The sequence below is a fragment of the Lagenorhynchus albirostris genome, chromosome 15 (genome assembly GCF_949774975.1).
Source record: "Lagenorhynchus albirostris chromosome 15, mLagAlb1.1, whole genome shotgun sequence".
Taxonomy (NCBI): Eukaryota; Metazoa; Chordata; class Mammalia; order Artiodactyla; family Delphinidae; genus Lagenorhynchus; species Lagenorhynchus albirostris.
The window spans coordinates 36,768,026-36,912,204 of record NC_083109.1 but is presented as its reverse complement, the minus strand read 5'-3'; the positions used below and the strand labels follow the sequence as shown (position 1 = coordinate 36,912,204).

Below are 144,179 nucleotides of genomic sequence, written 5' to 3'. Positions count from 1 at the left end.
GGGGACTGGAGTTCCTGTTTAGAAAGAGGTGTGTGGTAGATTTTGTAAATACCCCACCCAGTTCCCCAGATCCTGTTACTGGGCCTGTGTACCATCCCTGAGCTGTGGGGAGTGCTGAAGCCGGCCCCTTCTCTGGGGAGTTGCCTTTAGCCAATGGAAGACTCTCCATCCAAGATGCTACATTCACAGGCAGTGACTGACCCAGGAGTACAGAATGTTAATCCCCTTGCCTGTGAGGCAAATATCGCTCCAGAGCTCCCTCTGAGATCAGGCTGAGAGCAGACTCATCGTTGCTCAGCTCTTCATCCTGCCTACCGTGGTCCCCTGAGAGCACTTCCTCAGTAAGTCATATGTATCCAAGTCCCTGCTTCAGGCTCTGCTGGAACCCAACCAAAGACAGCAAGAATCATGCCAGGTTTTTCTACCCTCTGTCTGCCAGACTAGAAAATCCTAACCTTTTCCACGTGACCTTCCTCATATTCAAATAACAGAGTCAGTTAAGATGCCAATTGCAAATGGGTTTTAAAACAATTTATTAGATCCTCTATGATTTTCTGGGTCCATGTATCTAGCATTGTTTCTAATCACTTAACTGTCTTACTGGCTCCAGTTGTTTTGTATCTCTTGAAGTAAATGGAGCATCTGCCTGCAGACAGTATAGTCTAAGATGTACTGTATAAGAATTAATTCCTATAAAAACCTAAAAAAAATTAAAGTACAAACAAAAACTATGAAGATTCTTTCCAACATTAAAAAAACATATTCCAGTGGCAAGGATTACTCAGCAGCAATACCTAGCAAGTGAAGACCCTCAAAGAGAGACATGTAAGAAAAAGCAATCCACCCTATAAAGCACGTTATCTTCTTCCTTTAGGATTGATCCCCAGGTTCATCAACTTTAGGACCCATGGGGTCTCAAGTTTTTTTCTTTTTCCTTTGGTGGTAAGGGATGGTTTAGTTCTACATATGTATGTTAAATCTATGTATCTTAGTGAACAGAGACTTTCTTAGGTTCAGATTAGCTCAGAAAAAAAAGGTGAGGAGTCACAGTTAGACCTGTGGATCTGAGGAATATCTAAAACATAGTGATCATAGTGAAAATACATTTTGGAGCTAGTCTTGCTTGTCAGGAGTTGAGGCAATTATGTATTTCCTTCAGCAAGGCTGTGCCATTTTCCTCCTATTTCTGCTGCGGGACTTCCTGGCTTCCTTGGGGCTTTTCTTCCCTTTTCCAGTTTACTCAAGGCCATTATGCTGTGCACATCCCTCTGTAGCACGGTAAGTCATTCTGTATTACTTTGGTCCCATTTGCATGCTAACTAGCTGACTCTCCCAGATTTCTGATTCTAAATCCATGTCTCCCATTAGCCCAGTTTAACTTTTTTTTTTTTTTTGTGGTACGCGGGCCTCTCATTGTTGTGGCCTCTCCCGTTGCGGAGCACAGGCTCCGGACTCTCAGGGTCAGTGGCCATGGCTCACGGGCCCAGCCGCTCCGCGGCATGTGGGATCTCCCCGGACCGGGGCACGAACCCGTGTCCCCTGCATCGGCAGGCGGACTCTCAACCACTGTGCCACCAGGGAAGCCCAGCCCAGTTTAACTTTAATCACCAGGTTTTAAGATGCTAATTGGCCAGCCTATGAATAGACTGCACTGGGGTCAGTAGCCCTTCCAGGAGTGCTGGGGGTAGGTGGGGGGTGGTCGTACAGCTCACAGCAATTAGGTTCCCATTCGGTAGGACTGTGAGTGATAGTGAATTGCCCAGAGGGTGTCTATGGGCAGAAATGTCTCATAAAATCTGTCACGGTATACTGGTGGACAACTATGAGCTAGAAAGGAGTTTTTGACTTGATTATTTTAAGAATAGATATTCGGCCATTTGGGAGGCAGATGAAGTATCATTAACTCAATCAGATAAATTGTAGAGGAATCATTTGTACTATTGATTTCCCTTCAGATAACCTATGAAGTCCTAGCCTTTAGAGATGTCCAGTATGGTAGCCACAAGCCACATGTGGCTATTGAAGTTTAAAAAAAAATTAATATTAAATACAATAAAAAATTCAGTTCCTCACTTGCACCAACACATCTCAGGTGCTCAAAGGCCACATGTGGCTCCTGGCCGCTTCACAGACAGCTCACATGCCCAACATATAGAGCATTGTAGAAAGTTCTGCTGAACAGCCTTTTAAAAGCTTGTTATTTTTAAAGGAGGAGATTTGAGAGGTTCATTTCTTTTGAGTTCTTTTTTCTCTTTTCCAATAAACACGGTAATAAACACATTTTGAGTCTCTTTCCTGGAAACACACTAAGGACAAGGTGCCAGATTCCTTCCATCTGTTATAACAGGAAGGACAACTGTTATTTTGTAGTTATTTTAAATGCAATAAGATGTCAGACACACTAAACACATTCTGTGCCTGTCTGTTCCTGTTAAGATTTCTTTCTTGCCCATGCAGTTCTTTCTTTTGTATGGGGAATGGTTTTGCACAGAGACGAACGGGTAGAAAGAAGAAGAGGTGAACATTATTCTTTTGAGTCTCTACACCTTAGCATCAGAAGGAACCTCACATGTCTTCTATATACCATCCCCATCTAATGTGGTGACTGTGTTTGCTGCATCCTTTACAGGGTGAAGTTATTTCTACTCAAGAGTTACCAAATGTAGACTGTGTTTTAAGAGCCATCAGTTTGTATTGATACCTCCTACCTGTGTATGTGGACAGAATTTTTAAAAAGGAATGAAAACTCACTGTTCTAATTTGGGGATTGAGAAGATACTCATTTGTAATTTTTGCTTTTTCGAATTTATTGAGTGTCTGGTCTGTGCCAGGATTTCACATATATTAAATCCAGTAACCATAAGCACCGATGTAGGCATTTGATAAATGTTATGTGTATAAATGGGTTGCATTTCCAAGGACATTTGGTAAGTATGATTTGGAGTAAAACATGTCCATGGAAACCATTGTTTAAAGTGATGCATTAGTTCTTAGGCTGCCTTCACAAGCCAAAGTAACTCACAGTGTACCACCATTTCTAGCACTACTTCTATAAGACAGTTTTTCTTCCTCCTTCTCTGATTCTCTCCTTTTTGTCTTTCCTTCAACAAATTCTACATTCAAAGACTAAGGACAGAGCTCTCTCTAATCTAGCTTTCTGCAGGATGTGGCTGATTCATGGAAGGATTAAGAGTTCTATGACAGGAGCAGGGTCTGTTTTAAACTCAAGGCTACCTTTACAAGCACTAATGCTTGCCTGGCTTTCTCCTCAAAAGGGTAAATCAGGGCTCCCCTGGTGGCGCAGTGGTTGAGAGTCCGCCTGCCAATGCAGGGGACATGGGTTCGTGCCCCGGTCCGGGAGGATCCCGCATGCCGCGGAGCGGCTGGGCCCGTGAACCATGGCCGCTGAGCCTGCGCGTCCGGAGCCTGTGCTCCGCAACGGGAGAGGCCACAACAGTGAGAGGCCCGCATACCGCAAAAAAAAAAAAAAAAAAAAAAAAGGGTAAATCAAAAAGCCAAGTTGGAAACAGCTGTGTGGCCAATTCTTGTCCCAAACCATGGCAGAGATGCCCCAACTTGGATGTTCTTTGGATGGTGATACATACAGTCCTTTTCTTTGAGAAAAAACAAAATCCTGTTTTGACATACCTTCTTACAAAGCTTATTAAAAATAAGATAATCACTTAAAAATGGTAGTAAGCAAAAGAAAAACAGTTTCTCTGAGGTACTTCTGAAAGGACACTAGTTAAACATTTAACAATACCAGGTATATAGATAAATATATAAGAAATTTAAAATAGCGTGTAAATATAATAGTAATCTGAGTTCCAGAGAAACTATCCTAGATACACTTTACTAAATGTAAAATAATAACCAAATCACTTTTTACCTCCAAAAAGTGAATGTGGCCTGCCATTTGAATTTTGTTGTTTTAAAAGGCATGTTACAACATGTGTAATTACAATTACAACCATATTTATGTCAAATGCCTTTTGTTATAAAATTTTTCACTGACTTCTGCAATTAACGCAAGGTTGGATTTTGTAGTCCGTGTTACATTAAAAAGTGTCTCTTATAGAAAGGCAAATACCATATGATATCACTTATATGTGAATCTAAAATATGACACAATGAACTTATCTAAGAAACAGAAACAGACTCACACAGAGGCATAGAGAACAGACTTGTGGTTGCCAAGGGGGAGGGGGTGTGGGGGAGGGATGGATTGGGAGTTAGGGATTAGCAGATGCAAACTATTATATATAGCATGGATAAACAACAAGTTCCTACTGTATAGCACAGAGAACTATATTCAATATCCTGTGACAAACCATAATGGAAAAGAATAAAAAAAAAAGAATGTGTATAACTGAATCACTTTGCTGTACAGCAGAAATTAACACAACATTGTAAATCAACTATACTTCACTTTTTAAAAATGTCACTTGTGATACTGTGCACTCAAGGAAAGGAACCCTCTTGAATACGCTGTGGCTGGTGGGCACTGACGGGCCCCTTGAGGAGTCTGTGCTGGTCTGCAGGAGGGCTCCATCCTCCTCTCCCCAGTAGAGTGTCCAGTGTATAAATGCACATTCCCTTTTGTTTCTGCATTTAGGTAACTGTGTCTCAGATGCAGCATCCCCCAGTCAGATTAGCAAAATTGATAATGGCTCAACAAATTTTCCCAACAGGACAGAGGTTATTACATCATCAAGTCAGTGGTTCAGTGGTGTCCAAAAACAGCACATGCAGCTTCCAAAGATGCTTTTGTTTGTTGGTTAGAGCATGACACTAATGCCAGTGTGCAAAATATGGTTCTCGCCCTCAGTGTTATGCTCTGATAAAGTCCATGTGTTTCCTTTCCAAGTGGCCAGTTACCTTTTTGTTGATCTATCCATCGACTGCCTACCTAATCCTGGCCATTTTTTTTGGTCATGAGAAAGGGCCGGGGAGAAAGAGTGAACAGCTCTTCTGAAGTGCCATCCTGCTGAAGGTATGTCAATATCATCTTTGTAAGTGAATACAATACTATGTTATTCTTCCAGCCATGGAGGATTTACATCCAGGCAGGAATTGACTGCCTTCTATCCACTGTGCAGGCAATAAATCACAAAGGAAAAAGAATGAAAGTGTAGGGTCCAAGATTTCCCCTGAAAAGTACAGAGACATAGAGAGCCGTTTTATACTGTTTTATGTTTGGGTTTCTGTCACCCTTTGGAATGGTCTTATTTGCTTTCAGTATGAGTTTAGGAGTGCATGCCCTCTTTTAGGTTGTATGGGAGAGCTGTGTATTTTATATTCTAATAGAGAATAGAGAATATCTAATAAAGATATTCCAGTACTTGACTACTGTTTTCATAAGGCAGAAATCATACAAAAGCAGTTCTAAAATAAAAAAAGTTCTTTCTCTCTTCCTGAATGGAGGTTATAATGACTCAAATGATTATCTAAGAAAGATCAAGAAAATTCTGCTCAAATTTCCATGTCTTAGTTTCTATTCTAATCTATTTGATACACTTATAAACTATACATTCAAAATAGAATGTTCTTAATACTAACAAGTTATTATTTCTTAAGTGATTCTAAATGCTGTTAAACATTTTAAGAAGGAAGTATTTTGGAAATATATTAACAGGATGCAACACTTCATTTTCAAATATGTGAATATAAGAGAATACACACACACACACACATATACACATATATATATATAAATCTGCATGTATACATCATGGGCTTTAAATTAGGAAATTCTGTGTTCTGGTGATCTATTGCTTTGTAACAAACTATCCCAAAACTTCGTGATTAAAAAAAAAAAAGACAGCTTTATATCTCAGGATTTTGTGAGGCATGAATTTAGTCCACACTTGGCTAGGTGATACTTTTATCTCACATGGTATTGATGAAGATTTCTCAGTAGTATGCAACCAGCGGATGGACTAATCTGGAGAATCCAAGACAGCTTCACCTCCATGTCTGGACCTTGGTAGGGCTGGCTGGAGGTTGGGCTCAGCTGGGGCTGTTGACTGGAGTACCTGCACATGGTCAACCCAGTATGATGGTCTCAGGGTAGTTGGACTTGGTACTCTAAGAGCAAGCATTCCAGGAAACAGTAGCATTTCAGGAAACAGGAAATGGAAGCTGCCAGGTTCTTAAGGCCTGAGCCCAGAACTCCTGGTATAGCATAACTTGTGCAACAGTCCCTGTAAGCAGCCCAGATTTAAGGGGAGGGAAGTTATCCTCTACATCCCAATGGGAGGAGTGACACCAAATTTGCAGCCATGTTTAATCTGTCACACTCTGTGCCCTGGCTAACAGGGAGAGTGGTATATAACCACGGTATAGTGGTTAAGAATGTGGAAGAGTAGTTCTATAACTGATTAGATGTGAAGCTTTCACTTTCTCATGTTCTCATCTAAAAATAAGAATAGTGATAATACCTATCCATATCTCATGGTGTTGTACTATAAGTCTATGTGATAAGCAACACAGCCTACCCAGATACAAATATACATGCAAAATACTTAAGTTCTTGCTGTTATTTGTAGTTTTTTGTAGTTCATCTGAACTATAAAGGGGGTGGGGGAAGAGGACATTGTAGCCAGGAGTAAGCAGGCCTCTTAGAAAACAAAAATAGGAAGGTATCACTGGTCAGGCAACATAATGCTGTAACTCAAAATTTACTATTTCCCACTTGGTTTTGCTTTTATTGAAGATGTTTTCTCAGAATGCCTGTCATATTGAAGAATGAAGCATGCCCTCTCATTCCTTCCTGTTACTCCTACGGGACTTGTGTTTGCCATTAGTTGCTTCCTGTGGACAGTAAGAATGTTGTATCATACTTGTTTCAATATAGTGGATGGCAAATTTCAGTGATGTAACTCAAATTATTCCCTCTAAAGGGGCACATGTGTAGAAATGTCTTTGTTAAAATTATATTGGATTCTTTCTCAGAAAGAAGCTAAGAAATAGTGCCAAGCTCTATCTTTCTCTTCCTCCTTCCTGTCTTCTTTTTCAGCTCATTTACAAGTAAACACAAGGCACTTTCTTAAGTGCATTCTTTCTTAAGTAAGTCAAGGTAAAGGTTAAGATGCTGTAACAAAGAGTCTCAAACATACAAGGTGCCCCACAAGATAGATGTTTATTTCTCTCTCTTTCTTAATAGTCTAGGGTATGGAAGCAAGCTCTGCTCCACAACATAATTCAGGGGTCCATTCTGAGAGGCTCTGCCATCCTCAGGATGTGGTTTCCAATATTCTTCTTATTGCCATCATTTCCAAGCAGCAGGAAGGAAATAGGGACCAAGTCCAGGGCAAGCATTTCTACATCTTTAAGAAGATGACCTAGAAGTTGCACACAAAATTTTCATTTATCTCGATGGCAAGAATTTAGTCACATGATCACAGGTAACAGTAAGGGACTCTGGGAATTGTAGTTTCTAGCCAGGCATTCATGTGGCCAAGTAGGAGGGATTTGAGGGTGGGTTGAGGCAGGGGCGGGGTGGGGTGGGGGTTGGTAGTGCACACAGTTAATTGTATGCCACATTTGCTGCTCTATAAAACAACTCAACTTTTGTATAACTGACATACAATGGCAACTATCTAATTGTTCCTCCACATCCCACAAGTCGTACTGCCAAAGTATGCCTCCCATGCCCATTTTTTGAGAGTCTCTTCTTTAATAAAATAATTTGACATTTATGGGTCAGGGCTGTGTATCTGCAAATAGTTTTCTGATTTTAAATGTCCTTTAGCTTTGTATTTATGAGGCTATGATACGTAGCGTGAAGCTTGCAGCTATGAGCCATTTATTTTTAAAACAATAACTATCATCCATGCATGACAATTGCCTTTGGCACTGCCCAGGATACAGGATAACTATAGAAGAAAGTGAGAGAAATCATTTCAAACAACAGCAGCAGCGAATACATTCTTGGTTCTTCAGAAAAATGAAATGATATTCCATGGGATTTAAAGGATGTCATAAAGTTCCATTGTCTAACCAAAATATTTGTGTCTGGATAAATTATACAGTAATATGCAATTTTTCAACCATTTAAACTATACATCTTGTTAACTTTCAAAGTCCCAATTCCTACAGCATCAAAGAATCATAGAATTTTAGAGCTGGATGGGGTCACTGGGGGTCTGATTTACTGTAGGAAACCATTGGAGGTGGAAGAATCTCTTGTGATCAATTTGCTCTCAGACAAAAGAGGGTGTCAATCCATTGACCTGTTTGGACAGAGAAGGGGAAATCATTCAGTTTGGATTAAACTTTGCAGGCTTGGTTAGGATCTACAGGTTCTCTCTTTCAAGCTTTGCTGAGATGAGATAATTGAGTCCAGAGAATATATAGGTTAATTCAGAGTATTGAGTAATGTTCCCTGTGCTATACAGTAGGTCCTCATTGATTATCTATTTTATTTATAGTAGTGTGTACATGTTAATCCCAAACTCCTAATTTATCCCTCCCCCCCACCTTTCCCCTTTGGTCACCTTAAGTTTGTTTTCTACATCTGTAACTCTATTTCTGTTTTGTAGATAAGTTCATTTGTACTTTTTTTTTTTTTTTAGATTCCACGTATAAGTGTTATCATGGATGGACCTAGAGATTATCATACTAAGTGAAGTAAGTCAGACAGAGAAAGATAGTTTGGGATTCTTGAGCAAGTAGACAATGAAAAGTAGAAAAGTAGACGTGGAAAACAATCATTTTAAATGCTCTTTCCTTTCAAAAAGTTCTTCTCTTCTACTGAGGGGGAGTGGATTTTAAAACTGACCCTCTTAGTGGTAATGTAAGTTCCCTATATTTACCTGAGAGCTCAGAGAAAGCCTGCTGGTTATGACCTCCAAGGTACAGCCTGGACTCACATGTTCAACAGGAGGGGCAGTCTTTGCTGAGTGTATATGTTTCATAATTCTGACATTACAGAGAGTAGAGACAGTAAGCCCGTCTTCCCTTTTAAAAGAGCCAGAAATCCCCCTGTTCTCCAACAGACATACCCAAATTAAACCGTAGTAATAAGTTGGAGAGGAAAATGCATTTTGACATTTTTTCAAAGATTTGAATTTCAAAGGGTTATTGTTAGGCATAACAGAGAGAGGGAAATGACAATGCTATTTAAATAACCCTCTCTAGAAACTTCCATACATTTTAGATGCAGTTTCAAGATGCAGAAATGAGGAATTACTTTTCTGGCAGTATTTCCTTCCTCAAGGTTATCTTACTAGGCTGATCAGTCACCACATAGTGGGATAACTTCATAGGAACACACAACTTCTAGACTAAAACCAAGATTTGGTAAAAACAAAACACTGCCCCAAACCACTGCAGATTTTACCATTGCAATGTTTTTCGTTTATTAATTTATATATTTAAAGGAGCAAATCTTTATCTGCACATCACAGTAGAATCCATCTTCCAAAGTATGCAATAATTTTGTCAACAACTTCATTAGCAGTCTTCTTAGGGTATAAATGCTGAAAATTTGCAGAATGGCTAATAATCACTGTTGCTGCTACTGCATATTTGTGGGTCATTCTTTGGCTCATTAAATATAATGTAAAACCTTTACATTAAAAGCCAGAAGAATTTGACATGGGTCCTATGTCTGCCACCAGCTAGCCAAGTGACCTTAGGCAAATGATTTCATGCTAATATTCAGTTTTTTCCTCTTTGATATGAGGTTAAAGCTATTTGCTGACAGGGTAGTGTCAACAGAAAAAAGTGACATGCATATTAGGGTATTGTTCATGGTTATAAAAGCTAACCCCTGGAATTTCATTCGCTTACCCAGGAGAATTTGATTTCTCTCTTGCATGAAGTCTAACGCAGGCGCTCCTGGTCAGCAGGTGGGTCGCCTCCAGGCAACAGCTCAGGGACCCAGGCTCCTTCTGCCTTGAAATGTTACCACCTCCATGCACATCGTCTTTCTCTGCATCCAGCCAACATGAAAGTTCTTATTTGGAATTGACTGACTTCACTTCTGCACACATTCTGTTGTCCAGGACAAATCACATGGCAATACTTGGATACAAAGGGAGCTGGGGGTGTATGTAGTCTGGTAGGCTGGGCACCCACCGCCTAGGGTGAGCTCCACATTACAGAAGGGGGAGCATGTGAAATCCATATACATTGTGAATCATTTTGATGTTGTTGCTATTAACATTTTAGGTACTCTTCTCTATAGCATCACCGTTCTGCTCCAGCATCCCATAGTCAAATGGAACATCATCATGTTATCTTAGAAAAGATGACCAAGGAGTCATCACAGTAAGAAATACAGTTGCTGATAACACCCAATGCAGCGTGTACACCACTAACAGCATTTTGCTGAGTTAACAAATGGATCCCCATCAGGTAGGGGATCCCCCAAATTAGGCTAAATCTTAAACCACCATATATAGAAAAATTTCTGTGTTGCAGGTATTTGAGAGTCACGGTGAGAGAGATCTGCAGCTAAACCCAGGCTTCCTTTGCAGGGTGTTAATATCACATGGGCATCCTTTCTTCTAGGACCAGCCACTGTGCAGAGAGGCTGAAGAGAGCCCCAAGGAGGCCATGCTAAGGAGGCGGACCCTACATAACCATCTCTCCACCATTCTACCCTGTGGTCTAGGAAAATGAATGTATCTGGAATACATCCAACCAGATAATCACATCTTAACTGAAATCAGATATGGTTTCAAATCAAATCACCAAACATTCAAATCACCTCTAATTCCACTCAGATTAAAAAAAAGAAAGTCCTGCAGTGACAGATGATACCCTAAATCTTGGCTTCTCAAACCACAGTGTGAATCAGAATCATCTGGAGAGCTTGGTAAAACACAGATTTCTGGGACCCAGCCCTAAGATTTGCTGATTCATTAGGTCTGGGGTGGAGCCTCCACGTTTGCATTTTTAACAAGCTGCCTAGTGATGCTGATGCTGCTGGTCTGGGGCCACACTTGAACTCTGTCCTCCTTCATCTCTGTCCTCACGTGTCTCTGTCCCCTGGCTCACCCTTCTCCAGCTTTCAAGCCCCCTTTCATAAGCTCACTGGGCATGTCCACATTTCCAGGCCTTTGCCTCGGACTAGAACCCTTTGCCCAAATGTTCTCATGGTTTCCACTCTTACTGCCTTCAGTTCTTTGCCCAAATGTTACCTTCTTAGGAACATCTTCTCTTCCCTGACCCACAATTTAATATATCTCCTCCCCACCCAGACTCCCTGTCCCCCTCCCCTGCCTTTCCTGTGTGTGTGTGTGTCCTCCTAGGCCTTACCGCCTTCTAATGTACTAAGTAATTTACTTATTAATTTGTTATTATTTTTCTCTCCTCTCTGAATATGAGTTCCACAGTGTTGCAGTGATCTTTGTCCATTTCTCTATTAAATCTTCAGCACCCAGAACAGTGCCTGCCATTTAGTATGTGCTCAATAAAATACTCGTTGAAGAAAAGGTACAGGGAGGATGAAGGAAGACAGACTGGAGAGGTAATTTAAAATAATCTTATTCAACCACAGATTTGGTCCACCTGGAATGCACATCACATCATATCTCCTGAGCACACAGCCAGTTTGCTTGCAGTGCCTCTGCTTCCTTGTGTGATCTTGAAAGCCTTCAGTGCACTGGTCACCTTTATCCTCCTGCTGCCAGCATCATCCTCAGGGTCTTCTGCGGTTTGAGGGCCTTGGGTGGGTGACAGGCATTCAATGAGCTGCTCTGGACAGTCTTACAGTGGGAGTGGGCACCTTAAGGTTTGGAAGGGAGTTATGGAATCAGAGGTGGGTTATTGTTGATGGTGGTGGCATTATTGGGCCCCTCAGCTGATCTGACTTGGGCTGCATGAACTAACCCATCCTGATTCTTCCCCTTTCATGTCATGGAGGAGCAAGCATGAGGAGGAGAACCAGATGGTGAACATTATGTCCCAAGGCAGGAGTTTCTACACATGGACACTTCAGTTTGAAGCTGACACATCAGTAGGAGTACGGCTTCTGTTGATTTAGGATGTTGGATGATTTGAAGACGTACAAAAAAAAAAAAAGAAAGAAAGAAAAGAAAAAGAAAGAAACAAGACCCCTGACCCCCACAAACCCAATGATTCTTTGTCTGAAATTGTACTGAGTTTGGAGTAACTACCAAGGAGGTTCCTTTCTTTACCCATAGAAGCTAAATCCATTCTTTATGTTTTGACCAATATTCCTCAACAGGGAAGAGTTCCTTACACCCAATGCTCTAAAACTACACATGGTCAGAGACTTTAGAAGTAGACAGTTTGCCAAGTTCTTCCAGTAACCTCCAGCAAATGCCCAATTCTGTGAGGTTTTTTTCAAACAGCTGGCGGCAAAGCTAATAACTTATTTTTGGAAATAAGACAGGTGCCATTGCCCAGGTGAAGCCCATGTTCTCACTGGAGGTGGTGTTAGCATCTGACCTCAAGTGAGTAAGAGCAATATTAGGCAAGTGTTTGTGCAACTCATCTGACCAATCTAAAACAAGCAAAATTAAGGTTACTTAAGGTTCTTTTGCTCCCTGTGAAATTCTGATGCATCAGTTTTTATCTTCTTGACTGAAGGAAAGAAAGAAGTCTCTAATATTGTTAAACTTGACAGTGTTTCCAGTTATGGTTTATAGGAGATCTGTTTTGATTGCCACCACACATGCATTATCCTATCTTCAGTCACCTGGGAAGTTGGAGAATTAGATGATGACACATCTACCATATATTTCATAGTTTCTGTTGCAAAGACCTCTAAAATCTTTATAACCGATATGGGTATTTGGAGGCCTTTGTACCTATTGCTGGGGAATGTAGCTCCCTGCAATAGCCTTTTTAAGAGAGGGCAGGGGTCTTAGTGTGCTATCCTGAATAGTGAATGCCAAAAATTGGAGAATTCCACTGCCAATTTCCGGATTTAGAGGTCACTGTCAATGCTGTGCTGGAGCTGGCTCATGTGGGCTGTTGAGAGCCAATCACAGGTATCCTTGTTCAGCGGTGTCACATGGTAGCTTGACATCAGCCATAGTGAGAACATTTGCACCACAGAAATTGAAAAACACTACAGTAAGGGCTGTTTGCTCCTTTCTAACGTCCTTGCCAGAGCAAATCATTAACCATTTACCAGTATACCACTGTGACTAACTGTGGTAGATTATAAACATGGTCCTAATTCACTACCTTTCCTGGTAGCCACACCCTTTGTAATGTGACTTTGCAGCTTCTTCCTTTAGGAGATGGACTTTATCTCTCACACCTTGAACCTGGGCTGGACTTACGACTTGCATTGTTTATAGATTATAGCAGAACCAGAGGTGTGCCTGTTCCTAGCCTAGGTCTCAAGAGGCCTCACTTCTGTACTTTCTTGGAACCCTCATACCACCATAACAAGCCTGTGCTATCCTGCGGAAAGAATAGAGTCCATGTGGCCATCCTAGACCAGTCAGTCTCCAGCCAACCCACAGCTGACCACAGACCACAGAAGCGAGCATGGGCAAGGCCAGAAGAAACACCTACCTGAGCTTAGCACAGATTGCCAGCCCACAGTATTGTAAGCTAAATAAATGGTTGTCATTTTAAGTCACTAATTATTGGGATTGTTTGTTATGCAGCAAAACCTAACTAATACACTAGTCTTACAATTTACAGTAAGTTTTAAACAAATGGCAGTATTGCAAGAATTAATACATCAGCCAGTGTCTATTTAGGAATCTCTGCTCCACTTAAAGAATCACTTTGAAAGTACTTTTTGTATTAAGTTTTCCTACCCATTACCCTCAGAGAAAGCAGTTGAGGATATTTTGGCATTAGTATCAATGGAGTAGAATAAAAAAGAAAACTAGAGAATCTGGAGCTATGTAGGTAATGTCTATCTCAAGATGGTGGGCCACACCATTCCCCCTTCAACCCATATTGCTTCTAACACACAGGCTTCTTCAGTTTCTTGAACAAGGCAAGTTCTTTTCTCTCTTGTGGCCATTATCCTCAGTGTTCCTTCTGCTTGGATTGTTTTGTCTCAATTTTTCAAGACCTACACCTTATTCATAAAGGCTGAACTCTAAACATTATTCACCAATATCCATATCACAAGTAGCCACACAACTACTCTCCTCAAAAGTTATTCTATCACTGTGATAATTTAATAGAAATATATGAGGTACATATTTAATTTTAAATATTTTAGTAGCCATATTTTAAAATGTAAAAAGTGAAATTAATTTAAATGATATATTTTACTTAATTCAAAATATCCAGAATATTATCATTTTAATACATAATTAATATAAAAAAATAGAAGACCTGTACACTGTTGTTCATACCAGCTTTACTTATAGTAGTCAAAAATTGGAAACAACCAAACTATGTCTCAGTAGGTAAATGGTTATAAAAAGGAGCAAGCTGTTGGTACAGAAAACAACTTGGTGGATCTCAAGGGCCTTATGCTTCATGCAAAAAGAGCCAATCTCAAATGGTCATACCCCATGTGATGCCATTTATATAACAGTCTCAAAATTACAAATTTATGGAAATAGAAAACAGATTAGTGGTTGCCAGAGCTGAGGAGGTGGGAAGGGTAACAAGAGGGAGCTCTTTGTGGTGATGAAACAGTTTTGCATCTTGATTTTGCTGGAGGTTACATGAATCTAAACATGTGATAGAATGGTGTAGTACCAAATGCACACACTCTACCAATGTCAAATTCCTGGTTTTGATATCATACTATGATCATGTAAGATGTAAGTATGGGGAAAAACTGGAGGAAGTGTACATGCAACCTCCTGTAAATCTATAATATCTCAAAGTAAAAAGTACACACACACACGCACACACACACACACACACATATGTATATGGAATATTTTACATTCTTCTTTATACCACGTGTTCACAATTTGGGTTGTGATGTATACTTCAATCAGTTTAGACTAGCCCCATTTCTGTGGCTCTGTAGTCATATGTTACTATATCAAATAGCACAGCTGTATCACATGATCTTATTTTGTTAATTTCATAGAACTTTTTATACCCTATCATGTTTTATTTCTTTCCTTTGTAATCATAATACCTAACAATTATTGAATGCCCATTCTGTGCCAGGCAGTGTTTTATGTGCTTGACAGACATTAACTCATTAAATATCCACAACAACCCTTTGGCATAGATATTAATTACTAGGTGCATTTATTTTTATTTTTTTATTTTTAACATCTTTATTAGAGTATAAGTGCTTTACAATGGTGTGTTAGTTTCTGCTTTATAACAAAGTGAATCCGTTACACATATACATATGTCCCCATATCTCTTCCCTCTTGCATCTCCCTCCCTCCCACCCTCCCTCTTCCACCCCTCTAGGTGGTCACAAAGCACCGAGCTGATCTCCCTGTGCTATGCGGCTGCTTCCCACTAGCTATCTATTTTACGTTTGGTAGTGTATAAATGTCCATGCCACTCTACTAGGTGCATTTATTGATGAGAAAATTGAGGCACGAAGAGATTAAGTAATTTGCCCCAATAAGTGTCAGAGCTAGGATTCAGTCTCCAGATGTCACTATACCTGTGTCTTTCTCTCCCACTAGAAAATCTCTCACCTCCACTCCATAAGGTCTTGTCCTCCCCATTCCTGCTTTGTCTATAGTTAAATGATTAGAAATATTTTTGAAGGAGTGATAAAAACTTATGAGGAAAAAGTTTGAGAGACCTGGGTTCTCTTTCCCACTCTGCCAATGGCAGCTGAATGTTTAAGTTGGGTTCCTTAGAAGCTGAACCTGAGACAGGGATTCAGATGCATGCCTGTCACACACAGCCAGTCTCACCCTCTGGGCTGCCAGTATGGTTAAACTACAAATTGTCTTTAGAGAGGTAAATATTTTTGTCCCAGTGACCACTCATTCAACAAATATTTATTGAGCGCCTACTATATCCCAGGCACAGATAAGATGGAAATCTGCTGTTATAGGCTGAATTGTCTGTATCCCCCATCCTCCCACATGCCAAATTCGTATGTTGAGGTTCTAACTGCCAATACCTGTGTAACTGTGTTTGAAGATGTAGTCTATATAAAGGTAATTAAGTTAAAATTAGATCATTAGTGTGGAACTTAATCCATATGACTGGCATCCTTATAAGAAGAGGAAATTAGGACACAGGTGGGTACAGAGGGGAGACCACATGAAGACACAGGGAGAAGACGGCTATCTACAAGCCAAGGAGAAAGGCCTCAGAAGAAACTAACCCTACAGATACCTTGATCTCAGATATCCACCCTTCAGAACTGTGAGAAAATAAATTCCTGTTGTTTAAGGCACCCAGTTTGTGGTACTTTATATGGCAGCCCTAGCAAACGGATACATATGCCTTTAGTCCCATCATTTGCATATCTGATGTTCTTTGCTGCAGAACTGCTCATATTTATGCAGAATGATACATACACCAGGATTCTCACCAGAATGTTGTTTTTAAGAACCAAAAAAACCCTCTTAAATATTAATCAATAAAGGAATCAATAGATGAATTATAATACATTCCACTTTATAAAATGCTATGATGTCTTAAAGATAAGTACTGATATGTGTACTACTATGGAAAGATAGCCAAGGTTTCCTTTTTTTTTTTTTTTTAAACATAACAGCCAAATTATGTTAAATGACAAAAAAAGCAAATCCCACAACAGTGTGCATAGTGTGGTCATGTTTATGTATGAAAATTCAGGTTGTATGCAGGGTGGCAGAAACAAACAACAAAAGGTCCATGTTTGGGATTTTGTGGTGGGAAGGTGTATGCCAGTTGACTTTTAGCTTTTATTCCATATGCTTCTTTATTGTTTGAATGGTCCACACCAAGTTGTGTATTACTCATGCATTACTTTTGTAATTTGGAATAAGCACAATAGTTATATAAGGAGCTATGGAGAACATAAGAAGAAAGGGATTCTGGGGTTCAAGAATGGCAGGAAAGAAGACTTAGAGTGATGTGGGGGGCTGGGGCAGGGGAAGGCAGATGTTGGAGGGTCGGGGGCCTTTAAGTTAATGGCGGTGACTAAGGATAATAAGGCTTAATGAAGGGGAGAGGGATGTAAGCAGTTAGAGAGCTATGCAAGGGATAGACCTAGGGAGGCTGGTGAGTTTTGTTTTGTTTTTAATGCCAATGAGAAGTCATAGAAAAGGCTTAGGAAAGAGACAGCATGAGGCGATCAGATTTAACATTTTAGAAACTTGGTCTGCCTGCAAGGTGGAGGGCTGCTTGGAAGGGGGCAAGTAAATAAATAGGGAGATTATTCAAAAGGGCCCAATGCAATCACAATTGTGTCCTTAAAAGTGGAAGAGCAAGGCAGAAGAGAGAGTTGGGCAGAGCCATGTACGAGGAAGAACAGTCAGATAAAAATGTACTGTTGCTGGCTTTGAAGATGGAGGAAGGTTTTAAAAGTCAAGGAACACAGGTGGCCTCCAGAAGCTGGAAAAGGCAAGGAAATAGCTTCCCCCTTAGAGCCTCCAGAAAGGGACACAGCTCTCCTGACACCTTGATTTTCTCCTGGTGAGACCCTTTTCATACTTTTGACCTCCAGAATTCTAAGGTAATGAATTTACCTAAGTTAGAGGTAATTGTTACAGTAGTGGTAGAAAACTAATATTGGGAATTCTGAGAGGTGTACAGATGTAGTGGACATTTGGGGAGTAGAATGGACAGGAACTGGTGGTGATTGGATGTGCAGGATGGGAGGGAAGGGAAGGTCAAAGTGGATTCCCAGAATTGTCTTCAACAATTCCATACAACATGGTACTTCAATATATACTAGGATTGGGATATCTAGAGAAGGAACAGGTTGAACAAGTAGGAAGATTGTGACTTACGTTTTGGAGATGCTGGGTTTCAAGAGTGGGATGAATCCTAGAGTAGATTTGGATGCATAAATCTGGAGCTTAGGAAAGGAGTCTGGGCTACATCTCTATATGTGTGGTTATTGGCATAAGGAAGAAGAAACATGTGGTATAGGATGAGACCATAGTGAAATAATAGCTTTTGACTATAACATTTAACACATTTTTTTCTGCATTTTTTTTTGGAGTGTATACTCTGTTGATGCTATTCTACAAAGCATAATTTTCTTCTTGCTCCTATTTTAACATTATGTTATCACTCTGGACAGTGTGGAAAATGATTAGAATTTAAATGTTTTCCTCAAAGCATGCCTTTCGTCCATCCTGGGTGTTGGGTATCAGAAAGTATGAGTTAGAAGAATTGAAGCGAGAATGGAGAGTTGAGTTAGATTAGAGTGATCTTGCAATGTGGATGGTCTAAACAATGTGGAGTTGGATAAATGGATATGATAAATCCAACTGCAGTCACAGATTCCAGAATGAGGACAGAATCAGAAAGTTTAGATGAGAAGAAGCCAGCAGATACTTTAGATCCAAACAACTTTATCAGTGGGAGGTATACAAGAGATTCCCATAGTAGAGAAGGACAAAGAAGAAGCAAGGAGTCAGGTTTGGAGGCTGAGTTCAAATCCAAAGGATAAAAATTGGAAGCCAGAGTCAGATGCTTCCAAGGAGGGTGAGAAGGCAGGTGTAGTTGGACTAGGGAGCAAATCAGAAGAGCACACAGAGCAGGGTGCATCTGGATCACGAGTGTCTGTACAAATACAAATGGGGACCAAGTAAAGAATAATCCTTTTGTTGACCCAACATGCTTTGAAGCAGTTTTTCTGGAATGGCAAGCACCCAGTGGAACAGTGGCTGCCCACTCGTGGGTGATGTCCAGGAGACACACTGCAGTAAAAGAATCCGAGGAAACGAAACCACATCACTTAACACCGTTTTGGACATGATACAATAATTTTTCTTAGGAAACAACTTTATTTTTAGATGATATTATAGATCCATCCCAAGTTTTTAATATTTTCCTCTGAACCCCAAATTATATCCATGTTACATTTTACTTAAAAGCAACTTAACTAAAAGCCTGGTGAATCCTTTTTTTTTTTTTTTTTTTTTTTTGCAGTACACGGGCCTCTCACTGTTGTGGCCTCTCTCGTTGCAGAGCACAGGCTCCGGACGCGCAGGCTCAGCGGCCATGGCTCACGGGCCCAGCCGCTCCGCGGCATGTGGGATCCTTCCGGACCGGGGCACGAACCCGTGTCCCCTGCATCGGCAGGTGGACTGTCAACCACTGCGCCACCAGGGAAGCCCTGTGGTGAATCCTTTGTTCCCAAATCTGAGGCTGTGCCAAATGCGTATCTGAGCAATGGCATCTCGACAAGGGCATGGTGTGGCTGCTCTCATCCTCTCTGCAGAGGAGTTTCTCAAATAGCCATCTTTCTTCAACCAATGATAGGCAAGTCATTAACCCTAAATTATCTGAACACAGATAGGTATTTCAGAAGTACTTAAATATCCATTACTGCATTGACCAAGTTCCTCAAAAGGGATCTGAGGCTAAGAAAAGAAAACTCTTTTCATGAGGGGGTCAACGAGAAAAGAATCACCCCTGAGATGTATGTTAAAGGCGCCATCGTTTAATTCTGTGGTCTTCCTCTAAGCAGCCAGCTGTCTGTCTAGCTGAAAACCTTAATAGTCTAGTAGTTACACTGAGTCCTCACTTCAGCTGTAGGGCCTGCAAGCACAGACTAAGCAGTCGTCAGTGCCAAAGGTTAGACCAATACAGTTTTGATAGGGAGAGAGGATAAGAGCAAAAAATTATCTAATAGATTGGCCCCAGCTCAGCTCACCTCTCTGCCACACCCCATCTTCAATGTGTTCCCTCTCTGCTAACTACTTTCCCCCGTACAGGCCAAAGCTCCTGGGACATGTCCGTACCATTAGTTATTATTATTATTATTATTGTAAAATATACATAATATAAAATTGACCATTTTAACCATCCTTAAGTGTACAGTTCAGTGACCTTCAGTCTGTGCACACTGTTGTGCAACCATCACCACCATCCATCTTCAGAACCTTTTCATCTTCCCAAACTGAAACTCTATACCCATTAAACAGTACGTCCTCATTCTCCCCTCTTCCCAGCCCCTGGCAATACCATTCTACTCCATGTCCCTATGAATTTGACTACTTTAGGTGCCTCGTAGAAGTAGAATCAGGCCATATTTGTCCTTCTGGGTCTGGCTTATTTCACTTAGTGTAATATCTTTGAGGTTCATCCACACTGTTGCCTGTGTCTCAAATATTTTTTAATAATTTTGAATACAATAGCAAAATAATACCTTGTGAATTTTTATACTCTGGCCCAAACTTCAAAGCCCTTTATGGGCATGCCAACATTTTGAAAACTAGAGGTATTCTATCAGTATAGCACTATTCTTACTGATTATTCCAACTGTACATATTAATAAAGAATGGGAAAGTAGTAAAAAAAATATAAAATTACCGGATATATATATATATATATATATATATATATATATATATATATATAACAAATTATACTTTGAGCAAGAAAGTTAAAAATAGAATTTGTAGTCCTGAAACAGACTTTTTAAAAACAGATTTATTTATTATTTATTTATTAATTTTATTTTTGGCTGCGCCGGGTCTTAGTTGCAGCACGCCTGATCTCTGTTGAGGCATGCGCGATCTTTTGTCGCGGCGTGCGGGCTCTTTGTTGTGGTGCGCGGGCTTCTCTCTAGTTGTGGCATGTGGGTTTTCTCTCTCTAGTTGTGGCGCACGGGCTCCAGGGTGTGTGGGCTCTGTAATTGGCTGCACGTGGGCTCTCTAGTTGAGACGTGCAAGCTCAGTAGTTGTGGCACATGGGCTTAGTTGCTCTGCGGCTTGTGGGATCTTAGTTCCCTGACCAGGGATTGAACCTGCATCCCCTGCATTGTAAGGCAGATTCTTTACCACTGGACCACTAGGGAAGTCCCCTGAAACAGACTTTTTGAGCCAAAAATATTCAGGAGAATAAAAAGTGTTAGTGGCCTGTGGTCATGTGTTTCCTAGGCCAGTAGGCATGCTTGCAGTCAAGTATAGTTTTAAAATCTACCTGGAATGTTACTTCATTTTCTGCATAAACAAGAAGAATGTTCTTATAAGCTCTCCCATACATGCTTGTGATGGTTAATATTATGTGTCAGTTTGACTGGGCCAAGGGATGTCCAGATAGTTGGTATATATTATTTCTGGGTATGTTTCTGGAAGAGATTAGCATTCAGATTGGTGAACTGAATAAGGCAGATGACCCTCCCCAATGTGGGCGAGCATCGTGCAATTTCTTGAGGGCCCAAATGAGCAAAAAGACAAAGGAAGGGTGAGTTTACTCTCTTCCTGCTTGAGCTGAGGCTTCCATCTTCTCCTGCCCTTGGACCTTGGTGCTCCCGGTTCTTGTATTTTCAGACTCAGACTGGGACCAGCTCCTGATTCTCCAGGCCATGGACATGGACTGAATTACACGGATAGCTTTCCTGGTTCACCAGCTTGTAGACAGCAGATCATGGGGCATCTTGGCCAACATAACCACATTAGCCAATTCCTATAATAAATTCCCTCTTATATACATCTATAATATATAAATCCTATTGGTTCTGTTTCTCAGGAGAATTCTGACTAATACAATGCTTATTTCATAAGCTGAGGACCTATGAGCTAAGAGACATTTTAGAGAGGCTAGAAATGGGGGCATTAGTTTATGTCTATCTGTTATATGTGGTTGCTTGAAATATCTCTACCTGCTCATCCAGTTGTAAATGTGCAATTCAGCAATCAAAGGAAATATTTCTTTCCTAAGCTACATGCCACTTTCAGTGGACATGGCTACCAAAGAATTAGGTAGGTTTTGCCAATATTCAAAACCTTTAATGTAGAGCAATAGAAATAAGGGTAAAAGGGCCCAAGATTAGAAATCTACTCAGTATTCAGCACCTTACTGAACACTCATTCTGTGTGAACTGCCAGTTCTCAGGCAAGATGAGAATCTAAACTGACTGGCACCATCGGGAAGATCAAGTTGCCATCTGATATGTTTCCCAAGAGAGCAGCTTCTTGAATCATTTGTGAATGGCTACTCTAGGTATAATTTCAAAATGAGGGTTGCTAGCCCCCTTTTTACTCTGCTATTCATGTAAATCAATCTTTTCTTCTGAATGTTAACCCAAAGGATGAATTTTTTAAGTTTTATTTCAGTATATTCTGATACATGCTAACTTTAACAAGTTTGTTATTTTTTTAATCCACTTTTATTGTTGTTGGCTGCACTGCGTGGCTTCCGGGATCTCAGTTCCCCAACCAGGGATTGAACCCAGGCCACAATAGTGAAAGCCCGAAATTCTAACCACTAGGCCACCAGGGAACTTCTCCTTAACAAGTGTTTCTTTTGAGTTGATTTAAAAATATTTTAGAAAATAAATATACCACACATGGTTTACCAAAAAAATGTTTAAAAATCCAGTGGTTTCCTGATTCACCCTATGATAACTCCAAATTCTGTTTCCCCAGAGGCCACCATGACATTCCTTTGGTTTTGGCAATTTTTTTTTTTCAGTTTTTTACCTCTAACAACAAATATGTGTATGCAGTTTTATCAATACTAGGCATCTCCATCCTTTTATTTTCTGTTATGGTAGATAGAATTTAGCTTTATCGTACAATCTGCCCAGTGATTGAAAGCACGTACTTTGAGATTCTGAGTCTCCAGCTTTGCCAGTTTATTACCTCTGAGCTCCTGTTTTTCCTTCTGTAAAATGGAGGTATGATAATAACACCTCTTGTGCCAAAGGAGTTAACATAGCAGGCCTGAGGCTGCGTTTCTTAGAGAAACCTATTTGCAAGTTTAGCCCTTGGCTGGCATCTGGGAACTTGGATTTTAGGAGGGTTCCCACTGTTCCCTGGTAAGAATGGCTCCCTGTGACTAAACTGTTTATTCAAACAATATGGTCTAAGCTGAACCCATGTTTCCTTCTGGAATCTGAAGTTTTGGCACAGACCAGACAGTGGTGTCTATGTGATAGGTACCGAATAAAATCCTCAGGCACTGAGACTTTCACAAGCTTCCGTGGTAGACAACATTTCACATATGTTGTCACAATTCAGTGCTAGAGGAATTAGTCACATCCTTTGTGAATCCGCTGGGAGAAGACCCCTGGAAGCTTACCCCTGGGTCCCTCTAGACTTGGCCCTCGTGCCTTTTCCCTTTGCTGATTTTGCTTTGTATCCTTTTACTATAATAAATCAGAGCCGTGAGTATAACTCTATGCCGAGCCCTGTGAGTTCTCCTAACAAATCAAACCTAGGGGTGGTCTTGGGGACCCCCACCATTGGGTTATTGTGAGTTTTAAGTGAGATCAAGCACCTTGAGCATTTAGCACTTTGCCAGGTACAGACTAAGCGTGGGCTCATCAAAGAGAAGAAACCATTTACCAAGGCAGGTCTGGATTTGAGGAGGGTTCCCTACCATGTGTCTTTCACCTGAGTGTGAGATTCCTCATTGCTGTCAGAGGAATGGCCATTACTCATGGAACATCACTATACATCATGGAGATTCCTTCTCTGGTTTCTGTCAAGTGTGAGCTTCACAGGAACATGACTTTAGGGTTTAGAACTTCTTCATTTTCTTTTTAAGTTGCTTCCTCTTTAACTCAAACTTATTAGACAGCTAGAACTGTATATATATTACCATTTAAATTACAGTTGTATAGTATCACACAATGAAATGTAGGCAAATTAATTCAGCTGTGGGTTTCCTCTCCACAACTGTCTTATTTTAAAACAAGAATGGTATTAGTTCATTGATATTTTCTTTTTTTATATTCTCACTTGAATGGCATAGCAACCACTGAGAAATGCACAGTCAGGAAGGGAATAGTAAGACATTTCTATTCTGGTTCTAAAAATATTTGATCCAACATTCTCAGTGCTTGTTCAGGTATGAATACATGCAAAAGAACTCTTCTCAAATGATTTTTTTAAAAACAATTGCTCCCTTGTTTTAAAAAATTGATCATAAAGTTTATTAAAATGTCAAGTGGACTCAGCCAATACATGACCAGATTATATTTTCAAAAAAAAATGTTTTTGACTGCTCTGCACTACATGTGGGATCTTAGTTCCCCGACCAGGGACTGAACCCACACCCCCTGCAATGGAAGCACAGAGTCTTAACCACTGGACCACCAGGGAAGTCCCTCAAATATTTTTTATTTTCACAAAATAATACTGAGATATGGTGTATAGAGTCACTTACTTATTTGGCATAATTGCCTGTCCACTGAAATCCTTCTAGGCCCTTGACAAACCAGACGACAAGATCACAATGAAGACTCCTCTGAGTGGACACAATTGTATAACATTTAATATAGTTAACCAGATTGAGCATTGTTACTTGAGACTTTGAAGCAGCTAAAATAGAGAAAAATGATGGGCATCTGAAGATGCAAGGTATGGGATGATGATAGTTAGCTTTTTCTGTGCAACAATCTACTCCAAAAGGTAATGACTTAAAGCCATTTTATTTGTGTCCTGATTCTATAGGTTGGCCCTTTGAGTCCAGCTCAGCTGGGTTTTTTTTCTGCTGGCTTTGACTGGGCTCGCTAGTGGACAGCTGCTGGTCAGCTAGGCAGCTCCATTTCCAGGGCTGGTTGTTGCCTAGGCTGATGAGTGACTGGGCTGCATGGTCTGTCATTCCCTAACAAGATGGCCTGGCCTTGTTCTCATGCTGGCTGCCGGTTCCAAGAGCAGCGTGGAGGCAAGCCCCAGTGGGCAAGCACATTTCGTGCTTGTGTCAGGGTTTTTACTGTCCCTTGGTAGATTACATATCCTGGTCCAGAGTCAGTGCGGGAGACACCCACCTGAGGGCTGGACACTGAGAGGCATGAAACACCAGGGGCCATTCCTGTGGCAGTCTACTACGGCTGGGCTCCTTTACTTCTTTATACTCTGGCTGAGATGTTCTCAAATGTTTAAAATCAATTGACATATTTATTTATTTATTTTCGACATCTTTGTTGGAGTATAATTGCTTTACAATGGTGTGTTAGTTTCTACTTTATAACAAAGTGAATCAGTTATACACATGTTCCCATATCTCTTCCCTGTTGTATCTCCCTCCCTCCCACCCTCCCTATCCCACTCCTCTAGGTGGTCACAAAGCACCGAGCTGATCTCCCTGTGCTATGCGGCTGCTTCCCACTAGCTATCTATTTTACGTTTGGTAGTGTATATATGTCCATGCCACTCTCTCACTTTATCACAGCTTACCCTTCCCCCTCCCCATATCCTTAAGTCCATTCTCTAGTAGGTCTTTGTCTTTATTCCTGTCTTACCCCTAGGTTCTTCATGACCATTTTTTTTTTAATTCCATATATGTGTGTTAGCATACGGTATTTGACTTGCTCTTTCTGACTTACTTCACTCTGTATGACAGACTCTAGGTCCATCCACCTCGCTACAAATAACTCAATTTTGTTTCTTTTTATGGCTGAGTAATATTCCATTGTATATATGTACCACATCTTCTTTATCCATTCATCTGATGATGGACACTTAGGTTGCTTCCATCTCCTGGCTATTGTAAATAGAGCTGCAATGAACATTTTAATACATGAGTCTTTTTGAATTATGGTTTTCTCAGGGTATATGCCCAGTACTGGGATTGCTGGGTCATATGGTAGTTCTATTTGGAGATTTTTAAAGAACCTCCATACTGTTCTCCAATGTGGCTGTATCAATTTACATTCCCACCAGCAGTGCAAGAGTGTTCCCTTTTCTCCACACCCTCTCCAGCATTTACTATTTATAGACTTTTTGATGATGGCCATTCTGACTGGTGTGAGATAATAGCTCATTGTAGTGTTTTGTGTGTGTGTGTGTGTTTTTTGTTTGTTTTTTTGTTTTGTTTTTTTTTTGCGGTACACGGGCCTCTCACCATTGTGGCCTCTCCCGTTGCGGAGCACAGGCTCCGGACGCGCAGGCTCAGCGGCAATGGCTCATGGGCCCAGCCGCTCCATGGCACGTGGGATCTTCCCAGAATGGGGCATGAAACCTTGTCCCCTGCATCGGCAGGCGGACTCTCAACCACTGCACCACCAGGGAAGCCCCTCATTGTAGTTTTGATTTGCATTTCTCTTATGATTAGTGATGTTGAGCATTGTTTCATGTGTTTGTTGGCAATCTGTATATCTTCTTTGGAGAAATGTCTATTTAGGTCTTCTGCCCATTTTTGGATTGGGTTGTTTGTTTTTTGTTATTGAGCTGCATGAGCTGCTTGTAAATTTTGGAGATTAATCCTTTGTCAGTTGCTTCACTTGCAAATATTTTCTCCCATTCTGAGTGTTGTCTTTTGGTCTTGTTTATGATTTCCTTTGCTGTGCAAAAGCTTTGAAGTTTCATTAGGTCCCATTTGTTTAGTTTTGTTTTTATTTCCATTTCTCTAGGAGGTGGTTATAAAAGAATCTTGCTGTGATTTACGTCATAGAGTGTTCTGCCTATGTTTTCCTCTAAGAGTTTGATAGCTTCTGGCCTTACATTTAGGTCTTTAACCCATTTTGAACTTATTTTTGTGTATGGTGTTAGGGAGTGTTCTAATCTCATACTTTTACATGTACCTGTCCAGTTTTCCCAGCACCACTTATTGAAGAGGCTGTCTTTTCTCCACTGTATATTCTTGCCTCCTTTATCAAAGATAAGGTGACCATATGTGCGTGGGTTTATCTCTGGGCTTTCTATCCTGTTCCATTGATCTATATTTCTGTTTTTGTGCCAGTACCATACTCTCTTGATTACTGTAGCTTTGTAGTATAGTCTGAAGTCAGGGAGCCTGATTCCTCCAGCTCCATTTTTTGTTCTCAAGATTGCTTTGGCTATTCTGGGTCTTTTGTGTTTCCATACAAATTGTGAAAATTTTTGTTCTAGTTCTGTGAAAAATATCATTAGTAGTTTGATAGGGATTGCATTGAATCTGTAGATTGCTTTGGTAGTAGAGTCATTTTCACAGTGTTGATTCTTCCAATCCAATAACATGGTATATCTCTCCATCTATTTGTATCATCTTTAATTTCTTTCATCAGTGTCTTATAATTTTCTGCATACAGGTCTTTTGTCTCCTTAGGTAGGTTTATTCCTAGGTATTTTATTATTTTTGTTGCAATGGTAAATGAGAGTGTTTTCTTAATTTCACTTTCAGATGTTTTCATCATTAGTGTATAGGAATGCCAGAGATTTTTGTGCATTAATTTTTTATCCTGCTACTTTACCAGATTCATTGATTAGCTCTAGTAGTTTTCTGGTAGCATCTTTAGGATTCTCTATGTGTAGTGTCATGTCATCTGCAAACAGTGACAGCTTTTCTTCTTCTTTTCTGATTTGGATTCCTTTTATTTATTTTTCTTCTCTGATTGCTGTGGCTAAACTTCCAAAACTATGTTGAATAATAGTGGTGAGAGTGAGCAACCTTGTCTTGTTCCTGATCTTAGTGGAAATGCTTTCAATTTTTCACCATTGAGGATGATGTTGGCTGTGGGTTTGTCATATATAGCCTTTATTATGTTGAGGAAAGTTCCCTCTATGCCTACTTTCTACAGGGTTTTTATTATAAATGGGTGTTGAATTTTGTCAAAAGCTTTCTCTGCATCCATTGAGATGATCATATGGGTTTTCTCCTTCAATTTGTTAATATGGTGTATCACGTTGATTGATTTGTATATATTGAAGAATCCTTGCATTCCTGTAATAAACCCCACTTGATCATGGTGTATGATCCTTTTAATGTGCTGTTGGATTCTGTTTGCTAGTATTTTGTTGAGGATTTTTGCATCTATGTTCACCAGTGATATTGGCCTGTAGTTTTCTTTCTTTGTGACATATTTGTCTGGTTTTGGTATCAGGGTGATGGTGGCCACGTAGAATGAGTTTGGGAGTGTTCCACCCTCTGCTATATTTTGGAAGAGTTTGAGAAGGATAGGTGTTAGCTCTTCTCTAAATGTTTGATAGAATTCACCTGTGAAGCCATCTGGTCCTGGGTTTTTGTTTGTTGGAAGATTTTTAATCACAGTTTCAATTTAAGTGCTTGTGATTGGTTTGTTCATATTTTCTATTTCTTCCTGGTTCAGTCTTGGCAGGTTGTGAATTTCTAAGAATTTGTCCATTTCTTCCAGGTTGTCCATTTTATTGGCATAGAGTTTTTCCAAGAGAGGTAACACACATCAAGGTATTTTTGAGCCCTTATCATCCTTCATTAGTTTTTCATTTTCACCCTACGTGAGTTTTCTAAATTAGTGTGAAGTAACAACCAGGATGGATGGGAAAATGGGTTTTAATAAATTCTGAGAAGTTAATGCTGTAAAGAGTCTCATCCCTGTCAGGAGAATATATCTGCAGTGCTGTGGTCTGAATGTGTCCCTCCAAAATTCATATGTTGTAATACTAATCCCCAAGGTGATGGCAATAGAAAGTGGGGCCTTTGGGAGATGATCAGTTCATCCCATCCCGTGAATGGGATTAGTGCCCTTATAAGAAGAGACCAGAAAGAGCTCCCTTGTCCCTTCCAACCTGTGAAGTTACAGCAAAAAGGCAGCCACCCAGAAAGCAGGATCTCAGCAGGCAGGTAATATGCCAGCACCTTGATATTGGACTTCCAGCCTCCAGAACTGTGAGAAATAAACTTATGTTGTTTATAAACCTCTTGGTCTCTGGTGTTTTGTTATACCAGCCCAGACTTGCATCAGTAGAGGATGGACTAGGAGCTTTAGAAAACTAGAAGGAAAGGAGGAAGCCCCTGCTGGCCAAGCAGGGATAAATGGTTAAAAGAGAAAACAGAAGTTTTAACTGAGGATGAAGGGGAGGGAGGGAGAGAGAAAGGAGGGAAAGAAGAAAGGAAGATGTTAACATCTATGGAGTTCTGACCCCAGGTGCTCTTCCCTGAATGTTTTGTTCTGGGTGATTTTAGTCTGTCAGCTAATATTTCTTGAGTCCTACCATATGCCAGGCATTGGCAAACTGTAATAAACAAGGAGGCAGCATCCCTACTCTCATGGATCTTATATTCTAGAAGGGAAGACAGACACTGGGCATACCATTACACCCAATTAATTGATAGCAAGTGGATAAGTGCAGTGAAAAATATGTACAGAGCTTTACAAGTATATATATAACCCACCTACTCAAGTCTGAGGGCTGAGATAAGGCTTTCCCAACAAAGCAACCTTGAAGCCAAAGCACCATCTTTTATAAAACCTGCAGCAGGGGTGTCAGGATTCCCCAAATGATCATGATTGTCATGTTCACAGAAAATTCAGAATGAGAAAATCAGTTACCCAAGATCATGGTGAAGAGGTGGGATTCATCCCAGGTTACCTTACATGTTTTCAATAAACGTAAAGCATAAAGTAACCATTTTACATTATTTTCTAGAGGTATCCCTGTCACAGGGTGTTTTAACTAGGTAAACTACATTGTTTCAAATAAGTAAAATACATTGTACAAAATTCTAAATATTCCGTGAAAAGTGGCTCTTCTTCTCTGCCTTGTCCCCCTGGCTCCCTTCTCTGCAGGCAAAGCCAGGCAAGTTTCTCGTGTATTAATCCAGAGGTGTTCTTAATACTTGCAGCATTGACTTTGTGCCAGGTACTTTTCAAAGTGTTTTACAAATGTTTACTTGTTTAATCCTGATAATAATTTTATGTGGCAAATAGAATTATTAATTCCATTTTTCATGTTTATGCATATTTCTCCACACAAATGTTTTAGATTTTAAGTGCACACCACACTTTGAGATGCTTCTCCCTGTGTACTAGTCAGCTTTTGCTTTGGTAATATCATGTAACAAACAAGTACAAAATCTTAGTGGCTTCATGACAAACATTTATATCATACTTGTAACTCAGCTGTGGCTCAGTTGGGCTTGGCTCCAAACTGGAGGTCAGATTTGTGTCTGCTTCATTCATCTCTCCTTCCAGAATCTTGGCTGAGGGTGTATTGCCCACTAGAGAGATCTTCATGCCAAGTAGCAGGAGCATAAGAGGGAAGTGGAAACATACAATACCTTCAGAAACCTCCACCCTGAAGTGAAGGATGTTCTCCTCCACGCACAGTCCATTAGTCAAAGAGAATCACATGGCCAAATCCAAACTCTGTGGGTCAGGAAACTATATATGGCAAGTGCAAGGAGAGAACACAAACTTTTGAATGAAGTTATCTAATCTACACACCCTAAAAATACAAATTCTATCTTTTGCTACTGATATATAGAGGAAGAATTGAAAAGATAGAACTCTGAATGAATTACTAATTTTGCTATGGTCTTTTGCTGGCGACATATAAACAGCTCCCTGTTTCTGTTTGCATTTCTCAGGTTTTCCACCATGTTTGGAAAGAAAAAGAAAAAGATTGAAATATCTGGCCCATCCAACTTTGAACACAGGGTTCATACTGGGTTTGATCCACAAGAACAGAAATTTACCGGCCTTCCCCAGCAGTGGCACAGCCTGTTAGCAGACACGGCCAACAGGCCGAAGCCCATGGTAGACCCTTCGTGCATCACTCCCATCCAGCTGGCTCCCATGAAGGTATGGCGAGGATTCTGTCTTTAAGTTGGCTTAAGAAGCGTGCTCTCTCATTTGATGCAGTGAGCCATCTTTACGGGCGAGCTATCAAATGTGTAAATCATGTATTTGTTTTTAAATATCCACAGATTATCCACAATCATCTTCAATGAGTATAATGTTCACCACTTAATTTTCATGTAAATTGCAACACATAAAAAGGAACCTCAGCTTTCAGATGTGAGTTTTTTTTTAATCAGACTCATACAATACAGTCACAAAATAGGAAATTTTCATTTCTACTTTTAATGGTGTTTGTTCTTTTTACTAAAGAATATTATCCACCCACTCTGGTAAATATTGGCACTAATCTCTGAGTAGACATTATGTTAGGCAACTTTGTGTTGTTTTACATTTGCCCTCAGAATGTCTAAACTTCTATATAAATAGTAATAACAGTTTTTAACAATAATAAATGATTTATATATATGTACACACATACATGCATATGTGTATATACTTTATATATAAAATCAAGTATATATTTATAAGTATATATATATAAATTATATGTGTATAGTCTTCATAGTCTAAGAGCTATTTCAAATAAAAGATGAAGCATTTGAGTCCTAGAATAGGCTATAATTTACCTTAAAAAATGGCTAGTAGATTTTTAAAAGGAATGTTCATCAAAATAATTGCATTAAAGTCAAACTCAGACCCAGTACATTTCAGATATGTCAAGAGACTACAAAGAAAGTCCAGCCTTTGCAGTTTCCTTCTGCACCTCAGAATGATAAGAATTCCCTGGGTCATTTCCCAAAAGCTCCCTATGGGAGTTAAACATCATTGAAGCTTATCATCATGTTATCCAATAGATTAGATTTATATTAGTAGGCATCTGAGCTGCATAAACACCTTATTCTGTATTAACACGCACATTGAATACACTGAGTTTAAATGATACGTATAACAACAGTGGATGCATTTTTAAAGGGAGTAAAGAAGGAACCTATCTGGTAAATTACAAGAAATTCTTATAAGAGACCACCTGAGTTAAGTAAGTTGGAATTGTGATTCCATCATTTATGCATGGTCTTGGTCATTCTATTCTAGTATTGAACATGTGGGTCTCTTCTGCCCAAAGATCTATACAGAGTGTTCTAATCCTGCATCTTGTGAATTTGAAGTTCTGATAAGATTTTGAAAGTTTTCAAGCCAGCTAAAATGTAAAATACTAAGGAGATAGATATTTGAGAAGATAAAACTTTAGGGACAAAAAGGAACCTCTTATTCTAAGCAGGTATTGATTGATATTTAATAGAAACTGACCAATTAACCAACTCAACTGGTTAATATTAGGCAGTATGTTACTACTGAACATGATTTTCTTCCGAAATAAAGACTAATGCCTCACTAATGACTAAATAATAGGCTGGGCCTTATCTAAAAAGAAGTTGAGATTGGAAAGAATTTACTTTTTAGTTTCATTATTTTTCTCATATTCCAAGTTTTTATAAAACCCAGAAAACAGAAGACACAGTGTGCCCAGAAAAGTTATCTGCTATTGATCAACATGACAAAGGAAAACTGCCCAAATGAAACAAGGGCTATTTTTTTACCCTTGAGTATAATCATTTGATGAGGAACATTCTGGAAGAAAGTAGTTAAAGGCCCATGATGTGCTTTCATATCAGGGAGTGTGGTTATTACAGGGTCAGGACAGAGTACCATTTATTTCACCATGGTTTTTCACTTGTCCAGGTCCTAGCAGGTCCTGGCTGGCAGTGAAGTAGGAATCTCCCATCTCAGTGATAATCCACCATGGTCAGTGGATGTAGGACTTGAGAGAACCTTCTAGCTCATTTCTTCCGTCTCCTGGATGGGCTGGCTCATTATCTTCTCAGGCTTAATTTATGAGCCTCACTGATTGGAGCAAGATTTCCTAACTGCTGAGCTCCTGAGCCCAGTGATTCTCTTACTCACGTCATGGGCTTCCTAGCCCTGATGCCAAATGTGTGAGTATCCAGTCTGCATGAAACGTGAATGTTTGTTTTGGACACTTAAATGCTAACAGAAAGATGTCTGGAAAATACATCTCGAGTATGCATCCAGTCCTGGATTTCTGAAAATTTCAGGCACAGTTTTACCTGCAAGAAAAAAATAAAAACAGACAAGGAGTGACAAAACAAGAGTCAGCTAGGTTGAATTTTCCCCAGAAAGAGCGGAGCTAATTAAATACTTTCTAACTGAAGGACCCGCAAGAAATCCATATTTCATATTCTCACCAAACTCCTTTAGATGGAGCCTCTCTTTCTCCAAATCCCATGAATGCAGTTGGTGCTGTCAGCACATATTGAATCGGGGTCCAAGAGAATCCTACTGACTCTACCAGCCTCTTGGAATAAGGAAAATAAAAGGTTGCAGGGGCCAAAGTATGCCATGAGGTTTGGATGATCTCACTCTTTGGAAATGACTTCTCTGTAGAAATCTTGCAAGTGACTTGAGAAGGGCAAATTATAAACCATGCAGTATATATTGCAGAAGTTGGAACAGTCTTTGAAATACGAAGCCATGAATGAATTGATAGAAAGGAATGAATAGGTAGAGTTGTGCAGATTTAAAGCCATTTTGGCAAAGTTTTTTTAAGTTAAGTAGAATTGACAATTCTAATTTGGTCAATTTGTCCTTTGAAGCAGACAAAGGAAAACAAGAAAACAGATCATGACATAAAAGCAGTATTGGAAGAGGTGTACAGTGCCTTAGGTGGTGGCAAAGTGCTGGTCCTTCAGGGTTGGTCAGTAAGCGTCAGGCCAGCTGGTTCTGAATGGAAATTCACCATTGCAACCAATACTCTCTTCTCTGATTGGTTAAAGAGCTGTTCCTGTTCAAACCTTCTTTAAAGTACATGTCACAATCACCAGGACATACTCTTCTATGTAGATTCATTTAGGTCAGTGTCTCTCAAACTATAGTCCAACAGAATCACCTGGAAGGCTTGATAAACACAGATTGCTGGGCCCATTTCCAGAGTCTCTGATTGAACAGGGCTGGGATGGAGCCTAAGAATTTGCACTTCTAATAAGTTTCCAGGTGATGCTGTTGCTGCTGGTCTGGGGACCATGCTTTGAAAACCTTGATTTAGCTAATTACAAAAGAATTTATCCACATAATGTATCAATACACGTTTACACTGGCCAACATGTCCATAATCTCAGAAGCCAGGAGCCACAGGTTAGCTCCGATTTGTGTCAAAAGTTAAACTTCAGGTACCCAAGGCAAAGGTGTGTAGGCAAGGTGAGGGTGGGGTGGGGAGTGCTTTTTAAAACATAAAACGTTTGGCAAATATCTTTGAGAACCCCCTTTCTATATGTAACATCATTTTGTCCACAAGAATGTCATAAGCAATAATACCAAAATTCCTGCTGAATTAGATACATTTACGTAAAGGACAGGATGAATGGTCATGTTTGTTCTTGCCCAATGGTTCTCAAACTTGGGCTTTCAGCAGAATCTCGTGAGGAGCTTATTAAAACCAAGATTCCTGGGCCCCACCCTAGAGATTCTGCTTCAGTAGTTCTGGGTGTGCCCCATGGTTTACACATCTAACATGCTCTCAGATGGTGCTGACGCTACTAATGGGTGGAGGACAACTTTAAGAACCACTGTTTTAGGTGGACTGAAGCTTGAGCTTAGTGATCACCCTTTGTAACAGCCTAGAAATCATTTTAAAATGCTAAAAAATTATAAAGAGGATAATGTTAAAAAGCCTTTATATCACAACATTGTAAATCAACTATACTCCAATAAAAAATAAATAAAAAGAATAAATGGGGACTTCCCTGGTGAAGGACTGCCAGGACTAACTCCGGCACAGTGGTTAAGAATCTGCCTGCCAATGCAGGGGACATGGTTTTGAGCCCTGGTCTGGGAAGATCCCACATGCCGTAGAGCAGCTAAGCCCATGTGCCACAACTACTGAGCCTGTGCTCTAGAGCCCGTGAGCCACAACTGCTGAGCCTGCGCTCTAGAGCCTTCGAGCCACAGCTACTGAGCCTGTGTGCCACAACTACTGAAGCCCTCATGCCTAGAGCCCGTGCTCCGCAACAAGAGAAGCCACTGCAGTGAGAAGCCCGTGCACCACAACGAAGAGTAGCCCCTGCCAAAAATAAATTAATTAATTAATTTTAAAAAATAAATTAAAAGAAAGAATAAATGGCCATTTAAAAAAGTCTTTATAGCTTCTCTTTAAAGTGAACAAATAGCATATCTTAATATTGCTTCAGATTTGTTTTTCATTTTCAAGTAAAACCATAGAAATAATAGTATTGTTTGGCATATTTCAATTTTATTAAATGATGCCATAGTGTATATAATATGCTCTAACTTGCTTTTTACTTAACATTGTTTTAAGATAAACTCATTTTCTGCAAATCAATATGAATTTATTTAAAAATTATAGCTGTTTACAGCTTCTCCGTTTCTCAGTAAAGGGATATTGCCAAATATGTGCTGTTTATAAATAATGTTGTCATGAATATCTTTGTTCTTGTCCCCTTGGGCACATGGTGAAACATTTTTTTGCAGCAGTTCTCAAAGTTTGGTCCAGAACCCCTGAGGGTCCCTCAGACTATCTCAGGGAGTGGAAGATAAAAACTATTTTCATTATAATACTAAAGCATCATTTGCCATTTTCATTCTCATTCTCGCCCAGGTGTACAGTAGAGTTTCCTAAAATCTACATGGCGAGTGTTAATGTCATTGGTCTGGTACCTAATGGATCTTGTGCTTTGTATTCTTGTGTTTCTCAGTTTGTTTCAAATGCAGTAACTATTGATAGATAAAACATAAACCAAAGTCTTTTGTGGTCCTCAATAATTATAAGAGGTTCTTGAGACCAGAAAGTTGGAGAACCATTGTCTTAGCGCTGACATCCAATTTGATTATCTGTGGCTTCTACAACTTGCTCCTCACATACTACCCAGGGTTTTTTGGTGTTTTCTTTTCTTCTTATTCTTTTTGTTGTTGTTGTTTTAATTGAAAATAGAGAGTAGTTTTCTCCAGTTGGCTAGTGATCTTCTGGGATAAACAGCCGTCTCACAGATTATTGAATGCAATATTTCATCCCTTTTAGTGTCATAGAATATAATTTCTCCAAGAACATGACTTCTCTGGTTTTGAAGTCATTTAAAATGCCTCCGTCCTAGAAAAAGGAACTGTCCTATACTGTTGGTGGGAATGTAAATTAATACAGCCAATATGTAGATTCCTTAAAAAACTAAAAATAGAGCTACCATAATAATCCTACTTCTGGGCATATATCCAGAGAAAACCATAATTCAAAAAGATACATGAACCCCAGTGTTCATTGCAGCACTATTTACAATAGCCAAGACATGGAAGCAACCTAAATGTTCATCGACAGATTAATGGGTAAAGAAGATATGGTACATAGATATAATGGAATACTACTCAGACATAAAAAGAATGAAATAATGCCATTTTCAGCAACATAGATGGACCTAGAGATTATCATACTAAATGAAGTAAGTCATACAGAGAAAGGCAAATATCATATGACATCACATATATGGAATCTAAAAAAAATGATAGAAGTGAACTTGTTTACAAAACAGAAATAGACCCATAGACCTAGAAAAGAAACTTGTGGTTACCAAAGGGGAAAGGGGGGTTAGGGATAAATTAGGAGTTTGGGATTAACATATACACACTACTGTTTATAAAATAAACAACAAGGACCTACTGTATAGCACAGGCAACTTTACTCAATATTTTGTAATAACCTATAAAAGGAAAAGAATCTGAAAAAGAATATATATCTGTATGTATAACTGAATCACTTTGCTGCACACTTGAAACTAACACAACGTTGTAAAGCAACTATACTCCAATAAAGATGTTTAAAAAAAAAAAAAGAACTCTTCCTAGAAATAGACATTCTGTATCTGTACCAAAGGTTTGGGAGCTGATTTAAAAATAACTTCAACCTATACTCCAATTAAAAAAAACCTAAGTGGATTCATTTAAAGGTCAGATCCAATTTTTAAAAACTCTTTGGATTAAAAATAATAGCTGAAGTTTTAAGATTTTTTATTGCTAATTTATGAAGTTCAGATTTAATCTTGAAATATGTAAAAAATAACTTTTTTGTTTATTAAAAAATAAATTAATTAATTGAATAAATTATTTCAAAAATAATAAAGTAAAATGCCCCCATCCTTACCATCCCCTTTTCTAATGTAGCCTTCAAATCCTTTCCAACAATCTTCTTTTTATCCTTTCAAGTTTGAAGAGTCACAGAGTCTAGCAAAGCACACTGGCTCTGCCTGGGTCTATATCCTCTCCGTGGTCTCTGGTAGTTCACAATCTTCCGAAGCTGAGCTTCCCTCATCCTCATCTGCTCCTGACCATTGCATTAAAAACCACTCTACTCACACAAACAAGTAAAATCAGGAGAGGTAAATCCTCAGGTCCAGCCTCCCCATTCTTGAAGACTTGTACCATTGTTTTGTTTTCTCCCATGTCATAGTTTATGGTGAAGTGTCTTATTGAAGAATGAACCCATCTTAATTACTCTGTAATTCTCTATCTTTTCTCCCTTTTTGTGATTCACAACTTTGCATTCAGGATTTAGCTTTCCAGAGCCACATCATCCTTCTTAGCCCTATCTCCATGGGATTCACACTCTCCTAGAATGTTTTTTGAAAATTCCCTTCCTAAAACACAGGACAACTCTGACATTTTCTGGCATGATCTCCCTTTGACCCAAGGTAACAATTTCTCACAAGGTTCCTTCTCATTTCCACATCACTGATGTGCTTCTCCTCATTGGTCAGCATCCAGTCTAGAGGGACTATTTCTTTTAGGGCCACCTCCACCTTCTGAGAGTTGTCATCAAGGAGTTCAAACTGTGTACCAGATGGTTGTCAGGCTCTTTACTGAATGAAACTTCCAGCAATTCCGAGAGCTGCCTCATCATGACTTTTCTGGCACCCGTCCCTGTTTCGTGACTTGTAACACGGGAGCCTCACATTGACCTTCAGGTGGGCTGAGTGGCTTCTGTCCTTTTATTTTCATCCTGATATTGTCCACTGGGTCCCCTCTTAAAGCTCATGGATCCCCAGTGATCTTCTTACCCTCTTAAGTCCATGTGGTTTGATCTACCCCTTCTTTTAGATCTGTTTCCACTAAAATATAATGTTGAGTGTGGAAACGTCTTACAGCACTAAATTCAATGCCCTGATGTTCACCCATCTAAGCATCTAAGCATTTAGAAATGGGAAGAGGAGGCCCAAGGAGTCGGCACACTGACATCTAAGTCCAAGATGCCAGTTACAAACTGCGTAGCTTTAGATGAGTCATCTACCTGCTACTTTGAACAGAAGTTTCCTTGTCTCTAAAATGAGGGTGCTGGTATTTCTCTTGCAAGCTTGAATGGCCAGATCCTAACTGTATAAGGAGGTTTGGTGTGTGGAGAATACATTCTACTATTTGTACTTAGTTTAATAACGTGATAAAATTATGGATCTATTAAGTAATATTTCAGAAAAATACCAGTACCTACTATTAACTTAATTCCATTGATCAAATTATCCATTTAAACATTAGTCAAAATCTCCTAAATATTTCAAGAACATCATAGGTGGAATATATCAAGTTTTCTTGGCTGCTTCAACCATAAATGCAAAAAAGTAAATGCATGCAAACAAAAACAGTAAAGACATATAAAATATCATAATCATCATCATAATGGCTGTAAAATATGTTGTTATACCAACACTTAACCTCTTACAAAAATATTGGTATTGTGGTTTTCCTTCCTTTCCTCATTATTTTAATATATATTTTGTAATTTCTCAGGTTATACAGCAATACTTATTTTTAAACCTTCCTATGCTTACAAAAGTCTTACCAAACCTAAAAGATAAAAGATACCACCTCAGCCAAGCTTTTAGGTACTCAGTAAATAGAACCTAATGTTGTTTTTGTTGTCATTGTTGGGAATGATGGTAGTGGTGGTATTGTTACTGTTATTTTCTCAGAGTTTATGTCCTCCTATGTACCCAGGGTTGCCAAAACTTGTTAACTCAGAGCCACTTCTGAGATCTGTATCTTTAAAACTCCCAGAATGCAGAAAATTTTACATTAATTTCACTCATGCATTCAGCTAATATTTATTGGAGGCTCACTCCATGCCAGGCATTGTGCTAGGTGAAGGGGTTGTCCATGTGAACAGGAAATGCCAGGTCTCTGTCCTGGGGAGCTGGAATTCTCATGGGAAGATGGACAGTGATCATTTAAATAAGCAAACAACACAGCTACAGTAGCAATAAATGTGACGAAGAAAAGAAAATATCATCATACTATAAAGTAACTAAGGGTGCAGCCATTTGTAGTCCTTGAGGATTGTCCTTCCATGAAGGGGATGAGGGAACCAAGAAGGAGAAGGCCCAGGAAGGGTAGAAATTCACAGGTGGAAGGAAGGAAGAACTAATTTAAAGACCTTAGGGTGGGAACAAGCGTGGCGAGTTAGCCTTTGTGGCTGTAGCAGAGTGGGCGGGGAGAGGAGGGGGGAGATGTGTTCAGACACAAGGGAAAGAGGGACTGGATGGTGTGGGGCTTTGTAAACCATGGTCAGGGGGTGCTATTGGTTAAACCCTCATCCGTGAAGGACACAGGTCTCAGATCAAGAAATTGTTCTATTACAAAATAAATCGATTCATTTAAAGGTCAGATCCAATTTTTAAGTGTGCCAGTGATATTGATTTGATATGCAATCCTGCAGGTTTTAGGGGCATATTAATTAAATGGGTATGAATAGTTGAGACTTGGGGAGTCCTTCCGACTCTATGACTGTCAAAAGACATTTAAGAAAAACACAGACCTCTTACAGAAGAAATAACATGTGTTGTAAAGATTGTTAATTTTTTTTAAAAAAGAAAAGGTAATTATGAAATGAAACTTTGGGGGCAGGTTACCTCTATTCTAAAACCTCTCAACAGAAACACCACTTGGAAACACCTACAGCAGTGTCTGTTAAGTTGACTGGAACCAAAGTGCTCACTGAGAGGACAGGTGATTAACCTTTGCTAAAGTTCTAATATTTCTGCACTATTAAACCAGTGAGGACAACAGACTTGGCCTCTCACACTCTCTTGGTGCCCATTACTTTCTGAAACCTCTTCTTCCGTTTTCAATATGCCTTCTCAACCTTCCCACTGCCACAGAGACTGTGGAAGAAAAACATTACACTGACCCCAAATTCTCTCACTTGCCTAAATTCAGAAGGTTTGGACAAGGTAAGCTTTGTCCCAAAGGAGTGGATAAGGCCAAACCCAAAGCTAGATTTATTATCTATCTTCATTTCTATGATCCAACCAAATCTGGAAACTTCTGAAAACCATTTTCCATTGTATAAATGGGGTTAGTATTTGGTGTGCCCCATGCCCACCATGCCCCCCACCTCCACTCCACCCTCCCACACACAGCCACCTCCAAAATCAAAAAAAAAAAAAAAAGTAAAAATTGACATCCACAACTTATACGTACCATCTTTCTTCTTTTGCTGCAGTGTTTCACTTAAGCTACTTCCTTTCAGTTGGAGCAGCCTTAAGCTCATATAGCCTAGTTGTTACCCCAAAAAAACAAAGGCTGATGTTTTCAGGGCAGAAGGAATCATCACAGGAGAGTGACCCCTGCAGGTACTCACCCCTTCTTCCATTTTGAAGAGAGCAGGATACTAACCACACACCTCATCTGGGCTCTCAGCTGGCTCATCCCGGCACCCATGTGACATTTCTATACTCACAAATGACTGTATCTCACACCTGCAGCTCATGGGACAAGTAGAAAACAGCTAGACTTTCATGTTCCATGATCCTACAATGTGGAAGATCCTAGGTTTTCAATGAAAAGTGGACCACTAAGGCCCCATGAACAAATGCTCTTAGCTACCTCCTCTCAAGAGTTTGGTATCTGCCTAGCCCTAAAGGTAAACATAAATAGAATGTACCATTTTAAAGCAATTGTCAATCATCAGTTGTATTGGAAAGTAATTTATGACTAATTGATGGTTAGGTCTGTTTCCGAGTGCCTCCTCTCAGCCTAAAATCCCTGGCCCAGCATTCCTGCAGTGACTGTGGTCTCTGACTGTAGCTCCAGGGAGGAGAGGGACAGATCCCACACAGCGACAGAATACAGGCACCAAGATGCAAACGAGTAAGCATTCACATGCCTGCTGCTCCCTTTCTGTCCATGGTGGCCTCGCTACTCCCTGAGCCGATCATATCTGAGGTCAAACACGAACCCTCAGATCACAGGCATTGCTCCAGACTCGTGTTGGTTTCCCGCTGAGTGGCCTGCTCTGAACTTCTGACAGCTGAACTCCTCCAGTGAGGATGGTTGTGCTTTGATAACTGAGAAATTCTATATACAGAGATGGTGTTCTCAGGGATGCATTATTTGCCCCAGCTGTTCTCTCCTGGCAGGGGTGACCTAACTGAAAATAGTCCTTCTAAATCCAAAGGCAAAAGAATGTGGCTCCCTGTGGCTCCCATACATGCTTGAAACTTGAAAGATTTAATTTTATCTTTTATTTAGCATCTCAAAGAAATTGGGGCACTAAGATGGCAGCTGTAGGCTTCTTGGGGGGCACTGTCAAATCCTATAGTTTTGAATCGTTTTGTCATATAATTTTAAATATAAGCATTAAATCATCGACTCCAAACTAGTAATAACTTCATCAATGCTCTGATCATTTCCAAGCTGCACAACACCATCCAACTGACTGGATGCTACTACTATTACCTATAAGGTGAAAATTGCAATGCAAAAGCTGTACCCAAGATGGCAGTCATCTAAGAGTTTGCTGTACTCACACAATCCATTGCCTGTTGAGAATCTTTGTATTCATTTTCTATTGCTGCATAATAAATGACCACGCACGTCATGGCTTACAGGAGCACACATTTATTATCTCAGTTTCTGTGAGTGTGGAGTCTGGGTTCTCTGCTCAAGCTCTTGCAAGGCTGCGGTCAGGGGTCAGCTGGACTTCATTGCCATCCGGAGGCTTGACTGGGGAAGAATCCACTTCCAAGCTCATTTAGGATGTTGGCAGAACTCGCCTCCTTGCTTTGGAGAACTGATGGCACTTTGCTTCTTCACAGCCAGCAGGAGAGCAAGAGCTACCTGCTTGGAGTTTTACGTATATTTCATAAAATAATCATGAAGTGATGTCCCATCACTGTTGTCATATCATGTAACATAACCATGGGGCAGGTGACATCTCATGACCTTTGCCATATAACATAACCCACAAGTGTGGATGTGGCATCTTACCACCTCTGCCATGTTCTATTGGTTAGAAGCAAGGCACAGGTCCTACCCAGGCTCATGGAGAGGGGATCACACAAAGACACGAGCACCAGGAGACCGGAATCATTGAGGAGCCACCCTAGGGCCTGTCCACTCTGGTTCTCACTGTCCCTCCCACATGCAAAATGTATTTATGCCAGCCCAAGTTTCCCATGTCATCTTGCTAGAGCATCACCTCAAGTTCAGTGGGGGTCAGGTGTGGACAGAACTGCTGGGGCACCATTGCCCTCCATCTGTGGAACTGTGAACCCCCAGCCCTCCCAACACACGATGGTGGGGCAGGCATCGGATAATCACTGTAGACATTCTGGTTCAAAACAGGAGAAACGGAAGGTAAAAAGGAGTCACCAGTCCAAAGCTGCTGTGAAATCCAGCCTGGGAAATGTTGGGAGTTCACTGGTTAGGTTTCAAACTTGAGGATAATCCTCTGTGGCTCAGGCCCTGCTCTCAGGGTACTGTTTCTGCCCTTCTTTCCCATGAAAAGTAGCCTGTGTTTGCAGCCAAGTAGTTTTATCAGCCTGCTTTCTATTGCCGGTGGAATTGGGGAAGTGGGGCTCTGAAAGCCTCCTGACGTAATATCTTGGTCCCTCGCTGTCCAAGTTGGCAGTACTTGTATTGAAGCAATTTCTCAAGAACTTCGTAGACATTGTGTGGTTATCACTGTGGTCCCCTCCATGAGGCAACGGCTCAATATCCACAGATACTGTTAAGATGAACCCTCCCGAACCTCGGTCTCACCTGAGATGGCTGAGGGGCAGTGCCTTTAAGCTTCCTAGTTTTCTGGTTTGATTGAGAAGGTCTGTGGGGCACACCCTTAATTTCTTCAAAAGGCCTTTTATGTGACTGCATACCCTGACCTTGGGTCTTTCTTGGGTTTTTTGTTTTTGTTTTTTTGATGTGGACCATTTTTAAAGTCTTTATTGAATTTGTTACAATATTGCTTCTGTTTTTGGTTTTTTGGCCACGAGGCATGTGGGATCTTAGCTCCCCAACCAGGGATCGAAACTGCATCCCCTGCATTGGAAGATGAAGTCTTAACCACTGGACCACCAGGGAAGTCCCTTTCTTGAATTTTTAACTGAGAGTTGGTTGTACTGTCACACCCTCAGCCTTTATTCTCAAGCAAGCTTTCCTGAGTGCATCTCTTCATTTTCTCACCTTTGCCATGTAGAGAGACTCAGAATTTTTTAAGTCATGAGATTCTGGTTCCCTTTTTTCCAAAAAAGTTCTTCCTTCAATGAATCTCTTTCCTCTTACATTTTACTGCAAACAGAAAGAAGAACCAGGAAGCAGTGACCACGCTTTTCTTGGAAACCTCTGTAGATATGTCACGAAATTTATCACTTACAGCATCTGCTTTCCACATAACTCCAGAAGGCAATTTTTCTAAACTTTCTGCTGGTACATAGCAAGGATCCCCCTTCCTCCGGTTTCCAGTAACATGTTCCTCATTTGTTTCTGTGCCCTCACCATCTGCATCCTCAAAGTCCAGATTTCTAGTAAGAGGCTGTTCGTGGCAAGTTAGACTCTCTCTACCTTGTTCTTCAACATCCCTCTAGCCTCCACCCACTTCTGGTTGCAGAACCCCTGTGTTGTTATGTATTGAATCCCCACCAAAAGCCACATGTGATTTTACGTGGTAATAGGGTCTATAAGGGAGGTAATTAAGGTTGAATGAGGTCATAAGGATGGGGCCCTAATCCAGTACAACTGGTGTCCTTATAAGAAGAGGGAAGAGGTGCCAGGGATGCACAGGAACACAGAGAAAAGGCTGTCTGCAAGCCAAGGAAAGTAGCCTTAGGAGAAGCATCCCTGCAGATACCTTGACCTCAGACTTCCAGCATCCAGAACTGTGGGAAATGAATTTCTGTTGGCTAAGAAATGTACCAGTACCAGTCTGTGGTACTTTGTTATGACAGCCCTAGCAAACTAAATACTCAGGTTTGTAGGTATTTGTTACAGCAGCACCCCACTTCCAGGCACCAAAATCTGTATTAGTTTTCTATTGCTACCACTGTATTGTACTTTCTATTGTAGTACGTTATCATAAACTTAATAGCTTCCAACAGCACATATATATTACTATCCTCACTGTTGGTCAGGAGTTGGGCACAGCTTATTAGCTGGATCCTCTGCTCAGGATCTCACAAGGCAGAGATCAGGGTGTGCAGTGAGTGGCCCTCCCAACTGCTTTCCTATCCAGGGGCTCAAGTCAGGAAGAATCACTTCAGAGTCCATCTAGGCTGTTGGCAGAATCCATTGCCTTGTGGCTTTGAGGGAAGAGAGTACTGAGACCAGAAAGGAAGAGAAGCCAAGAGGAGGTGTGTTAGTGAGCAGGTAGCTGCTGTGCAACTGGGTCTCAGTCCCGCTGAGGATGTGACTTTGCAGGACACAGCTCAGAACTGTCCCTGCACGAAGCGAGGAAACTGGGCCATCTGTCCACCAACTCCAGTCCCTCCCTGGTTGTAGACTGCTCCTGGGAGCTAATTCCTGGCAAAATCCAGCCTCCCCATATTTGGCCAAGCATTCCCCAGCGCCAGAGGACGCCTTCAGGTAAAGAGACTTGGGTAGCCCTCAGCGGGGACAGGAAATGGCTGCAGGTGGCCTCCTAAGTGGGCTGAGGACTTAAAGGCACAGCACTGGTGCAGCTGCTATCAGTATAACACCGGCTTTCACATCTTCAGCAAATGTGTTTTGTGGACCTACTGTGTTCTCAGCAGTGAAGCTCTGGAGTAAGACAATGCGTGGTCCCCCCTCTACAGGCACACAGTCTAGTGGGGGAGATAGATTTATCAATATAAAGACAAATAGAATATCTAACACTTAATAGAATATATAACAATAGATTATACAAACACTTTGTTATGAAAACTTTGAGAGTGGAATGAATTCCTAGAAAATGCAGGGAAGGTGTGATCTTTGGATTTTGAAAGAGTGTAGTCTTCTATTCATTCCTAATGAAAGGATACCCCTTAGATAAGAACATAAATTTACAAAGAGGCAGTAACGTCTTGCTTAAGAGCCCTCTAGAGCCAGACTATCCAAGATAAGCCCCAAATCTTGGTCCTGCTCATTCTAGATGTTTGATCTTGTGCAAGTTACTCGCCCTCTGTGTGCCTCAGTTTCCTAATCTGTTAAAAGCAGATATAGCAGTACTGCCTCATAGGGCTGGTGTAAGGGCTGAACAGTCAAATACATTTAAAATATTAGTGGTCAATAAATTTGAAAAGGAAACAAACCCAAATATCTCAAGTACAAAGTGTAATGAAAATTGCCTTTTTAAGAGAAAATTTTGTATTTTCTTTAATTTTTAACTTTTATTTTACATTGGACTATAATTGATTTACAAAGTTGTGTTAGTTTCAGGTGTACAGCAAAGTGATTCAGGTATATACATATATCCATTCTTTTTCAGATTCTTTTCCCATGTAGGTTATTACAGAATACTGAGTAGAGTTCCCTGTGTTATACAGTAGGTCCTTGTTGATGATCTATTTTATATATAGTAGTGTGTATATGTTAACCTCAAACTCCTAATTTATCCCTCACCCCTACCTTTCCTCTTTGGTAACCATAAGTTTGTAGGAGAAAAATATTTTGACTTTGTTTCCTCCCACAATCAATAAATCAAAGACCACATGCGTATGTCTCAGTGGTATAGATAACCCCGTAGTTTTATAAAATGTGAGTTCTCAGGAGTTCATCAATTTTAACAGCAAAACACCCTAGACCTCTTTCACTCAGGAGTACTTTCACATGTGAATTTCCTCAGGGCAGACTCCCAGTGACATCTTCCACCTCAGACCTGCAGCATGCTGCAGGCCATTCCTTCCACCATGAAGCAGGAGCCAGAGAAATGACAGTCCCCACAGAGCATCTGTGACATCAGCAGGCCCCGCCTCCCTGCCCTGTCAGTTGCAGCATCTTCTTAGATCTGCCACCTGTTGGGGTGAGAAGCCCCAACCAGTGGAAACTCCAAGCCATGTTCACTATCTGAGGGCTGCAGGGGTGGGAAATGGGTGTTTTTTTTTTTAAACAAAAAAAAAAGCACAAAAGAAGAGGTACACATAGAAACAGGTTTCTTCAAAACCTCAGTGTCCTAAAGCCAGATCCCGCATTTTTGGAGCAGGAAGCTGGAGAAGTTAGCAGAGTGCAATAAAATCTTCTTCAAAAATGAAACTCTCTGTTATGTTTAGCAACTATTTTTATTCAGAGAAGCAAATATGCTCCCATAGGGAGTCACTTTTAATAACCTTTCATTGTTTTTAGCATATAACACTTATTCATCACAAGCAGGTTAGTAAATATAGAAAACTATGGAGAAGAAAGACCTGCCGCATCTCCACTGTTGAATTTGATGTATTTTCTTCCATTGGTTGAAAACACACACACACACACACACACACACACACACACACACACACTCGGGAAAAGCAAGATTGATTACAATGTTGATGCAGTTTTTATTTCATCTTTTTTACCTAATGCAGCAATTCCCAGACTTTCTCAGTTCACAGCGCCAGTGAATCTGGTGTCTCAGTAATTTTGTCACAGCACCCCCTAGGCAAAAAGAAATAGTTAATCATTTTATTTATTATTGATAAATACATAGTTCAATCCAAACACCTTAAGTATTTATGTCCTAACAGATAGTACACAAAATTAAGATATTTTATGTCATTCTGAAAGAAACACTGATGAAAATGTGCACATCTGTTGAGCACTGCACTTCTTCAGCCTTGGAAGCAGGTTGGATCCCTCACTACCTCACACTCATTTCCTGTTCCACTGATTTTCACAAAGCCTGCTTTTTTTTATCATTACAACTGCCAAACGCACATCTTTACATTCAGTGATGTCATCAACAGGCATGTAGTGCAATTAAGTGTAGAACCTTGAACTACCTTGAGCTGGTAATTTACAAGGTGTCATGTCATATATACAGTATTTAGATGAAGGGTGAAAAAGATATTTGTTGATAGAATCATGCACAAATAAGAAATGTTACAATAAAAATTCTTGTCAACTTCAGAATTGTTTTTTAAAAAGGTTAGACATTGCTGTCTCCTTCAAAAATTTAAAATATCCTACCACACTCATGAGAGTTCACAGTAGTCCTCTGGGGCACTTGGATATACAGTTTGGGAACCATGAACCTAACGTATTGTTATATTTTCTGCAATATTATTTTTAGTGGCCACATTAGGACAAATGTGTCAAGATTTGAAAACCCTCGTATTGTTGAAAATTTATGTTGATTACTAGTTTATTTTTTATTGATAAGTTCATTATCTTCAAAAAGGTAAGAAGTTCTGTTCTTTGATTAAAAAAAGTGGAATATTTGAGGGCACAGTTACTACCTACTATAGTTATTTGGCTTGTTTACATTCTCACCTTGCAGTTTCAGAGCCCAGTTAGCCTAATTAGCTAATGCTATGATTTTCCGTCTTCTAGATCCTATGATCCTCGTGGTTTTGTCAGTGATTTGGCTTTAGGAGCAATAAGCCTAAAACAGGAAGCAATTTTGTAACCCATGGGCCATGCTTCACATTTCCAAGTTAATGACTAAAAATAAAGCCAAGGAGTTGACAAGACTTTGTAAATTAGCAACAGCTGGAGAGAAATTAACCTAGAACACAGAAAACAGTGTAGGCAAGTTTAAAAAAAATGGTCAAATTCCCAAAACTCTGATTTTTGGTAGCTTCACACCAAAAACTTGGGCTCAGCACTATTCCTACCCCATTGGTGCACTTGGCTCAACAAGGAAAGACATCGATTTGCTACTCAGCTTTTCACTTCTGTCCTTGGCACAGTTTTATAGACAAGAGTTCAGGGTGGGAGTTACGTTTTCAGTTAAGGATGGATCCCTGCCCTGTGCTCGGTTAACATTCCCTCAGCTCCAAACTACATCTTCCTGCCTTTTAAGGTTATTATGTGAGTCAAGTCGAAGAAGAAAGAAAGAACAAGAATAAAGGTGGTGATGGTGGGCATAATAATGGAGGTGGTTGGTGGAGGTGGGGATGGGCGTGGGGACAGTAGTCATAATACTTTTTTAAACCTTCATGAAAGGCTTCCTGTAGATGGAAAAAGTGCACAGCTCTTTTGTGCCCAGTTATAAAGTTCAGTGTCTGCAAACCAGTGTGAATATTGGGTACTTGTGTTTCTTGCTTCCAAATCTGCTGGTAACAGATTCTCAACGTGGTTTTCTCTGGGAGGGATGTGAACTCCCTCTGGGGAGCAGGGCTGGGGTTAATTGTACTAACACATTTGAATAGATAGATATGACCTCATCTGAGCCCTACTAAGTGAGGGTCAGTATGTCAACCTTATTTTACAGATGGGAAATCTGGGCTCAGAGCACATAGGCACTTCGCACAGGCCACACAACCATCACATGGTAGAGCTGGAACTCGAAAACTGTGTTTAAGACAGATGGTAGTTGCTGAGGGTATAGCAGCATTAATAGCATATTACAAGGCGGGGCTGTGCGGAGAAACCAGAAACCTCAATTATCACGAGCACAGATGAGTTGGAAGAAACTCTGCTTGCATTATCTCTGTAAGCGGATAAGGGGAAGGAGGGGAAAAGATGAAAGTTTTCTACATGTCTTAGGAGAGCACAGGGTAGGGGGGAAATATAGCATCTTTTGGGGGGACACAGTGCATCTCATTGGGGGAATTAGTTGGGATTTTGTTTTCAAAATATGTAAGGAAGGAGAAATCTGATCCCAAGAGCAGAGAAAGGGGAGAGAGAATCCATTGTTGGAATGGAAAAGTGGGACCTCCAAGTTAATGAATGAAAAGCAATGATGAAGTTTAGCCCAATCCTGGGCATTGCATGAAAAACCTTCCTGTAAGCACCTTCCAAGCATTCAGGATCTCTTGATTTCTGATTTGTTCACTGCATAGATACCTTTGGTAGGTTTTCAGCATTTCGTTTGTTCATCAAGCTGGGCATGGTGCAGTGCTTGCTGAGATGTGAGATAACTAGCAGAGGCTAAAATGATTATAGAATCGGACCAGATTTGAATTTCCCGACACAATTCTCCTTTGCCTTATTTCTTTTTATAGCAAAATTCTCTATTTCTGCCAAATTCCGAAAGAGGTATATTTAAGTCTCTCTCTAGGATTGTGATTTTTAATATATTTTTCTTGTAACATTTTATTCTTTGATGCTAGACTTCAGATGCAGCGTTGAGTTAAACTTTTTCTTGACTACGGGGCATACTGTCACTCTGGAGTGGGATTGCTGGTCATGGGCATATGTACACTTAAATTTAGTGGCACCACCAGATGGCGATCCAGAACAGTGACACCACTGCACCCCAGCCAGTAAAGCACAGGAGTGCTCATCTCCTTACACCCTCACCATGCCTTAGCATGACAGTGATAAACCTTTCTAATATTTTCAGCTCTAAGGAAAGTGTCATTGTGGTTTTCATTTCCTCTCTCTAATTGCTAATATGTTTGATTATCTCTTCATATCACTGTTAACTGTTGGACCACTCGTTCTGTGAACTGCCTTCTTTCAGATCGTTTGCCAATTTTCCTACTGGTTTTCCAGTCTTCTCAGTTGTGTTGCAAAACCTTTTTCATTAGTAAGTTAGTTCAGTGCATTTAATTTTAAATGCCCCCCTGTCTGATATGTACATTTCCAAACCTGATTTCTTTTTGTTTATGCTTATCTGATATATCCTTAACTAATACTGTATTTTTGTGTGTGTTAACATTTTTTTGCACATAGCATTTAGGTATTTGGTTTTATGACATGTTATCTTCACTCAGTCTGTCATTTATTAGAAGAATTCAGTACCTTTATATTTCAGTATCATGACTCATATGCTTGATTTTATTTCTGCCATATTAGTGTTTCATTTAATGTATATTATTATTTTATTCTTTTCCTTATTTTTTGCTAATTTTCTTCATTGCTTTTCATTCATTAACTTGGAGGCTCCACTTTTCCATTCCATCAATGGATATCTCTCCCCTTTCTCTGCTCTTGGGATCAGATTCCTCCTTCCTTACTATATTTTGTAAACAAAACCCCAACTAATTCCCTCAATGAGCTGCACTGTGTCCCCTCAAAAGATACTATATTTCCTCCCTACCCTGTGTTCTCATAAGATGTTTAGAAAACTTTCTTCGGCTCCCCTCCTTCCCGTTATCCACTCAATACGGATGCTTTTATTTCTCAAACACCTCCCAAACTTTTAAATTTTGATGAAATTATTTTACATTTCTATCCAGCCCACCAGTTCCTCTGTTGAGACGTCCTCAGTACCCAGGCCTTGCTAATGTCCAGCCGCCCATTGGCCTCGGAAGCCATTTGGTGGAGAGAAGTAGACAGACTGGAATTGAACATGGAGAGGGAGGGAGCGATGTTTGGGTCATCGTGGTTCCAGAATCCTCCTCCTTTCTGCCTTCTGTGTTCCTTCCAAAGAGACCTGAATGCAAATCTCCATTCTTCCATTTCAGGTTACTTTGTTTCAGCAAATGCCTGCCCCATGCTGCATGCTGGGGATGTAGCACTGGATAACTCAGGCAAGAGTCCTTCCAGGAATGTTTACTCCAGAGGGGAAATAATGACAGATGTGGTCCAGAGATAGAACTCTGGAGGGCTGTGATGGAACGGCAGTGTGTCCTTCTCACATTTCTGCTCTCCATGCCCACCTAGTTGTCACAACAAACCTCCTGCCCTGTTAGGTTCACTCTAAAGGTGTCCTATTCATTCCATTTCATCTTTGGACAGTGTTTAACCAGTGCATACAAACAAAGGTGGCCAAGATGATGGGGAGTCTAGGACAGAGGCAGTTTGGCAGATGGTTGAGAACACTGGTAATCCCTGGTCAAAGACTCTGGGGAGGAAGGTACAGGATGGCTTTCTTCAATCACTGAGTGGCTGCCCCACAGGAGGGGAATTCAGGATCCTCTAGGAATCCCCTGGAAGGAAACACAGGCAGAGCAAAGTAGAGCGAGCACAGAGAGGCCTCAGAGCTGCACACTCAGTAGAGCAGGTTTTGGAAGTAGTGTGTGTTCTCTGGCAGTGGATGGGGCTACCTTGGAAAGTATTGGCCCAACTACACACATAGGAGGGAGCTGGACACAGCAGATGGGGCAGCAGTAAAGGCCAGGAAGGACTGGAATAGAGACATTTGTTGGGAAACTTGGTGTCCGAGAGGCTGAGGACACCCAGGAGGGGGAAGGGTATTGGGAGGAGTGGAAAGGGAGTGGGTAGGAGGTTTGAGAAGTGTGCCCTTTGTTCAAGGAGAAGTCAGGAAAGAATGGAATTGCTTTTCAATTATATCTTTACAAATCCTGGAGGACATCTAAGTTCCCTAAGATTGGATATAGCCATGCTTTTTTTTTTTTCCAATTTTTTTTTCTTCTCTTTTCCTCTCTGGTCCACCAAGAGTAAAACAATTAAGAATAGAGTCTGCCTTCCTTACCTCCTCTCAAAACCTTAGTCCTGAAACATATGCTATGTTATGAAATATTCATCTAGGCTTTCTTTAATTTGCTTGTACATTCTACTTATAGAACTGTGCCTGTCACCGGGCAGGTGCTCAATAAATATTTGATGATTGAATTAATACGTTCCAGCTCATAATAGTTTGTCATATGTATTAACATATGCCCCAGCAATAATACCTGGCGGGAGATCTTAACGTAGAAAGTACTGCAGCCACATGGGGTAGAGCTGTTTCTTCAGATTATAATGTAGTAGGCTAATAAAATTTGGGAAGTTCCTGATGTTTTTTTATCCGTATACATAACGTAACTTTAAACTTTACACGTTAGGCATTTAGCTCATCTGTTAAAAGTTGTATTTACTGTATTACATACAGCTTTACTCTAGATGGGGCCAAGCATTGTGCATTCCTAAGGGTATGCTGCCATCTACTGGTGCTGGGGCCACATTACAAGCCTACCCATTTTTGTATACTTAACAAAAGGCTTATTTTTCATTATATTAATATTAGCTCAATTGAAGGTTAAAAGTTGCATAATTTCTTTTGATAGCCCTTACCTTTTCTTCCATGGTGTATCTTCGATTTCGGGACACACTTTAGAGGTTTAACAATCCTTTGATGCTTTGACAATTAAACGTGTTTAAAATTCTCTCACTTTTTGTTTTCCGTGATTTGGTAGCAAAGCCGTTGAAACAAGCGGCGGGATTCCTGGCTCCTTGTCTGGTCCCTGCAAACTCAATACATCTCAGCCTCAGTTTCCTTATTTTTCAGTAATGGGTTTAAATCGTTTGCTGTTTTTAATGCCAGCTCATGCCAGCACATCAACGGGCAGTGTAGAAAAATCATCTGGGAAGAGTTACTTAAAATACTAATTCCCAGGGTCCAGCCTCCAGAATTCGATTCAGTGTCTTTGAGAACCACTGAACTAACAGGTTTCTTTCGGTTGATTCCAGTTTTAAATTCTGGTTTTGTAAATAAAGATGCTGCAGCGCCGCCTAGAGGTCCTGAACAACTTGTACAGCCTCACGCTGAGAATTAGCTGAATGGATGTAGCAGTGGCGGCACCTGCAATTTCATGTTGCTACATCCAATAAGGACATACTGACGCTTTAATTTGTCAGCTTTTCCAGTTATAAATGCAATAGTATTTGCAGTTCATTAGTTAAGCCGAGGCTGTTGTGAGATAAGTCAGTGTTATCCCATTGAGTCACTTGGAATAATTGGTTTGCTTTCCCTTTCGATTTATGACTTAGTCTTTTTTTCTGAACTCAGTTATGCCTCTCCGCCTTATTGTGCCAGAATCACACACAATTGCAGTGGTCCAGCTTTTTGCAATTATCTCTATTTTTACACACAACTCCAGGAAGACCAAAGTGATGGAATGAAAGACTTGCAGAGGACAATGGCAATTTCTCACTCCTCCCCATTCCTACTCGTGGGAAGCGGCAGACTGCCAAGGAATCCAACAGCTTTCCTCCACCCCCTGCCACCCACCCCAGACTTCTATCCTTAGGGTCTAACTGCGCACAGAGAGCTAAGTTTATCAGGCCCCTCGGGAAGGAGACATGCTTTTCTTGGGTCACGGGCCCTGTCTGGGCAACGAACCCCTTTTACACCACAGAGCCTCGCTTCCCAAGGTGCAGGCCACAGGCCAGCTTCAGCAACCCCTGGGAGCTTCTTAGATGCAGAATCTCAGGCTCACCCCAGACCTGCTGAATCAGAATCTGCATCTCAACCAGATGCCCAGGTGAGGCACGTGCATGGTAAAGTTTAAGAAGCACCGTCATAGAGAACACAGAGGTTTTAGCCAGAGAACTCTGATTTGCCTCCCAATGTGCTGCTTCGCTTTGCTGCATCCCCAGGAGCATCAACTAGTCTAAAAGGATGCGTATCAGGCAGATCTGGCTCTGGCATCAGAATCTGCCCCTGACCCGCTGTGGTCTGGGCAGCTCCTTCATCGCTCTCTGCCTCCAATTCCTGGCTGTAATACGGGGGCTGTGGTACCTACTTCGGGGAGTTGCAGGCTAACGTATATAAAGCACCTGGCCTAATGCCTGCCTCATAGTCTGCCCTTTATGAGTATCTGTTCCTTCTCTACCCACCCACCCCCACTCCAGGTGAAAATGTAGTTGAGTATAGTTTCAACATGGTTTTGTTCTTTGATACTTTTCCTAGCAGAGGTGGTGTCTACTTTCCCTCCCCTTGATTCAGGCTGGGCTCTGACTCCCTGGCACCCAGGAGAATGTGTGGGAAGTGCTACTGCAGGACTCTCGGGGCTGGATGAGGATAGGCCCTGCAGCTTCCACCTGGTTCTCCCGTGATGCAAGCTCTGGGAGGAGCCCGGCACGGTGTAGGAAACTGCCACCCTGGAGAGGCATCACGTAGCTGCTTGGACAGCCTGTCTGAGCTCCCAGGAAGGAGTTGCCACCAGCTGCCATGTGAGTGAGCATCTTGGACGTCCAGTCCCTGTGCCTGCCACCCCAGACAGCATCTGACTGCAGTTACAGACAACTGCCCAGCCGACGCCCTTCCCAAGTGCCTGACCCACACAATTATGAGCAAAATACCAGTTGTTTGGGGATCATTCATTATGTGGCTTTGGGATTCTTTCATTTATTTCTTCAACAAGGGACCTAAATCAGGAGTCAACAAACTAAACCTACTGGCCAAACCTAGCCTGCCATCTGATTTGGAGTTGTTGTTGTTGTTGTTGTTAACAGACATTATTTTTTAGAGCAGTTTTAGGTTCACAGCACAACTGAGCAGAAAGTAGGGAGACTTCTCCTACACCTCATTGCCCCGCATACGCAGTCTCCCCCACTATCAACATCTCACATCAAAGTGGTACATCAGTTACAATGCATGAACCTGCACTGACACATCATTACCACCCAAAATCCATAGTTTATGTCACAGTTCACCCTTGGTGGTGTACATTCTATGGATTTTCACATGTATCCATTATTATTATATCCCACAGAATAGTTTCACTGCCCTACAAATCCTCATGCTCTGCCTGTTCATTCCTCCCTCTTCCCTAACCCCTTGGCAACCACTGGTCCTTTTACTGTCTCCAGAGTTTTGCTTTTTCCAGAATGCCGCATAGCTGGAATCATATAGTGTGTAGCCTTTTCAGATTGGCTCTTTCACTTAGTAATGTGCACTTAAGGTTCCTCCATGTCTTTTCATGTCTTGATAGCTGACTTGTTTTTAGTGCTGAATAATATTCCACTGTCTGGATGGACCACAGTTTATTTATCCATTCACCTACTGAAGGACGTCTTCGTTGTTTCCAAGTTTTGGCAATTATAAATAAAGCCACTATTAATATTTGTGTGCAGGTTTTTGTGTAGACACAAATTTTCAAATCATTTCCATAAATACCAAGGAGCACAATTGCTGGATCATATAGTAGGAATCTGCATAGTTTTGTAAGAAAACACCAAAGTGTCTTCCAAAGTAGCTGTACCATTTTGCATTCCTACCAGCAATGAATGAGTGTTCCTGTTTCTCCACATCCTCACCAGCATTTGGTGTTGTCAGTGTTTTGACTTTAGGTCATTCTAAAGGTGTGTAGTAGTATCCCATTGTTTTATTTTGCAATTCTCTAGTGACATATGTTGTTGAGCATCTTTTCATACAGTTAATTGCCATCTTTGGTGAAGTTTCTGTCAGGTCTTTTGCCCATTTTTAAATTAGATTGTTCATTTTCTTATTGTTGAGTTCAACAGTTTTTGGTATGTTTTGGATAACCATCTTTTGTCAGATGTGTGTTTTGCAAATATTTTCTCCAAGTCTGTGTCTTGTCTTCTCTTGACAGTGTCTTTCACAGAGCAGAAGTTTTTAATTTTAATAAAGTCCAATTTATTGAGTCTTTCTTTAATGGATCATGCCTTTGGTGTTGTATCTAAAAAGTCATTGCCGGGCTTCCCTGGTGGCGCAGAGGTTGAGAGTCCGCCTGCCGATGCAGGGGACATGGGTTCGTGCCCCGGTCCGGGAGGGTCCCACATGCCGCGGAGCGGCTGCACCCGTGAGCCATGGCCGCTGGGCCTGCACGTCCGCAGCCTGTGCTCCGCAACGGAAGAGGCCACAGCAGTGAGAGGCCCGCGTACCGCCAAAAAAATAAATAAATAAAAAGTCATTGCCATGCCCAATGTCATCTATCTAAATTATCTTCTGGAATTTTATAGTTTTGCATTTTACATTTATGTCTATGATCCACTTTGAATTAATTTTTGTGAAGGGTATAAAACCTGTGTCTAGATTAATTTTTTTTTTTTTGCATGTGGATGTCCGGTTTTTCCATCACCGTTTCTTAAGAGATTATCTTTGCTCCATTGTATTATATTTACTCTTTTGTCAAAGATCAGATGACTATATTTATACAGGTCTGTTTTTGTACACTCTATTCTGTCCCATTGGTCTATTTCTCTGTTCTTTCACCAATATCACACTGTCTTGATTACTCTAGCTTTATAATAAGTCATGAAGTCAGGTAGTGTCAGTCCTCTGACTTGGTTCTTCTCCTTCAAGTTTGTGTTGGCTATTCTGGATCTTTGCCTCTCATATAAACTTGAGGATCATTTTGTCAGTATCCACAAAATAACTTGCTGGGATTTTGATTGGGATTGCATTGAATTTATAGATCAAGTTGGAAAGAACTGACATCTTGACAATATTGAGTCTTCCTATCCATGAACATAGACTATCTCTCCATGTGTTTGTTCATCTTTGGTTTCTTTCATCAGAGCTTTGTAATTTTCCTCATATAGATCTAGTACATATTTTGTTAGATTTCTACCTAAGTATTTCATTTTAAAGCACACAAATGTAAATGGTATTATGTTTTTAATATCAAATTTCTCTTGTTCATTACTGGTATATAGGAAAGTGATTGACTTTTTATATTAACCTTTTATCCTATAACCTGGCTATAATTGCTTTTTAGTTCCAGGAGGTTTTCTGTCAATTCTTTCAGATTTTCTGCATAGACAATCATGTCATCTGCAAACAAACAGTTTAATTCCTTCCTTACCAATCAGGATACCTTTTATTTCCTTTATTTATCTTATTGCATTAGCTGGAACTTCCAGTACAATATTAAAAAAGGAGTGGTAAGAAGGGACATCCTTGCATTTTTTCTGATCTTATCAGTAAAGCTTCTGGTTTCTTACCGTTAAGTATGGTGTTGGTTATAGCTTTCCTGTAGATGTTCTTTATCAAGTTGAGGAAGTTTCTCCTAATCCTAGTTTTCTGAGAGTTTTTAATCATGAGTTAGTGATGGATTTTGTCAAATGCTTTTTCTGCATCTATTGATATGATCATGTGATTCTTCTTCTGTTGATGTGGTAGATTACATTAATTGATTTTTGAATGTTGAACCAGCCTTGCAGACCTGGGATAAATCTGTGGTCATGATGTATAATTCTTTTTATTCATTGCTGGATTCAATTTGTTAATGTTTTATTGAGGATTTTTGCATCTCTGTTCATGAGAGAGATTGATCTGTGGTTTTCTTTTCTTGTGATAGCTTTGTCTAGTTTTGGTATGAGAGTAATTCTGGCCTCAGAGAATGAGTTAGAAAATAGTCCCTCTGCTTCTATTTTCTGGAAAAGATTATAGAGAATTGGCATAATTTCTTCCTTAATTATTAGGCTCTGGGAAAAAAAAACAGTACTTTAGCTCTGGTAAAATAGTTTCTCTTGAAGGCAGGCCTTGTTAAGAAGAACAGAATGCTCGGGCATTTTTCAATATGGTTTCTTTTCTCCTCCTGCTGTGGGAATCAGGGGTGGATTTTTCTCTGATATTTACTGTGAGAACTTGGTTGAGCTCCTAGAGGTAAAACTCACAAAAGTGTGGGAACCCTCCCCCCCACACCATGACTGGATCCCCCTGAAGTTTTTAACTCTCAGACTTGTCCACACTGAGCCTCCAGCAATTTGTCAGTTAGAGTCCAAGATTTCCTATTGTGGCACTAGTTCCCATGGAGGTTTCTGCTCTGTGAAGTTGTGATTCTCTGTATTCACCCATCTCTCCAATTTGGGGAGGCAAAATTTGCCCTGTGACCTCACTGCTCGGATGGAGCTAAGAAGAACTATTGATTTTTTCAGTTTGTTCAGCATGTTACTTCTTGTTAGGATGGAGTGGCAACTTCTAAGCTCCTTACATGCTGGACCAGAAACCGGAAGTCTGTTTTTTGTAAATAAAGTTTTATTGGAACATAACCACACTCATTCATTTTCATATTGTTTCTGGCTGCTTTAGTGCTACAGTGGCAGAGTTGAGTCGTTGCCATAGAGACCATTTGGCCCACAAAGCCAAAAAGACTTACTATTTGGGCATTTACAGAAAAATTGTGTTATTCCCTGTTCTAGGTGATAGGGGTCTAATGATATGTAAAATAAAGTTTCTGTTTTTTGTGGAGTTTATATTCTAATGAGGGAGCGATAAAGTAAAAGCTAATAAATATCAGGTGGTGATAAGTGCCAGGAGGAAAAATAAAGGGGACAAAACGCGAGAGGGAAGGGAATAGACAGGGTGGTATGGGAAGAGCTGGTGGTATTTCAGCAGCGGTGGGAATGGGGTGAGGGAGCAAGTCTGGGAAATGTGCTCTCCAGGCAGAGAAGACAGGATGACAACCAGTGTCAAGGTGAAGTAAGCTGGGAGGAACAGCAGCCTGGAGGGCAGGGGGGCCTCGAGCCCCTGAGGTCAGACCTCAGTGAGAACTTTGGATTTGGACGTTCACCATCCATTCTGCTTCAGAGTTTGATTAACATGAACCACTGAGGTGTTTTCCATAATGGACCAGGCACCTTGGGTTTCCATAACGGAGCTGAATAACATTGTTCATACCTGTTTAAAATTTTTTTTAAGAAGAGAACAGAGCTGTCTCAGGATGGGTTCCCTGGAGGAGACCTTAAGGCAAAGATTCATGTGCAAAGGATTTATGAAGGTCGTGATCCCAGGAAAAACTGGTCAGAGAGCAAGGGAAACAGGCAGAGAGAAGGAAGAAAGAAGCTCAGCAGTAGGGCAGTTTCAGGCGAATTCCCAGTCTCAGCCTGAGCCCTGGGGAGCCCTGGAGCATAAATGACTCCTCTGAGTTTATTCCCTGTTGAGGCAAGGAGCTACTCTCACATTCCCACCACAGGCAGGCTGGCTGAGGGCCCCTCCAGGTCTGGGGAACCGTAGATTCCCAAGCACTACTGCTATCTGTCTATGCAGGCAGAGTGGCCCCAAGGGCAGTCCTTGGAAGATGAGTTACAAGAGCAAAGCACACAGTCCAGGGGAGGGACACACAGGTACAGTAAGAGAGACCCAGCAGATCCAAGCAGGTTATCAGCAGTGTCTGCCACAAAGACTGGAGGAGAAATTAGAAGAAGAAAGAGGAAATACCTTAGGATCTTGTAAATATGTCTGCACCTTGTATTTGCCTGTTTGTAATTCAAATATCAGGCACATCTCCTATATTCGATTCAGTTAACTCTACTAACTATATGATTCTGGGTAAGGATGGGGCAAGCACACTGTGCAGCCTGGTTCTCCAGTTGGGGGATGCCAGCCCACACCCAGCAATGTTGTTTCAGAAAGTCATAAAGTCCAGCAGAGTTAACTGATAGCACCGGCCCTGTGTGTGAAGCCACATTCAGACTCTACTTGGGGCAGCAAAATGGGAGGTGTTTAATGATAGTCTGGAGGACACAGCACATACCTTTGACATCCTCCTTAGTGGCTAATCTGGTTTTGAATACATTCAATGTAAAAACTATCATGAACTTTATTAGCCCACCGTACACCGTTGGGTTTGTGTATAGTAGGGTGATTTCAGCCTTATCCGCAAGGTACTTAGATGCCTTTTAAGCACCTTAAGTAGCCGCAGTTGCTTTTACCGTTTTCAACACCAGGGGGCAGACTTGACTCTGAAATCTGATGTCTGTCCTTCGAAAACAATAGCTGAGTGTAATTTTAAAAGAAAATAAAACAAAAAACAAAACCCACTACGCTTGGCTACCTCCAAGGAAATTACCATCCGACATTTTACTTCTTTTAGTTTCACGGGCTGGTTACAAGCCTTCTGTGGACTAGATTTAGAAGTGTTGCAATCCATCTGTCTTGTCTGTTTTTGCTACTCCATTTGGGACAATTTTTGAGAATCCTCTTGTTTTAAATGGAAGAGTATGTTATCAGTGTTGAAGACCGACCAGCTAATATAGGGTCACAATTTCCAAATTCCTAGAATAGAAAGTTTGCCAAAGTTAGTCATTTTGTAGTGTGTTCTTGCCTTGCTAGTGTAAAATCTTTCAGTAGCGCATGCCCAGTGGCCAAATGCAGAGAGGCCCTGATGTCTGTGCCTCTGATGGCCTTGATGGCTGGTCGCAGAGGGTTGGCTTCCGAGCTCGAGGGCCATGGGCTCATTTGCCTGGTGTGATTCCCTCATCATAAACGTCAGCCTCGCAGAGGGAAAGGAAGGGCTGCATCTGCGCCTGCTTAGCCCCTTTTTGTGTCTTTGCCCTCAGCTGGGATATGTGGGCAACTGTGCAGGGTAAAGCTGTGATGCGTCTGATTCTCGTCAGTCTGGAAGGTGGTGGCACTAGCTCGGTTGCTTAGGGCAGCACAAATGGGCTCCAACGGCAGGTGACCTCCTCGTGTGACTCATGCTGTGGCTCAGACTCTGCGTGATGACCACCTAGTCAGCTGGCAAGTGAGAGCTGCTGGCCTGCGCCTGGGGAAAGGAAGGCAAGACTGTCTTCCTTGCTAAAGAGACCAGGTTGAATCTGCCTGCTAATGCAGGGGACACGGGTTCGAGCCCTGGTCTGGGAGGATCCCACGTGCCGCAGAGCAACTAGGCCCGTGAGCCACAACTACTGAGCCTGTGCGTGTGGAGCCTGTGCTCCGCAACAAGAGAGGCCGCGACAGTAAGAGGCCCGCGCACCGCGATGAAGAGTGGCCCCCGCTCGCCGCAACTAGAGAAAGCCCTTGCACAGAAACGAAGACCCAACACAGCCCAAAATAAATAAATAAATAAATAGATTTTATAATAAATAAATACTCCTGTTCTCTGTTTAAAAAAAAAGAGACCACATTGAGAATGCTCTACACACACATACACACACACACACACACACACACACACACACACACACACACCAGCAGGTCATCAGTTCCCTGTTACCCAAAGCCCGGTGTCTGGCTATAAAGGGAAGCCCTTCTCTGGTCCTGGGAGGGGGGTTGAATTCATACCTTCCAGATAAAGACCATCACTTGGTGAAGAGGCATCATTAATTTGCTCATTTGGGAGATGCTTTGCTTTATTCTTCATCACAATGAATAGCCTCATTTCCCTTTCTCCTCTTTCAGTCTCATTTCTGTTACCAGTGGCATCCGATGATGGAGCAGCAGCTGGACAGTTTAATTTATTAGGGTTGTCAAGGCCAATCTACCACTGATAATAGAACACGGTGGAAGTGGACCCGTCCAGAAAAGCAGATTTAATCTAAATGATTCAAATCGTGTTTCAGCAGCTTCCTATAAATTAATTCATTTTAAATTAATTCATTTTAGAGTCTTCCTATTAATTTTATTTAAATATGAGAATATGTGCACATTACACAGGAATTTTTCTTTAAAAAAAATACCCTGTCAAATTTTGCAGAGAAGATATTTGATATTTAAAATATTTCCCTCTGGTTTTGAAAACAAGATTGAAAATCAAGTAAGAAGACATTACACAGGATCAAGGGTATCTGATCACCTTGTCCGGCATAGAAAGAACTGAGGCTCGCTGATCACCTTAAATCCACTCCAGGAAGGAGCGCTTGCACCTCGTGTTCTTGGACTGTGTGGCTGTCCTCTGAGATCGGGAATCCTCTTGGCTAAAGCATTCATGGAAATTCCTTTACTTTTCACTTTCGTTTGAAATAGTCTCAAATTTATACAGAGGTCATAAGCACCATGTCAAGAACTCTGTTCCGAATCTGTTGAGAGTCAGTTGTCAACCCAGTGCTCCGCCACCTCCAAATCCCATAGTGTGTTTTTCCTACTGAAAAAGAGCATCTTCTAAATAGCCACATGCCGTCTACATCAGGACATTAACACCGAGACTTTACAGCCATTTAATCCTCAGGCCCCAGTAAGGTTCTCCAGTGTCCCAGCAACAGCCTTTATAGCAAAAGGATCTAGTTGAAAATCACCTGTTGTGGGGGAATTCCCTGGCGGTCCAGTGGTTAGGACTTGACACTTTCACTGCCGAAGCCCGGGTTCAATCCCTGGTCAGGGAGCTAAGATTCCACAAGCCCCACGGTGCGGCCAAACAAAAAAAAAAAAAAAGAAAAGAGAAAATGACATGATGAAATGTTGCATTTAGTTGTCACATCTCTTTAATCTCATTGAGTCTAGACTAGGTCCTCCACCTTACTTTATCTTTCTTGACCTTGACACTTCTTCGTGACCTAGGCAACTAATTTTATAGAACGTCCCTTGATTTGGTTTTGTCTGCCACTTCCTCGTAATGGGATTCAGGTGATATACCTTTGCAACCCTATCAGAGAAGTGATCCTGGGTCTTCCTGTTGCATCTGGTCAATTTCAATGTGTCCCGTTGCTGGTGGGACTCACTAGACGAAGGTGGGGTGTGCCAGGGTTCTCCACTGTAAGGTTACTCTTTTCTTCTTTGCAATTAGTAGTAAGTATTGGAGGGAGAGGTCATTTGAGAAGATGAAATATGGTCCTTCATTCTTAAAACAGCCATCAGCAAAAGGTGTTTTGATCCTAAACGTTAGTTGCTTTTCTAAAAATGCTTGGCTTTCTTAAGTATTTTTTGCAATACACATAGAGGGAAATTAACTCTGGGTGTCTCTGTATTTCTCATTCGGTGAGGACGCAAGCCCTAGAAATGCTTAAAAGCCAAGCCTACACTCACCCACTTCCACTTTTTAAAAAAAAGTCTTGATGTTTAACATTTATTCAGAAAAGTGCACAAATTATAAATGAACAGCCCAACACATTTTAACAAAGGGACACACTAGAATCATCATATTCTAGCACCTACCCCCTACCCCAACAGATGCCAACCCTGTGCCCCCTTCCATTCTCAGTCACACCCAAAGGTAACCACAGACCACCAAAAATTTTGCCAGTTTGGGGACTTGACTTTAATGGAATTGTACAGGATCTTCTCTCTTGTGCCTAATTTTTTTGGACTTATTTTTAAATTGAAGTATGGTGTTTCAGGTGTACAGCAAAGTGATTCGGTTTTATATATAGGTGTGCATATATATATATAAATATATATTCTTTTTCAGGTTTTTTTCCATTATAGGTTATTACAAGATATAGAATATGGTTCCCTGTGCTATACAGTAGGCCCTTGTTATTTATCTGTTTTAGATATAGTAGTGTGTATCTGTTAATCCCAAATTTCCAATTTATCCGCCCGGCCCCTGCCTTTCGCCTTTGGTAACCGTAAGTTTGTTTACTATGTGAGTCTATTTCTGTTTTGTAAATAAGTTCATTTGTATCATATTTTTAGATTCCACATATAAATGATAGCATATGATCTTCATTTTTCTCTGTCTGATTTATTTCACTTAGTGTGATAATCTTAGGTCCATCCATGTTGCTGTAAATGGCATTGTTTCACTCTTTTTATGGCTGAGTAGTACTCCATTATATATATGTGTGTGTATGTGTATATATATATACCACATCTTCTTTATCCATTCATCTGTCAATGGAAATATGCCCAGGCGTGGGATTGCTGGATCGTATGGTAGCTCTGTTTTTAGTTGTTTAAGGAACCTCCATACTGTTCTCCACAGTGGCTGCACCAGCTTACATTCCCACCAACAGTGTAGGAGGGTTCCCTCTTCTCCACACCCTCTCCAGCATTTATTATTTGTAGACATTTGATAACGTGCCTAACTTCCTTCACTCAACATTATGAGATTTACTCTCATCTGTGCCATCCTATACAGTTGTCATTACTGTCCCCCCCAGGTCACCATCCAGATTGGGGGTCTCTTATTCCTTCATTTGTTCCCCAAACACCTACAGAACATCCAGAACATTAGGTAGAGACTGGCCCTGGTAGACACACTTTGCTGCCCTGTCACTTAGGGGGATCATTGTGACATGCATTCTGCACGCATCCCTACAGGGGCCACTACAGGACTGAGCCCCAGTCACCCACAGTGGTAAGCAGCTCATTCATGCACCCATTTTGGATTTCCTTTGCCCTTTCCTCAGTCTCTCCATGGATTCCTGGAATCTTCTCCCATATAAAGAACTAAAGACCTTTGTTAGGGTCTGCTTTCAGAAGAACCCAGATTAGGATACCTGTTCTCTCTGCAGTTCCCTGATGGGGTACCAAATGCCTCTGAATAGGGTAACATCCCAGGTAACACCCATGGTTGCTTATACAACTCCTGGGTTTTTCCCTCCCTCCCACAGGATGCTTGGTTTCAGCATTCAGTGGCCCCTCTGAGGGAAGAAAATAGTGTCAAGACAATCAGGTATCTTTCTCTTCCCTCCAGAGTATAAGGAGAGAGGAGAAAGGCTGGTGTTGGTATGTGGGTGACAAAGGGGCAGTTTCCCAAGTTTGGAGGCAACCATTTTGAATAGGGATTTAAAACTCTTTAAGAGCAAAAGCTTTTGGATCTAAAGCAACCTAGCTTCAAACCTTGATTCCTCCACTTAAACAGGCTGTGTGACCATGACTGAGTCAGCTAACCTCCATACCCCTCTTTTCTCATGTCATAGGATGATAATAATTCTGCCAATCTTACAGCGTTGTTGAGTGGATTAAATTTGAAAATATATGTAAAGCCCTTAACATAAATCCCAAAAGATAATCATTTTTTTTTTTTAGCCATGTGGATGTGCTGGCTGGAAGGCCTGGGTTCAAGTACACAGCTTTCCTACTTACTGGGTCAGGCCTCAGTTCTACATCTGTCATCTGTAAAGTGGCGATAATAGTAGTACAGACCTCATAGAGTTATTATGAAGATTAAATAGGTAGAGGAACAGAGAGAGGTGGAGGGAGGGAGAGAGAGAGAAAACTTTAAACAGTGTGTAACACATTAAAAGCACTAGAAAATCTAGAAAAACTGGAATCCAGAAGCTGTTTAGAGACAGGGTCTTGGAGGACGGTCATGGCCTGCGGCTCCAGAGGGTGTGAGCCGACCAATATGCAGAAGGGACATTGGCTACTCACAGTGAACAATGTGGGAAGACACTCCTGAATTCTCCTCTGGGGCAGAAGCCCTGTGTGAATTGGAGACCAGCTAGGGGGAGACAGAAACCCTCAAGTACCAGGAGGTACTGATTCTCTGATTAAAGTAGGGCAGAACTTGAAGCCTTTGGGGAATGAAGTGGCATAAGGGGAAGGGATTTGCAGAAACGGGAGGAAGAACAGAGGAGAAGGAGTGGATAGAAATGGAGAAATGGATGGCCGCCTCTCACCACCACGTAAAGCTGGCTGCTGCTTACCTGTCCTCCCTCCCCACCTAGAGGCACTTCTGGGAGAGGCCAGAGGGCATCCCTCCCTAAGTGTTCCATCTACCCAGAAAGCCATCATGTCATTGGCCAGGTAGCTAGTAGGGATTTTGGCTATTTTTGTATCTAGAGGCAACTGTGATCTTTCCTCTCCAGGCAACTATACCTACCAGCCTGCTATGTTTTGTGATGCTTCTATGTTGAAAGTGGTCCCATCCAGCTTCCTGGGTTCTGTGCCAAGACCAAATGGGTTAAAATAAATCAACTTGGCTTTCCCATTAAAGACTCCTCTGTCTCAACCATCTGTGATTTAGAGGAATAGGAACTAAAGTGCATGACTGATTGTACATGTTATTTTTCTTTTGTTCATTTGCTTGCTTGCTTTTTGTTTTTTATTTTGGTGTATTGTTTTCTGGTTAAAGACTAGATTAAGTACATGGCTATTTTTGCCTGCAAAAGCTGTATTACATATCAATTCATGCAAGGTGAGGAATTCCTTGGATTAAGTTCAAATTATTCCCTGAGAGGAAAACAAACTTTGGTGGATAAAGTGGGTCCTTTCGGTAATTTTGCTCAGATGCTGTGGTCATGTTTGATCTGGAGCAGCTCTGAAATCTCAGCTCTGTCAAATGTTGCGTGTAAACCAAGCTTTTTACTAGCTTACAGTGTAGCATGGAAAAGTCCTGCAGTGCAAAATGATTAAAGAAGTGCAAAAGAAATCTTTAGATTCTGAGGAACTGACTGACAAATCAGCCTGAAGCTTTATCTATAAGGATGGTTAATCCGTGGCATGTGAGCATCTGTACTAAGCACATCCCAGACACCAAGGGGCTCTGCTCCACCTGCATATAATGGGGCTAGCCATGGGCAACGTGATTCGCTAGGTTGTATATTAGGGAGGTTCGGAGCAAAGGCTTTGAATTCAGACAGTCCTGGAATTTAATCGTGACTTCACCACTGTATTAGTCAACTATGGTTTCAAAAATGCTGCCTAACAAACAACCCCCAAAATGTAATGGCTTATAAGTACAGACACTTATTTTTCTTACTCTTGGGTCTGCAGGTTGGTAAGGTCACCCTGCTTCAGGACAGCTGAAGTTGGCTTCAGGGTTTAGGTCGGGTTCAAGTCTGTTTTGGATGCCTCTTGGTATATTCTTGGATGAGCAAGTGCCCAAGTCAGGTTCTTTTCAGGGAAGATGGCAAGAGCTCAAGGAACCAAGCCAAACCATGGAAGCACATGAAAGCCTCTGCTTGTGTCTATTCACTAACACTTCAATGGCCAAAGCAAGACCCATGGCTAAGCTCAAAGTCAATGGGTCGGGGATATATATATTCCACATACTCTGCTGAGAGGCACTAAAAAGTCATGTACAAAGGGTTGAATTTATAATCATTATGGGGAGGGGGGTGAAGAATTAAAACAATATTTCATCTATTAAAACCATTAACAAGCTTCAAACCTTGATAACTTCTCTTTGGTCATTTGTAACATGAGGCATAGTAATACTTGCCTCCTAGAGCTGCTGGGAAGATTAAAAACAATAGATGGAGGATAGCACATAGTGAGTGATTAATAAAGGGTACCTTGATTGTAACAGATCTGCCCTTTCCCTTTGGACTCTTTTTCTCTCCTGATCTCTTCTCTCCACCATCCCACCAGCAGCACTTTCCTCCTTCAATTCCTGAATTCTCCTGTGTGGCCTCTTCTCATTTCCAGGACCAATTCAAATAATTATAATTGCACATGAGGTTAGGGCAATGGGGACATCTTGTTGTTTATGCTGTGGGAAAGAGATTGAAATCCAGATATCAGCTTTATGATTGTGAAGCCCCACTTACTAATGAGGCCTCATATAATACACACCTCCACCACACCCTCCAGTTTAAGTATAAGAAAGCGCTCTGCAAAGCTGATATTGACCCAGGTGAGGGAAGATCACTTCAACATACACTCATCACCTACCATTATGGCATCAGAATGGGATTGCTGACCTCTGGACAAGAAGTTCTGGGTCCTTGACACATGGAAGTAGAAGAATACCCAAGCCATGCAGACAGGAAGACTGTCCAGAAAAATAAAGAGAAGGGTCCTCAAGCCATGCACATGCCCTAACCCTTCTCCTTTCCCCTCCATCAGATAAGCCACACTCCCTGTCACATGCAGACAAGTGAGTAGCGGGAGGCAAGAGAATAAAAGCATTATTTCAGTGGAAGACCTGTCATGGAAACATGAGGACAGGGGATATGCAGTTTCCCTGACAACCTGTTTTACAAATGAGTAAGGCTAATCTCTTGCTGGGAGCTTTCTCAATAAAGTCATCTATTATCACAAATAAGGTTGTGTAACAAAGCACTCCAAAACCAAAGAGCTTAAAACACGCTGAAAACTACAAAGTATTCCTGAAAGAAATTAAAGAAGACATAAATAAATGGAAAGACATCCTGTGTTAATGGATTAGAAGACTTAATATTGTTAAGATGACAGTACTACACAAAGTGATCTACAGATCAGTGCAATCCCTATATAAACCTCAGCAACGTTTCTTGCAGAAATAGAAAAACCCATCCTGAAACTCATATGGAATCTCAAGGGACCCCCAAATAACCAAACATTCTTAAAGAACAAAGTTGGGGAACTCACACTTAGTGATTTCAAAACAATAAGAAAACTATTACAATAATAAAAACCAAAGTATGGTGCTGGCATGAGAATACACATCTAAACCAATGGAAGGAATATAGAACCCAGAAACAACCCTCACATTTTTGGTCAAATGATTTTTGATAAGGGTGTCAAGACCATTGGATGGGGAAAGAGCAATCTTTTTAACAAATGGTACTGAGAAAACTGGGTATCCACATGCAAAAGAATGAAGTTGGAGGCTTACCTTATACCATATACGGAAATTAACTCAAAATGAATCAATGACATACACATAAGAGCTAAAACTATAAAACACTTAGGAGAAAGCATAGTGGAAAAGCTTTATGACTTTGTGTTTGGCAGTGATTCCTTGGATATGACACCAAAAGCACAGGCACCAAAAGCAAAAAGTCAATAAACTGGATTTCTTCAAAATCCTGTACGTAAAAAGACACTATCAAGAGAGTGAAAACACAAGACACAAATGTGAGAAAATATTTTCAAAGCATTTGCCTACTAAGGAATTAATATCCAGAATATAAAAAGAGCTCCAACTCAACAACAACAAAACAGTTTAAAAATGGGCAAAGGACTTGAATAGGCATTCTACAAAGAAGATATACAAATGGTGCATGAAAAAATGTTCAACATCACTGGTCATCACTGGGGAAAATGCAAATCAAAACCACAATGAAATACCACTTCACATTCATTAGGATGGTTATTATAATTTTTTTTCTAATAAATAAAAATGGAAAGTAAAAAGTTCCAAGGATGTGGAGAAATTGGAACCCTCATGCATTGCTAGTGAGAATGTAAAATGATGTAGCTGCTGTGGAAAACAGTTTGGTGGTTCCCCAATAGTTAAACATAGACTTACCATATGAAACGGCAATTCTTATTGTTACATAGCCCCAAAGAATTCAAAGTAGGGGCTCAGATATTTGTACACTGATGTTCATAACAGCATTAGTCAAAAGCCAAAAATTGATCCATCAATAGATAGATGGATAAACAAAATGTGGTATATACATATAATAGGGTATTATTCAGCCTTAAAAAGGAATGAAATTCAAATATATGCTACAACATGAGCCTTGAAATCATTATGCTAAGTGAAATAAGCCAGACACAAATACTGTATGATTCCACTCATGTGAGACACAAAGAATAGGCAAAATTTGTGGAGAAAGAAAGTAGATTTGAGGTTACCAGAGCCTCAGGGGAGGCAGATGGGGAGTTATTTTTTTAATGGGCACAGTTTCTATTTGGGATGATGAAAAAGTTCTGGAAATGCATAGTGGCAATGGTTGCCCAACAACATGAATGTAACTAATGCCACTGAATTATACACTTAAATATGGTTAAAATGGTAAATTTTGTATTTTACTATGATTTTAAGAGCTGAAAACAATAAGCATTTGTTGTTCTTCACAATTCCACAAGTTGGCAGTTTGAGGTATGCTCAGCTGGCAGGTCTTCTGGTCTCATCTGGGCTCAATCAGGCATCTAGAGTCAGCTGCTGAGTGGGTTGGAGGCTGGCTGGTCTAGGATGGCCTCAGCTGGGCTCACCCATCTTTGCTCTATGAGTCCCTCATTGTTCATCAGGCTAACTTAGGCTTTTTCTCATGGCAAGTGGGCAGGGTCCAAAGCTGCACAGCCTCTAGAGATGTAGGCTTGGATAGGTATGACATCACTTTGACTGCATTCTATTGACCAGAGAAAGTCATGTGGCCAAAGGGGAAGAAAAACAGACACCATCTTCTGATAGGAGGAGCTGCAGAGTCACATTGGAATGGACCTGGATACAGACAGGAGAGGAAAATTGGCACCATTTTTGCATCAACCTACCACAGTTTGATATTGTTAATACAGAACATGTCAAGGCACCAAATGGTTTGAGGCAGGATGGGCTCATGTATCTAACTTAGGAGCTGTTTACAATAGAAGGTCAGTGTCTGTTCTAGGAATTTAAAAGTGTAGGAAAGTATATACAAACTCCAGTTAACACACATAATTTTCTCTCCCAGACATTAAGCACCTGTCAGATTATTTTTCAGTCAAGCCAGCTCCTTTGCAAACTTGGCACTTTGTAGGAGCTGTAACTCCTTGGAGCAGCTGGAATGTGGAGAGTCTTCAAAACAACAGAATTTTGGAGCTGGAAGGGAGCCAGGCAGATCTCAGCACAAACGGGAACCACAGACCCAGTAAGTTAAAGCAGCTTGACAAAGGCTTCATAGTTACCAATGACCAAACTTGGACTAGAACCCAGATTGCTGAACTCATAATCCTGTGCTCTCTCTAGGACACAGTGGCGATCTCATTTTCCTTAGACTGTACAGACCCCAGCTCAGTTATTCAAGGAACTTGATCTGTTCTTTAGGACTTTGCACCTTAAAGTTGTCCTTCAGACCATCAGCCTCACCCAAGAGCTTGTTAGAAACTTAGAAATTCATGCCCCACATCAGACCTGCTGAACTAGAGCCTGCAAACTTACAGGATGCCCTGGGCATTTGCGTATAGGGTAGAGCTTGAGATGTATTGCATTGGGACACTGGGTTTCAACCTTGGCTACTCACTGGAATCACTGGGAGAAGTTTAGAAATACTGATGCCAGGGCTCTACCCCAGAGATCCTTATTTCTTTGTTCTTGGGTACAATCTGGGAATAAGGATTTTTAAAAGCTTCTCAAGCCACCACTTCTCTGTTATTGAGTCCAACCTCATACTGCTGCACTGCACACAGGCTAATCGAGAGACAAGTGGTCGGAGCAAGGAATAGTGACTTTATTCGGAAAGGCAGTAGACTGAGAAGATAGTGGACTAGCGTCCCAAAGCACCATTTTATCCAAGTTAGAATTCAGGCTTCTTTTATATTAAAGCAGAACGGGGTGTGGTTGGTTGGTGCAAACTTCTTGGTGTCTGAATCCTTTGTTCTTGCAGCTGTCAAGGTAGGTCAGGTCATAATATTCCTGTAAACCCCCAACAAGACAAATGATATTCTCTGTTCCGCAACATTTTTATCTCTATGTGACTGGAAAAGTGTTATATCTTTAAAGGTCAGAGCCTTGAGAATGGGCTATCCTGTGTATTTCAGGCTATTGACAACATTCTTAATTTGTAGCAAAAGAGACAGGATACAAAGGTTAAAGTTAGAGAAACAGATCCAATATGAAGTCAGATTTGTTCTTCCCTATTACATCTGTAGTCTCTCTAATGTGCTAAAGATGTTAGCAGTTTTTGATTAGGTTTTCCCTCCAAGCAATGAGCTAGTATTTTCTTAATAAGTACACCCAACCTTCAAAAGACCCTAACTGATGACTTTACTCCAGTGTCCTGTGTTGGATGTAGGATTAAGGGATTTATAAATTGCTGAGAATTATTTAAATGTCCTAACAAGGGAAGAAGTTTAAATACTGGAACTGGTATTGAAGGGAATTTTTTAAACCTATTTTGTTCCCCAAAAGGATTGGCACTTATGTACAATGAAATCCCCCATAAGAAATGTTTGTCAAATTATAAATACAAGATTGAGGACTGAAAAATATAAATCATGGAAGAGAAAAAAGAATAATAAAAGACACAAATGTGAAAACCTCACACATGAACATAATCAATAGTGTATAAATTTGATTTTTTTCCCAAGCCCCCTGGGAGTCGAGTTAAAAGAGTTGCAAAATTGTTTTTTTGCAACAGAGACAGGAAATGAGAGAAACAGTCTTTCCTACAGGAAAGCCAAGCTTGCTAACTCCAATTTGTAAATAAGTGTTTCATGAGGTCTTTCAGTGAGGACACAATGACATTATGAACCATGTCTTGGAGAAAGTTCCTAAGGCAAAAGCAGGACTGGATTTCATCTGTTTCTTGTAGTGTCTTTTTGTTAAATCTGTTGTCATCACATGAAACACAATTGATGGAATATGGCTTTGGAAGAAGGAAAGATAATATTGTTTGAGTCTCTTCTGGGGTTCATGTGTGGGTGTTGTGTGTATCCCAGCTTAATCTAAGATATAACTTAGGGAAGGGGAGTTGTAAAATCACCCCCTCTTTAAATTTGGCCAGGAAGCTGCCATCTGCCTAAAGGGAGAATAGTGGGTTTTCTCTCTGTGCTGGTGCAAGGGCTCTTGCTGTTCTGTTAGTATCCCTGAGTGCATGAACAAGATTATCCAGTAAACTCTTTTTGGACTCCTTCATTCCAGCCATAAACTTGCCCTCTGGGATGTTTGAACAGTCATAATAGGATAAACGTGCTCCAGCATTAAGTCACAGAACATGTTCTAGGAACATAATACCCCAGAGCTTCCCTTTGTGCTATGAATCAATCATTTTCCCTTTTCTGCTTTGGATGGCTGTTTCTTTTTTGTGGTACGCGGGCCTCTCACTGTTGTGGCCTATCCCGTTGCGGAGCACAGGCTCCGTATGCGCAGGCTCAGCGGCCATGGCTCATGGGCCCAGCCGCTCCGCAGCATGTGGGATCTTCCCAGACCGGGGCACGAACCCGTATCCCCTGCATTGGCAGGCAGACTCTCAACCACTGTGCCACCAGGGAAGCCCTGAATATTTACATATATATATTAGTGTGACCACAACCCAGATCAAAATATAGAAACTTTTCATCACCCAGAAAGTTCCCTTGTTCCCTTGGGCTTCTTGCCAATGAACATCCTTCCCCTGGAGGTAATGATTATTCTGACTTTGATCACCAAAAAGAAATGGGTTAATAACTATTAATAACAATATTATTATTTAATAAATAATTAAATATTCCTAATAACTAGGAATACTTTGTATATTTCTGAAATATTTGGAAAATGTGGAGCCCAGCTTTCTCCACTTTTTCCCCACAGGGGCATATTTTTTGTTTGGCATCTAAGACCAGTCCATTTCTGAAATATTAAGTACATTATTTTAATACTAACTTTATACTTTAAATGTCATTTAACCACCTAGCAGTTTTATTTACAGATTAACAAGTTTCTTAACATTTATTATGCCTTGAAGAAATCATTTTTATGTTTGTTAAGATTGCTTAAAATGTCGGGTTAAAAAAATAACAAAATTTTGGACACTCAAAGGTAAAATTCTGTTGACCAAATTTAAAATAAACATACCTTGTGCTTCCTTATATAGCCTATCAGAGAAAGCAAAAAATGTTGACATTTAGCATTGCATATTAGCAATATTTCAAGACTCAGTTGGTTTGTCTTTACAGGGGGAGAGTGGTAATCAATGCATATACTACACATTTTGTTAGTTATTAAATTTTTAAATGTCAGAATCTTGAGCAAATGCGATGTAACAAGATACTTCTTTTGTTACAGTGACAGAATTTTGAAGTTGCTGCAAGGGCTAATTATTCCAAAGAGCAATCAACTTGTTTTTCCCCAGTTCCCATAATTCTGAGTTTTAAACATCCTGTCTTAGGAAAGTTTTGTTTCTGGAAATATTTTATTTTTGCTGCCATGGTGTTTGCTTACATTCCCTTCATTGTATCACAAAATGATACAGCTTGTCCTGCTGCTTTTGCTGTCTTTTCTACCCCTTCAGAGGGTAGAGTTGCCTGTGCTGACAGAGGTGCTGTGATTTCCATATATATGGAGAAACAGTATTTGTAATAGTTAAGAGTGGGCCTTCCTTTCAAACCCTGCACCTACCAGCTGAGTGACATCGGGCAAGTGACTTGGCCTCTCTGAGTCTTATTTCCTTCCCTTGTACAAAGGGGTAATAAAGCCCCTATCTCAGAGTCTTGTTGTAAGGATTAAATATGGGAAAAACACTTCTAATTGTCTTGGCACACAGTGACTGTTTAAGTCAATGTTAGTGACTGGAAGCTCTTTTAAACAAGTGCATGGAATGATGGCAGGCATTTCAATCATCTCACAAATTATTTAAAGCTCACATCCTATATGGGGGTGTGGAGTGCTCAACTCTTGCATATGCCCATCTCATCTGCGATGCCTAAGGTTGAGCTCAACACCCAGCAAAACTCAGCCAACTTGCTTCTCTACTGTCGCTTGAAAATTCCTTCGAGAACAGGGTGTGGTTTCTTATTCTAGTGGATTGACTTGGCCCACAAACTGAATTGCTTCAGGAGTGGGGAGACCTGTGCTTCATGTCCCTTCTGCCACAGAACCATAGATTGTCCATAAGCTGAGAGTGGTCCTTTGGTGCCAAGTGACCACATCCCTCTGAAACCACACACCCAACTTGCTGGGAGTCTTTCTTCTTTTTTGTTGTGGCACATGAATCAAATACTAGAACAGTTTTCCCCCCAAAATGTTCCCGTCCAACTAGTGAGACTGTAGATTTTATGCAAACATTTTATGTAAAGGGCTTGTTAGTAAATATTTTACATTTTGAGGGCCATGTGGTCTCTGTTGCAACTACTTAACTCTGCCAGTTGTGGTGCAAAAGCAGCCACATACTGTAGCTACACAGATGGATGTGGCTGTTGCCAGTAAGATGTTGTTTACAAAGACAGGCTAGATTTAGCCCATGGGTCATTGTGTGCCAACCCCCGTTCTACCTCAATGCTGTCCAATCAAAATATAATGCAAAACACATATTTAATTTTACATTTCCCAGTCACCACATTTGAAAATTTCTTGATATATTTAAACATCTCAATCTTTCAGGACTTTTAAAATATGGAATAAAAACAAAATCTTAGAGTAGAAAGGGATAGATGCCTTACCTCACAAGTACCCTAAATTTGTTGAAGCAACCTGATATCTAATGACTTCCTTAAGAAATCTTAAGTGATAATAGGAAACTCTGCATAAATATTAAAAGGCCCATTTTGCCTGTTTTTTTTAGAGTCCATATAAATGGAACCAAAATTATAACCATAAGGCTATGTCAATTTCAAATAATTTTGCCATTAAAAAAACCTAAAACCCACTCAAAGATAAGCTTTGACCACACCCCTGTTTGGACTCCATGCCAATTCATCCTTTGTGGGCAAAAGCAGACGATGGGGGCTTCATGAGTAGCACCATTTAAGAGAAACCAGTTTTCCCAGACTCATCTCTAGTGAGTTTCCACTCATATAAATGCCCCTTTCTGTAGCCACATCAAGGGTTAGCATTCCCTACCCACAGGCACGCAGGCCTTTCCCCCTTCTGCAGTCTGGTCCACCTGCCCTAGCATAAATGGGCCCAGCTCCCAGCTTTCGTGCCTCCTTTCTTCTGCATCTCCCTACTCTGGCCAGTGTGGAGGAAAGGGGCACATCGATGAATTGGGGCTGGCTGGTCTAGGATGGCCTCAGCAGGGATGGCTCATCTCTGATCCTCCAGACGGCCAGTCCAAGCTGGTTCACCTGGGAAAGGCAGGGAACAGAGAGAGCAGGGCTTCCTGCAGCCCAGACTAAGAATTAGTATCATGTCACTTCTGCCACCCTCTTTTGTCTCAGCAAGCCATATGGCCATCCCAAATTCAAGGGTGGGGACGTAGACTTCACCACCTCCCAATGTGAAGAACTACAATGTCACATCGCATCGGGAGGGGATTAGTGGTGCCCATTTTGCAAGCAATCTATCACAGGGACTAATATCAAACTATAGGATTGACCCTTGTGTGATACACTCTAATGAAGATGCCTTCTTTCGCTATCCATGTGAGTTTGTATCTCATCCTGAAATACTGAAAAATGAAACACTTCTTCATGTGTGGTCAGCTCTTCTTGGTACCCAAGCATCAAGCTAAGATAAGTAGTTCCAGTCACAGCTCTCAGTGCTCCATCTTGGGCTCCAGGTGCTGCAGTTCATTATCAGTGCATGTCTGGTTCATAACTCAGAGTTGGCATCCCTGGAGCTGGTGTGGGTGACCTTGGCTCCATGGCCATTGATGGGGGATTACCCTGGACACATTTTTTTTTTTTCTGAAGTATAGTTGATTTGCAGTGTTGTGTTAATGTCTGCTATACAGCAAAGTGATTCAGTTATACATAAATATACATTCTTTTTTATATTCTTTTCCATTATGGTTTATCACAGGACGTTGAATATAGTTCCCTGTGCCATGCAGTAGGACCTTGTTGTTTATCTATTCTATATATAATAAGTTGCATCTGTTAACCCCAAACTCCCAATACATCCTTCCCTCCACCTCCCCACCCCGTCCGCCTGGCACCCCCAAGTCTATTCTCTATGTAGCCTGGACACACTTGATAGAGAAACCAGTGAAATTCTGTCTCTCCGTACTCTCTTTTATTCCAGGAATGCTTTATAATTCCAGACTCACTATAGTCATCAGTATGATTCGTGAGTTAAGGTAATTCCTTCCAGCTGCTATAACGTATTAACCCATGCACCTCAGTAAATAAGCTCAACAAAATAGGAGTCTATTTCTTACTCAGTATCCAATGTGGATGTTCCTGTCCAGAGCACGGCATTGCACATGGTCATCGAGCAATGCAGATTCCATCACATGGCTCCAGCATCTCCTAGCAATTTCTGAGAGTATCCTGCTAGATCTTCTCCATCCAGCTGGTAGACAAGAGAATAAAGAGAAGAAAAGACATTTCTTTGTAACTGGCCTGGAAGGACACACATCACAACCTACTCATGGTCCTTGGGTGAGAGTTGGTCTGATGGTCCATTTAGATGAAAAGGGTGCTGGGAAACATGGTCCCTGGCTGAGAACAGCTTGACAGCAATAAGGTTGCCCTATGGAAAGGGAGCGCACATCTTTGGTGCATATCTACCACATTAACTGAGAATACCAATATTCACACCCATTGGTTTGTGAGCAGGGGACCCTGCCTTACTTCATTTTAAATTTTTTATTGTGAAATGTATGTCTAAAACAGGTGTACTGGATACTTCTTGTGTCCCATTGCACATCTTTTAGGTCAACCTTTTTACCTCCAGCCGTTGCTGAGGCAGCCTGCTGTCACCTCGGTTGCACCACTCTGCTTTTGGACCTGGTGATTTTTTTTACTGCCACCTGGTGGCATGCATGGGGGGGTCCTCTCAGCCATTCTGACAGAGGAGATGGGAATATTTGCATCTTCATTCCCTTGAATCTTCAGTTCTGAGAATTGACCCCTAATTGTCCACAGACAACCAGCTTGATGATGTGCCCCCGAATTTCCTTCCCCCTTCCCTGTTTCCCGCTGTTCCTTGACCTCACTTTCCAAAATGAACTATTCACATGCAAGCCATTGTCTCAGCTCTGCTTTTGAGGAAGCCAGGCTAAGATACGAATATAGCACATGGAGAGCGGGATATTGTCTCATTCATCTCAGAGTGCTCCCTGCACCTAGAAATGATTTTTGGTTTAATTAAATGGATAAATTACTGAGCAGAGATACCTCCATACATTTCATTGCTACCTAGACACCAGAAGCAAAAAACGGCAAGCAGGTAACAGTTAAATTCCCAATTATGGTACTCATAGTCTCAGATTGACTTTAAATACAAACATAAAGCCCTTCTGACTATTAACTCTGGGCAAACTGACTTCAGTTGACTACAGCCCAGCTGCCCCACATTGCAAGCAGCAAGAACCAGGGCTATAAACTACACATTTGCTTATCCAAGTTAACAATAAATAGTCACCTTCAGGGGTTATCCTTGTATGGAACTGATGAGTAAATGTGTCAGATTCATTGTGCTTTCAAAGGCAGAGAAAATGGCCAACAATGGAACATTTTCCAATTACCTTAATGAGGAAATCTTGATCTCCACAAAATTCACAGAACCTTCCTTAGATGCATTCTACTTTTTTAAATAATTTGTGCAGAACATAATAATATTTTTAGCAAAGGAATTGGCTTATTTGGATTCTACACGTGATTAAGATTATTGCATAATTTATTTTAAAGGGTTTTCATGGTTAGAAACCCTCACCACCCCCTCTGCTCTGAGATACCCTGCCCATAATTCTCATGTTTTGCAGGAATATGTGATTCTCAACTACTCACTCAATTAGCCCCACCCCCTGTGGTTACCAAAGGAGCAATTATACTCCAATAAAGATGTTAAAAAATTTTTTTAAGAGATTTAAAAAAATGAAAAAAAAAAGACAACAACAACAAAAAAGTGTATGTAGAAAACTGAAAGAAAATAGAAGGTCTGAGTTCTTTTGATGTTAAAAAAAGCAACATTTCTTCCCATATAAATCCAAGTGTATCAGGTCTTTTTGGTGTGATTATGTACTCAGGTGTTTCTAGCCACATTCCTTAATAAAAACAGGGAATTGGTTCTCTGCAAAGAGGGTAAGAATTTAGATGGAGTGCTTAAAAGTCGATTATTTTCTGAGAGGTCCTGGCTTATTCTTGAGTCAGGGGACTGTTTGGCTTATTGACCTCCAGAGAAGTGTTTACCAGAAAGACAAAATGAAACACATTCTTGAGGAGGATAGAAGACATTGTTTTGGAAAAGAAATGCAAGGTTTTATTAGGGCAAAGCTGTTAATTACACACTTTATTATTGTCAAGGTTAATACAGTTTGTGAGAGCAGAGGCACTTTTTCATCTCTTCCCGGGAACAAGGGGAGACAGCTGTTCTTAGGCACATATCCATTATAGCTTATCACGGGCCAGCAGCCTGAGGAAGGAGCACCATGAAATATGGCCTCTGTCACCAGGAGCCAGGGCCAGTGCTGAGCTGGTCGAGGCACAGAGCAGAGACAATGAGAACCACAGCACTAAACTCAAGTAGATTGGGTTGCATTGATTTTTAATGCCCGGCTGTTCTTCTGTGTGAAATTTACTGGTACTCTTGCAATTATTGTATTATTGATCTCTACAAAACTGCACAATCTTGCTTTAATAAACATCACATCCTGACAGTAATAAATTGCGGTTCTTACCTTTTGAAGCCTGATTAAACCGTGTTTTAGAATTCTGTATGTTTGGATTTCATTATCATCACTTTGCCTCTTAGGATTCCTTAAAGTGAAACCTGTGTCACGGAAACACATATTGCCTCGGTTCTAGTTTAACTGTTTTTTCTGATTACATAAGGTTATTATACCCTTCTTTTTAAAAAATTTTTGGAGGGTGGGTCAACAATTTATTTTTAAGGTTGACATTTTGTAAGCCCCTTCTTGTTAACACTGATTTAATAGTTTTCATTGAAAGAGAGAAAAGTTTCCTTTAAGAGGGATTCATGTACACCTTCAGTAAACATTTTCAAATGCATTTTTTGGAGCTCCTTTTTAGCATTTGAAAATGCTAAAAGACTGTGCTTTCAGTTCTTGGAGTTTTGTTTGTTTGTTTTCACTGTAGATAAAATGTTCTTCTTTTCAAATGTCTGCAACCATACCTTAATTTCCATGCTACTCAGCTTTTATTCATCAATAACTCCAAGGCTTGGAGCTTCATGGTAAGATCACGATGCTTTAGAAGATGTTCCAAAATGGTGAGATCTGTTAAAGTCTTCACCACACTTCAGAATGTGTGGCTCTGTTCACGTGATATCCTGGAAAAGGCAAAACTGTAAGGATGAAAAACAGGGTTTGGGGAGGGGTAGTGTCTGACTAGGGGAAGGTCAGGAGATTTGAGGAGAGAGAGGGTAGAACTAGTCTGTATGGCACTGCCAGTGGTGAATACATGATGCTTTGCATTTGTCAATTCCCATTGAACTTTCCAGCACCAAAAGTGAACTAATATATGCAATTAAAAAAAATGTCAACCAGGAGATCAGAGCATCCCAAGATGGAATGCAGAGTGTGACAAAAGAATCTATTATTACACGTGTATGACATAACCTCCTTGAAAGGGGTGTGAGGAAAAAAGACACCAACCTAAGTAACTGTTAAAAACAGTGATTTGAATGGAAACTGTAAGACTAAAGTAAAAAAAAAAAAAAACCCTGCACATAAACACTATACTCTAGTTGGCAAAGTTGTTTCCCATAGTGGTGTGGGTTCATAATTCTGAAACTGCTATGCATATCTATGGGGATTGAATAGGTAAATGAACAGCAGATGATGGAATCCAGGTTTTTCACTGTTGGGAGAGTGGGGATTACAGACAAGTAAGGGGGAAAGCTAGAATGAACCATGTGGTACTAGATTAGATTCAGAGATATCCGTCTGAATTCAGGTTTAGTTTAATATAGATAGAGCTGGATTTATAGAATTATAGATGTGTGTGTACATGGGTGACTTTACATATGCATATTTCATAGCTCTGTTTACTGAGAGAGGCTTGGAAACAATGACGCCCCAGTAGCAATGTGCATACCCAGCACCCAGATATTGGTTTCTAATATCATTCTCCAGTAAATGGAACCAAGGCTCCTTGGAGAAATGGCCGATTTTAGGGCAAGGACAGTGAAAATACAAGATGAGCCTGGAGCACCTTATAGTGCCAGAAAGTAAGCAAATGCTCAAAAAATAAAAGAGTGGAGTCTTGTCATAGGGACACAGCAACCGATCTGAAAGAACTCTTAATAACCAAAGCTGGAACAATTTGAGCAACAAAACAACATAGTACAGGCAAACCTCAGATATATTGCGAGTTCAGCTTCAGATCACTGCAGTAAAGCAAATACCCCAATAAATTGAGACACACACACATTTGTTGGTTTCCCAGTACATATAAAATTATGTTTATGCTATACTGTAGTCTGTTAAGTGTACAGTAGCATTATGTCTAAAAAAATGTACATACCTTAATTTTAAAACACTTTATTGCTGAAAAATGCTAGCCATCATCTGAGGCTTCAGCGAGTTGTAAACTTTTTTACTGGTGGAGGGTTTGAAATATTTTGAGAATTACCAGGAATTACACAAAGGCAAGAAATGAGCAAATGCTGTTAGAAAAACGGTGCCAATAGATTTTCTTGAGGCAGGGTTGTCACAGACCTTCAATTTGTTAAAAAAAAAAAAAAGCAAAAGACAAAAGATTATCTTTAAAGAGCAATAAAGTGAAGCACAATAAAATGAAGTATGCCTGTATTGAATTATAACCCAGAGTATAAAACAAGTAAATATCCATGATTCCATCCCTACTGATTCAAATAAATGATTGAATAAATAAATAGGGAGACTTGCCTAGTCTCCTGTGGAGAAGAATTCCAAGTACTTTATGTAGATATACCCTCTCAGAAAGGTAGATATTGACTTGACACCCCTTGAGTATGGGCTGCACTTAGTGACTTGCTTCCAAAGAGTGAAATGTGGAAAGCGGGAGGGAAGGGAGGGGAATGTAACTTTACAGTGTGGAAACCAGGCAACCATTACCTTGGCCAGGTGATCAAGGGCAACATCATCAGTGATGAGCCATGTGTACCCTGGATATGATGTAATGAAATTGGTATATTACTCTGTGATCTTCCTCCTCACAAACCAATAACCCCAATTTAACCATAAGAAAAACTTCAGACACACCCAATTGAGGGACATTCTGCAGAATGCCTGACCGGTAAAATTGTCAAGGTCATCAAAAACAAGGAAAGTCTGAGAAACTGTCTCAGGTCTAAGGAGACATGACAAATAAAGGTAATGAGGTATCCTGGATGGGACCCTGGAACACTAGGAAAAAAACTAATGAAATCTACATAAACTGTGGAGTTTAGTTAATAGTAATGCAAGATGTTAACAATCAGGGAACTAGGTGAGGGATATATGAAAACTCTCTTTGCAGATTCTCTGTTAATCTGAAAGTACTCCATACTTAAACGTTTATTTACAAGAAAAGGGTGGAGACCAAAGGCTTTAGTCCAGGACTGATTGGGGGGGAAGAAAGACCAAACCTGTCTTTCACTACGGATAGTTGGAGAAGCACTGATCTGTAAAAACATATGCTCTAGGACAACTTTGACTTTTTCTTCCAGTTTGAAATCTATTGTTCTAACTGAGATAGCTTTGAACTCCTTGCTACTTTGTCAAAGGTGTTTTTCTCTTGAAATCCCAAAGTCTGCAGTCACACTTTGTTCTTTTATCCACCCCCCCGTCATATTTTATTGCAAACCTTGTTATTGTCAAGGTGCAGCTGACTGGTTTTGTAAGTAGTTTCTGATTTCTTTCTGTTATTCATTCCAGTGTTATTCATTCCAGTGTTATTTAGGCTCATTAAAGGGAACATTTGGGCTTGGCAATTTGTCACTAAGATTCGGGTACAATCACATCATTACCAAGCTATCCAAAATTCAGCAGTGATGATACTGATGATACGCAGACGTGTGGCCAAGAAAGCATTACATTTATATACTTAATAAGAACATCACATTTGATCACAAATTAAATCATGCAAGTAATCTTCATGCGGTTCCCTATTTACAGCTCAGAAAGTTTCTTCCTCTTCTATAAAATCTGATAACTTCAATTACTATGTGTCTTCCATAAAAAGGTATAAAAATGTGCACCTCTTTCTGAGTATGTTACTATTCGAGTACCAAGGTTTTTGATTTTGCAAATAATCTGGAAGACGAATGTAAAATATAAATAAAAAATAAATACACCTTTTATAACAAAAGAGTCATAGACTTAAAATTATAGTCATCAGTTTATTGTTGGATAGCTAGGGTTTATTATTAAGTGGAGGAACAATGAACTGGCAAATAAGACAATGATGTCCTATATATAGTCTTCTAAATGGTTTTTTGATGTTTGATCTCTCTATTGAGATAGGTAAGGAAGAATTTGCAGTTTGAGATTATTGTTTATATTTGATTTATTTCACCAGTCAAATCAACCAACAGACTTTTTTTTCTTTTATCTTTTTTAATGAACTGTTCCTGGGGCCTATTTTCCTCTGTGGTTTAAATTGGATGGATTCGGGGTGGGATTCTTCCATCAATTTGAAAGCATTAAATGTTTTCTTTAAACAGTGTTCCCTTTCTTATTCCCAGACAATCGTTAGAGGAAACAAACCCTGCAAGGAAACGTCCATCAATGGCCTTCTGGAGGATTTTGACAACATCTCTGTGACCCGCTCCAACTCCCTAAGGAAGGAAAGCCCGCCCACCCCAGACCAGGGAGCCTCTAGCCATGGTCAAGGCCATCGGGAAGAAAATGGATTCCTCACCTTCTCACAGTATTCCAGCGAATCTGATACCACTGCTGACTATGCGACGGAAAAGTACAAAGAAAAGAGTCTCTATGGAGATGATTTGGACCCATTTTATAAAGGCAGCCACTCGGCCAAGCAAAATGGGCACGTAATGAAAATGCAACATGGGGAAGCCTACTACTCTGAGATGAAACCTTTGCAATCCAACAGAGCCAGGTTTCCTGTTGATTATCACACACACTTGGACTCACTGAGCAAACCCAGTGAGTACAGTGACCTCAAGTGGGGGTACCAGCGAGCCTCAAGCAGCTCCCCTCTGGATTATCCGTTCCAATTCACGCCTTCTAGAACTGCAGGGACCAGTGGGTGCTCCAAGGAGAGCCTGGCGTACAGCGAAAGTGAGTGGGGACCCAGCCTGGATGACTATGACAGGAGGCCAAAGTCATCATACGTGAGTCAGACAAGCCCTCAGCCCGCCATGCGGCAGAGGTCACGGTCAGGCTCCGGGCTCCAGGAACCCATGATGCCCTTCGGAGCAAGTGCATTTAAAACCCACCCTCAAGGACACTCCTACAGCTCCTACACCTACCCTCGCTTGTCCGAGCCCACAATGTGCATTCCAAAGGTAACGTCTACCACCTCCTTCCTTCTGGTGTGTGGGGTCTCCACAAAGGTGTGCTCCCATGACCTTCTTATACAGATTCTAGAGTGCTGATTTGTCTATAACTGAGAATCTCTATCAAAATTCTACCTGATTTCCACCCACGAGCCCCAAGGGCAGAGAATTTAGGGCAAGGCACATTTATTCATTAAAATCAAAGCATTTTAGGAGCTCCTACAAGCTTTCTGGTTAAAAGCCAAAAAAATTATGTATTTGAAAGATATTCTGATATACTAATGTTAAATGTTATGTGCTCACATGGCACTAAGTCCTGTGTTAAGGAGTATACAGTTGTAGATCATTAGGTAGAATAACAGTGGTTCATGCATTCCAGTAATGGTTATGTGGAACTGTGGACAGGGGGAAAAAGGTCAGGATAACGTGGTAAGTTTTTAATAAAGTTAATTGTGTTCAACTCAAGAGATGGTCCTGCATTTTGAGAGTATGTTCTTTCTACTAGTTTAGTATTCAAATGTCATTGTTTTTTCGTATGAAACTTTGGGATAATAGATGGAATCTGGTTGCTGGGCCTTCTTTGGTGTGCTTTTTATTGTTTTTTTGTCTTATTGTAATTCCTCTCTTGATAATTTTTCTTTCTAATGTTAGCTGCAGCAAATTTGCTTTGAAATGTGGCTGGTCCGTGATATCCCAGAGTTTGGGAACGGCTGTTGGAGGAGTTACTGACTTTGCAAAAATACCTTGGAAACTGTGCCAGGGGTTTATTTTCCCGGAGTAAATTAGAAATGTTTTTGCTGCCTCCCCTGTACAGCAAAGTGAAAATGGGACGTCTGGCAGTGGGCTCTAGATTTCAGAGGTCTCAGACCAGTTGAGGGAGACTTGACTTCTTGAAGCGTGATCGTGGACCTTTCACCAAATACTGTCCCTTCAACTGCTTGATGGGCTGCATAGCAAACCCTGGAAGGCAAGCCTGCCTGCATCATCTGTTTGATTGATTGCCAACACCCAGTATTTTTCCTTTGCTCATTATTTCTCATAAACCCAATGTAAGATGTTGAAGTCTTTTAGGGACATGCTGGGAGTGACTAAGCCATACTTAGTCATACTAAGCCATACTTTCGAAAAAGCAAAAAGTTATCACTTTAGTTCCCAATATATAAACTTAAAAATGAATCTTGAGGAAATAAAGACGTGAAATATGTACTGCCAGTTAAAATTTAAATATTGAGAATGTTTTCCATCTCACTGTGTTATTTATTTGAATCCCCATGATCAGGGTATCATGGCTGCCTTTTCTTCCTATGTTCTTGCCGGGGGAATGGTTGGAAATAAGTCTGTCTAACTAACCAAAAGACAAAGTTATAAGAAGCCATATGCATGTGTCATGATGCATGAGATCATTTATTCGATTTACTGTGCACATCACTCAACCAAAGGAACCTCTTAATAGTTCTAGAGTGAGCTAAGCAAATTAATACATACTGTAGCTGAATCTAGTTACATTCTCTGGTTTTTGAACATCAGTGGTTACTTTAGGGATAAAGAATGTGATTTTTTTCAGCTTAACTGAGGTATAATTGACAAAATTATAAGACATTTAAAGTGTACAAGATGATGAACTGATATACATTGTGAAAGGATTTCCCTCACTGAGTTAAGACATTCATCACCTCACATGTTTACCTTTTTTGTTCATGTGTGAGAACATTTAGGTTCTACTTGCTCAGCAGATTTCTACAATATAGTGTTATCAACTATAGTCACCATGTTATACATTCGATCCTCAGACCTTATAGCTGAAAGTTTGTAACCTTTAACCAACTTCTTCCTTTTCCCCATCTCCTAGACCCTGGCAACCACTTTTCTACTCTCTGTTTCTATGAGTTTGACTTCTTCCTTTGTTTTTTTAAGATTCTACATACAAATGATGCCATTTATAGTATTTGTCATTCTCTATCTAGCTTATTTCACTTAGCATGAAGCCCTTCAGCTTCTTCCATGTTATTGCAAATGACAGGATTTCATTCTCTTTTAAGGCTGAGTAATATTCCTTTGTGTGTGTATATATATATATTTTTTTTCTTTGATTCACATTTTCTTATCCATTCATTCATTGATGGACACATAGGCTGTTTCCATACCATATCTTTGCTAATAATGCTGCAATGGGCATGGGAGTACAGATATCTCTTTCAGATAATGATTTTGTTTCCTTTGGATATATACCCAGAAGTGGGATTGCCAGATCATGTAGTAATTCTATTTTTAACTTCTTGAGAAACTTCCTTACTGTTTTCCATTGTGGCTGTACCAGTGTACATTCCCATGACCAGTGTACAAGGGTTCTCTTTTCTCCACATCTTTGCCAGAATTTGTTATCTCTTACCTATTTAATAATAGCTATCCTAACAGGTGTGAGGTGGTATCTCACTGTGGTTCTGGTTTGCATTTTCCTGATGATTAGTGATGTTGAGCACCTTTTTATATACCTGTTGGCCATTTGTATGTTTTCTTCAGAAAAATGTCTATTCAGGTCCTTTGCTCGTTTTTAAATTAGATAATATGGCATTTTTTTTACTACTGAATTCCTCACTATTATTTCCCAGTATACTTTGGATATTAACTCCTTGTCAAATATGTGATTTGCAAGTATTTTCTCCTGTTCTGTAAGTTGCTTTTTCATTTTGTTGGTGGTTTTCTTTGCTGAGCAGAAGTTTTTTTTAGTTTAATTTAATCCTACTTGTTTATTTTTGCTTTTGTTGCCTTTGCTTTTAATGCCAAGTCTAAAAAACAGACCATTGCCAAGAGCAATGTCAAACAGCTTACTCCTATGTTTTCTTCTAGGAACTTTATGGTTTCAGGTCTTATATTCAAGTCTTTAATCCATTTGAGTTGATTTTTGTGTATGGTTTAAGATAGGGGTCCAGTTTCATTCTTTTACACATGGCTATTCAGTTTTCCCAGAACTATTTATTGAAGAGACTATCCTTTCCCCATTGTATATTCTTGTCTCCTCTGTCAAAAATTAATTGACCATATATGTGTGGTTTATTTCTGGGCTCTCTATTCTGTTCCACTGATCTAAGTGTGTTTTTGTGCCAAAACTATACTGTTTTGATTACTATAGCTTTGTAATATAGTTTGCAATCAGGAAATGAGATGCCTCCAGTTTTGTTCTTTTTTTCTCAGGATTGCTTTGGCTATTCAGGGTCAATATGATTTTGTGTGTATGGCATATTTGAATGCTTATTGTTGGGAGCTGTTTTAGGTCATGGTCATCGAGAAAATTGTGTCCAGAGGCTTTAACCTTTCAGTCATGGAGCTGTATTTGGCCCATTGACATGTTTAGTCACCCAATAGTCATTTTCAACGTCTGAAAAATCAAGATATTTCACTTAGAATTCTCAGCTTTTGGGTCTCAGATTTCTCTTATGAAAAATGGGACAACCTGTTATCCCTGGGCCCACATTTTCACATAGCATTGGAAATAGAATTGGCTAGAGGTAAAAGCTGCCCCATTACAAGGGACAGGCTCTGCCCAGCCCACTTCATTAATTTTTCCCATTAGCCTAATCTCTAGAGGCATTTGAGATTTAATATAACCACCAGCATCCCTTGCCTACTCATTTCACAGAAGGGGAAAGTGAGGTCCAGAAAGTCATATGTCACACTTAAGGTTTCACAGTTGGTTGGTTGCAAAAGAAGAACAAGAATCTAGGTCTGCAGTTTCTCCCAGTTCAGTATTTTTTCCATTATATTGGCATATTTAGTTTTAGGGGTTCACCTGCATTTGCCAATAAAACCCATGAGAGGTCCCAGTGGCCACCAAAACTGTAGGTTAAGTGGAGGAATAGGAAGAGGATGGGAGGAATGAGGGAGGGAGGGGATAGATTGCTTAATTCTTCACTTATTCCCTCTTCTTGCAGACTTTCAAATATAAGGCAAAGCAGACCTGCTTTATATTTGGCTATTTGGCTACTATTGTGGCTCAGAAAAAAATATATATATATATATAAGAGTTCCTACCAAGTGTTTTTCAGTCCTTATAATCAGAACTCCAAAGGAGTAAGCTGCTGCTCCATGTTTCATAGGAGACCCGTGAGAAATTCCTGAGCAGGTCCTGTGGGAGGGTAGGAGGTAGGAGGCCTGTTAGTAATTAAAACATTTACTTGATTAAAAATATAACATCTCTCTAAAAAGACTGAGGTGCCTGTGTCCTTAGAACTAGACTCTTAAAAATCTACCAATCACATTTGGATTTCCTGCTGAGAGAAGAAATAGCAATCATGACTCAGATAATTTGGCTTTGGCTCATGGAAAATTCTACAAACTGGTGGGTAATGTTCACATCTCCAATAATAAGAGAAAGCATGAAACTTGAGTCAGTTTCCAGATAGAGCAAAAATGAGGAGGGGTGTGTGTGTGTGTGTGTGTGTGTGTGTGTGTGTGTGTGTGTGTGTGTGTGTGTGTGTGTGACACCAGCTTTACATTTTGGCTTAAATTAAAAAAAAAATTCACAAATGTTAACCCACAGTAAAAAACTCCTCCAATGTTATCTACCTACCTTTCCCATTAGTGTGACAGGAATAAAGGATGTTATGAAATCTGTAGATATTGGCATCCATCTGTACTTTTAAATGTTTTTTTGCTGGGGCTGAGCAGATGAAACCTTGGGGGAAAGATAAAGCCCAAACCATATCCATATAGCACCATTCAGATCACAGAACTACCAAAACGGATATGGAGAGAGACTGCTTCCACTCTCCTCTGCAGACAAGGCTGCCTTATAGGGAGGGAAACTGGCTGGAGACCCTGTTCCAGTGCATTTGCTTTTGCTCATGCCAATGCTTTCCAGGGATGAGGCGGCTGTTGGCTTGGGTGTCTGGTGCTGGCCCGGCACATCCATCCCTTGCTCTGGCTCCAGCTGCCAAGAAGCCCCCAGCGTCATCCCAGATCTGCCAGTTCACTAAACACTGGCTGGTTGCCAGATCCGTGTGTTGCGTTGTTGAGCCTCACAGTCCTGTAAATTCTTGCCCCCTTTGAACAGATGAGGACACCGGAGCTTTGAGAGGCTCAGGAAACAGCCCAGTCAGTCTGCTCAGAGCAGAGCTGGGACCCAGCTTTCTGGGCTCAACCCCTTCAGCCGGACATTGGCTACTTCCCCAATGGCACAGGAATAGCTTCTGCGGTGCCACGCCTTAACCTGGCTCCTTACAAGCCCCTTCTAACACCTGCAGCAATAAAGTCCCCTTGGTTTGTGTCATCCTGTTCCATTCTAGAGCTGGATTTCTCAACCTTGACACTATTGACATTTTGGGCCTGGTAATTGTTGTGGGACATCCCATGCACTGTAGGATATTTAACAGCATCCCTGACCTCTACTCACCAAATGCCAGTAGCACCCCTCCCTCACTTGTAACAAACAGAATATCTCTAGACACCGCCCAATGTCATATGGGGCAGGGGGAGCAGAAGCAACTCCTGCTGAGAAGCACTGTTCTGTAGCTGTCATTTCCCAAATGCTTTCTGGCAGTCAAGGCTATAGGTTCTGGAGATAAACTCCCTGGGTTTGAGTCTTGATATTGCCACTTACAGCTGGGTGAATAAACTGCTTAAACTGCCTTACTTCTTTATGAAATGGGAATAAAGACTGCCCCTGCCTTATGATGTTGAGTGAGGTTAAATAAGTTGATAATTACAGGAGCCTAATTATTAATATGCATCCTCTGTATACATCAGTCTGTGTGTATAGTGTGTAGATGGATGACAGCTGTGATGTGACTCTGGAGGTTACTGTGTGCCAGGCACTGTGCTAGGCATTTTACAAGCATGACCCAATTTTGTCCTCGCAACGACTCTGGAAGAATTCAAGATCATCTCCCTTTTACAGTGAAGAAGCTGAGACTCAAAGAGACTATTTCTTTCCGGACGTCCCGAGGATATGAAGACAAACAGCTGAGCCAGGATCCAAAATTAGGTCTGTCTCACTCTAAAGCCTACCTATTCCAGAACATTCCCATTTCCACCAAGAAAACCAAGGAGCAGAGAGATGGATATGAGGCCTTGAGGCCCAGATGCACACACTGCAGGCAGCCCTCACCTTGCTGACAAAGAATGGGTCCTGATTCACAGGTGGATTTGAGGTGCATGGGAATGCACTTTATTCTCTGTTCTTGGTAGGCTGGAATCCTCTAAGAAACTCCTTAGCATCAGCAGACTGTGATTTGTGGGTAAAGCTGGGACCATGGGCTGCAAAGGAAGCATTAAGAGTAGCGATCCCTGAGTCTCTCCTATGCACTCACTGTACCTTGAGTGATGGTCTTATTTGATTTTATAAAAGACAGACCAGATTTTCTCACCTTCTCACAGAAGGCATTGAAGAGCACAAGTTCTAGAATCAGATCCCCAAGATTCCAGCACTTTCTATCTGTGTGATCCTGTCTGTGCCTCAGTTCATTCATCTGTAAATAGGGTGTCTCAATACCTACTCTGAACTTGTCCTGAGGATAAAAAGAGGTTAATAAATGTAAAGGAGTTAGCACATGGCAAGCCCTCAGTGTCAGCCCTTAGTCTCAGGAATATTTCTGGTTGGAAAACATGTCACCGTATCTGCTCTTGCCAGTCACAGGAGCATCCTGTCGGTATAATCTTTTACATATTTTCAAAATATGGGGACAGGTTCTATCTGACTCTGCCCTCACGGCCGCTCTATGCAGCCTCATAATTACTCCTGTCGTCTCTTTAGAGATATGGGTCACGGAAGGCCAGAGTAGCCGTGTGACTTCCTCAAGGTCATGCAGAGCCTTAGTGACTGAACTGGCCTGAGGACCCCAATCCTGCCACCCCAGTGCTTTCTCTACTCTCCAGAATGGAAATGACATTCTCAGACTTCTTATGGAAGACAGCTGCTAAGAGAGAACAGAAATTTAGCAGCATTAAGGGAAGAGCCATCATCTCTATAGATGCATAGTTGTGATGGTTCCTGCCAACCAATCCCTCTACCTTACCCTCTTCATCTCCACTGCACAGAGTAGCAAAGTGACCAAAGCTGGGCCCAGGTCATCCCAAATTGCTAGCATATTAAGGGGTTCTGAGTGAAGAGAGAGGATGCAAGAAAAACAGTGGCATGGTTCCCTAGACTTTCCTTCTGGGGTCACCAGTGCAATGATTTTTTCACTGCTCAGTTTCACTTTGTTTTCCCTAGAAGGAAAAAGCACTTGAACCAGTGTGCTCAGCCTTCCTGAATCAATAGTTTAATGTCTCACCATTCTTTGTGGTACTTGTCACACCCAGATTCAACCAAGGCTCCAGGAACAAAACTGTAGCTCCTAATCTACTAAGGATCCCAGCAGAACACTTTTCAGAGACACTTCAGGGCCTGATGGGCAGTGAAATGATGAGGCTGTTGAAATCTGATGGGCTGCGTCCAAAATCTGAGAGGGGGGTAGGGGTAGAGAGAAAAGTGCTTAATATAACAATGGATAGTATCGCCTATAAATTTTTCTTCCTTTACACATGGGCTCCTGCAAGATGTTCATTAAGGCTCATAAAACATCAAAGAGGTGATTCAGAGCAACATCTCTAACATCTGTCCCTTCTCATGGAGACTTGAGGCATCATTTTCCTATGAATGAGCTCCTCTTCCCATGAACGTTCTTGTGTTTCAAAGTAAATTGTATTTTGGTCATTATAAGTGGGTTTTCCCATTACCAAATTAAAAACGAAATGAATCTAACCTGGCATTGTCTGTCCCAGTGCTCTTAGAGGCCCTGACACATTTGAACCATATTCTACAGCAGTGAACTAATCCCTAAAGGCGCAGCCCCCTTCCCCCCACCATGTCCCTGCAGGCGGTGACAAATCACGGGTCAGAGTAATCTGCTCTTTTTTTTTTTTTATTGTGGTAAAATATACATAAATCATATTTATTTTAACCATTTATAAATATGCAGTTCAGTGGCATTAAATACAGTCACATTGTTGTGTAACCATCATCACTGTCAATAACCAAAACTTTTTCATCATCCTCAACAAAAACTCTGTAACCATCAAACAGTAACAACCCCATTTTCCCTCCCACCAGCCCTTAGTAACCTCTATTCTGTTTTGTGTCTCTATGAATTTGCCTATTCTAGGTACCTCGTGTAAGTGGAATCTACAATATTTATCCTTCTATGTCTGGCTTATTTCACTAAACCTAGTGTTTTCAAGGTTCATCCATGTTATAGCATGCAACAAAATGCCATTCCTTTTTTGGCTTAATGAATCCCACTGTGTGTATAGACCATATTTTGTTATTCATCGGTTGATTGACACTTGGGTTGTTTCCACCTTGTAGGTATTGTGAATCATGCTGCTGTGATCATTGGTGTACAAATATTTGCTCAAATCCCTGCTTTCAGTTCTTTTAGATGTGCAGTGTAGGTAGTAGCAGAGTTGTTGGATCATACGGTAGCTCTACGTTTAACCTTTGAGAAACTGCCAAACCGTTTTCTACAGTGTCGTCTTGTTTTTAAACAATTATCACAAATTTTAAACATATACAAAAGTATACAAAATACTGTGAGTGTTCCTTGTATACCCATGAACTCATCCAGCTTTAATGTTTACCAACTGATGGCTGTCATGTTTTTTCTATACCCCCACCTGTTTCACTCCATTCCATATTACCTTTTTTTTTTTAACATCTTTATTGGAGTGTAATTGCTTTACAATGGTGTGTTAGTTTCTGCTTTATAACAAAGGGAATCAGTTATACATATACATATGTTCCCATATCTCTTCCCTCTTGCGTTTCCCTCCCTCCCCCACTCCCTGTCCCACCTCTCTAGGTGGTCACAAAGCGGCATGGACATATATATACTACCAAACGTAAAATAGATAGCTAGTGGGAAGCAGCCGCATAGCACAGGGAGATCAGCTCGGTGCAGAGTAATCTGCTCTTGAACAGAGGATGCATCCTTAGTTTGGAGTAGCAATGGTGGGGGGTTAATTGGATATACTGATTCGGAGGTGGAGGAAGAGCCCGAAATACCCTGTCCCCTTGAGCCTGCTGATGGGAGATTGATTCATTTCTTCAAATAACTAGGGTTTGCCTCTTTGTAGGGGTCATGAGCCACTTGTCAGAGCTCTCCGTGTGCATTTGCCATCCGTTATGTAAGGCAGGGAAGTACACGACTCTTCAAACTTCGTGTCATAAGGTGTAAATTCCTACATGCCTAAATAGGAATCCAGCCTCACGGTGTGGGAGATTTTCCTGCAAAAATGCTAAATATGGTGAATGGCTTTCTGCTACATGCAGTTTGGAAACCCAGCAAGTGTCTGATCATCCAGAACTGAACCTCCTTCCCAAGTTCCTTGCACCAGCACCTTAAGGAGACACCTTGATCCCTGAGGTTCTACTGGGCCGGGCTCTTGACTGCTGCTGCCTGCTGAGATATGTGTGCCTCATTCACTGAAATTGAGCGCCAGCTCAAAGTGTGTGCTGTGTCTCTTGTCATCCGGCCAATATAATAGGCTCTGAAACAGGGCAACTCCATTTTGTAAATGAACATAAGTAATTCGGAGGAAAATGAGCATGGTTTTGCCTCAAGCGGGGACAGTAGCTATTGTTTATTAAGATGCCATTGGAGGTGGAACAACTCCCTACCATCCTGTAATCGGAGCTCTTGTGTCAGCAGTCACTTCAGCGGAAGAAGTGGAGGCTGGAAAGTCATGGATGGAGACACAGGAGCCCATCCGCCACAGGCCAGGCAGGTGGGGACTGGCCGCCATCAGTGGCGTCCCTGCTGTGGGATTGCAGAGCATAACAGGAGGGATGCAGGTCACAGGGTTTAATGAATCCCCTTCCCCTACTTATCAATCTCTAAAATGTCCCTACAGAGAAAGCTAGGTACTGATTCTCTCCCGAATCCTTACAAGCAGACGTTTTTCTTTCCCCAAGCCAAGCCTGGTCCTGTTACCTTTCCCTCTGGGTCAACTAAGGACAATTTAAGCTGTCCTTTTCTTGCTCAGAGCCTTATGATTCACTTTTATCCTGCATTTGATTTGTGGAGAGCAAGCAGCCTGCAGTCTGGCTTTTTTTCACTTTGGGGATGAGCAGTGTCTGCTTCATTGTGTTTTGAAAGGTGTATTGGAGCATCACACTCAGGCACTGGAACCAGCTGCCTTCCCATCCCCTATAACTGCAAGGAGTGGATAGAGAGACACCATCCTTCATGGAAACCTCTGCAGTCCCCATTCTGTGGACGCAGACTTACCACACGCCTGTCCGTGCACACACACACATCCAGCACAATCCAGCCGCAGCCTCCCTGTCACCAGCATGGAAGGCCACGGTGACAAATAGATGCTGCCGCAGGGTTTTTTTCCTTCTTTTCTTTCTCTCTCCCTCCCCCCACCAAGCCTTTTTTTCTAGCCTTGGCATAAAATGGTCAAATGATGTTCTACTGCAGAATTCAATTTCACAGTTCAGTTAGGTCCTTGATTACACTGCCAAATTCAGATTAATGTGCATTTAACTAACATGGATCAGGGGAATTCTGGCTGACAGCCAGCTTTAATCAGAGTAATTGATAGCTGTGTGGAGTTTTATGCCCTGTCCACCCCAGCACACCACTGGTGAAATTGATTGATTAAATGAATTCATTGCTATAATTATTTATAATTTTGATACATCACAAGCCTGTGACTGGTCCTATCCTTGGAGATGTGCTCATTGTGGAAGGGGAATCTGGCTGAGTTGTTAACTGAGGATTATTTATTCCCATATAATACTTCTTTTTTTTTTTTTTTGGTCCTTCTTATTTTTTTATTGGGTTTGAATAGAGACATGAAAAAGCCCATTTCTTTAAGATTTAATTTATATTGAATTCTAAAAGGCATTGGGAAACTAAAAAATGAATATATGTTATTAACCATTTTAGAGGAAGGAAACTAAGACTGTTTCTATGTCTTTTCAGTATTTTTAAAGATTCCTGTAGCGAGAATTCCTCCTGAGAATGTATCTGATTTCCAATGACAGTTAGTGGTCCTGTGACATCAACTAAGCAGTTTGGCAGTCTGGTGTTATCAGCCTGGGTAATAATTTACAAATAAATCTGTTCTACTCTTATTACATCTTGCCATATGGAGATCACCCTTAAAAGTATGCAGGCCATGGTCTCACTTGTATGAAACTATTGATACTTTTCCACAAAATCACAGGACTGTTCTCTTTAGAGGAGTGGGGGAAGGCTTTCTGGTGTCTCTTTGTTTTCTCGCCTGCCTTGTGGCTTTCCACCCCTGCTCCCTATGCCCTTACAATAAGGTCTTAGAAGGTAAACTATATGCATAGATCTTTTGGAAATGGTTTGGGGCACGAATGGTGGGAGGCACATTGGACTCGTTTACTAAATATCTATACCTTTCCCTGGTCCAATTTCACCACATTGTGGTTTCACTAGATTATAAAATCCTACATCCCCCTTGAGATGCTACAGTCCTGCCCACGTGGACTCCAAATGTACTCCTTTTGTTCTAGAATATATTTGTAAATCAGGTTGTAGAAAAGGTAGCCCAGTTCAAGCTTCACTCTTCTGCAAGTCTCTCTTACAGACACAAACATGTATATATGTACAAAACAGTATGTATGGACAAATTCATCATTTTTGTTTCACCCATTTATAATTATAAGATATCATGGGAAAGATGATTTAGAGTAGAACAATTAAATAATTATAAGAGTTTAAGAGCCATGGAAAAGGGCCAGGAGTCCCTGTTATAGAAGAAAGCTTGGGCTTTCTTTCTTGAACAAACACACAGAAGAAAGTTTGGACATTGCAGCTGAACACAAAATTCTGCTCTGGCCAAAGTAAAAATGAAAGCAGTGAATTATGTATATATGAGCAACTCATTTTGCTGTGATGATTATTCCTTTTTTTTGTGTATTTTGAGCTGATTTCTATAAGCCAAGCCAAGCCCCCCCCCCCACACACACACACTTAATTTTTCTTTTCACCCCCCTCCCCCAGGCATTATCATCCATCATTTTCTGGCCCAGTTCTTGCATTTGGCCTCAGGCTGCTCAGACATCTGGGGCCCCAGTGAAACACCCTAATCAGGCTTTAGCTCCGTAGCAGTCACTCTACACTGTGCCCACCTCTGTCCTGACCCTGTCTACCTTTTCATCATTGAAAGATAGCTCTGAGAAGATATCATGGACCCATGTTCTAAAGTGACACTGTCTGGATTTGAACCCCAGCTCGACTTCTGAGGAGCTTTGAGACCTTTGCATGACTACTTAAACCCGCGGTACCTCAGTTTCCTTTTCTGTAAAATGGAACAATTACAGGACTTTATCTCACTGTGTAACTTGGGATTTAAATGTAGCCATGTACATGAAATGCTTGGAACAGTCCCTGGCACGTGGGAAGCACTCAGCAAATGTCAAGTATCATTATTAACATCAGTGTGAGTTACTCCTGTGAGGCAAGCTTCTAACAGAGCAGTTGGTTAATGGAAGGGGCCCCGACTTTGCTCCCAGTAAAACACCCCTACTTTTTATCAGAGAGAATGTCCACCCTTGATTATGTAGGCCAGGGAGGTGACAACTAGTGGAAGAAATGCCAAGGCAGGCAAGAAAGCAGGCCTGTGGTGCCAGTGTGTCCAGCAGCTGGGATATGGATACCCTCCCACTGGAGGTGAAGGCCTGACCGGAGCCGAAGAATCGGGTTGTGTAATCTTCTTGGGGCAGTTGGCCTTGGATTGCTTGGGAACAGTTTCACCTCCCAGAGCCTCAGCTTTATCAATACAGTGGGATTAACTGCCTTCTGCTTGATTCTTAGAGTGAAAAATCATGAGGCCAGCCACCAACGTGTGGGCCAGCGATAGTCACCATCATGGAACCCTTGGGTCATCAAAACCCAACTGAGAGCCATGGTTCTGCAAGATGGTGGCCAGAACAAAGTCACCTATGAATTTCTCCTTCCCAAAGCCAGCTGTTTGTCCACCATCATCTCTTTGAGGGGATGGAGTCTGGAAGGAGGACCATGCATTCTCTCACTGGAGCCAAAAGTCCATTGTCCTTTGACTGGTATCCCTTGAGTCTGGTTCCAAAAACTGTCTCCTGTGATAGTGTTTGCTCCTCACCTATTGCTTTTTTAAGAGTCTGCACCTCTTCCCAGCAGCCATGAAAGACAATGGCACCGTTTTATCTCCAAGACCTAGTTTCAAAGACGTTTAGCTAGCACTGAACATCTCTGCATTCTGTCTGACTGGAAATTGTCCCATTTGTGCAGACAAGCGTCCTTTGCTTTCTTTTTCTTTTTTTTTTAAATTAATTATATTTTAATTTAATTTTTATTTTATTTTATATTGGAGTATGGTTGATTTGCAAGACAAAGGAGGCAAAAGAATAGACAATGGAGAAAAGACAGTCTCTTCAATAAGTGGTGCTGGGAAAACTGGACAGCTACATGTAAAAGAGTGAAATTAGAACATTCTCTAACACCATATACAAAAATAAACTCCAAATGGATTAAAGACCTAAATGTAAGGCCGGGTACAAGCATCCTTTTCTTTTTTTATTTTTTTTTTGGCGTTACGCGGGCCTCTCACTGTTGTGGCCTCTCCCATTGCGGAGCACAGGCTCCGGACGCGCAGGCTCAGCGGCCATGGCTCACGGACCCAGCCCCTCCGCGGCATGTGGGATCTTCCCAGACCAGAGCACGAACCCGCGTCCCCTGCATCGGCAGGCAGACTCTCAACCACTGCGCCAGCAGGGAAGCCCCAGCATCCTTTTCTTGATGCATCATGCCAGCCGTGAAGAGTAGACTCTGATAAGGAAGAGCAGTGTCCGGATGTGATTCCTACAGGAAACAGCCTTTTATTTCTGACATTTCTTCAGAGACCAGTTATACATGCTTGTGGGGAATGAATTCAGTTTCACTTAAACTACAGGAGGAGATCCTCCCAGGAGGACACCAGGAGATGATGGCATGTGGCGGCTCCCAGGACACACTTTCAAAAGTAAAAGTCACAGACCCCGCTTGTCCTCACACACTGGCCTTGTGACTAGACTGGGCTTGGCTAATCTGGCTTAATTTAAAGGAAGAATTGAATTATTTAATTTACACTGACATTCGTCTCCCCACCAGCCCAGCACATACACATGCCAGTTTTCCTTGTGTATGGCACAAATCCAGGGCCTTAGACAAAAATCAGCTGGATGTCAAATATAGCATTTTAATTATAATACAGTGCTGTATATATTATAATTAGGGACACTTTGATTGTTTTAGAAGGTTAATGTATGGGAGTATATATGCTACCAGTACATTGTACATATTCAGTAAATGCTCACTAGTCTTATTACCACTGTAGTTACTATTTATTATTTTCTTTTATATTCCTGCTACTGTGCTAAGCACTTTATATAATAATAACACTACCCAGAATGAATTAGCAGACTGTATGGAACAGTCACTGTTCAAACCCTTTGATTTGTATTCAATTCTTCAGAGTTCACAGTGACCTAAGGAGATAGGTATTATTATCATTTGGTAGGTATTATTATTATTGCTCTCATTTTACCAGTGAGAAAACTGAAGCACAGGAGTTGAAATAACTTGCCCAATGTCGTACAACTTGTAAATGGCAGAAGAAGTTTTCGAGTCCAAAGTCATTTCTTAAACACCAGGCTGCTCTAGGATTCCCCCAGGTAAGCCTCATAAAAACCCCATGAGGGAGGTGTGATGACCCTCATTGTACAGATGACGAAACTGAGGTTGAGAGAGGCTAAATGATTTTACTCAAGTCATTAGAATCAATATTCAGCCCTCAATATGTCCTTCAAATATGTTCTCTCTGCTCTGCAATCAGGCCAGGGCCCTGGCTTAGCAGGACCTGGGCCCCTGCTGGCTGATGCTAGACTGTCTGAGTGCAGCAGTACAGGAGGCCAGCGGTGTGATCTGGGAGCCAATGGACAGTGCATAACTGAGAATGGTACCATGGCAATTTTCAGGAGGCTGCTGTGTGCAGATCTTGCTCCCTGACTTGTTGAAGAGGCATCTGTCCATGCTGTGCAAGGGACCAGAGGTTCAGACACCTTCCTTCTGCCAGATGACCACCATGTTGCCAGATGCAACGAGCAACATGCCGCATCCAACTTCACTTCTCCGTGGCATTTGATGTGGTTCATCACTCCTTCCTTCTTGAAATACTTTCCTTCCTGGGCTCCAGGACATCCTAGTCCCTTAGTTTCTTTCCTACATCACAGGCCACTCCTTCTCTGCTCCTTTTTGCAAGTTCCTTCTCCTCTTTTTAGTCTCTAGATGTTGTAGTCCTTGGATTTTCTCTTACACATTCAACACCATGGCTTTTAACACCAGCTAAATACTGATGACTCTCAGATTCATGTCTTTAATGTCAACTTTCCCGTGGACTGGAGTCATGTCTAAGTCACCTAAGTGGCATCTCTGCTTGGATGCTTAATAGCTCTCTCAAACTTAATGTGGCCATGATGGAACTCTGGGTTTCACCCCATGTTTTAGTTATCTATTGCTGTGTAACAAATCATCCCCAAACTTAATGGCTTAAAACAACAATGAACATTTATTACCTCAAACAGTTTCTGTGGGTTTCCATGGCTAGCTTAACTAGGTGATTCTGACATTGAGTCTGTCATGAGGTTGCAGTCAAGAGGTCAGCAGGGCTGCAATCATCTGAAGGCTTGACTGGGGCCAGAGGATCACCTCCAAGATGGCGCACATGGCTGTTGGTGGCAGGCTTCAGTTTCTAGCTGGCTCTTGGCAGAAGGACCTCTCTATAGGGTTTGGGGTGTCCTCGTGACATGGCAACTGGAGAAAACCAGAGCAAGCAATCCAAGAGAGAAGACAGAGAAGCCACAATATCTTTTTTTGGCCTCAGAGGACACTTACTATTACTTCCACCATATTCTTTTGCTCACAGATCAACCTGATACAAAGGGGGAGGAGACTACACAATCATGTCAGGAGGCAGGAATCACTGGGAGCCATCTTGGAGGCTGATTCACAGCTGAGAAGCCTGTTCCTGCCCCTATGCTCCTCATATTATTAAGTGGCTTGCTCCTCAGGATAATATCCTGGGAGTCATCTTTGATTCTTCTCCTTCATATTCAATCCATCAGAAAATTGGATCAGCTCCATCTTCAGACTCTACTCTGGATCCCATTTCTCACCCCATCTACAGCACCCACCCTCATCTCTGCCCATGTTGACTGCAGTAAGCTAACTGGCAACCCTGTTTCCACCCTTGCCACCAAAGCCTCTTCTCCAGCATCCAGAGAGTCAAGTTCATGTCACTGTCCTCTGCTTATCAACCTCCAGTGGCTCCCACTTCCCTCAGCAGCAGCCAGCATCCTTGCCATGGTCTGTATGATCTGCCCCCTCACCACTTCTCTCTCTGTCTTTCCAAACTGCCTCCTCTCTGCACCAGGAGAGCCTCCAGGCTGTTCCTCAAGCCTGTGTGTGCCTCAGAATCCTGCGTGTGCTGTGCCCTCTGCCTGGACTACCCCTGCCCCCCGCAGTCACAGGGCTTGCTCCCTCACTTCAGCCAGGTTTCTGCTCATGTTACACCTCTCAGAAAGGCCTTCCTTGGCCATCCCATGCAAGATGGCACCTTGTTATTCTCAATCCCCTTGTTCTGCTTTATTTTTCTTCATATCACCTATTACTACTGGACCACATACTGTATATTTATTAATTTTCTTGTTTATCATCCGTCTCCTTCTCTAGAATGTCAACTCCAGGACAACAGAAATACCATCCATTATGATTATTGCTGGACCTTCCCACAGCACCTGAAATGGTGCCTAGCACATAATAGTTGCTTAGATATTAATCTGTGCACTAAACAAATGAATGAATGGACCACGTGGGAGCAATGAATTCAACTAGAACAGTGCCACCCGATAGAACATTCTGCAATGGTGGAAATATTCTATATGTTCTATAAATATTCTATATCTTGTCCAATGTGGTGACTCTTAAATGCCTAACATGTGACTAATATGAGTGAGGAATGGAATTTTTTATTTTAACTTTTAATTTCTATTGATTTTAATTAAATAGCCACATGTAGCCAGCAACCATCATTTTAGAGCAAATCTGGATCCTTGGAGTGGGCACGTAAATGTCATTCCATGTACATCCTGGTAGAGTGGAAGAGACTTCCTGGGACTCTGTGTTAAGAAGGAGCTGGAGGTCCAATCAACGAATCTTTTTCAAACACCTTCTATGTATCCAACACTCTCGTTATCATCAGGATCTTACACAAAAGAGTGTATTCATCTATTAGCACTTTCTGCTTTGGGCAAGGAGGCAAGGGTGGTATGATGTGGTATATTCACCATCCCTGACCTCAGTCATTCCAGGGGTGACCAGAACTCCTTCTTGACTTTTCCAGAGAGTGATTGCTGGAACTTACACCTAGTGTCATGGCAGCCCCTCACTGGCTTCCCCCACCCCTGCCCTGTGTGTCCTCCCCATCCTATCCACTAAGTTCCCTCAATCCACTCTTCACAATCAGAGTAGAATGTTCTTGCCTTGAATCCTTTTGAGGGCTGAGCAGATTTCTCTTTCATACACACAGCCCTGCAGATTTTGGATTTTCTCGAACATTATACATTTATACTGATTTGTATGTGTTTATCTTATTGTCCAAAAAGCTGCTTTGCACAGGGAGTTAGGTTGTTCCTTTTATGTATTCGGTGAGTCCCCTACATATGAACCTTCAAGTTGTGAACTTTCAAACTTGAACGTGCATCCGTATGTCCAGTCACGTAAGTTAGTTCACATGTCTGGTGTACATTGTCACATGCATACATCCTCTACAAGTGGTTGTGCTTTTGTGTACTGTACTGTACAGTATCTTTATTTCAAGCCCAGGATGTCCAGAAGCAAGTGTAAAAGCAGCAGTGATATAGCTGGTACTGCTAAGAAGCACCAAGCAATAACGATGGAACCAAAAGTGAAAATAATTGAGAGAGTGAAGCGAGGCAAAATAAGATGGTAGACACCGCTAGTTCTTATAACATGAATTGTTTAACCATTGGCATGATTCTGAAGAACGAGGACAAGATCATGGAACATGTGAAGTCTGCTGTATTGATGATGTCGCCAGTAATATCGAAGAAGTGTGGAAAAGTGGCAGAGGAGATGGAGAAACTTCTCAGTGTGCGGATGCAGGATCACATCAGTGTCGAGTCCTGTTCAGCTTAGTGCTGTTTCAAGAGAAAGCCAAAAGCCTTTATGAAGACTTGAAGAAGAAACACAGTGAAGAATCAGAGGGCGCATCTTTTAATGCCAGCCATGTCTGGTTTCATTGGTTCAAGGCTAGAGCCAACCTTCACAACGTAAAGGCAAGTGGCGAGGCAGCAAGTGCAGATATGGTAGCTGCCTGGGAATTTCCTAAAACACTTTGAGAAATTATTGATGAAGAAGCATATTTCCCCTAGCAGATTTTTAACGTGGATGAGACAGTACTGTACTGGAGAAGGACGCCAGACCAAAGTTACATCAATAAGAAAGAAAAGTTGATGCCAGGCTATAAAGCAGCAAAGGACTGGCTAACTCTGTTGTTTGGTGGCAATGCTTTCAGCAATATGAAGCTGAAGCCTGTCTTAGTTTATCATTCAGAGAACCCAAGAGCCCTTAAAAACATAGCCCAGGGCTCCCTTCCTGTTGTGTGGAAGAGTAACCCCAAATCCTGGGTTACACACGCCATTTTCCAGGACTGATTTTTCCACCACTTTATCCCGGAGGTAGAGAAATCTTGCTTGGAGCAAGATGTCCCATTCAACATTCTTTTGCTTCTCAACAGTGCTCCAGGCTGCCCCCCATTCATGGACGGCTTTCACCCCAACATCAAAGTAGTGCATCTGCCACCAAATTCTATGTCGCTCATCCAACCCATGGACCAGGGAGTTATTGTGATTTTCAAGAAATATATATGTCACACTTTTTGTCAGGCAGTTAAGGCAAGTGATGAATCAGGAACAACCTTGCAACAATTTTGGAAGGACTTTAACATCTACAAGGCCATAAAAAACATTAACTTTGCTTGGCGTGAGGTTACAGCCGTCACCATGAATGGGGTTTGGAAGAGCCTTTGCCCACAGTTTGTTCACGATTTTCAAGGATTTGAGAATGTGGATGAGGAGTCCAAAGAGGTTTTCAGCAACTTAGTGACCCTCAGTGAGAAGCTGGAGCTAGATCTGCAAGAGGACAACTTCATTGAACTTCTTGCTGTGCAACATGAGGGGCTTACTAATGAAGATCTTATGGAATTGGAGGCCCAGAGAAAGGACAAAGAGAGACAAGAGGAAGAAGTAACTGAAGAACCAAAGAGTTTCATGCTGCAGGAAATGGCAAGGGGATTTTCTTAATCTGAGGAGGCACTGTTAGTTTTTGAGACACAGGACCCAAACATAGAATGGTACATCAAAGTTGCAGCAGCCGCTCAGAATGCAATCCAGTGCTACCGCATCATCTAAGATGAGAAAAAAGAGCTACTACCCAGACATCACTGGATCGTTTTTTTTTCAAGACGGTAGGTAGAATTGAATCCAGCAAGGAACCAGAACCCGTGTCATCCACATCAGGTGTGAGTGAAATTGCAGCTTGCCCTCCATCTCCTATTGCTGACGATCCTTCAGCTCTACCATCTCCCACCTCCTCTCCCTCCTCCAGTCAGTAACTCTTCTTGCCTGTTCACTTGATCAGCCCCTGTGTGCAAGCTGTTGTACTGTACTATTGTACATTTCAAGGTACTGTACTGTAAGATTAAAAATGTTTATTTTTTGTTTGTTTTTATGTATTATTTGTGTAAAAAGTATTATAAACCTATTACAGTACAGTACTATATAGCCGATTGTGTTAGTTGAGTACCTAGGCTAACTTTGTTGGACTTACAAACAAATTGGACTTATGAACACGATCTCGGAATGGAACTCATTTGTATGTAGGGGACTTACTGTATTGGCGTTTTCCCCTTCATAACTCCTGGGATCACCTCCTACTACTTGCATCCAGGTCTCAGAGTCTACTTCTGGGGATTTTATTAGGGAAGGAGGAAGAAATAGGCAGGATGGAGAGGTCGGAGGGCAGATAAAGGGTGGAAGCGATGCATCCTGGGACCCCACGAGGTAAGCCTCACCCACGAGTGGGTTGTGTAGTAGTGCTCATCATTTGGACCAGCTGTGTGATGGCTATGGTATTCAGATGTAGCGTGTGAATTTCTCCATCTGTGTCTGTCTTCCCAGGTGGATTATGATCGAGCACAGGTGGTCCTCAGCCCTCCACTGTCAGGGTCCGACACCTACCCCAGGGGCCCTGCCAAACTACCTCAAAGTCAAAGCAAAGCAAGCTATTCCTCAAGCAGCCACCAATACCCATCTGGGTACCACACAGCCACCCTGTACCACCACCCCTCCCTCCAGACCAGTTCGCAGTACATCTCCACAGCTTCTTACCTGAGCTCTCTCAGCATCTCATCTAGCACCTACCCCCCACCCAGCTGGGGCTCCTCCTCAGACCAGCAGCCCTCCAGGGTGTCCCACGAACAGTTCCGGGCAGCCCTGCAGCTGGTGGTCAGCCCAGGAGACCCCAGAGAATATTTGGACAACTTTATCAAAATCGGGGAAGGGTCAACCGGCATTGTGTGCATCGCCACTGAGAAACACACGGGGAAGCAAGTTGCCGTGAAGAAAATGGACCTCCGAAAACAACAGAGACGAGAGCTGCTTTTTAATGAGGTAGATGGTGTGTTCAGATCATCCTTTCTGTCCTATGTAACATTTCTTTCCCATTTCAGAAATAACACATATACATTTTAGGACATTAGAAAACACAGAAAATATAAATACAAAAATAGCATCCCTTTTTCTATGCCTGTATGGCTGCCTCTTTATGAAGTACTTCCTGTGGATCAGCCACTGTGCTAAGCATTGGTCTGGTTTGATTCTCACAATAGGCATAGACAGAAAAATGTTATCTCCATTTAGCAATAAGGAAACCTAGCATCAGATTATGTTACTAACCGGGGTCAGTAGGTTCATACAGCTGTAACAATGCAATCAGCTGTGACTTTGGACCCTCTTCCATGATGGCTTATGTGAAGGCTCCACCCAGCTCCAACTCCCATAGGTGTTCGTTTCTTTTCCACGCTCCAAACCTCACAGAGAGCATGGGGTGAGTGAGATTCAGTTTCTTCCCAGTCCACAGCTCCTGATTTCTGGAACTTATTTCCAAACCACAATGCCAGAACAGACAGGGAAAATATAACTTAAACAACTGTATAATTTATTATTTAGCACTCACTGAAAATATCACCAGAAGCGGCCACAGGATGGCAATTCCTGGATGCTCTCTCCAGCAAGCAGACACAAGTTGGCCTTTTAATGCCTAAGTCATAATGTTTTTACCTTAAAGACTTATCCTTTGTATTCAGCACAAACTCTTTCAGGCTCGGCCTAGACCTCCCAAGAAGTTAGATTGGTGTCATGTGGCCCCAGCCCTAATAACTGTTTACTTCAGTCACTTCTGAGACTCACTTACCTTGAGTTGGTGACCCTTTTGCCCAATAGCAGAGTGTGGACAATGTGTTTTAAAAGTAACCTATGGGATATCTGATCACATCCCCCCAAACATTCAACTAAATTCCCTCTTGTGAATGCAAACTCTGCCATGGTTCTGCCTGTTTTTACCCCGTATTCTCCCCCAACCCAGTGTCTTGTTGACCTGCCATTTTCTCTGAATTTGCTAACTTGATCCCCTCTATTCCTCCCAGCTGCTCTCAGTGCTGTCCCTTTGTCTGTAATAGACTTCTGAATACCCCCCCACACACACAATCAGTACTCCCCATCAGTTGAACTCACAGCCCAAATGTAGTCATGAGAAAACAAAAAGTGAAATTTCACAGTCCGAAGTCAAACAGTGTCTTTTCATTTTGCCCAGGTTGTGATAATGCGGGATTATCACCATGACAACGTGGTTGACATGTACAACAGCTACCTTGTCAATGATGAGCTCTGGGTTGTCATGGAATTTCTAGAAGGTGGTGCCTTGACAGACATCGTTACTCATACCAGGTAAGTTTCTTTACTATCCAGGCAAGTAGTTCAAGGTGCTTATTATTCTTTTCCAGGGTAAGGCGTCAGTAACTATATTTATGAACTCTTCATAAGTAGTTAAGCACTTTGAAGGTAGAGAAACGACTGCCCTTTTTCTCTGTATTCCCAGGTGCCTATCACAATATCATGTATGTATAGTTCATTCACTCAATTCACATTCTCCCTGCCCTCCAGAAATTCATTCGTACTCACTGATTTTAAATCAGCAAGCTGCTGAGAATGGAGTTTCGGTGACAAATAATAGAATTTCCCATCCCTACGTAGATTTCTAAAACTGAGTTTCATTCTCCTAAGTTGCTATACCATTGCTATGTGTTGATACCACCAAGGGTACCTGGGGAAGGCAGGGGCAGGTGAAAGATCAAAATTTTATGTCATAATAACAAACTACATAAGAGAGAGAGAGATTCTTCAAATCTGTTTTTAAATCATCTTGCCAGTAACAATGGTTGCTTGCCACTGTTGCCTCAGCTACTTGCTTCTCTGATGTGTCAGTTGTGGTCATTTCATCAAGTAATGATAAATCAAATAAATCATTACTTGATAAATCAAGTAATGATAAAACAAATAAATCAAGTATTTATTAATCACTTTTTATGTGCCAGGCTCTTTCCTAAGTGCTGGGGCTACAAAAGATACAAATGAATAAGGCTCAGATACACCCTTCCAAGGAAGTCTCAGATTAGACATAAATACATTATAACACCTGTGCAGAATTAGAATTATATAAGTAGCATAGAAGAATACCTGAATATCTCTATAAGAGAGTCAAGAAGGATTTCCAATATATGGTGGTGTCCAGGATGGGTTTTGAGAGATGCATCAGAGTTTACTAAGAAGGCAAGTGGGAAGAAAAGGGCATTGAAGGCAAATGAAAGAGTATGTGCTAAGACAGTGCTTCTAAAATTTTAATATGCATACAAATTACCTGTGGTTCTTATTAAAATGCAGATCCTGATTCAATGGGGGGGAGGCATAATACTCTGCATTCTAAGGAACCCCCAGGCGATGTTAATGCTGTTAGTTCATGGACCGCGCTGGAAAAGCAAGTTTCAAAGGAACAGACGTGTAAAAAAATCATGTTACATTTGGGAAACTTTAAGTTTGCTCTGCTGGTAAATAAAATACCAAAGATTTGAGAAGATTGTCATGAAGGAGCTACATTGGGTATTAGCTGATGTCACTGAAATGGCATCCAAATCATAAGTGAATCCAGTTGAGCGACAATAGGTGGAAAGCAAGGTAGCAAGAAAGTGTTCAGAAACCCGTAAGAGATCAAAGGTGCTGCTTTTTCTCCACTAAAATGAGGCAGTGTTTCAATCATGACTCCCTATAGCTCTGAGTCTGCGGTAGACCATCTAAAAACAAAAGGACATAAGGGAAGACACCAAATGTTTATCACCAACATTTCAGCTGGCAGATTCCTATTGGTATAACTATACAACCACCATATCTATCTATCTATCTATCTGTCTATCTATCTATCTATCTAATCATCTTAAATTGTAGCAACAAGTATACTGAAGAGACCTACGAATAAGACAAATGTGACTTACATATAAAACAATTAATAAAAATATGTCCAAGGGAGGGGCTTTTTTCTTGCCTCAGAGAGCATCAGAAAACTACAGCTCTCACTTTGTCAAGTTCTTATTTTGTATCCGTGGGATTCACTGAAGAGCCAGCCTCTCTAGAATCCATTGTGTTTTCTAATTCTCTCCATCTAGTTTTGTCGATGGATTTCCCCTTGAAGGCAGAGTAGCTCCAGAGAGCAAGAAGCAATAGTGTGTCAAGGAATACCATGGATATTTAGAATTTGAAATCCTTAAGCTGGTAGTTCAGAGAGTTTCCTATAGTAGATATTCAATAAGTACTTCATTGAATGATTGATTGATTGGTTGATAAAACATTTAACTGCTTGCCACTCAAAGTGTGGTCTGGGGACCAGCAGCATCAACATCCCCTAAGAGCTTGTTAGAAATACAACATCTCAGGCTCTACCCAGATGGACTAAAAGAATCCATGATCTAGCCAGATGCTCAGGAGTTTCTTTTTTTTTTAATTTATTTATTTTATTTATTTATTTTTTGCTGTGTTGAGTTTTTGTTGCTGTGCACGGGCTTTCTCTAGTTGTGGCGAGCGGGGGCTACTCTTCATTGCGGTGCCCGTGCTTCTCATTGTGGTGGCTTCCCTTGTTGCAGAGCATGGGCTCTAGGCACACGGGCTTCAGTAGTTGTGGCGGGTAGCCTCAGTAGTTGTGGCACATGGGCTCTAGAGCACAGGCTTAGTAGTTGTGGTGCATGGGCTTAGTTGCTCCACGGCATGTGGGATCTTCCCGGACCAGGGAGCGAACGTATGTCCCCTGCATTGGCAGGTGGATTCTTAACCACTGCACTACCAGGGAAGTCCCCTCAGGAGTTTCTTATACATACTAAAGTTTTAGCCCTATCTAGCATCTTGTTAAATCATATCCTACTTATTTCAAGGAAACAGTTCTAGAAGGGAAAGGAAAGTACCAAGCTCTGTCAGGTTCTTGATTAACTCATGTAACCTTCACACATCTCTATAAGGTAGGTGTTGATGTGCCTGTCTGTTAGAGGATGAGGCTATGACTCATAGAGGCAAAAAGTATCTTTCTCAAGATCACGTATTTAATAATTGGCAGAGCCAGGATTTGAATTTGGAGTTGACTCCAAAACTGAGGTGTTTTTATCCCCACCTGACTTCCTCCCTGTTGAAGTAGGAAAGCACCAGGCTTTCTACAGTGGGCCATGTCCATTTCAAAGTCATTGAATTAAGAGTCAGTAGCATTTGTTATAAACTCCAGGGGATTTTTCAGTTTGTGATTGGGGGCTCAGAGTCAATTAATTTTTGTTACCTTTGACCTGTGAAAAATCTTTATGCCTGCTCCAAATAACTCAAATCTCATTGAATCCAAGAAAAATAGATTTTATTTTATTAAAGATGATAATTCTTGGTCCTGAATTAATTTTAAGATGTAGTTGGACTTGTCCCTGTGGCTGATGCTCTAAACTTCTCAGGAGTGTGCTTTGGGCAGATGTGAAAATTGTCATCTGAAAACAATCCAGCATAATGACCAGCCCACTTACCACAAAACCAAGAACACAGAAGTTGTAGGTTTCCACTCTGTTTCAGACACCTGCCTTCCTATGAGGCCAATTCATTGCGGTGGTAGGAATCCTCTTCAAAGAGAAGGGCATGTTTCTTCATACTCATCCACTTTGTACCTTTGACATTCTCCTGATTGGTTATCTCCTTGGATTTTATTATGAACCCTAGTTTTACTCAGCTGGGGTTTGTTGGCATCAACAAGACTGAAACGCAGATTCAAGGCCATCTATTTACTTGTCCTGCTGAGCTAAAAGTTACCTGGGATTATTTCCCAAGTCAATTCTTAAATTTGGACTCTGGTCAGTTATGAAGTGTGTCTCCTGATAGCCTCCTCTGTTTGCCTGATAGTTTGTTTTAGGAGGTCTTTCACATTTGCTACCTCTACCTTTGCTAATTTGGGCCTCTCAATATCTCCGTGAGAGGGAGGAAGTTTTATGCCTAGATGAGTTAGGCAGATGCCTAAATGGGTCATTTTGAGGGCACTGAGGGACTCCATTCTCCACATCATTCTTCCCACCTGGGTTCTTCAGTGGCTGAAAATCCATTCTTTTGAGTTACAATTGCTGCATGATACAGTGGGGAAAGTGGAAAAGCATGGGTTTTGAACTCATAGAAGGTGGGGTTTGAATCATGATCTGGTTACCTTCTGAGCTACATAACCTTGGGCAGGTAACCTGACCTCAGTCTCCTCTGAAACCAGAAATACCTTCTTCGGAGGGTGCAGCCATGAAATGGGGGAGCATATCTAGTGTTGTGCTTGCCTTTCTCATTCCCATGGTCTATTTATTAGGGTATCACGCATTCACAGTTGGTTATTAGTAACTAACTAGGCCCAATTTCCTTCTTGGCAGAGGGACCTGGAGTAACAGAAGCTTCCAGCTCCTGGAGGAGGGAGAGGAAGGGCTGGTGAGAGGCAGGGCAAGTCCCAGAGGGGGATCTTAGAGATCTAAAGACCACTTTGCCTGAGTCCAACCTTGAAGAGAACCATGGCCTTGCCCACTTCCAAGATGAGGAAAAAGAAACCCGAGGAAGTTAAAGGACTTCCTCAAGGTCATCTAGCAGCCCCTCCTGGAACATTGGCGTCATTCAGTGTGCACTCTCTGTAGGACCCTGGAGGTTTGTCAGTACCTGGGGAATTACCTATAAGAGTCCAAGGAAGTGCATTTGCACTGATGACCCAAAAGCCAGCCAATGGGGGTCTCTTTACTTTAGCTTATACTGAGCCGCTATCATCCTCAATGCCAGGCCTTAGGTTCTGGGAATCAGGTCCCAAAGACTTCCTTTTCCTTTCCCATAGATTTTTGAGACATGGGCTGGAGAGCATGGACTGGTTCTCTAGAACACAAGGGAGCCACCTCTCTTGATCATTTCAAAGATGGTCTTAAGCCTGACCTTTCTCCTTCAATGTGATTTCCTTTCTAGAATGAATGAAGAACAAATAGCTACCGTCTGTCTGTCGGTTCTAAGGGCTCTTTCCTACCTGCACAACCAAGGAGTGATTCACAGGGACATAAAGAGTGACTCCATCCTGCTGACAAGTGATGGCCGGGTAAGATTTTCATGTTGGGTCCCTCCCTGGTTTACCTTGTCATTTCACCTGTCACAGATATTATATTCCTAAGAACACTTTCTCGGAATTCTAATTTTCCTTAGTCGCAAGTCACCCACTCCCCTTCCCAGGAGGCTTTTGAAGAAGAAATTACCATCCTCTGTGTCATCCTGTCATTTAGAACTATCTGTGAGCTGAATTTGACAGATAATTTTCTGCCTTAACAGTAAGTGCAGGAAGTAATAGAAACTATAGAAATTTCTTTTATTTTTCTGCCACATTCTTATTTTCATTGGTGGAGAGAAAATGACTTTTCTAGGACTGTGTCCACTCTGTTCGTGTGACTACGCATGTCTGCAGTATCTCTCAGAGTCCCTGCAGGAAACAGATGACAAAGTCCAGTGCTTTGAGGAGAGTTTAATAAAGGTGTGGGCAGATGAGATGTAGAAAAGCCAAAAGGAACTGTCATGAGGACCAGCATAGGTGTCTAGAATGGAACACCACTCCTCTTATTACCCCATGACTGAAGAGGTGAGGTGCAGAACTAGTTACTGGAATCTTGAAATAGAGATTGTTGTGTGAAGAGGGCTACCTGGCAGGAGCTCTGATCTTTAGTGGAAACCAGACCATAGTGAACCTGCTGGATGGGAACTGGGCCAATTAAGTACCCGAACCTCACTCTGCTCCTTCCTTCCAGTCTCCTACTGGTGCTCCCCATTGACTGAGTCCAATCAGAAGCCATCAATGGTCAATACAGGTTGGCCTCCCAGGGCTCAGGGCTCCCAGATCTGAAAGGACAAACAGAAGATATCCATCACACTAGTGTATCCCCAGGCCCAGATATCTGCATTTCCAATCATTGCAGCCTGCTCAGGGGATTCACTTGAAACTCATCAGCCACACCAGATAGAATACAACAGCCAAGGAATGCATGAGTTGACATTGCCAGGAAGGCTTAGTTAGATGGAAGAGTTTTGAAGCATAGATTTTTTCCCGCCTATTTAGACGCTTTTAATCTTCCTGAAACTCCCAGCAGATGTAATAGCCTTGTGATGAGTGGAGCCAGCTGTCCCTTTAATGCACCTGTCTTTTACCACCTAGCATCCTCAGTCACGTGGAAAACGTTCACGTCACATCAAAATTTGCCCAGGAATGATCAGAGGGCAACCAGAAGAAACTACCCAAGAACTTTGGCTTTTCTTCTTTTATTTTAAAAAGATTGTCAATTTTATTGTGGAAACTTCAGCAAATTCAGAAAAGTATAAAGAATAAAATAAAAATCACCCATGGGGCTTCCCTGGTGGCGCAGTGGTTGAGAGTCTGCCTGCTAATTCAGGGGACACAGGTTCGAACCCTGGTCTGGGAGGATCCCACATGGTGCGGAGCAACTAGGCCCATGAGCCACAACTACTAAGCATGCGTGTCTGGAGCCTGTGCTCCGCAACAACAAGAGAGGCCGCGAGAGTGAGAGGCCCGTGCACCGCGATGAGGAGTGGCCCCCGCTCGCCACAACTAGAGAAAGCCCTCGCACAGAAACAAAGACCCAACACGGCCATAAATAAATAAATAAATAAATAAATAAATAAGCCAAGCATTTGAAGCCCTTAAAAAAAAATCACCCATAATCCCATTTCCTAAATATATATATATATATATATATATATATATGAACATACACACACACATAATTTACCAACTTAGTATTATGATTAATGGGCAGTTTTAAGTCCTGCTTTCTGCATTACTCTGGCTGAACTTTTTTTAAGAGCGTACAGGAGTATGTATCAGTCAGTTTTTGCTACACAACAAACCACTCAATACTTAGTGGCTTAAACCCAGAACCATTTATTTGCTCACAATTCTGTGAGTCGACTTTTGCACTGACCTCAGCTGGGACAGCTTACCTCTGCTCCACGTGACATCAGCTGAGCTCACTCTTGCATTTGTGGTCAGTTTGGGGTTGACAGCCTTACTAATTAGCCTGGTGGTTGGCCGGATCTCAGCAGTGGTAGTGGAGGTAACTGGGCCTAGATGCAAGGGGTGGGGAAATAACACCATAAACACCACTGCCTCTTGATGGGAGAAGATGCAAAGTTGCATCCAAAGGCATGTGGATACAGAGAGGGGAAGACCATGTGGCCATTTTGCAGCATCTCCCATAGAGCAGGGGAGCTATAGGAAAAGGGCTAGAACTCTCTCCTGGCCTGACTCAGAAAAGCACCAGGGCAAGGTCCCATGGCCTCAGAACTGAGCATTGCTGAGCATTGAACTGGTCCACACGTTGGCTCTGGGGACTGGAGCTTACAGGAAAAAAAAATCAGGACAGTTTCTGCCAGGCTTTCTTTCCTTGTTTTTAGAGATTGAGGGTGTAGGCTCACCCTTGTTGTGAGTACCTGTCGGATGTCAAAATCAGATGTGAGACAAAGACAGTTTATTATTTAATTAGCTTACTTAAAGATCTCCCCTCCCCACAATATATGAAAGGCTAGATCATTCAGTGTCACTCTTGCGGGCAGAATCTCCGTTTCAAACATTTCTTTAGTTTCCACGCACCCAGCAGAGCTCACAGGGACTGACACATCCTCAGTGCTTTCAGTCTGAATGGTTTGTTCACTCACTCATTCAATAAATATGAGCTAAACGTCATTCTGTGCCAGGTCAGTGCTAGGTCCTAAGGATGAATAAAGCAAAATCACTAATTTCATTCAGTTTATTTGGAGAATAGGAGTATAATAATCAACAACTTGATAAACATACAAATAAAATCACCACCAGATTGCAGGGTGATACATTCTAAGTTTTCTATGATTAATTAACTTAAGTAGACTAAAGAAGGTGGAGGGTGGAGAGTAGAGGGTCTGTAGAGGCCGGTCAGAGAAGGCCCCTCCGCAGTGGGGTGGTGACAGCAGAGACGCGTGAGGGGCGGGGCCTGTGACCTTCAGGGATGAGAGTGTTCCAGGAAGAAGGAACACAGCATGTGGAGAGGAGCCTGACTCTCAGCCACGCTGGCCAGGGTGAGCTCATCCAGGTTTAAGAACAAGGTGCCATATTGACTCCAGTTTCTATAGAGAAAGGAAACTTTTTTCCTTAAAAAAGAGAACAGAGATGGAGTGTGACTACTCCAAGAAAAGGCTGAGAGTACAATTTATACTAATCTATTGGAGCTTTTATAGCATTCTATAGTGCAGAAGACATATTCATTTATTATCATAACAAATCCCCTTAGGTCTTAAGTCAAAAGTTATTTTCGCATTCTCACATGACTGAGAGTTGGCTGGGCTCAGCCAGCCAGTACTGCTCTGACTTGCTAGATGGTGCATCTAGAAATCTTCCTCAGGCATATGTCAGGAATGTAGTGCTGACTGTCGGCTGGATGCTGAGCTGGAACTTTCCACCAGAACACCTACCATGTGGCCTTCCTTACAGCATGGAGGCTGGATTCCATGAGTGAGTGTCTCAAGAAAACAGGGTAGAAGTATGGCATTTTTATGACCTCAAAGTCACATAGTGTCACTTTTACCATGATCACAGCCCTTCCAGATCCAGTGGGAAGGAACACAAAACTCTCCTGAGTGGGAGGAGAATTGAATCATATGTCAAGAAGATCTCAGGGGCTGGACAGTATTGTTGTTGGCATTTTTGGAAATATTGTCTGTCACACAAGGTGTGCTGTTGGGAGATGTTCAACGTCATCAGCCCTTAGAGAAATGCAAATTGAAACTATGAGATATCGTTACACACCTATAAGAATGGCTAAAATGAAAAATAGTAATAACACCACTAATTCACACAATGCTGGTGCGAATGTAAAATGTAGAGCCACTCTTGAAAAATGGTTAGGCAGTTCCTTTCAAAACTGAAAATGGACTTACCATGTGACAAGCATTCTCACTCTTAGGCGTACATTCCAGAGCAATGGCAACTTATTTCCACACATAAACTTGCACACAAATGTTTATGGCAGTTTTATTCATCATAGCCCCAAACTAGAAAATACCTAAATGTCCTCCAGAGGGTAAATGATTAAATAAACTATGGTGTATATATACCAGGGAATACTACCCAGACCAAAAAAAAAAAAAAAAAGAATGAGTGACGCATGCAAGAACTTGGATGAACCTCAAGGAAATTATGCTGAGTGAAAAAAAAGTCAACCTCTAAAGGATACACACTGCATAATTCCATTTATGTAACATTTATGAAATAACGTAATTATAGAGATGTACAGCATATTAGTGGTTGCCAGGGGTTAGGGATTGGAATTGTGTGGCTATAAAGGGGTAGCACCATCACCTTATGGTGATGGTACAGTCGCGTATCTTTATTTGTGACAGTGGTTGTGCAAGACTACAATGTGATAAAATTGTAGAGTACACACACATATACACACATACACACTACATACACAAATGAGTTCATGTATAACTGATGAAATCTGAGTGAGCTCTATGGACTGTACCAACATCAATTTCTTGGTGTTGATATTGAGCTACAGTGCATAAGATGCTAACGTATCGGGAGGACTGGGTGCACATTTCTTTGTAACCTCCTATGAGCCTATATATAGTATTTCAAAATAAAATATATATTTTTTAAAACAGTGAATTGCTCGGGTTTAAAAGGATAAGTCCTTTCTGGCCTCTTCAAAGACTACAAGGGAAATTTTTTTGTTATCAACTGAAAAGAAATCGTTCACTCTTTGTCCATGATAGAAATAATATCTAGTGAGTCACTAATTTGTATTAAGCAGAGGTGTTTAAGGAGTGGTGTTTGGGGTTTGAAAGGGAAAATAAATAACATGTCATAGAGTGGTTTCAAGAATTACATGAAGTAATTAGTATAAAACCATAAGAGGTAAACCAGGTACACGGTAGATGCTCAGAATGAAGGCAATCCCCCTGCCCTTGCAATTAAGGGTTGAGTAAATTCCTCCACGATTTTTCCTTGGCCTGGGGCTTGCATTTAGGAGATGATACTTAGGGGCCACTAGGCAGTGAGTGACTAACTTTTATCAAATTCATTGGCTGAAATGGAATTCAAACCCGTGACCTCTTAAGCCCAATGCATCTATTAAAAAGAGGCATTTACAAGTAATCTTTATGGTTTTTCTTTTTACTATAAATTGGTTACCACACTTTAAGAATTAGGAGATTTCACATAAAATTTCAGATTCCTGTCTCCCTTGAAAAAAATCAAAGTGTCTGGCAACACTGTGCCTGACTTCACACATGGCAGTAATGGAGATGGTGTGATGAGGGTGCAAATGTTGCTGGTGCCCCACCCTTATCTTCCCATTTCAGTGCTCGCTAACTCCACCTCCAAATGCCACCACCTGCATCTCTTTGCCTGGGGACTTCTCTGGCTACTGTAGTCTGCTTTTGCAGAACAAAGCAGCCTAGATATTCCAGGAAATTAACATTCATGCTTCCCAGGAGCAGCCCTGAAAAAATGATGGGAGTTGGTATATAAATACCCCAGCTCTCTCGCCCTTGGATGGAATAGCTCTGAGGCACATATTCTACACAGTCTCCCAGATGTCCTCAGCAGGATTAAGCTCTAGTTCCCATGGTGGTAACTTCCTTGCTGATTAACCCTTGACTGACTGCCTTCCCTTCCCTGTTATACTTCCCCATTTCACTGCTAGTGTTTCCTGTATCTCCCCAATAAATGACTTACACTGAATCCTTGTCTCAGCATTTTCTTCTGGGAGAGGGGGGCCCAAACTAACATAGCACCCAGAAATAAGAAATATGTTTGTGCCCTTTCTCCCACAGGATTTGAAGGGAGGGTTAAAGGACAAATAAGGGGCCATAGACGGGCAACCAGAGCCTATGAGTGTTCCACACCTTCTCTACTGGGCCCCTGACAATCAGCTGGAAATTAGTGTCTCCTTATCAGGGGCGTGTGTCCCTAGTTTTCCATTGTCTCCACTGGCTCATTTAATTCATTGGTATTATTGGGTTGGCCAAAAAGTTCATTCGGTTTTTTCCATTAGATGTTACGGGAAAACCTGAGCAGAATTTTGGCCAACCCAATATTTTCCTGGCTCCTTTAGCCATTTGAATTTTGTTGGCTCTCAAATTGCTAGAATTTTACAATTAGAGGAAGACCTGAAGATTATCTCCCAGAAGCTCTTCTTAAATAGAGACTTGGGCATATTAAATAGCTTGCTTAAATTCATTCCTTTCCAGTAGTCTCTGAGATACACCCAAACACTCCCTCCACAGAAGTTATTTTCTAATGCAGGGAACACAGCATGAAAAGTCAGGAGACCCCAGGGTTAAGTTCACTGCTAAAACTGTCACATAATCTTGGACAAGTTCCTACCGCTCTCCGTGCTGTGCCAAGTGGCAGAGGGGCTGGCTGAGGCCTCTAAGCCATTCCAGCTCAGCCGCTATGATGCCTTCCCTCTCCTCTCAGGTTTGGCTGCTGAAGAAGTGGGTCTTCAGCTGGAGGCACCATCATCAGTCTGACCCCTTCTATTACCTCGGTTCCTTTGTCCCTGGGTCATTGCTCTTCTTAAAACAAGTTCTCAGATTTTAGTGAGCATCACAACCCCTGGAGACCTTGGCAAAAAACAGATTCCTGGGCCGTTCTCTCAGAGATTCTGATTCAGTCAGGCTGGATGTATCTCTGAGCAATTCCCAGCTGATGATACACACTTGAGTACCATTGCCTTATAGGAAGAACCCAGGAACCAGGCACAGAAGCAGCCATCTTTCTGCCTTAGCAAAAATCTGGAGCAGATGCAAGAATTCTTTAGAGCATATGCAATTTACAAAACGAGGGTTTTATATTTTATTTTAAACCTGTAGCTATCTTGTGGGTAGATTCTCTTTTGCTCCTCCTCTTGCAAATTTTTGTGGGGCCCCTTACTCCTAGCCAGGATGCATTGAGATGGGTAAGATCTCAGGTTTAAGTAGCAGCTTTGTCTGACCTCTGAGCTCTAGTTCCTTGTCTGGCCCCTGTGGACCAGCTACATCTCCTCTTAGGGGGTGGGCAACATGCTTGCTTCAGTTCTCTTAGCCTAACTGCATTAGTGAGACAAAGATGGTTTCCTAAGTACCAACGTTGTACAATCCTATCTAAAATAAGGCTCAGCTTAAAGTCTATGTGATTTGCTTTTGTGTGTGTGTGTGTGTGTGTGTGTGTGTGTGTGATTTGCTTTTAATAACTGCCTACAATGCTTTATTATACTCATTACCTGAGTTCTTATTATCTACTTGCAGATTTATTTGGACGAATGTTGTGTGCAATTATGTTCTTTTAGAAAATTGTCTCTTTTATGTACTTGAATGAGTAAAAAAATCATGCAAAAGCACTTATACTCCTACAACAGAAGAACAGGCCTGGCTTCCAAGTGTTGAGTTTCAATTTCTCATCTTATATTTTGTCACGGAGATAATTATTAGTCTGTCAGGTTTGGTATCTTTTTTTTAATGTCTGGAAAAAGAGAGCCACACTAGAGGCTTTAAAATTAAAGCCAGTTAAAATTAAAACTGCCAATACCAAAATGCTGATACAGTCACCTCCTGAATCATTTAGGTTTCTTCATTTTACAGGTAAACAAAATATATTGGCAAAATTGTTCCTCCTTTACTATCTGTGTCATAGGGTTGCAAACTTACTCAGGCTTGAACTTTGGAAATAACCACACACACACACACACACACACACACACACACACACACACACACATAACCTCAACTTCTTCACAAAGCCCCACTGACTAGAATTTTTTTTAACTCTATTTTAATTCAGTCTATTAAATTTAGTCTGCTTAAATAATTTAAACATTGTCTATCAGAATTCAGTCACATTATTGTAAGGTTAAACTGATACCTTTAAACCCTCAGTCTTTCAGGTTTGGCTGCCACCTGCTCTTTCTTTCCACCTCCCACCCCCATCTTCCTCAGGATGGAGACAAATGTGGGTTATGGGACCTCCGGGTGAAGGAGATACGATCCATCTTCTTGTTCCTCGCTGGTCTCTGCCTTGGCGTGACAGCCTCTTCTGCTCCCTGGACTCGTGACCAGTGAGCATTAGCTGGTCCCATCAGCTGCTGGTCTTTTCAGGAAGAGGCTTCTCTGCAGTATTTTACTCCAGCCTCTTTCCTCAAGTCTTGAAAGCTATCCTTGAGACTGCCTCTCATGTCAACCATAGGCTTGTGCCTGGCCCTGTTCCTTCACTGAGATTTGGAGGAGCTTCGGGAGCCCTGCATACCACACAAAGGCCATGGAAGCCAGTAGCATTGCCTCAAGTTCATTTCCACCCACTCTGTCGTGCCATCTCTCCATGGAGGCCACGTTGGGCATAGCCAAAGCTGATGTGCAGCTGGTATTCACCAGTGTATCTGCACCCATTGTTAAAATGTTGCAATATTCTCATGCTTGTTGGTTAATAGCCACTGTTTCCAGTCATTGGAGTATTATCCCCCATGACCCCAGCCCTTTACCAGGATGCCCCTTGCCTCATTAAGGATGGTAATGCCCACAGGATAACTCCAGAACAAAGCCCAACTTTATGTCTAGATTCTGACTGGTCTAGATGAATCTGGTTATTAAATATTTTTAATATTACCTCTGAACACAGATGCATGTGGCTCCTCTCCCTTGTTTGTGTGGGGATGTATGCTACTCAGATATTTCTGAAGCACACCACCATCTGCTCGGGGTGGTAGGAAATGGTGTATAATAAAGAGTTGGGGCCTGACATAAGTTACTGCTCTTTGTCCTCTTCTGCAAATAATCCTTGGCTAAAAGTGATGGACTGTAGGGCTTTCACTTCTCAGAATTGTAGAAGCCTTTTACAATAGGGCAGCAAGGATTATGGACCAGCTACCATGGCCATAGGGCACTCTTCTTTCTTTTTTAATGGATTATTCTTTTCTTTTTTTTGGCTGCGTCTTGCAGCTTGTGGGATCTTAGTTCCCCAACCAGGGATTGAACCCGGGCCCCAGGAGTGAAGGAGCCAAATCCTAACCACTGGACTGCCAGGGAATTCCCAGGGCAGTCTTCTTTATACCACATGGAAATTCTGTGATCTGACACATCTGGGCTTGATTCTTGCTATGCCAAAGCAATTGAGAAAAATCATATCTCTGTTAAACCATCTTTCTCTAGCATTCCATCTGGTGCAAGCCAAATTGAAGGAGTCCCATCCCAAACCACACCCCACTAGTCTTGGCCTGATTAGAGAGCAGATCATGAACAAGGAAATGGAAAAAGAAAAAAATAATAATTTCCAAAATATTACCTCCATTTCATCTGTGTTACAACTTTGATTCTAGAAACAGTTGTCTTCAGTAAGTCAATGATGGCTTCAGAAGGAGCACTAATGTGTTTTCTATCACGTGATCTGTTGTCCCATGTATGTATGTATGTATGTATATATATGTCAATATCAGATAATATCAATCTAGTAGCATGAGTTTTTTGATTATCTACTGTTTTCTTAGCTCTTAAGGAGCACAGAGAGGCTTCATAATTAAAAGGCAGAGCTATTGCCCCTGAGCAATGTCATTTCTAGCTGAGGGAAAAACTCAGCATCAGAAAACAGTTCAAGATTAAATGAATGCTAAATTCTCTCAAATTTGGTGAGGGGAGAGATCAATATAGCCTCCTGAGAAAAATTCTGGAGGAAGTGAGAAGTGATCAGGGCCTTGAACTATCCTTAAGAATTGAACATGCTTCCCAACTAAGATTAGGAAAAAGGCAAAGATTTCCCCTCTTACCACTCCTTTGCAACATCATACTAGAAGTACTAGCTAATGCAATAAAACAAGAGAAGGAATAAAAGGTATACATACTGGGAAATAAGAAATAAAACTATCTTTGGTTACAGGTGACATGATCATCTATTCAGAAAATCTGAAAGAATGAACAAGAAAATCTAGAGCTAATAAATGATTATAACACGGTTGTAGGATATCTAGTTAATATACAAAAGTCAATCACTTTTCTATGTACCAGCAATACAAGTGGAATTTGAAATTAGAAACACAATGCCATTTACATTATCACCCTCCAAAACTAGATACTTAGGTATAAATCAAGCAAAATACGTACTACATCTATATGAGAAAAACTACGAAACTCAGATGAATAAAATTAAAAAAACCTAAATAAATGGAGAGGTATTACATTGGATAGGAAGAACTCAGTATTGTCAAGATGTTACTTCTTCCCAACTTGATCTATAGATTTAATGCAATCTCAGTCAAAATCTCAGTGAGTTATTTTGTAGATATTGACAAATTGATTCTAAAGTTTATATGGAGAGGCAAAAGACCAACATAATCGTCAACACATATTGAAGAAGAAGAAGAACAAAGAGCAAGACTGACACTACCTAACTTTGGGACTTTTTGAGACAGTGTGGTATTAGCAAAGAATTGACAAATAGACCAATGAAACAGAATAGAGAGCCCAGAAGTAGACCCACATAAATAGAGTCAACCGATCTTTGACAAGGGAGAAAAGGCAGTAAAATGGAGCAAAGATGGTCTTTTCAACAAGTGGTATTGGAATAACTGGACATCCACATGCCAAAAAAATGAATCTAGACACAGACTGTATACCCTTCACAAAAATTAACTCCATGTGGAGTTAAAAAGAGTATCTAGCAAGAGCACCTAAAAAGAGAAGAGGTGAGAGTTGGGACCCAAACTCCTGGAAGCCCCAGTATTTAAGTTGTGGGCAGCAGAGATAGAGCCAGAAAAAATGGTTGAAAAAAGTTCAGAGAGGTATCAAGAGAATCAAGGGAGAATTTGTGCCTTAGAGACTATACCTTTGATCTATGGAAATTTTAACTTCAAATGACCATTCTGAACCATTGCCAAACAATGCCTGAATCATTGATTTGTTTTGTTTTGTTTTGTTTTCATTTAATGTATTCTGTCATCACCAATAATCCTAAGTGGCAATCCTTTTCAATGAGGCTATCTGAAGTTCAGACCAGGTCACCATGAACAGAATCAAGCCTCCCAGAAATAAACTGAATCCTGGTCACCTAGAATATATAAACTGGCAGGGTGCCTGAGGGTGCAGTATGTTCTTAAGAGTATTCTTAAAGGCTTCGGGCAAGAAATTTCAGGGTGTTTTTCTTTTTGATGACCTCTAATGTAAATAACATATATGTATATTGGGTAATTAAGATGACCACCTTGTACCCCTGGTAACTAATTGTTCACACCCAGTTTCTATGCCCTCATTTCCACTTGCATTGATATTCACTTTGGCAACTTCAATTGTCCTGAGAAAAGGAGGAAAACCAAAAGAAAAGGGGAGCCAGTACTTAAAGTGATATCTCAGCAGCCTTTATAAATGGGGTCTTGCAATAATTCAAACATAGAAATGAGGTTGGTTATTTGAATCATCTCATGGTACTTAGAAATCTAAATGTCTTCGGTGCAAAAAAAACCCCTAAATTGCAGCAGTTTGTACAAAACTCGTGTTGAGAATAGCAGTTTACTTACACTAAAGCATCATCTCTTACATTAAATGAAAGTAGTAGGTTTGAATTTTAATGAATTTGTTTCGGGTGTATTGTAAATTTTGGGGTTTCATAATTTTATAAAAGATAGCAGCAGCAGGAGTTAAACATTTGCAAATCAATCCTGCTGGAGCCATAAGAGGTTTTTTCACTAAAATGGATTGTACCTTTCCAATAAAAGGGTCTGATAGCCCCTTCTCTGGTATTTTCAAGGCCTGTTAACAAGAGATGGTGGTTTTGTTTTGAATTTGAAACTCTTTCTATATTTCTATATCTCGAAGCCAGTATTTTTTTTAATTTATTGAAACATAGTTGATTTGCAGTGTTGTGTTAGTTTCTGGTGTACAGCAAAGTGATTCGGTTATACATATATATAAGAGTTTGCATCTGCTAATCCCAAACTCCCAGTCCATCCCTCTCCCACCCCCCCTCCACTCCCACTTGGCAACCACCAGTCTGTTCCCTATGTCTGTGAGTCTGTTTCCCATGTCTGTGAGTCTGTTTCTGTTTCGAAGATAAGTTCATTTGTGACATAGTTTAGATTCCACACATAAGTGATATTGTATGGTATCTGTCCTTCTCTTTCTGACTTTCTTCACTTAGTATGATAATCTGTAGGTCTGTCCACGTTGCTACAAATGTCAGTATTTTTATATTGTTAGTTTGTTGCATTCCTTTCCTTTTCAGATAAAGTTGTCTGACTTTGGTTTCTGTGCTCAAGTTTCCAAAGAGGTGCCAAAGAGGAAATCACTGGTTGGCACACCCTACTGGATGGCACCTGAGGTGATTTCTAGGCTGCCTTATGGGACAGAGGTAAGGGAGTGATGGTCATTGTTGGGGAGTGGCAGGGTCTGGTTAGGCTCTGGATGCAGGGGTTCTGAGATCGTTAATGACCACAGGAGATCAGGGTAATGACTTTTAACTCCACATTTGATCCCCATTCACTAGACTTGTCACAGAGTAGGTTGTGGAAGAAGGGAGACTGGCCATCCCTGGGATATTGCCACAACATTGATCCAGGAGTGTATTTGGGTCCCAAGTTGACAGTGGGAGAGAGTCACTCAAACTAATATCTTACCCTCAGGGCCAAGAGTGCACAAAGCAAGAAAATGCAACCTGAAAAGTGGCCGGAGACACACAGATGAGTAGGTGTGATGATTCAAAGGATAGAACGTCAGAGAAAGCTCCACAGGATTGGGGTTAATATTTGGATGAGAAATAATGTTTTGCTATAGGAAAAATCATATACGAATATTGCAACATATTTTAAAATATGGCAAAATGTTTGTTTCCTCTGAAAAGGAAATAATCACTCATAGTCTATCTTTTAATTAGTTTTTGTTTTTTTAATCAAAAAAATGTTTGATCTTTTTTTATTGAATGAAAGATTCTTTAAATTCTACAGTGCTTTATAATTTTTTAAAGTTTCACACACGTGGGCTTCCCTGGTGGAGCAGTGGTTGAGAGTCCGCCTGCCGATGCAGGGGACACGGGTTCGTGCCCCAGTCCGGGAAGATCCCACGTGCCGCGGAGCGGCTGGGCCTATGAGCCATGGCCGCTGAGCCTGCGTGTCCAGAGCCTGTGCTCCACAACAGGAGAGGCCACAACAGTAAGAGGCCCGTGTACTGCAAAAAAAAAAAAAAAAAAAAAAATTCACACACATGATTTCATATAATTCTATAATAAACTTCCCTTTTTAAAAAAATTCTCTATCCCTGTACTGCCCTTCCTCCTTTCCCTCTCCCCACTGGTAACCACTAATTTGTTCTCTGTCTCCATGAGTCTGCTTCCTTTTTGCTTTATTCACTAGTTTGTTGTAGTTTTTAGATTCCACAGATAAGTGATATCATACAGTATTTGTCTTTCTCTGTCTGACTTGTTTCCCTTAGCATAATGCCCTCCAAGTCCATCCATGTTGCTGCAAATGGCAAAATTTCATTCTTTTTTATGGCTGAGTAGTATTCCATTGTATATATACCATATCTTCTTTATCCATTCATCTGTTGATGGACACTTAGATTGCTTCCATACCTGCTCATAATCTATTAAGGGACATGGTTTGGATACATAAAACAAGGGACCAGAAGTGGAGGAGGGCCTTCTAGGGGGATGATAGTGTGAGTAGAAGCTCTGAGACACACACACACTACACACACATACACACAGAGGCAAGGAGCTCGTTTCACCTGGGCACACAGTGTTTCCACACATCATGGTACAGACGGTGATCCTAAGAGAGGAGAAGCCTGCAGGTGGTGGCACAGACCAGTGAGCAAAGGAGCATGGCAGAAGTTCAGGCGGACTCTGCTCTCTTTCCCCAGTTTACTTGCCCTTGGATGAATAACTGTGGTCCCAAGAGCATCAATTCTCAGTGAAGGTCACTGTGCGGGTGAGAGCAGGAGTATGAATAACTGATAAGAGGTGTAATGAGGCTGGGAGGGGAGGCGACAGTGCCTGGGAATTTATAGCACGGCTGTGGCTCCTCCTTATCCTGACTTCCCATTCTTTACCCAGAAAGGATTGCTTGTTGTCTCTCCCTTTCTTTCCCTCCATTCCCTGAACATGGTTTTATAGATCATGGTTTTGTGCACACTGCTTCAAAGTGATAAAACACAAAGGAATGGGTTTCCCTGGTGGCGCAGTGGTTGAGAGTCCGCCTGCTGATGCAGGGGACACGGGTTCGTGCCCCGGTCAGGGATGATCCCACATGCCGCGGAGTGGCTGGACCCGTGAGCCATGGCCGCTGAGCCTGCGCGTCCGGAGCATGTGCTCCGCAGCGGGAGAGGCCACAGCAGTGAGAGGCCCGCGTACTGCTAAAAAAATAAAAATTAAAAAGAAAACAAAGAAAAATAATACGGCGGCAAAACACTATTTTTAAAAATCAAATTAATAGAAGAATCAGTATATATTGTGCTGTGCAATGTAGCTCTTTGGAGTTTGTTATGAATATGCCAAAAACTTTTCTTATTTTCTTATGGTTTAAATGCAACTTTCCTCTCTGTTCATAACATAAAACTTTGGATGGTTTTCACATCTGCCCTGTAGACCATGAACCACCCAAGTTAAAAGGATTAGAAGAAAGTTCTAAACTTCAGTGTTAAGACATTCACGTGTATCTAATTGTCAGAATCTTCATTGAAGTTGTATTTTAAAAGCAGACAAAGACCATTAGCAAACACTTGGTCACTCAACAATTCAGCCTATATATATGAATTGTATATTTTGAGAGGTCACAAATCCCATGTTAATTTATGAATGAGTATGAATCTATTGGGGTCCCTGACACATCCAACCTTTCAGAAGGTTCTCTTTGCCTGAGATAATCAGTGTGGTGTGCCTAACAGGTGGACATCTGGTCTCTCGGGATCATGGTGATAGAGATGATTGACGGCGAGCCCCCCTACTTCAATGAGCCTCCCCTCCAGGCCATGCGGCGGATCCGGGACAGTTTACCTCCAAGAGTGAAGGACCTGCACAAGGTGAGAAGCAGCAACCGTTGCTGAAGTTCAACATCATTCTTCGATTTTTCCGTCTCTCTGTAGTTTTAAAGACTGGCATATCGCATCCAGGAGTAGATCCTGGTTTATGGGCATGGACTTTGGAATTCGAGTTGATTGCATTCAGAGCTCTGCTATTCTTGTTCACTCGCTTGGGCAAGTGAGTCAGCCACTCCATCTCTGAAGCTCATCTGTAAAATGGGGTACAGCTGCTCCTCTTTCATGGGGTTGGCTCTACTCTGCACTCCCTCCTTGAGAATCTATTGCATGCTGGGGACTGTTCTAATGGCCGGGATATAGCAGCTCAAAACCCCACATTTCCTGACTCTCATAGAGGTTGCATTCTAGTTGGGGAAGCAGTTAATAACCACACACAGATGGATGAATAAAATAATTTCAGAGAGTGGTACCTGCTATGAAGCGAATAGAACACTGTGATGTGATGGAAGGGGCCGGAGAGGGGGCTGGAAGCTAGTTCTGGCTGAGGGGTGAAAGAGGCCCTTTCAGGGGACTGGAGCCTGATTGGAAAGAAGGAGTAAGTTATGCAAAAAGATCTGGGAGAAAAATGTCCCAGGCAGAGGGAGGAGCAGTGTGAAGACCCTCAGCCAGAGCAAAGTGGGCATGGGGAAAGGGTGAGGCATGTCAGAGGGTAGGCAGGGGCTAGATTGTGCAGGGCAAAGAGCAACATGTTTAAGGGACCAAGTAGGGCCTTTCCTGTTTTCCCAAGGTTGTCAAGTAGGGCCAAGCTCAGAACATATGATACTAAGTCAAAGAACTGCCACTGTGGGGGCCACCAGTGGGGGCAGAGCTTGCTGAGAGGTGCTGTCTCCACAGATCAACTCTATAAATGCTGACCCCTCCCATCCGCCTCCTGACAATAAGAGAGGGAGTGAGGCTGCCTTAGGTGAGGGGATAGTTTGTAATGGTTGCTTCTCCTCTTCCCTCACCCCTAAACCTTATGGAAGAGCCCCAATAGAATCACTCATAGAGGTTGTGTGGATCTGCCAAAAAGATGGGAGACTGCTTGAATTGAACAGGAGATTGAAATTTGTACTGCATTGGACTGGGTTTAAATAATAAACAGTGGCTAAAATAGTATGGTATCAAATAATCCCACACCCAGTACGAAGGAGTGTGATGTTCTTCAAAGTCACAGACAAGAGCAGCTTTCATCCTAATGGTCAAAAACTGGAAACCTTCCAAGGTTGTTTCCCAAAGGGATAAGTGATATGTGGGATGATTCAGCAGTGAATACTACACAGCAATGCAAAGGATACAGCTTTTGCCACCCACATCACGGATACATCTCACAGACACGATGTCAAGTGAAAGCAGCTAGAGAGAGAAGGGTTGACAGCCAATGACTCCATTTCTATAAAGGACAAAATCAGATAAAAATTTATCTTATCAGAAGTCAGGATAGTGGTAACCCTTTGCAGGGAGACAGATATTTATTGGAAGGGGGCTGGAGGGAGAGATGTTCCATATTTTGATAGGGGTGGGGAATATATAGGTGTAAATATGTGTTTAAAAAAAACTACTGTAGAATATAAACTTTTTATACGCTCGAATGTACGTAAGCTATACCTCAAAAAGTAAATTACACGAAATTAAAGGAAAAATGCTGTCTCTGTCAGATATCCTTAACAGAAGTTTGTTTCTCTTCAAGAAAGGAATTCCACAAAGCCTAGATTGTTTCAGTGGTTACACAGAAAACTCATTCCATGTATACACCACTGTTCATCAAACATGTGTGGCCAGCACCTATACACAGTAGGCACTTCATAATAGCTGCTACTGTCGCTATTATACCACTATTATTTTATTTAGTAAATATTCTTTGTCATACCATCATTTACTCCTATTATTTCAGACTTGAAGAAGGTAAGGAAAACAGCATATGTTAAGAAAGGCAATTCCTGCTTTTGCTTCCATAACCTCTTTCTCCTCAACCTGACATTCTGGAATTTGAAGTTGTTGATAGAATGACTTTCCTGGGAATTCTCTGGGAACCCATTTTAGGGGAAGTGGGTTGGGTGTCTGTGTTAGTCCTCAAGATGATATCTTGCGTTTTTACAGGTTTCTTCAGTGCTCCGGGGATTCCTAGACCTGATGTTGGTGAGGGAACCCTCTCAAAGAGCCACAGCCCAGGAACTCCTCGGACATCCATTCTTGAAATTGGCAGGTCCGCCATCTTGCATTGTTCCCCTCATGAGACAATACAGGCATCACTGAGCAGAGGATTCATAGAGGTGACAAAGCTAGATGAGAACATGAGAATAATTCAGGAGAACACAAGGAAACCAGAGAACGTGTAACAGACCTGTATATTCCAGACCAGCTGATTGATGGGACAGTGTGTTGACCGGCAGGGTTTGGCAGACCAGGGCATCTTCTTGTGTCTTAAACAGGCATCTCTCCACTAACAGCTGGTGTGGTCATTTGGAACACGGCTTTAATAAGTCATTATTATATTTTTCAGCCTTTCATCCAGCAAATCAGAATGACTCAGTACAAACTCCGTTATGATATATCCTAGCCACATGCAGGGTAACGCACAGGATTTTCTATATTGAAAGAATACTTTTCTGGCAAAAAATAGAAAGGATAACAAAAAGCACTTTTTCTTAATGGTAGCAGTGTAATGCATTTTGCAATGAATTTGTAATTTTTCTGTACAATAGTTTTGATAATTTATAGTACTTTGATGTCACGTAGCCATTGTATCGGTTGAAGTAATACCTGTTTACTAGCAAGAGTTTGAACAAAGTCTTTCCTACTTTTTTATCCCTTTCAGAGAACCAACAATTCTTTAGGAACTTTGAATACTGAATGACTCTCAATCACCGTCAGCTTTAGTAGAATATCTTTCTTATCTTAACAAGTGTCTTATGTAATGGAAGAAGACTTAAGAGTGATGGTGATGGGGGTGCACATTCCATTTATCCAGCCCAAAATAATACAGTACAATAAAATGTGAGCCACAGTATACCACCAAAAGTACTCCTTGGGAGAAAGCTAAATATTCTGAAAAATCACATTTTCCTTCAAGCCTGTTAGTAGCAAACCATCTTTTGCACAGCAGGATGTTTCCCCTAGTACCCTCTCTTAAAGGGGTACGATGTCCCCTTGGGGCCAAATTTCCCCTCCAAGGAACAATTTTAGTGCTAGGATCATTTGATGTACTTGTAGGAGGCTGTGAGCTCCACGTCCTACCCCTGCGCCATCTTGATCCAACAACCCAGTGCTACGATCATTTGGACTCCATTCCCCAAACTGAATGTTTCAAGAAGGCTGTGAGAATTCCAGTCTCACAAAGGGAAAAAAGAGAGAAGTGGGCAAGATGTTTGGTTTTGTTTGTTACTGTTTTTAAAACTCTGTGTGCTAGCACACCAAACTCTTGTCTGTAATTTACCTTCGTCGCTATTGTTTCTGTATCATACTGGAAGTCTGGTTTCTAGAGAATGAATTAGGGAGCGGGGATTTTCCCGGGTGTGACTCGAATTCAGTTGTGACCATGTTCTGTGTTTCCGACATAGGAGAGTTGTGCTGCTGACTAGATCTTCTTGAATGTTGATAAACACGAATGACTACTACAATACATTTTGTGTTGCTTGTTGGATGAATTTGCATGTTAACTGTAGGCCAATATAGATTTGCCTTTAAGACTCTGGAAAAGCTACATAGTCATCATTAGTTTCTATTACTTCTGCATCCAATGAAAGCCATTTTTTACCAAACTGGAAAACCAGAGGCTTTTCTTAATTTCACATACTGTAACAAATATGAATTTAAAATTGTGAAAATGTTCTGGTTGCTCTAAGCCTAATTAAGAATGTTTGTAATTAATAGGTTGCTAATTATTTATTAAAGTTAAAAAGGAAAAAAAAGGCATAAAATGACCTTCTACTGATTAGATTTTCAGTTTTTCCCTAAACTGGAAATGCCTCATTATAAATAGGATCTATAATTTTGTTTCATAAAACACAACAAATCAATGTTTTATGTAAAATATTAAAATATTAATATAAGTATGTATGAATTAAAATAATCTAAATCCAGAAAATGGAAGTCCTAAAAGTTCATGAAACAGACTGTATTCATTTAACCAGGACTATGTAGAAATAGAAAGGAAAGAAAAAAATCTTTTCTTAACCAGAGAAAATATTAAAAACCATTGCAGAAAATAGTGGATTTTGGATTCCAAACATTTTCAACAGTGTAATAGAAATTTTTCTGTAATTTTCTTATCACTGCCTCTTTTTTAAAGTCTTCATTGAATTTACCAAAAGTTACTGTAGCTTAAAAGGTTGTGTGAGCACTAACTATTGGCAGAAACTGCACTTGCAAATAAAAATAAATGTTTGCCTTTTTCCCATCGTGTTATTGGAAACTCTGGTAATTTCCTGAATTTGCTTCTTAAATAAGAAGAATGGTGTCTTTATGATCTTGAGGAATGCAAATAAGTTGCTATAAAATTATATGTAATATCATGTTGACACGAAGCAAAGATAAATATTCCCATCCCCACAGGTTATAAGCAGTGTAAGACTATGATGTAGATACCACTATTGAAAAAAAATTAAATTCTGGAAGGCCAAATTCAAGGAAAGCCAGATTCATGGCTGAAGGTTCCTACTCTGCTGTTCCAAAGATGGTGAATTGATCTGATTGCTTTTACCCACGAAAGATATAAAAAAGGAGATGTTCTGGATTAGAGAAGCTCTCTGGTAGACTGGAAGAAAGTGTTGGGCCCCCTCCTCCTGTTTGGGTGACAAGGAAGACATTAACATTTATCCCATGAAGTTGAGAGCGATACTGGTAAATAAAGAGTTCATTTCTCACCTGGAAATTTCAGAAAGTGAAAACCCTCAGGAAATAACCTGAGATAGCAGGATGAGACCTCCTAATAGTAGTATATTGTGTGCCAGGGAAGAGAAAGATGAAGGCAACCTTCCCCAGGCAGGTCCCTGAAGCCACTGGAAGGCACAGAAGAATACACCAATTTCTTCTGCTTATGATGGTGTATAGAGAGAGAGCAGGGAACACGGCAACCACTTAACTAAGTAATGGGGTGATACACAACTTGAAGAGTGCATTGGAGGTATGCACCATGGGGGAAAACAAAGGGAAATATGGCTGCTTTTCTACAGTGGGCAGGGTTGGGGAGGAGCTGAACCTTACTCTAAAAACCACATATATCATCTACACCACAACCACTCTAAAAGCAGAGGCTGTAGTCTTCAGGACACAAATGAAACTCAGGCATCTCCTCTTCCTCAACAGAATATCCAAGGCAGCTGACTGCAGCCAGCTGGGTTACTGGAATCTCCCTTCCCCACAGCTCCCCATAGGTTTGAGCCACGAGTTAGTCTGAAACTCCATGATTTGAAGGAGGGACTCAGAAGAAAGAAAGGGAGGATAAGAAAGCACACCTTGTCCCCTGCCACTGCCTATCCACTCTACTTCTTTCTCTCTGATACAAGTTTAGCTCAAGCAAAGGGGAGGGGAGTTATTTTGATTTTGAATGAGATTGATTTTTTTAAATGGATTAGGCAGATGGAATCAGTCTGAGTTATGGTTGTGTCCCCATTACCCACTGGGACGAACACACTCAGTAGCAATTACTAGAAAAATAAAATCATTCCATGAAGTTATCAACTCAATGAGTTCAGACTCGTTGGGCAAACCGATCGAGTGAATGTCCCCGTGTCATCAAAGAAACGGTAATGAGATTCGAGGCAGAGAAACGACTGATTTTGTCTGAAGCAGCTACAAAATGTACAGGCAGGAGCAGTTCTGTGAAAGTCACATGATATAGTACAAATCCAAATTGTGCAGCAAACCCATCAACGTAAGCCTTGAAATGTGTGCATTTTGAGTTAAGTGAATAGATGACCTTAGTGTGGGTTCTGCCAAAAGGAGAACCTAAGACAGACACACAAGTCCTTCCTGGAAGATGACCCCAGGAAGCTCATTCAACATGGCAGAGTAGACACATGAGACCAAGAGGGACAGAAATTTGAAAAAAAGGTGTGTATTAATGAATGGGTCACCACTATGGGTGCCTGGGGCTCAGTCCCACTGCAGACCTTCTGGGAGAGATGCTCCAGAATCGTCCTTCTAGCAGTGAACTGGCTGGGGTATTTATCCACCATCTCCTATCCCTGGTTTGTTGAGAGTTGCTCCGTCTAGGGCATCATCCCGCAGAACGTCCATCTTGCCCTGTAGGTGGGCAAAGTTTGTTCCCTCCAACTAAGAGAGAGGGAGACATGGGGAGCTGTGGGCAGGTACAGAAACTGTCAGCAAACGAGCTCCAGGAAAGACCGAGGGAACACGGGTGGGACCCCAGCAATGTCTCCTACATAAATAGATCTGATGAAGGATAAAAAGGGTACTTGCCAAAGTCTGAGGGTTCCTGATTTCTGAATCAAAATATACTGTTTTAAAAGCAAAGGGATTCCTTATCCTGAAAGGTTTGCCCACATAGCAACTGCTTTGATAATTATGCCTCATCATCATTGGCAGCATTTTGAAAAAACATTAAAGCTAGAAAGGACTTCAAGGTCACATATGGTCCACCTTAACTGAGCCTAACCAAGTCCCCAACAACTTGTTCAATGACAGCACATGAATCATGATACCTGAATACACCACACACACACACACAGAGAGAGAGAGAGAGAGAGAGAGAGAGAGAGAGAGAGAGAGAGAGAGAGAGAGAAGTTCTGTTTCATGAGGGCAGGGATTCTTACCTATTTCATTCACTGATGTGTCCCCAGCACGAGACCAGGGTCTATAAAACACAAGATCGGTGCTAACAAATGCTTATCTCATTTGTCACATAAGCCTTTGTGACCTTCCCCAGGAGACAACCTGACAGGTTCCGTCAGTTTAAATGACAACTGAAGTAGCCATCGGCCCTGGAGTTCTTAGCCTAATTTTGCACCCTGGACCCTCTTGGCTGTCTGACGCCTATGGAGTCCTCAGAAAAATGTTTTAAAATGCATAAAGTAAAATACATAGGCTTACAAAGGAAACGATTTAAAGCATAGTTATCAAAATATATATTTTAATGTTATGGTTATAATGCATTAAATAACAAGATCTGTGATGGGTCTAATAACTGCCGTAATTTCCAATAAGGAATATAAATGATTTTTGGAGGTATCTGCAACAAGTATAATGTGGTCATTTCTGCCGATGACTTATACCTAGGTCCTGCTTATACTACAGTGGTTTGGTGCCTATGTTCATAATTGAAGGAGATGCTACCTTTCATTTGAGGTTAGTAAAACTGAAGGTGTAGTTTTTTCTCATCCAAATTCATGGACTCCAACCGTCTCCCCGACACCCCCAAACTGACAACCTCCTGAGCAGTTCACTGGGCTGGGGATGGAGAGAATCCTTGCATAGAAACATACTCTGAATTCAAAATAAACTGACACAGAAAACTGGATGCCAGATTGAAAAAAAAAAAAAACCTGCATTAGTCTTTTGGGGTCTTTCATGTACATGTATGGCAGGTAAAATTTGAACACACATTTTAATAAGGATGCTAGAAAAATATCATTAGTAATACCTCTTATGGAGCATTTCCAGTGTGCCAGGTGCTGTGCTAGGGACTTAAATGTACTATCATGCATCCTCAAATAACTTTGCAAGGAGAGGACAGTGAACTCCATTTTTCAAATGAGAAAATGAGCACAGAGAATCCCAGTAATTTGGCTAATGTTGCAGGTAGGCTGATAGCAAAGGCTTTTTTAACCAGAAGTTGTCATACTACTAAATCAGAATTATCTGGAGAGAGCAAGTAGTCAGAATACCAATTCTAGGGTCTCACCATAGAGATTCTCAATCACTGGGTTGATGCCCTAGAACTGACATTTTTCAACGACCCCCCTGAGATGATTCTGATACAGGCTGCTTGCAAACTGCACTTTGAGACACACATTGAAAGTTGTGTCTGTCTGGTTCAGGTTGCTTGGGTGTTTGTTCCAGGGAGGTGTCTGTGCCCAGTGCTGGTTTGGACTACCCTCCCCTGTAAACAACCCCAGTGTATGCACTGCCTGCTACCTCCACCAGATGCTGCAGGTCATTCCTTCCATCTTCCTCCCACTTCTCCATTCTCATATCTCTGTTGTCTCCCCCATCCATGTGGCTTTGACAAGTCTTTGTTAATGGAAACATTAGAATTGGTGAGAAAAGAGTGGTTATAGTTTAGAGGGCTTTCTTGGGGTGGAGAACAGTCTTCCCTGTTCTCTGAGGCAGCTTCACTGGGAGCTATTTGCCGAAAATGGGGGAACCCTGCAAAGAACCACTCTCAGAATTGAAGTCAAACTCCTCCTTCCCCGAAAGAAACATGCATATGGTTCATCCAGCCTGGCTTTTCCAGGCCAGCAACCAGACACAACATCCTTTTGTGCCCAGAGGCGTTTGTGTTTAAAACTCCAGTAAAAAAGAAAAATGACAGTTAAAGGGGTAATTGAGCATCTGTGGATTATCTGTTTGTTTTCTTTCCCGTATCTGAGCTCAGGAAACAATGCAAATAGACGAGCCACCCCACAGCTTGTTCCTGCTGCAGGAGCCTCTGTGAAATGCAGGACAATGGCAATGAACATGAGTCATCCCTCTGGACACCTTGCTTTGTCCACCCATAGACCACTGGCCCTGCCCTCATCAGGAGGCCCCCTTTTATTCTGCTTAGTTGATGATGAAGATTAAAAAGGGCTAAGAAAAATAAGGCAAGGTTCATAGAAATTAGGCTGAACTTGAGACCTAATTTTAGGACTGCTAAATAAAGATGCTGTGATTAATAGTAATAATAACAGACATAGTAATAAGGAGTTTTATATGTACTGCCTATCACAGGTGGAAAAAAAATCACTCTTAATTTTGAGAATTAAGAAATTTGGATTCTAGAAAGATTTAATTAGCTTAGACACAGGGACGTAGCCATATGGCAACACTTTGTAAAGCGCTAGGGCACTTTGTTCTGTTTAGAATGACGTGTGTGTGTGTGTGTGTGTGTGTGTGTGTGTATACACGCATGTATGCGTGTGTGTTTTCTTATCTGTTCTCGCCCTATAGACTCCCAGGTGTCGTTTACTACTGTACACCCAGCACTCAGTAGGTGCTCAAAAACTGTTTGTTGAATGAATGAATGACAATTCCAAAAATAGTAATGAGTCCTGTCTTGTGAAAGCAAAATTTTTAAAAAATACAAATTTACTTTTGTAAAAGTAGATTAAATTAAGTAAAGATGGAGTTTTCAGAAGTACGACTCAGAAAGCCTAAAAATGTTTTCGAAAGTGGATACACCTAAGTGTCTGTTTCTCCCCAGATCCTTGGATGGTTCCAGATAAGTAGGAAGTTTCCTAAAAATACATGAGATGCTAAAAGGGAAAGGGCTTGTCATGTTTGGGTCGTGGGGGTGAGATGATCACAGATGACGAAGGGTGGAGGACACGTGGGTGGGGTGGGGGTTGTTTGCCTCCGCTGGCACCAAAGGTGTCTCTTGGGCTTCCCTGGTGGCGCAGTGGTTGAGGGTCCGCCTGCCGATGCAAGGGACACGGGTTCGTGCCCCGGTCTGGGAAGATCCCACATGCCGCGGAGCGGCTGGGCCCGTGAGCCATGGCCGCTGAGCCTGCGCGTCCGGAGCCTGTGCTCCGCAACGGGAGAGGCCACAGCAGTGAGAGGCCCGCGTACCGCTAAAAAAAAAAAGAAAAAAAAAAAAAGCGTCTCTTTTTTCTTGTGCAACAGGCAACTTTCAGGAGGAATCAGGGCTTGTTCCTCACTGACCAGGCAGGCACTGAGAAGAAGTCATGCAGGGAAAGACTGAGGTTGCCGGAGCAGCAAACAAATGGATAATAGGAGAGCAACTGGCTGATACTTATCAAGATTTGCTGGTATAATGAACTTCTAAGGATGTGCTACCGCCAACAATTGAAGACTTGGGGAGATAACTCATGCGCTTGCTCTCACGTGGTGATGACTTTACAGGGGTAGGGGGATTCCCACCCTAACACCAAAGAAAAGGATTCCCCCTACCCCTGCTCAGATCTTCTGAAAAATGATTATGTAGAAAGTGAGTGAAATCCAAACTATGTACATTTCTCTAGGGAATTTCAGTAAATTACATTTTATCACAAATAAAACCCAACCTAAGCTACCATGTTCAGTCCAGCTTTTTAATCCAAAGTGAAATGCCAGACTCAAGACCAAGAAGCACCAGAAGCTACATTAGACCAATCGTTCAAGAGGCACCATTATTAAAGCTACTTATATTTGCCAAAATAAATCCACGTGTTTTCACCTGGAAAAGCCAACTCCCTCCCCCTCCCCCATTGTTTCCTTGCTCTTTCTTTGCTTTTCCTCTTGCAGAAATGAAATCCCATCTTCATCATTCCCCTCTCTCCTCTGGGTGCCCCAGAAACCATTTTAGTCTGTTTTCTTGTTTCAAGAAAGCATTCAAATGTTAGACAGTAGTGTGTTTTAATTCATTTTGAAAAACAAACTCACATGGATTGATTCTTCAGGTCCCCTTACTTGGACCTGATACACTATGAAGTCCAAACAACTCTGCATAGTTACATTAAACAGGTTCTTGTGCTGTGAATTCACTGGGTGCAGGTAGCAGTGAAACATTCCCAAGACAATCACTAGACATGCAGAACGCCAGCCAGAAGCATGGGTCACTTTCAGGGGTCTTGCTGCAGGGAGCATGAGGCTGTATTTTGTGTACGTTGACAACGGTATAGGGTAAGCCATCTGTGTTCAAGGGAGCAAAGCCTCCAATATTCTTCTTGAACCTTAAGGGGTGTCTTTCCAAACGAAGTGTGGTTTCGATCCCTAAACTTCAGAGTCAGATACCTTTCCGAGTTTTATGAGTTGCTGCTTGGAGAGTCAAAGCCAAGCCACGATGAGTGTAAAAGCTGGCTGACCCCTTCCTTCCACTCCTGATCCAGCCAGTGGAGGGGGGCTGGGGTCTGTCTGCCTAATAGTTTCTAGCCCATGTGCTTATATTGGGATCGGTCCCTAGGGATCTGGACCTGGTTGGCAGTCATTTTGTGGTGGAGATGGTAAATCACCAGCGTTACCACAATGACGAGGCCCAAGATGAGCCCCAATATCAGGGGCAAGGTTTCCTCCAACTGTTCCCGCTCATCCACTGGGCATTTATGCTCTGAAATGGGAAAGAAGAAGAAAAGCAATGAGCTCCTGCCAAAATATTCTGAATCATAAGTCTGCTCAAGAAAACTAAAAGGCAGATAGAGGTGAGAAGATTTCTCAAGGAAACTTCAGAGATATTTTCTTTTTCAGAAACAATACTTCCCAACCAAACTTAAGGCCCAATTCCTTAAAATTTCTGCATAGTGTAAAATAAAAATACATCAGTTAAATAGGGCAATATTCAGATTATTGGATTCCAAGCCAATGTCAATAAAGCTTCCAAATGATTTATGCAAATTTTCAGAGTTTGGGCATTAGGCACAACCACCATAATTTTTATTGTTTATTTAATTTTTTAAACTTTTTACTCGTCTATAATGTACATAGAATCGCAGACAAAATACACCTTTTAGAAAATCTGAAATTACCAGGTGTTGTCAATGATACAGAGCAATTGGAGCTCTTGTCCACCATTGGTGGGAAATGGTACAATCATTTTGTAGTAAGGTAAGGATAAACATACACCTACCTTATAACCCAGCATTCCACTCCTAGGAATTTACCCAAGAACAATGAAAACATATGGACACAAAAAGACTTGAACATAAATGTTCAAAGGAGCTTTATTCATAACAGCTTAAAACCAGAAACAACCAAAATGTCCATCAGAGTAGAATGGATAAATAAACTGTGGTATATTCATACAATGGACTATTAATCAACAGTACAAAGGAATGAACTATGGCTCCACGTAACAAAATGGATGCATCTCAAAAATATTATGTTGAGTGAAAACTGTCAGACACAAAAGAGTACATGTTGTATGACTCCATTTACATGAAGTTCAAGGGCAGGCAAAACTAAGTCTATGGTGATTGAAGTCAGAGAAGTAGGGAACAGTGTGTCTTGCAGAACAGGACACAAGAGGACTTCAGGTGTGATGGAAATGTTCTGAATGTTGATTTAGGTGAGGGTTATGTGACTGCAAGTATAGGTAAAAACATACTGAGTTAACACTTCAGATTTGTGCATTTTGATATATGTAAATTATACCACCATTTTAAAAAGAAAGTGTAGAGTTTGATGGATTTACACCACACACATCAGAACTGGTATCAGAATTGTGGTGCCAAAAGTATTAGCTTTAAATGGATAATAACTTTGGTATAGTTATGGGGAAAATCATCTAATACACCATCCTTTAAAGAAGATAGAGGATTTAAGAAAAAAAAAAAAAGGTCATGAAAAACCTAGGGGTGAAACAGGAATAAAGACACAGACTTACTAGAGAATGGACTTGAGGCTATGGGGAGGGGGAAGGGTAAACGGTGACAAAGCGATAAAGAGGCATGGACATATATACACTACCAAACGTAAGGTAGATAGCTAGTGGGAAGCAGCCGCATAGCACAGGGAGATCAGCTCAGTGCTTTGTGACCGCCTGGAGGGGTGGGATAGGGAGGGTGGGAGGGAGGGAGACGCAAGCGGGAAGAGGTATGGGAACATATGTATATATATAACTGATTCATTTTGTTGTGAAGCTGAAACTAACATACCATTGTAAAGCAATTATACTCCAATAAAGATGTTTTAAAAAAAAAAAGAAGATAGAGGAGAAAAGCATGGTGTATTTTGGCAAAAAAATTATGGTCAAAATATTATTATAGTTTCTTTCTTTTTTTTTTTAATTTTGTGGTACGTGGGCCTCTCACTGTTGTGGCCTCTCCCATTGTGGAGTTTATTTCTTTAAAAATTGTTTTGTTGCCTTAGGAGAAAACCTGAATTAAACACATCACCGGAGAAGAATATAAAGGGAGTATTAAACTATGGACAAGAAGTCAAAAGTAATTATGAGAAAATAAGGGGATGTCAAAAATTATCATGAAAAATACTGAATCCCCTTCCCCACCCATCCCCATTCATTAAGTGGTCAAAGAAAGGGGAATTCCTGAGTTCTCTTTCCCTTACCCACCATTCCAAAATCCACAAAGCTCTAGAAACCACAAGTACTTTGTATCATTCATGTGGCAGCAAAAACGCTGCTCTGATTCTCATTTCTCCTCCTTAGCATGAAGATTCATGTGTTTCACTGCAGGAAACAGATTCATTAATCTGTTTGATTACAGGAGCTTCCCTGAGTCTTCTGGGTCTTATATAATATATGGACAATGCACTGTATTATCTTCCTAAAGTCCAAAATTATTCTGAATTCTGAAAAACATCTAACCCCAAGGGTTTTAGGTGAGAGATTGTGAACCCATAAAAAAAAGCCACGCATTCCCCTCTCAGGCTTAAGCCACTGTCTTCAAACTCTGCCTTTGACCCCCAGGAAAAACAGTATTTTACATTACAACCCAGAACATACGTATACATACATAACTAAAACCACAGTGTTATAAAACAATGGTTTTCCTTACTTTGTGCCGCTAATAATTTATCCTCTGTACTATTCTCTTTCATTTAAAACAGTGCTGGTCATGACCCACTAAAGCAGAGGTTATAATCTTTTTAGTGTCAGTGTGATGAAACTATACCCCTTCTCAGAATACTTATGATTGCATAAAAATAAAACACATAAGATTACAAAGAAACTACACTGAAGTTCATCTATTAAAATATTTTAAAATAATATGAGGGACAGTTATATATATATTTATTAGTACACAGGTATACTGGCTGTGATTGCAAAGTAGGGAGAAGCATAACTGTTACTTTGCAAGATCTGCACAAACATGTGGGAAGAACAAGACTATTATTTATATTGGTGGCAAAGTCATAGGTATGATTAATACTACTGTGGGTTGTTACCTTTATTTATAATTGAAGGAAATGTTAAACATTAATTAGAAATTAAAGAAAATAAAGATGTAAATGTTTCCTATTGAAATGTACAGACCCCTTGAATTCTATACACAAACACTATGCACTCCAGGGTTATGATCCTGTGCAATGAACTGATTATACAACCCACAGATTATAGAGCAAGGACAGCTGGCCTCGATCTCTGTCTGGGAGAAGAGCATCCCTTGAGCCCAGCTCAGCATCTGGCTTTGGGTGCTCGGAGACCCCTGACTCCCTGTTCATCTCCACAGGTCTTGGGGTCCCTCACACCTCTGCCCTGGCTGGACTTACAGTTCTAGAGAACACAAAACAGAGGCCCAGGGTGGATGGCCCATGATTGGAAAAAGCAACAACCATCCCAGTCATTGCAAAGAACCAGATGAAGACAGATCAGACAAAATTGTGTAACTGCCAGCTGCCAGTTCAAGTCCCCTCAACCATAAACCTGGTGTGCCCAATTCAATCCTGAATCATCTTAGGTTCTGTTTTCTAGACGTGCGTTTTATTTTGTTTTGTTTGATGACCACAGCATTTTAAAGTTGTATTTACTCCCTGAGGCAAACAAACTGTAAAAGCTCTTAATGAAAAGCAGCTCCAAATGAACAGCATTGAGATGGGCCACGGACCAGGAGGCAAGCTGGTTGCTTTCTCCAGCTCTGCTAGCGCCACAGACTTTTCTTGTTGGAGAAGGTGGGCAAGACTTTTGCTGGCCGTGTTTCCCTCTGCTGTCTGATAGGGCAACTGGAGGGAGGGGTTTGCCCCTCTTTCCATATCTTCTCTGGACTGGCTCGGGACTCCTGTAACCTCAGCAAAATGTGTTTTGTGTACTGAGAAGATGTTAAGATGAGTGGGCTTTGGAGATCTTTGGCTGGAGACAAGCAGATACTCTCACCAAGATGTAAGCACAACAGTAAATAAGAAAACAATTACTGATTGATTCCAGTGTGTGCCAGGAGCATCCCTGTACACAAGGAAGAGCTGTATAAACTCTTTCCCACTAGCCTGTAAGCTCCACCAGGGCAGGGAAAGTTCCTATATCCCAGTACTGGGTGTACAGTTGTACAGACACCAACAGGGTCCTATGACCTTGGTATACACCATTCCCACCCATTCCAATAGACTTTGACTACAAGGCAGGTTAGACATCCTGGAGAGTCAACGCCCCCCTTCCCCACCCCAGCAGCCATGAGTGGCAGATGGGAGTTGGAGGGTAACTCAGGTGGGTACCATACTCTTTCCCAGAAGTTCCAGCAGTGTGAGCTGCAGTGCCCACAGTGGTAACCTGCTCACTTATGCACCTGTACTAGCTTCCTTGCCTTCCCACCTCACTTCCCCACTCCACTAGCAGTGCCTTCTAGAACCACCTAAATAAATTACTTGCCCTTACATACTTATAGAGGATGTGCTTCTTGGGGAACCCAACCTAAAACACTAGGCTCCAGAGCAGTAGCAAGAACACAGAACGCTACGACTGGCTGGCTATGTGGCCCTGCGCTAGGCCTCTGTGTTCCAGCCTCGACACAGTTCTCTGTGGTGTTAATAACAGGATTGTCTCCCTCTGGCTGCTTCCCCAGGAGGCTCTGAGAAGGAGCACCTGCTCAGGTGGCATGTTTCTTGTCTGAGAGGTGCCACGCAAACCACAGGTGCACACAGCACTCTGGATCAGCATCGGACACCATGCCCTGGTTTGCAGCATGGCAGCCAGTCTTGGGGCGCTCAACTGGGGGTGATGTACATTCATTTCCACTAAAGCACAGTCATTTGTCCTATAGATCTGGGTAAAATACAGATCAGGTGGTGTCTCCCAAATACACTGTTAGAGACAATGATAAGCTCATGAATTCAGAGCACCCGACAACCTTTCTGAAGATGGCCCCCTGCATTCACATGTCTGGTACAGTTGCTCAGCTGCAGCAGCTGAGGTTGGAGAGGCTAAGAGCACAGGATCTGATACCCAAAGACAGGTTCCTGTCCCAGCCCTGGCAGCCACAAGGAGCACAGTCTTGGCCAGTAACTTTACCCCTAAGCCTCAGCTTCTCCACTGTAAACAGGGATCTCAGTACCTTCTTCACAGGTCTCTTTATTTGTTTGTTTCCCCCCTTGAGAATTAAGACGGGCCCAGTCTATATGTGGCGACTTAAATGCCCATTAAACCTGAGTGTTTAACAAAGGGGCACAGAGGCACCTTCGTGTTCTATTACGTTTCTTCTGTCTTTATGCGTGAGAGTCGCCTTTAATTCAAGCCATTAAAATACTCAGGCTGATCTGTTCCCTCCCAGTGATTCATCCTCCATGCTAGCACAGTCAGAGTTCTCCTGGGGCCTCAAAGGGACTCACTACCAGGAATGAATTGTGGAAGGACAAGTTACCCAACACCAGCTGAGACACATGGGCTGCCTTGAACTGCAGGCTGAGAGTTGCCACACCAAGTGTACCTGTTATAGAAATAAGCTGGCCTCCGTGGATTGGCCCCTCGGTGGTTTATATTTTCACTGCAGGCTGAGACCCACATCCAATTATTTAAAAAAAAAAAAAGCCCAAACAGACACATTTAGCCATTTAGGGCCTGTCTGCTTTGCATACAAATCTCACCCAACAGCTGTTACCCACTGATAGGATAGATAAGGCCCTAAGCTTCTGCTGCCCCCCGAGCTCTCTGACCCAAAGACTCCTCCCCGTGCTGCTAAGTGACATCACCTAGATCCATAGCCCCCTCCTGACACCCCTCTCCCTGCCAGGACATCCCTTATCCTCCTTTCCTTTGGGATAGTGGTCCCCAGGGTGCTGTAAGCCTTCTTCTGGACGGTCCCATGCTGTGAGGGGCTTTCCTTACACAACCTGCCCAAGTGCCATCCAATGAAGCTTGTGTGTTTCTGCCTCTCATGGTCATATCATATTCCTTAATCAGCTCAAAATCCCTCAAATCCCCCTACCGACAGTTTGCCATGGCCAGCAGTATCAGCAAGGAGCTTGCTAGGAATGGAGTCTCTTGGGTCCCGCCCCCAGAACTACGGAACCAGACTTGACTTGGCATGTTAACAAGACCACCAGAGCTGTGCACAGTGACCTGGAGCCTCTGAGCTACTTTCATTGGGGATCAGCATAGTAGCCAAGCTCAACGGTCTAAAGGGATTTGTGTGATAAAGATGTCATCCCCATCTGGGCTGCTCTCAGCCTCTATGAGTGTCCGCTAACCCATTTCACTGACCCTTCCTTGCTTTTCTCAGAATCTGTGAAGGAGGCAGGTGGGAGACTGCAGACTGCCAGGCATGACCCCCTTACACAGGGAATAGGCTCTTCATTGGAAGCCCTTATGCTGCATGTCCTGCTTGCACACGACAGAACGCATGCACACAGTCCTGCAGTGGGCGTCAGACATATGACCAGGTGCCCTCCCCACCGCCACGCAGGCAGGCTTCACTCACCCACACAGGCATTAGCAACACATCAGAGCCTCCTTCTATTCTGGGGAGTGGGGTCCAAGTGCCAGGTTCCGAAAAGGCACTCCAAAAGGAATAGTTCAGATTCCACCAAATCAAATAAAATGATCTCTTACGAAACACGCTGGGGACAGGTGCTGAGAGGCACAGACAGGAGGAACCAGGAACAAAAGGAGCCCTGCCACACAAAGGCACATTAATTCAGTGAGAGATCCTGAATAAGGCTTGCCTCCTCCCAGGAGTGTCAAGGCTTGAGCCCCAGGGCACCATACAGGAGGCAACACCCTAATTATTCCCCAGAAAAGCCTGGGTGAGACAAGTGCAATTTGCTTGTGCTTAATATATCTGCATTTAGGAAGTTATACATGCTTACAAACTGTCTAAATCTATCTATTTAAGCCCTGGAAGTGGATAAGAACTGCTTTTTATACAAAAACGTCATTAAATCTATGCCAAGAATATCACTGATTTTTAGGAAAACAGCTCTGGTCCTTATTCAGTACTCATTTACTCTTATTTTGTACACAATTCTGACATCTATGAGATCTGATTTCTCCATTCATAAATGACTATAAGCAGCAACTTAGAAATAACCCAGAGAGGGTTAGGGTGAGATTGTGATAAGGAACTAGTAAAAGCAGCAATTATAGCACCAGTAGTACCAAGAAATGAAGAAGTGTCTAAAAACCATTGACCAGAGAAACACAAAGAGTAACTAGAGACTACTGAAAGTACCTATACAAACTCAGAAGTATGTGATTCAATATTTTCAAAATGAATTCTGGGCCATCCATAATCATAAGTCCACTTACTTTTAATTACATTTAATATTTTCAGTTTAAGAAAGACACTTACATTTTATAAATACTTTCATAATCCACAGTATTTTTTAGTATTAAGATCTTGGCGTTTAGTTTAGTTTCAATTTTGTAGAAAACACATTAAGATGGAATAGCCCATACAGGTAAGAGCCATAACAGGTAGGCATGGCACTGCTGTACTAAATGTATTAAATTCTGATTTGCCTGGCTTTGACGCATTTGCAAGTCTCTATTAATTGAGCCCACAGCTTCGGAATATCAATTCAGCCAAAGTTAACAGGGCATCTGCAATGTGCCAAGCACTGTACTTGTTGCTAAAAATATAAAGATGAATAAGAAGGAGGCCTTTCTCTTTAGGACAGTTTAACTTAGGAATTCCTTAATGCCTTCTGAATAAATCATGGGGGGAGGGATTCTATTCCGTATACTTTGAATGCGCGGGGCATTTAATGAAAGCTGGACTCCTTGGGACTGATTTAATGATTTGTGTGTGACCCAGGTGGGCATTCCCTAATATCCTACACATTCGAATGGTTGTATTCACCTGGGGACTGCCAGCCCAAAGGTAGGCATCAATAAAGCAGTCAGAATCTCTCCCCATTTCTTAACCACAAGGAATAAATGAGAATATCAAACTGCCTTTAACAACCTCCTCCAGACAACAGAGAGAGAGAAAAAAAATGAATGGGAGAATTCACTTACTCCACTTGCCCAGAGTAAATTGTTGCTAGATTTGGACAAATTGCAGAATGTGAGCTTCTCTCCTGCCCTTCTTCTGGGATGCAGAGAACCAGGAAGATATGGACGCCCTGAACCTGCTCCAGCTGGATCCTGCCTGACCCCCTTCCAGGGCTTGCATAGACTGCGAAGAAGCCTTCTTGCATGCCCCAGAGGGAGCAGATCAGGGGCCTTGCCTCCTTGGAAACTCATGGGTGTCCCTCCACACAAAGGTGAGAGCTGGACAGAGGCAGGTCTCCATGAGTCTCTCTCTGTAACCTGTACACACACACACACACACACACACACACACACCTCTAT

The 144,179-nt window shown here is 41.4% G+C and overlaps 2 protein-coding genes across 3 annotated transcripts in view; one reads left to right on the top strand and one right to left on the bottom strand.

The window, feature by feature from the left end:
• Positions 1 to 30,286: 30,286 nt before the first annotated feature.
• PAK5 (p21 (RAC1) activated kinase 5) lies at positions 30,287 to 127,102 on the top strand. Its single transcript, XM_060123260.1, has 8 exons — positions 30,287 to 30,490; positions 82,267 to 83,052; positions 103,328 to 103,819; positions 105,021 to 105,154; positions 109,751 to 109,877; positions 122,058 to 122,183; positions 124,715 to 124,849; positions 126,947 to 127,102. Exons 1-8 carry the CDS (start codon positions 30,287 to 30,289, stop codon positions 127,100 to 127,102), a joined length of 2,160 nt encoding a protein of 719 aa, XP_059979243.1.
• An 8,242-nt stretch (positions 127,103 to 135,344) lies between these two features.
• LAMP5 (lysosomal associated membrane protein family member 5) overlaps positions 135,345 to 144,179 on the bottom strand; it is an 18,283-nt gene continuing 9,448 nt past the window's right edge. For both annotated transcript variants that reach the window (XM_060122760.1, XM_060122759.1), the window contains one exon: positions 135,345 to 136,052. In XM_060122760.1, coding sequence (XP_059978743.1) covers positions 135,874 to 136,052 — 179 coding nt within the window. In that variant the 3' untranslated portion in view covers positions 135,345 to 135,873. The remainder of the gene's footprint in view (positions 136,053 to 144,179) is intronic.

Excerpts from the sequence above, each read along its gene's own strand:
- PAK5 (XM_060123260.1), top strand. The coding sequence starts at position 30,287 with ATGTTTGGAAAGAAAAAGAAAAAGATTGAAATATCTGGCCCATCCAAC. Across the intron at positions 30,491-82,266 it reads TCCAGCTGGCTCCCATGAAG|ACAATCGTTAGAGGAAACAA; the intron begins GTATGGCGAGGA and ends TCTTATTCCCAG. Across the intron at positions 105,155-109,750 it reads GACATCGTTACTCATACCAG|AATGAATGAAGAACAAATAG; the intron begins GTAAGTTTCTTT and ends TTTCCTTTCTAG.